General features: G+C 44.6%; 4 protein-coding genes, 1 long non-coding RNA gene and 1 pseudogene across 9 annotated transcripts in view; 3 read left to right on the top strand and 3 right to left on the bottom strand.

Moving 5' to 3' along the window:
- Positions 1–2,878, top strand: part of LOC121273885 (zinc finger protein 239-like) — a 3,981-nt gene extending 1,103 nt beyond the window's left edge. For both annotated transcript variants that reach the window (XM_041181033.1, XM_041181034.1), the window contains one exon: positions 1,429–2,878. In XM_041181033.1, coding sequence (XP_041036967.1) covers positions 1,546–2,469 — 924 coding nt within the window. In that variant the 5' untranslated portion in view covers positions 1,429–1,545 and the 3' untranslated portion in view covers positions 2,470–2,878. The remainder of the gene's footprint in view (positions 1–1,428) is intronic.
- Positions 2,879–23,271: 20,393 nt separating this feature from the next.
- Positions 23,272–25,935, bottom strand: LOC121273842. Its single transcript, XR_005942089.1, has 3 exons — positions 25,482–25,935; positions 24,514–24,620; positions 23,272–23,332 (listed from the first exon to the last, which is right to left on the bottom strand). It is a non-coding gene; the product is annotated as an uncharacterized LOC121273842 (long non-coding RNA).
- A 15,387-nt stretch (positions 25,936–41,322) lies between these two features.
- LOC121273841 (zinc finger and SCAN domain-containing protein 2-like) lies at positions 41,323–55,384 on the bottom strand. Of its 4 annotated transcripts, XR_005942087.1 has the most exons (4): positions 55,308–55,384; positions 54,815–54,903; positions 46,377–46,917; positions 41,323–41,688 (listed from the first exon to the last, which is right to left on the bottom strand). XR_005942087.1 is itself a non-coding variant. In XM_041180980.1 (3 exons), exon 3 carries the CDS (start codon positions 53,764–53,766, stop codon positions 52,561–52,563), a length of 1,206 nt encoding a protein of 401 aa, XP_041036914.1. In that variant the 5' UTR covers positions 53,767–53,875; positions 54,815–54,903; positions 55,308–55,384; the 3' UTR covers positions 52,496–52,560. The 4 variants fall into 4 exon arrangements, 1 of the variants encoding a protein (XP_041036914.1); XR_005942086.1 differs by lacking the exon at positions 41,323–41,688 and having other exon boundaries at positions 46,241–46,917; XM_041180980.1 differs by lacking the exons at positions 41,323–41,688; positions 46,377–46,917 and adding an exon at positions 52,496–53,875.
- A 9,078-nt stretch (positions 55,385–64,462) lies between these two features.
- LOC121273844 lies at positions 64,463–67,258 on the top strand (annotated as a pseudogene).
- Positions 67,259–67,308: 50 nt separating this feature from the next.
- LOC121273856 (gastrula zinc finger protein XlCGF57.1-like) lies at positions 67,309–138,721 on the top strand. Its single transcript, XM_041180993.1, has 3 exons — positions 67,309–67,384; positions 76,843–78,307; positions 138,002–138,721. Exons 2-3 carry the CDS (start codon positions 77,217–77,219, stop codon positions 138,504–138,506), a joined length of 1,596 nt encoding a protein of 531 aa, XP_041036927.1. The 5' UTR covers positions 67,309–67,384; positions 76,843–77,216; the 3' UTR covers positions 138,507–138,721.
- On the bottom strand, positions 110,687–114,660 carry LOC121273857 (zinc finger protein 239-like). The gene is made up of 2 exons (XM_041180995.1): positions 114,612–114,660; positions 110,687–111,896 (listed from the first exon to the last, which is right to left on the bottom strand). The coding sequence occupies exon 2, from the start codon at positions 111,783–111,785 to the stop codon at positions 110,832–110,834; it is 954 nt and encodes a 317-aa protein (XP_041036929.1). The 5' UTR covers positions 111,786–111,896; positions 114,612–114,660; the 3' UTR covers positions 110,687–110,831.
- Positions 138,722–144,179: the final 5,458 nt, after the last annotated feature.

The raw sequence follows: 144,179 nt of genomic DNA, 5'->3' as shown, positions 1-144,179 counted from the left end.
AAAGGGATGAAGAAAAGAAAGATTTACAGGGCAGGGGCCGCAGAGAAAAATTGTATTTTAAGTGGGTCCCCGAGTCCGGAATCAAAGTCCAGTGAGGTGTTATTTCATGGAGGTCAGCAGTTTGAAAACTGATGCTGTATAATTCACTTTTCCGATGGAGTTGGCTTCACGTGATGAGATAGCTACGCAGAGATGAATCAGTCTTGTAGGCGAAGGCACAGATGTTCCAGCAGAAACAGTGTAGATGTGGCCCGGTATTAAATCTGGGCAGAACACCTTTTCTGTTTGCTGCTTGTAGATGTTAAAATGGCACACTGAAGTTTATCAGTGCAGCAAGGCAATATTACTGGTTACACAAGCTGGAGGTCCATGTCCCATGACTCCCACCTTGTCTTTGACAAGGGATGTGTATCCCTTATCTGGGCCCCCGAGATGGTTAAATGTCTCAAACATTAAGAATTGAAAGTAAGGTGCCAGTTTCCTTTGTCGCAGCAGATAGTTGGACTCCTGTTGGCCAGCCTGGGTTATGAAATGCAGATGGCCTTTGTATAGCTCTCTTTGAAATTGGCCTGTGCAACACACAGTGGGTCATGAATGTCTCTTCAGAGATAGCAAGTTCCAAATTTCTCCAATAATGCCAGACAGAATCTTTTGTTCAGTGGTCACAGACAGTTTCAGCCATTTTAAAAGGTCTTTGTCCAATTTTAAAAATGTTAGAAATAGCCATGAGGATATCTATACCTATTTTCTAAAAAAAAAATACAGTGTGAGGTCTCAGTATCCTCACAGATGGAAACCCATTCTTGGAGACGACAAAGATATGTGGTTGGGAAGCTCATCTTGAGGTGAAATATTTCACCATGGTTGTGAACAGTCTGGTTCAGTCTCAGACAGTTGGCAGGCAGAGGGATGGAGTCGGTGTCTAGGGAGTGGAGTTTGTAGCGGGAACTGAAGACAATGGATTCAGTCTTCCCAATATTTAAATGCAGGAAATTTCTGTTCATCCAGTACTGGATGTCGGGCAAGTTAGGACGGTATGTGAGTTCGAGGGGAACATGGAGGTGATGGTGTTCACATACACCCACTACCCTGGTCCTTCTAGGTCGTGGAGGTTGAAGGTTTGGGAGACTCTTTCTAGTTATAGATGTATAAAATCCCTTTCCTTCATTCGTTCTGCTCCCATCTCTCTCCCCCTCCCTCCTCACATAGAACCCAGAGTCTAGTGTAGGCCCAGACTGGGTGGCAGGTTCCCTTCCCTGAAGGACATTGGTGAACCAGTTGGGTTTTTATGACAATCCAGCAGTTTTCATGGTCACTTTTTCCTCGTGCTGGCCCGACAAATTCCCAGATTCATTCAGCTCAATTTCACAACTTGCCTTTGTGTTTTTGTGGGTTCTCTCTCACTCCTTTTTTTCTGTATTGAATCAGTTTCACAGGGGATTAGAAGACGAGCATTTGCAGTTGAGAAACTCAAACCAGACATCAGCTCAGGACCTGACAGAGTCACCCAATTTATCGTAACCTGAATACCATTGGATTTTGAACATGGAAGGAAAAAACATTGTTCACAGTGGGGAGAAACCGTACACATGTTGTGTGTGTGGACAAAGCTTCAGCCAATCGTCTGGCCTGTCAGAACATAAGCGCAGTCACCACAGGGAGAAACCGTGGAAGTGTGCGGATTGTGGGAAGGGATTCTATTACCCATCAGAGCTGGAAACTCATCGACGCAGTCATACTGGGGAGAGGCCATTCACCTGCTCCCATTGTGGGAAGGGATTCACTCAGTTATCCAACCAGCTGATACACCAGCGAGTTCACACTGACAAGAAACCTTTTAAATGTCCACACTGCAGGAAGTGCTATAACAGCTCCAGTGAACTGATGTACCATCAACGTGTTCACACAGACCAGAGACGATTCAGGTGCTCTCAGTGTGGGAGTAGGTTCAGGTGGTCATCTGACCTCACTAAACACCAGCGAATTCACACTGGGGAGAGACCATTCATCTGCTCCGAGTGTGGGAAGGGATTCACTCAGTCATCCAGCCTGCTGACACACCAGCGAGTTCACACTGATGAGAGACCTTTTAAATGTCCAGACTGTGGGAAGGGCTATAAAAGTTCCGGGAACCTGATGTCCCATCAACGTGTTCACACTGACGAGAGACCTTTCAGGTGCTCTCACTGTGGGGCTGGTTTCAAGCATTCATCTGACCTGACTGTACACCAGCGCACTCACACTGGGGAGAGACCTTTTAAATGTTCAGACTGTGGGAAGGGCTATAAAAGTTCCTGGAACCTGATGTCCCATCAGCGTGTTCACACTGACGAGAGACCGTTCAGGTGCTCTCACTGCGGGACTGGATTCAAACATTCATCTGACCTCACTAAACACCAGCGCACTCACAGTGGAGAGAGACCTGCTCCAAGTGTGGAAAGGGATTCACTCAGTCATCCACCCTGTTGAAACACCAGCGAGTTCACAATGACCAGAGACATTTTAATTGCCCAGAGTGTGGTGAGTGCTTTAAGGGTTCCCAGGAACTGATGATCCAAAAACTTATTGACACCAACGAGACACCGTGCTCTCACTGCGGGACTGAGGTAATCATCTCAGCTCACTGTTCACCAGCGAATCCACACTGGGGAGAGACTATTCACCTCATCTAAGTGTGGTTCAGGATTCACTCAGTCATCCTACCTGCTGACACTGCAGTGAGCTCACAAGTAACCACACTGATTGTATTTTACTCACTCACAGGATTGAATGATTTTCATTGGGGTCTGTTTCTGCTGATGTTAATAAACTCCAGCCCAGTTAAAGGGTTTAATATTGTGGATTAAAGTGAAGTAAATTAGCTTTGTGTTAAACGCAAGTTGTGTCCAGCCTTTTTAATATCTTTCACACAATTTACACACAAATTAAATTCAGGAGTAGGCCACTCGGCCCCTCGAACCTTCTCCACCGTTCAATAAGATCATGTTGATATGATTGTAACCTCAGGTGCACATTCTCAGCCAGCTCAGAAAACCTTTCACCTCCTTGATTATCAAGAATCAATCTACCTCTGTCTTTAAAATATTCAGTGACTCTGCTTCCACTGCCTTTTGGGGAAGAATCCCAAAGATTCACAACCATTTGAGAGAAAAAATTCTCCTAATCTCTGCCTTAAATGGGCGGCCCTGTCTTTTTAAACCGTGACCCCTAGTTCTAGATTCTCCCACAAGAGGAAACATCCTCTCCACATCCACCCTGTCAAAACCCCTCAGGATCTTAGATGTTTCAATCAAGTCGCATCTTACTCTTCTAAACTCCAGCAGAATCAAGCCTGACCTTTCCAACATTTCCTCATAAAACAACCCAATCATTCCAGATATTAGCCTCGTGATCCTTCTCTGAACTGCTTCCAATGCATTTGCATCCTTCCTTAAACAAGGAGACCAATACTGTACACAATATTCCCGATGTGATCTCACCAATGACATGTATAACTTAAGTATAAGCTCCCAATTTATATTCAATTCCCTTTACAATAAACAATAACACTCTATTAGCTTTTCTAACCACTCGCTGCACCTGCACACTAACCTTTTGCAACTCCTGCACTAGGGCATCAGGATCATTTACATCTCAGAGCTCTGCAATCTCTCACCATTTAGATAAGAAGCTTTTTTATTCTTCCTGCCAAAATGGACAATTTCACATTTTCCCACATTCTCTGCCATTTGCCAGATATTTGCCCACTCACTTTACCTATCTGTATCCCTTTCTAACCTCTTTATAGCCTCTTCGCAACTTATTTTCCTACCTATCTTTGTGTCATCAGCAAATTTAGTAACCATACCTTGGTCCCTTCATACAAGTCATTTATATAAATTGTAAAAACTTGAGGCCCCAGCGCTGGTCCCTGTGGCACACCACTTGTCACATCATGCCAACCAGAAAATGACACATTTATGCCTATTCTGTTTCCTGTTAGCTAGCTGATCTTCTATCCACACCAATATGCTACCCACTACACCATGAGCTTTTACTTTCCTCAATAATCTTTGATGTGGCACCTTATCAAATGCCTCCTGGAAATCTAAGTACAGCACATCCACAAGTTCCCCATTATACACAGCACCTGATTTGCCTTTAACAAAACCATATTGACTCTGCCAGAATACCTTGAATATTTCTTAGTGTCTTGTTATAACATCATTAAGATTAGCATCTAACATTTTCCCCATGACAGATTTTAAGCTAACTGGCCTGTAGTTTTCTGATTTCTGTCCCCCACTTTTGGAATATAAGAATTACGCTTGTTATTTTCCAATCTCATGGAGCCTTCCCTGAATCTACAGAATTTTGGAAAATTAAGACCAACACATCAACTACCTCACTAACCAGGATGAAGTCCATCGGGCCTTGGGGTCAGGCTGCGGCTCCAACAATTTTCTCAGTACCATTTCCCTGGTTATTTTAGTTATCCTGAGTTCATCCCTCCCTTCCATTTACCGATTTACAGCTATTTCTGGGATGTTACTTGAATCCTCTCAACTGAAAGCTACCCAGCTAGGATGTTAAACGGTGACGTCATGCAGCAGCACTTTGGGTCTTTGTTTTGAAGAAATGGAATTCGGCTGTACTCATTAGGAATGCTGGAATCAGACTGATCAACAATGTCATCATCAAATGGTGCAGCACAGTAAGAGGACCTTCACCAGCAGTTTCATTGTCATAAGCTTTTTTACAAAGAGCTTTCTAATTCAACCTAGTTCCCCTCTTTCTCTCCAGGACCCTGATTTTCCCCGCCTCAAGCCAATGTGCAATTCCTTTTTTTGAAAACTTTGAGTTAAGAAAAAACAATATTGAAAGATAATCAAGAGCTTCTGCAGTATCCAGTCTGCTAAATTATGCATTTTTAGTAAAGTTTCCTTGACCCAATGACATGAGGAATTGGACTGAGGATTCTTATACTGTTTCTGAATCAAAACAATCCACTTAATCTGTTGATTTTTGAATTAAATTTTTTAAGTTTTTTCTGATCAAGCATCTTGTCATTTTTCTCAGTCGATACATAGATTCTAACTCCCCTTGCTGTACAACCTGTCACAGAGATTGTTATAGGAATGAGGGAAAGATTTGCGACAGCGAAACAAAGCCCTGGTTAAATCATACCTGGAGGACTGTGTATAGTTCTGGGAATGACACTTTATAAGGGATCAATATTTGCCTTGAAAGTTTCAGAGGAGACACATTGATGAGGTTGGTGGGTTTTGCAAATTGAAAGTTGTACATCCGCAGCTTGTGGCACTATTTCATCTCACTGTTCACTTCATGTTCATTTCTAACACACTCGATGCTGTTATTGGCTGAACTAGTCTTCTGTGTTTGAACCAAACATGCCCTTATTTGGCACTCCCGCTCCTGCCATCCGGGTTTGGCCCTCAGCAGGGAATGTTGTTTTCTTGTTGCTGTGTGAACTGTCACAATGAACTGATCATGGATTCTATTTCCCCTGGGATCTACAAAACCCATCACTTCTCTTTTTCCTTCATTCTCACTCTTCCATTCCCAGGCTGAGTCAGGTCTCCTTTCGGGCTCTTCAACAAATCCATTTGGGCAGACAAGTGGCAGCTGAAATTTAATGTAGGGAAGTGCGAAGTGATTGATTTTGGTCGGAAGGATGAGGAGATACAACATCAAGTAAAGTGCCAAAGCAAAATTCTGCAGGTGCTGGAAACCTGAAAAAAAACAGTAAATGCTGGAAAAACTCAGGAGGTCTGGCAGTATCTATGGAGGAAGAAAAAGTTAATGTTTCAAGTCCAATATGACTTCTTCAAAGAAGCATTTTCTCTCTTCCTTTCTCCACAGATGTGACCAGACCGGAAAAGATTTTCAAATGAAACGTACAATTCTAAAGGGGTTTCTCTGTTACACAGCGAGTGGCTAGGATCTGGAATGCACTATCTGAGAGTGTGGGGGAGGCAGATTCAATTGCGGATTTCAAAAGAGAATTGAACAGAAAATGCAGCTCCACAGGGAAAAGGCGGGGGAATGGTACTAGATGAGTTAGTTTCCAGAAGAGTAAGAGATCTCCCTTTTCAGACAGAGTTGAGGATTCTTTTCTCTCTCTCCGAGGACCGTTAGTCTATGGAATTATTTTCCCCAGAAGGCAGTGGAGGCTGGGTCACTGAATTTATTCAAGGCAGAATGAAGTTTTTGATAGAAAAGGGAGTTAGGGGTTATGGGGGCGGACAGGAAAGTGAGATCACAACCAGATCAGCTGAGATGTTATTGAATTGTGGAACAGGCTCGAAGGGCTGAATAACCTACTTCTGCTCATTAGTCCGATGTTGCTATGAAACGGGCCGAATAGCCTCTATCTGTGGTGTAACCTTGGCTCTGATTGTATAACACTATGAGGGGCCCGAGGGGAAAATGGTCTATTCCTGCTCCTATTGCAGTCCATCTGTCTCGAATTTCAGTAAATTAGCCACACCCACAGAACCACACACACACACACACGCGCTGACTTTACAATACCCCGCAATAGTATTGCGAAAAAATATAATGATTTCCTGATGGATGAAAGTGTTGACTGTCACTCCGCAGACATATCAGCATTTCTTCCAGTCAGCAATAGAAATGAATGGGTTTATTGAAGCAGATTAATGTATTTATTCACCATTTCACAGGGTAACTGAGAGTAATATGGTCACCTTAAAGCTGAGGGCACCAGCGTTAAAATATTGAATATTAAGTCCTGAAACAAGCACCGAAAATGAATTTCGATATTTGACTGAAACTGCCCTCCCCTTCAGCGTGGGAGACAAGTTGGTAGGTGCGGCCTAAGTTACAATGAATGATGACACTTTAAAAGTGTCAAGTTCCACTCAAGCCCCTGAACCAACAAAACTGCGCAGCCGCAATGGGACAGATTTTTCTCCCTGCTGTTCAAACTGGCACAAATATCCCTCCTGATCAATCATTTGGAACTGCTCCTTCACAGCAGCTAGCCGGGTCGAATGGCCTCCTCCTGTGCTGTAACTTTCTATAGTTTCATTTCTATCCCCACTGCTGCTGCCTTCACGGTCATTCTATCATCTTACAACCCATTCCAGCAAAATCCACCTTCTTCCCTTGTGTTCAGCTCCTCTGATGTCATGGGACTGAGTAAATTCAGTGAGAAGTTTTCATGTTATTTAACACGAGATTCGGAACCAGGTCTGGGGGATATTTGTGTCAGTGTCAACAGTAAAATCCATCCCGTTACCACCCATATTTTGCCTTGTACCAACCAACACGTCTATCATCAGCGCTTTTCAGCCTCTCACTGCCCTTCTCTTTCTGCCTCTGTGTTTGTTCTCAGACTGTTGTACACGCGTCACTTCCAGCTCTGATGCGAAACGAAAACTCTCACTCCTCGCAGCTTCTGGCAGAGCTGTTTTTCGATCAGGAAGTCATGGATGTTTGTTTTTACATGAGCAATAACTTCATTTCCTGAATTGGAACCTAATGCCGGTCGCGGTGTTGAGAGAACACAGTCCAACCATTGGACAACCAGGGAACTGCCTCTGAGCATTTTAACCATGATACCCTTGCCTTTTATTTTAATTTCAGGCCTTTATCACCAGAGGCAAGTTTCTCCTACAAAATGGTGGGTTTAGGTTGAACACAAGCATCTTTTTCAGCCAATGACAGCAACAGTTGCTGTGAGCTGGAACATAAAACCAGCGAAATAGCCCCACAAGCTGCTCATGTGTAACTTTCAACTCGGTTGGCATTCTGCTTTCAAACAGCAGTTGTGATTGATTGATCAGGAGTGATATCTGTGCTAGTGCCAACAGTGGGCAGTAAAATCTGTCCCATTAACTCCCATTCTTTGTCTTGCACCAATATATCTTCCGTCCGTACTGTACATCCTATCACAGCCCTTCTATTCTGCTTTCACACCCTCACTCTACCTCTGTGTTTGAGGTCGGCCTGTTCCACGTGTGACATTTCCAGCTCTGATGTGAAACTTCTCCTCTCACTCCACTGATTCTGGTAGAGCTGTTCTGTGTTTTCTGTTTTCAATCAATAATCAAATCATGTTCGTTTGAACAATTTCACAAAACCATCATTCTCTGATTGGAAATGAAAGTCGGCCACAGCAGTAAAACCACCGAATTCTTAACCACGAGACCATGAGTGAAACTGACAACAACCCTTCTGGCTACTTGGCCTATTTTTCCATTCCAGACCATTTTCACCAGAGACAAGTTTCTCTGACAGAGGGGCGTGTTTAGGTAAAACACAAACAGTTTCTTCAGCTAATGACAACAATGATGTCATTGTAAGTTGACTGGCCGGTAAGTGCTTTGTGTTCGGCACAGTGTGTTAATAAACAGCTTAGGGCACGGGAGTTAAGGTAGATCTATAAATAAATTAACTAAAACTTTAAAAAATAAAATAATTAAAATAAACACCTGAAACATATTGTTCTGTGGTTAATAAACGTACAAATATTTAGTAAGCACAGTAAATTGTACCATACCTAGGAATTATCAAAGTTAATAAATGAAGTAATTAAATTAGGTTAACTAAATAAAATAAATAATATTGGCAGCACAGGTGTAATTGCAGCGGTGGAATGTAAGCCTTTTGGACACCAAGGTGATCCAGGACAAACACGTCTGCAGAAAGTGTAAACAGCAAGAGGAATTTCGGATCAAGATTATTGATTTGGAAGCCAAACTGCAGGCACTGCGCAACATAAGGGACGGGGGAAAATAAATGGGCTCTTCATTCCAAATGTCAGTCATACCTTTAAAAATTGAGTCATCTATTGTGGTTAGTGGTGAGGGACAGGAGGATGTGACAGGGAGGGAGTGAGGCAGGTAAAGGGACTGAGCAGACAGTAGTGGAGGAGCCTCAGACGTTGCAACTGTCAAACAGGTTTGAGGTGCTCACAAACTGTGTGGGCGAAAAGGAAATATGCAAGATGGAGGAGCAAGCTGGCCATGGCAACATGGTACAGGAAGTTGTTCACTGTGGGGATCAAACAGGAATGTAGTGGCAGGAAGGGACAGTATGGTGAGGGGTATTGACACTCTTCTCTGCAATGAAGAGTGAGACTCCAGGTGGCTGTGTTGTGTGCCTGGTGCCAGGGTTTGGGACATTTGCTCAGGGATGGAGAGGAACTTGCATTGGGAGGGGTTGGATCCAGCTATGATGGTACATGTAGGTACTAATGACATAGACAGGACAAGGAAAGAAATTCTGCATAGTAAGTATGAAGAGTTAGGCACCAAATTAAGAAGCAGAGCCTCAAAGGTAATACTCTCAAGAAAGAGAGAAGGAAACCGAGATGAATCCACCAGCTATTTTTAAAAAATGCAGACATAGACAGGATGGGTGGAAGGTCCTCTTACTGCGCTATGCCAATTGATGATGACATTGTTGATCAGTCTGTCTCTAGCATTCCTACTGAGAACAGCCAAATTCCATTTCTTCAAAACAAAGACCCAAAGTGCTGCTGCATGACGTCACCATTTAACATTCCAGACAGCTCCATTGGGATCTTTACAGCCCAGGGTTTGTGCAGGGCAGTGGGGGTCACGGTCATTTCATACACGAATGGTTCTCTGTTTGAAACCAGGAAGTAGCATTACCAAAGTACAGAGTAGGAAAAAGTTGCATCATTGCTGTTTGTTGTGAAATAGTCAATGGCTGTATTATCTCACAGCCATGTGACATTTATATTTCCCAGGTTTTGAATGGTATTCTGAAAAATGCACTGTCCTTAAGGAACGGAGGATGGGGGCCGAATTGCACAAAGATTGTTCACACATGTGTGAGGTGTTGAATGAGCTGCTGATGTGCTATGTTATCTGATGATTCTAATGTTAGATCAATTTCTCTGCCACATGGCTAAGGTTTTCAGCTGAATTGTACTTCCACAAAGTAAGGTTCAGAAATGCAATAAGACTGCATGGTTTGATGTCCTCGGTCGTTTGCAAGGAGCTGCGCTTGTTTTTGATGTGTTGTGGTTATCACATTTGCTTTCGACACCGAAGATTCCCTGGTTCGAAATTCACTGCAGAACAGCAGAACTGGCAACATTTGTGGAAATTTTTCTTGCTGTCATTGACAACCTGGGTCTGTGTGACGATGAATGTAGATGAGATGGGGGGAGGGGGAAAACATTGAAAGCTTCATCTCTGAGTGCTTTTGAACCACCAATCTTTCAGTTAACAGCCGAATGCACTGACCAATGGTACTACACAGACTAATGCAGCTTCTGCATTCCTTGTACAAAAAGTCTCTTTGAACACCAGAACATAACTTTCTCAGCTTTTGAAAAATGCACTGCCTTGCTGGTTTTTTAAAAAAATATTTTTAAGATCAAGTGAGTAACTTCAGACTTCCTACATTTCCTGCCATCTTGCTAACCAATCACCTAACCCTTCTAACTTTGCAGCCTCTCATTGTCCAGCCATCGCCCATTTTTCCACGGAACTTGGTTTCAACAGCTAAACCTTGGTCACATGCTCCAGTGAGAGTGGAACTCACGACCCCTGGTTTACAAGGGCAGTGCTCTTACCACTGAGCTATGGGGCCAAATGCCAACTACAATGCACAGAAAGTTGACCATAATCAGTGGACAAGGACCAGGGTAAAGTTCCAAACAAATGATATTTGACCGGCCTGGAAATGTCTGAGAGGGAGAACAGGAAGTTAAAAGAGGCGACATGAAAGTGGCAGAATTTGATGTGTGTCAGTTACTTTCAGTGATGAAAACAAAAACAGAAACAGAAATACCTGGAAAAACTCAGCATGTCTGGCAGCATCGGCGGAGAAGAACAAAGTTGACGTTTGAGTCCTCATGACCCATTCATGACCCGCAGTGATGAATTTCTGCCGTGTGTCGCCTTGTCAGTTTCACAGGAGCCGCAAGGATGAGGTTGGTGGCATCTGGTTAAAATGAGGAATAACGGGAACTGTCATCAGCAGGATTCAAACCTACGGGGGGAAACCCCAATGGATTTCAAATCCATCACCTTAGACATTGAGTTATGAGCAACAGGTGCTCCAGAGCTCAAATGTTCTTATCAAATCAGAGATGGCAACAAAATAAGTTATTCGGCCCATCGTGTCTGTGCTGGCTCTTTGGAAGAGCAATTCAATCAATTCCACACACCTGCCTTTCCCCCACAACAATTTATATTGGGATCTTTACGGCGCAGGGTTTATAGAGGCGAGTGGGGTCATATTCGCTTCACATACGATGAAGCTGCGGTTTGAAACCTGGCAAGAACATTATCCAGGCTTGTTTATTTTAGTGTGACCGAAATTTCGATAATTTACATTTGTTGTAAATATGAACATGAGGGTTGGAATCCTGCTGACTAAAGTTTTCACCATTTGTGATTTTAACCAAATTAATTATCAGTTGATTAGAGGGAAACCCATCCAAATACATCCGTATTTTCTGATTTCCATTCATTTGTCAGCATTCAGGAAATTTGCTTTCGGAAATGGAACAAACACTGAGCCAAGTTGGTGACATCCTTGCTTTCTGGGTGTGTATGTCTCTCCTTAGGCCTCTGTCACTCTCGGTGTTTCTCTCTCTGTGTCTGTTCCTCTGTGATTGTCAATGTGGTTCAGTTCCCTGAGGGGGTGAAAACTTTTTTAACGTTGCAAACTTGATTCACATTAGTTCAAGTTAAACTGTCAATGGGAAAAGTATCAGTGTGAAAGATAAAACAGGAGATTGGCCCTTTCTATATTTATCCTACAACAACAACAACTTATATTTATAAAGCACCTTTAACCTAATGAAACATCACAAGGTGTTCCCCAGGATCATTATATAACAAAGTATGACACCGAGCCACATATTCGGTCCGATGACTAAAAGCTCAGTCAAAGGGAGAGGCTTGAAGAATTGTCTTAAAGGAGGAAAGTATCGATTTCATGTTCCAGCTAACAGCAATGGTTCTTCTCATTGGTGAAGAAGTCACTTGTGTTCAACCTAAACAGACCATGTGGTCGGATAAAGTTATCTCTGATGAAGGAGATCGGGAATGAAAAAAAAAGTCAAAAGTTGCTTCCATAATCCAAATGTCAAGCCTTATTGGTAGTTTCCCTGATGTCCAGTGACTCGGGATCGGCACTTCCGTTGGACCAACAGCCAATAGGGTGGAGGGTTTTGGAAATTGAAAGTTGCGCATATGCAGCTTGTGGGACTATTTCATCTCACTGTCAATTTCATGTTCCAGCTCACAGAAACTGTTGTTTTCATTGGCTGAAGAAGTCGTTTATCTTGAACCTAAACAAGCAGTTTTGTGCTGAAAAAGATCTGAACTGAAAAACAATAGGCAAAAGCAGCATAGATAAGCCAAATCGAAAAACAATGGTGCAACTTCCCAGGTGGTCTAGTGGTTAGGATTCGGCACTCTCACCACTGTGGTCTGGGTTTGATTTCCGGTCAGGGAATGTAAAGTTATTGAACTTGTTGAAATGAGTGTTGATCACTCATTGATTAGAAACGTTTAAAAACTCCACCAGAATCAGAGGAGTGAGAGTTTAAGTTTTGCCTCAGATCTGGAAAACATCACACTCGTGAGTGGCAGTGAAGGAAGAGGAGAGGAGAAGGGCTGTTTGCAAAGCACTGACTATAGAAATGTTGGTGTGAGGCAAAATATGGATGGGAGAAGTACGAATGTTGCTGCCTACTGTTTGCATTGGCACAAATATCACTCCTGATGGATCAACCAATCACTACTGCTCTTTGAAATCAGCATGCCCGGCCAAATGACCTTTCTGTGCTGTCACTTTCTATAATTTTATGTTTCCCAACAGCATGGGTCATTCTGCCATTTTGTAACCCACTCGAGCGAGATGCACTTTCTTACCTTGTTTGCGGCTCTTCTGAAACCAAAACACGGAGCAAATTCAGCGAGTTTTCTTGTCATTTCCAGCGATTTGTCACGAGACTAATTGAACGACACATTAATGGTGCCAATCTTTCCCTGAAGCTCACTGCGTCCAAAGAGCACTGTTACCATCAGCCTGTTATGCACCTTCTTGCAGTACATCTGCTGAACAATATCAGCTTATCACAGCTCTGCTTTCTTCACATTGAAACCCAGTGTGAAAATCAATTTCAAAGCTGAACAACTGGGAGGAGAGTGACTGTGGATAATCGGCACTGAGCACATTCCTGTAATCAGTATCTGGGAGAACTAGGAAGATGAGACCCAGGTGTCTCTTTACCCACGAGTTTTACCCATCTCCACCAACTGGCTGTGTCTGCATCAAGCAGCTAATTGACCTGGAGGCTGGACGGGCAGAGGGAGCTGGAGGCGAGACAGGGACAGAAGCAGGAAGAAATGCGACAATAAAGTGCTTTGAATTTGATGCGTTTCCATTGCTTTCAGTGATGAATGTCTGTCTTGTAAGTTTCACAGGAGCCGCAGTGATTAGTTGGTGTTTCTTTTTTAAGCAGCAAGATTTAAAAATAAAATTATAAAAGCAAATTACTGCGAATGATGGAAATCTGAAACAAACACAGAAAATGTTGGAAAAACTCAGCAGCTGGAGGGAGAACCAGAGTCAAAGCTTCCAGACCATTTGACTCTTAATCAGATTTTTAAAGTACTACAGCACCCGATGTGGGGCTCAACCCACGACCCTGAGATTAAGAGTCTCATGTTCTACAGACTGAGCTAGCCAGGAATGTGAAAGACTGCTTCGTATCCTAACATACATGGATAAACCTGTTGCTTTCCACCTGATACCTCAGCTTGGTCAGAATTTTAAAGTGTGGGATGTAATCGGCTTAGAAAAGCCCCAAGGTTGCAATGCATTCCCCCCAATCATCAATAACAACATTCACATCTTCCACTTCTTAGCTGAACCTCCTTCCAAATACTGGGATCCATTTTCCTCAGGATTTTCTCCTGCATTTAATATTTAGCTGCTTTGTGACCTCATTTTGAAATCATGTTTACTTCATTATCCAACACAAATTGAATTGCAAACCTGATGGACAAACAATGGAAAACAAGTCACTCGGTAACACAAATCCCATGATGCTCATTTTCAGATTCACAACAGTCAGCTTTTCAATAAAATGAAGGAATTTTACAGTGAAAAGAATTAGAAAGTCTGTGTGATTTTTATTTGTGCCTCACTCACTCGGGTATTCTATAAATGCTGCTCGGAGTTTTAGTGACCAGCATATAATCTATCTGTGTTTTCCTGAGCCTGTGCTCGGTGCATTGGGAGGTTTGGTGCGGGCTGGAGTATCTTGCGTCCCAGGGATGGGCAGTAACCCACCGATTGAAGCTGCAGTCGCCGCTTTCTTCTGGCAGCGGGTGATTGGAGAGCGCGGGGCTGGAATATTGCTGCTTTTCCCTGTCTCACTCACTGTGGAGCTGAGATAGAGAAAATAATTGATGGGTTCGTTTGATTCCAACAATTTCATGGATTTCTAATGGGTTAGATGAAGGTACATCGTGGGTCCAAATCTTTTCTCATTGTATTTGACAGAAAACGTAATTTTAAAAAGAAGCTGTTTTTGTGTGACCTCACTGGACAACAAAAGACCTGCCACCGTTTTGGGGATGATATCTTGCAGCCCAAGTACCCAATGACAATCCAGAAACGTGTGACAATGATTGGTGATGAGGGGGAAAAACAGTAAAAACCTTCACCCCTGCGTGGTTTTGAATCACCAACCTGTCAGTTAATAAGCAACACGCTGACCAATTGCGCCACAGACACTTACACAAACCTAACTGACAAGGTATCCCAACTAGGGTGTCAGTGAGTCTAATCTTCAGATTTCCACCACCCAGATGGTTATTGCACTCTATCAGTTTTACTCTTCCGAAATAAAGAGTGGGACATTCATTGTGGATACATGGAAACAGTCTGATCCCACCCACTGCAGAACATCCATGTCACCGGGAACCAGCTTTCCTACAACCAGATTTACTCATTTATCCCAACTGCTGAGACACCAGCGAATTCACAACTGACTACAATGACTGGATTTTGATGTTAATCACATCCTGGACTGAACCATGTTGATTGGAGTCTGTTTCTACTAATGTTAATAAACTCCAACCCAGTTCCAGCTGTTAATATTCTGAATAAAGTCAAATAAATCAGCTTTGTGTTAAACATACAAATTAGTTCCTTTTGCAGGGCAGTCCTTCTCCCCTGTCTCCTCCATCCTCCAACAACAAGTGTGAGGAGCTCATGGAGCTTCTTTGTCACTAAGATTGAGACAATCCGATCAGCTGCCTCTGCTGCTTCCCTCCCTTCCACTAACCCACCGGAATGAACAGTCTCTAAAGATCCCCCTTGTCTGAACCCTGAACCCACATCTTTCATTAGTTTCGCTCCCATTTCCCCTCGTGCCACCTTCATGCTCATCTTGTCCATGAGACCCACTTCCTGCTCCATTGACCCTATTCCCACTGAACTGCTGGTCACCCAACTTCCCCATGTTCGCTGAGATTGTCAATGGTTCTCTCTCTTCAGTTACTGTCCCTCTCTCATTCAAATCTGACATCATCAAGCCCTCGTCAATAAACAAACCTTGGCCTTGTCCTTGCAAACTGCTGTCCCATCTCCTACCTTCCTTTGCCCATCTTTCCCAGAACTCCCTGTCTGAATCCCTCCAATCAGGTTTCTGCCCCTGTCACAGTACTGAAACAGTTCTGATCAAAGCCACCAATGACATCCTATGTGACTGTGATGAAGGGAAACTATCCCTTCTCATCTTTCTCAATCTATCTGCAGCCTTTGACAAGGTTGACCACACCATTCTGCTCCAACACCTCTCCACTGTCATCCAGTTGGGTGGGGCTGCTCTCTCCTGGTTCCATTCTTCTCTATCTAATCATAACCAGAGAATCACTTGTAATGTCTTCCCTTCCCACTCCCAGTTACCTCTGGTGTCCCCAAAGGATCCAGCCTTGGCCTCCTCTTATTTCTCATCAACATGCTCCCCACAGTGACATCACCTGAAAACACAGTGTCAGTTATCACATGGACACTGATAGTGCCCAGCTCTACCTCACCACCACCTCTCTCCACTTCTCCACTTTTATTAAATTATCAGACTGTTTGTCTGATATCCAATGGTGGATGTGCAGAAATTTCCTCCAATTAAATATTGGGAAGACTGAAGCCGTTGTTTTCATTCGCTAGATACCAACTCGATTCCTCTCCCCGGCAACTGTCTGAGACTAAACCAGACTTTTTGCACAAGTGATGTCAGGTTTGACCCCGACATATGTTCTGACTCTGGTGTGTGTGTCCTGGTGAGTTTCCAGTCAAATTATGATGTGAATCTTCCCCACAGGCAGAACAGACAAACATTTCTCCTTCCATAATCAAAGGCTGGTCATTTATGAATTCAGTGATTCTATAAGATCTTGTCAAGATTTTTGGTTTGAGTTTCCCCATCTGAAAATCCTCTCCCTCAAATCCCCTGTAAACACAGTTTACAAAAGTCATCACTGTCAGTACAGGATAGAAATTCAGAACAGACAATTCTAGTTTCTATGGAATATTCTCTCCTTTCATTCCCCAAAATCTATAAATCCCTGTCCCACACACTCGTCCCCCTCTCTGCTCATTGTTCCAGGTTCAGTGTCCGGTCTCCTACTAATTCTTTTCTCCTCTCCAGATTCTCTCTCTTCCTGTCCTTAAAGTGGTGACTTAAGCTGTGGGTCAATCCTACTCCTTCACTCCAATCCAATGACAGTTTACATTACAGATTGAGGCCATTCACCTGTCCTGCCTGTGCTGGCTCTCTGTAAGCGCAAATGAACCAGTCCCACTCCCCTGCCCTTTCACGAAGAAGGCCAGCAAATATTGTCAATCCCCAGTTGCCTGTGGAGACAATGACGTTTGACCTTCATGAACCGTTGCAGTCCGTGTGGTGAAGTTATGTTTCACCCTGTGAAATGGTCACCTTGGAAACAATTTCACTTTTCAATGATGAAATCTCCTGCTAGGGACTGCAGCTGGAAAAATATCAGAAACACTGGAGTCAAAGGTTTCAAAAATCGCACCTTTGAGGAAAACGCCATTGAGCGGGGTGACGTCTCTGTGGAATTTCCAGTCAGCGATGGTGTCATCATCTCTTTGCTGATGATTAGTGGTGGTCACATTTCCCACAATTCTCCACATCCCAGAAACTGCTCTGTCCAACAGCGATTCCTGCTGTTCACCATTTGTTAATTGGAGGAATGTTGTCACAATTTACAGGGTAGAGTTAAAATTGTGGAGTCCTGAACCAAAATATAGTGAGGATAGGTTGAAAAATTGTCTCAGAAAACATATCTTACTCTGGGCTTTATAAATAGAGGCATGATATACAAAAGTAAGGAAATTATGTTAAACCCATTAAAAAATCAGTTTGGCCTCAGCTGGAGTATTGTGTCCAGTTCTGGACACCAGACTTTAGGAAGGATGTGACGCCAGATAAGATTCACAAGAGTAGTTCCAGGTTTGAGGAGCTGCACTTACGTGGATAGATTGGAGAAGTTGGGACTGTTGTCTCTGGAGAAGAGAAGGTTGAGGGGTCTGGACAGAGTCAATAGGAAGAAACTGTTCCCTTTTGTGGGAAGATCGAGAACAAGTGGGAACAGGTTCGACTTAATTGGAAAAAAAAGCAATGGTGACATGAGGAAATGTATTTTTACACGGTGAGTGGTTTGGATCTGGAATGCATTGTCTGAGGGTGTTACAGAGACTGACCTAATCGGGACTTTCAGATCAGAGGTGGATCATTATCTGAAGAGGGAAAGGTTTCAGGGTTACGGGGAAAAGGCACTGGGTAAATTATTCTTGCAGAGAACTGGCAAAGACACATGGGCTGAATGGCCTCCTGTGATGTCAGCATTCCATAATTCTAATGGGACAGGTAGATATCAGATGAAATTAAACAAAAACATGGGGTGATGAATTTCATAAGTTATAAAAGATAAAAAGTGGGAAAGATTTAGATGGCGCAGAGTAAGGGAACAGTAAAGAGATGGAAGATTTGACCAAACACCTTGCCTTATTCATTAGAAAGTTCGAGAGTCTGCTTTAAAACTTTATAAGAAATATAAACTGATCAGATTCCCTGTCCTCTATCGTATCTTATATTGATCCATCAATCAGAGTAAACATGCAAGTCCCTTATGTCCACAGTCAACTTAAATAAGGTCAACGTTCTGGTGATTCCAGTCCTGGCTGCCCCCTTACATCAGTATCCCCTCACTTTTATTCCCTGTAGTGATCCAGCTCTGGCCCTGACTCTTCTTTGTCTTCTCTGCTGGGTTTTGGCAGGAAGTGAGGAAAAGACAGCTGGAATTTCTCTAATCTGTGATTTACAAGGACACATTCCCTGGTTCCCAGCAGTTACTTTTCTTCAGGAACTTTCTCATTCTCCCTAAACTCCCCTGCCCACTGTTAATTCTGTTTTTTTGGATAGCTTCACAATTATAGGCATAAACATCGCACATTATAACCTGATTTATTCGATTCCTCACTCTGGTTTCAGTTTATAATGTGGTTAATAACAGACAAACTCTGTCCTTTTCCCTGATCTGTTTGAATTTCCAACGAGCCGACTCTGTGCAATGGAATGTCTTATCAGTGTTGCCCTGGTGACCTGTCTACAGTGAAGAGCCTGTTTGAGTTTGTAACTCAGGCTGAACTTCTCTATCGCATAATACTCATTATATCAGACATTTCACTTCAATGTATGCTTAGCCATCTTTTGTCAATATCTCAAACACTCAAAAGGTATTCAGAGACACAGATCTTTAATAACTCCCCCTCTCTCCCATTTTTAAGTGTTTAAGAAGCACATGGGATCCTAGGTTTTACACTTCAGGGTGTAGAGTACAAAGGACAAAGGTCATGTAAGCCTGTACAAATCATCGGTTCAGCTGCAGATAGAATATTAGGTCAAGTTATGGGGATTTTACACCAGGAAGGATGTCGAGGCCATGGAGAGAGTGCAGAGGAGAATCACTGAGATGAATCCAGGGAAGAGAGGCTTTAATTATCAGGAGAGATTCCAGAAACTGGGGAACCTTTCATGAGAACAAAGGGTCATTGGAGATCTGAGGGAGGGATTAAAAACCCCATCAGGTAAATGAGTAAAAACTATTTCCACTAGTTGGTGAGTCAGTAAAGTAACTGGAGGAGAACAAAGTGAAACCATTACTGAAAGGCTCAGGCCCAGGGGTGAAATATTGAGCAGACAGTACAACAATATTCAGGTCACTCACTATACCTTGGAGCTGTGGGCGGGGGATAAACTGCTGGCCTCTCTTATCTCTGGGTTAAATATTATTCTCCAAAAGGTGAAACAAGTCAGTGCTGGATAATGGGGCATCCTGAGTATCGAGCGTCTGCTTAAATCATTCTCCAGTCAAATCCTGCATGGTTTAGATACAGAGTAAAACTCCCTCTACAATCTACACTGTCCCCATCAAACACCCCCAGGGCAGCAACAATGTGGGGTTAGTAAAAAGAGTAAATCCCCCTCTGCACTGTCCCCATCAAACAGGTACAGGACTAGTACAGCACGGGGTTAGATACAGAGTAAAGCTCCCTCTACACTGTCCCCATCAAACACTCCCAGGACAGGTACAGCACGGGGTTAGATACTGAGTAAAGCTCTCTCTACACCATCCCTATAAAGCACTCCCTGGGCAGGTACAGCATGGAGTTAGATACAGAGTAAATCTCTCTCTATACTATCCAATGTTTGGCAGTCATAGATCATTCACAAAGGGAGGCTATGCTGTTGTCAATCTTAAGTAGATCATGAGGTAGAAAGTTAAAATATAATACATAAGCTCAACAGATAGAAAGAGCATACGACTCCTGGAAGGTAAGAGCAGTTTACTGTTCCCAGAGGATGAACAAATGGGTGACACAGGCAGAATGTTGGTATCTGTTGCCAATGGGTGGGGGAAGCAGCCCCTTCTGCTTCTTAACTGAAGTTTTAAGAAGCTTTTCTCCAGTCACCTTCTGTTTGATGGAGGCTGCCCAGCGTGGATCACTTCAAAAATCTCTTTTCTGTCCCAAGTGATTGCTTTCCTCTTGAGAGTCTGTTTTTAACCTGTTCTCAGATGGTTGGTTTACGTGTGGGTCATGAGATTCTCTCAGGAATGTCTGTGCTGGAGACATGTGCTTGGCCTGTCCTGTGTTTCTCAATCTGCAAACTGCTGTTGGAATTTTCTTCAAAAGGAATATATTGAATATTAACGAGATCTTAAGATTTTAGACATCATTATAGAGCAATTTGCTTACAGATCTCCCCAGCTTGAGTGAGGAAAAATCCTGACTGAGTTTTCACAACTGATTTCTGACTAATCTCACTATTTCTAAGCTACAAGCTTGTTTTCCTAATTTCTTGTTGATATATTGTAAGTAACACAATAAAGTTACCAGAATAATCTGATCGCCATCAACTTGAATTGGCATTCCTCACATGCAGACCACATCTTTCAATCATATTCCTTATTCTTTTGCAGCAGTGCTCCTGATTCTAAATTATTAAAGCAACAGATCATGCATGGACTTAAAAGATTCTCCAGTTTTCCCTTCACCTGCATCCACCTTGTGGATAATTCTTATGAAGTATTATTTCTCCTTGGCCGCCAACCAACCCCACCCAAATCCCCTTTACTTTAATGTTGCTCCTTCTGACAATTGCCAGTGTGTTTAGTTCTATCTTGATTGTTTTAAAGTCAATTTCTCCACAGTCTATGTGTCAATGCCTTAATGATTTAGAAATGTTGACTCACTCTGCTGCCCACAGTAATCACTTTACGTTAATATAAAAGCAAAAAACTGCGGATGCTGGAAATCCAAAACAAAAATAAAAATATCTGGAAAAACACAGCAGGTCTGATACCATCTGCGGAGAGGAAACAGTTAATGTTGCGAGTCCATATAACTCTTCAACAGAACTGTACGTTGTTCTATTGTCGAATAGCTGAGCATGTTTGAGACCCATTCTTTACTGCAGGTTCAACATGCATTTCCACATGTTAATTATTTCACACATGACAAATCTGCACACCCACACCATTTAGCCAACATCATGGCACACACTTTATCTGATAAAAGCTGTTCTTAATCTTTCAGGCAATCTTATCAGAAGGTCAAACTGGGTATTTGTCAAAATATCTTCACTTTACCCCCACTGCACTGGTCTGCAGTAGTGGCCAGACTATCAAATGCATCCACTAAAACAGTTCATAAACAACAATACAAATATCTCCAGGAGCTATCAAGTTAAGAGCCTCCACTACACTTTCCATTCATGAGAATGGACAGTGATACCAGCTTGATACATTCCATTGAACTACATCAAAGGTGAAGGAAAATAGGGAGTGTGGGGAATTGTGAAGAGGACTGTGAGTGATTCAGTGTGAACACACAGGTTAGTAAATGGGACAGGTAGATGTCAGATTGAATTCAACACAGCCGAATATGAACATTTTGTAAGTTACAGTAAAATAAAATATATACCATACAATGAGTACAGCAGCAGGACTGGGACATCCTGTCTCCAAACACACCCACCCTGTTCACACTGACAATCCCAGGGCGGAGAACTGGAACATCTTGTCTCTGACCACATCCCACCCTGTTCACATGGAGAATCCCAGGATGGAGAACTGGGACATTCTGTCTCCAAACACATCCCACCCTGTTCACACTGAGAATCCCAGGGTGGAGAACTGGGACATCCAGTCTCCAACCACATCCCACCCTGTTCACACTGAGAATCCCAGGGTGGAGAACTGGGACATCCTGTCTCCAAACACATCCCACCCTGTTCACACTGAGAATCCCAGGGTGGAGAACTGGGACATCCTGTCTCCAACCACATCCCACCCTGTTCACACTGAGAATCCCAGGGTGGAGAACTGGGACATCCTGTCTCCGAACACATCCCACCCTGTTCACACTGAGAGTCCCAGTATTTGAGAGGTGACAGCATGTTCAAACAGTGTGGAGAGGAGAGGGAGGTTGGAGGTGGGGCAGTAGTTTGCAAGGACCGTGGGGGTCAAAGGTTTGTTTTTTGAGGAGGGGGTGATGATTGCAGATTTGAAGGAGAGAGTGACAGTACCTGGGAGAAAGAACTGTTTAAAATCTCAGTGAACATGGGGTAGTTGCGTGATCAGCAGTTTAGTGGGAATAGAGTCGATGGAGCAGGAGGTGGGTCTCATAGACAAGGTGAGCGCTGAGAGGGCATGAGGGGAGATGGGAGAGAAACTGGAGAAAAATGTGCGTTCAGGGTTCAGACAAGGGGGAACTTTAGAGACAGTTTGTCCTGGTAGGTTAGTGGAAGGAAGGGAAGCAGCAGAGGCAGCTGATCGGATTGTCTCAATCTTAGTGACAAAGAAGCTGCATGATCTCCTCACAGTTGTTGTTGGAGGTGAAGATGGAGGAGACAGGGGAGAGGGAGAGCCCTTCAAAAGGAACTAATTTGTGTTAGAAATATTAGAAAGACTCAACAAAGTGTGCATTCAACACAAAGCTGATTGATTTGATTTTTAGCCAGATCATTAAGGCTTATAACCGAGTTGGGGTTTACTAACATCAGCAGAAACAGACCCCACTGAACACGGTTCAGTCCTGGATGTGATTAACAGCAAAATCCAATCACTGTGGTTACTCATGAAGTTGCTGGTGTGTCAGCAGGGTGGAGGAATCAATGAATCTCATCCCACATTGAGGGCAGATGAACAGCTTCTCCCCAGTGTGAGTGCGCTGGTGTGCAGTGAGTTGAGATGACCACCTGAACCCAGTTCCACACTGAGAGCAGCTGAATGGTCTCTCGTCAGTGTGAACACGCTGATGGGACATCAGATCCCAGGAGCTTTTATAGCACGTTCCACAGTCTGGGCACTTAAAAGGTCTCTCCCCAGTGTGAACTCGCTGGTGTTTCAGGAGTTTGGATGAATGAGTGAATCCCTTCCCACACTCGGAGCAGTTGAACGGTCTCTCCCCAGTGTGAGTGCGTTGATGAGTTTCCAGCTCAGATGGAGTTCTGAATCCCTTCCCACACTCCCCACATTTCCACGGACTCTCCCCAGTGTGACTGCGCTTGTGTCTCGACAGGCCAGATGATCGGCTGAAGCCTCGTCCACACACAGAACACGTGTACGGTTTCTCCCCACTGTGAACGGTGCTTTTTCCTTCCATGTTCACAATCCAATGATATTCAGGTTACAATAAATTGGGCGACTGTGTCAGATCCTGATGTGATGTTTGGTTTCAGTTTCCCGATTGCAAATCCTCCCCTTCTAACACCCTGTGAAATTGATTTAAAACAGAAAAAGGAATGAGAGAGAACCCACAAAAACACAAAGGCAGTTTGTGAAATTGAGCTGAATGAATCTGGGAATTTGTGGGGCCGGCACTAGGAAAAAGTGACCATGAAAAATCCTGGATTGTCATAAAAACCCAACTGGTTCACTAATGTCCTTCAGGGAAGGGAACCTGCCACCCAGTCTGGGCCTACACAAGGCTCTGGCCTCTCCAAGAACTGAAGAAATAGGAACAAGAGAAGTCCTGACACCCCATCGATCCTGCTCCACCATTCAATACGATCGTGGCTGATCTTGTGCTTCAACTCCACTTTCCCACCCACTCCCCATATCCCTCGACTCCCTGACAGACCAAAAATCTCTCCATCTCAGCCTGAAATATATTCAATGTTGGAGCATCCACAACTCGCTGGGCTGGAGAATTCTACGTGACAGAGAGAGAAAGAGAGAGAGAGAGGAGTGGGAGAGACAGAGGGAGGAGGTTAGTGAACAAAGCACAGGATGTCAGTAAACAGAATTCGAGCACATGAGATTGGGGTAATATACTGCTATGGATGAGAATTGGTGAACAGACAGGAAACAGAGAGTCGGAATAAACGGCTCATTCTCAGGATGACAGGCTGTTACTTGTGGGGTACGCCAAGGATCAGTGCTTGGCCCACAGCCGTTCACAAACTAGAGAAATGATTTGAAGGCACACATTTAAGAAGCACCTAAATTTTCATATTGTCATCCTTGTTTTCCTCCATGGTTGTGATCATTCCTACCTCTGTAACCTCCTCCAGCCTCACAACCCCCCCGAGATATCCACACTCCTCGAATTCCGAATTCCTGATTTTAATCACTCCATCCCTGATTGCCATTCTGTCAGTTTGCAAGGCCCAAGCTCTGGAATTCCCTCCCTGAACCTCTCCCCCTCTCTACTTCATTTTCATCCTCTAAGATGCTCCTTCAAATCGATCTCTTTGACCAAATTATTGGTCACCTGCCCGAACATCTCCTCATGTGGCTCAGGGTCAAACCTTGTTTTGCAACATTTCCATGAAATATCGCAGAAAACTGTATAACATTAAATGTGCGATATAAACACAAATTGTTGTTGTTGATTTGAACATATATCACTGATCCTTCATCACCACCGGGTGAATAACCTGTAACTCCTTACCTAACAGCATTGTGGGAGCACCTTCACCACATGGACTGCAGCGGTTCAAGAAGGTCAAACATCATCTTCTCCACAGGCAACTGGGGATTGGCAATAGTTGCTGGTATCTGTGGAAAATGAAACAGAGCTAATGTCTCAGGGTGTACAGAATGAATTACAGGGAATAAAATCATGCTGAATCTCATGGTCAATATAAGCTAAGAAGTGGAAGAGAAATGGACTATAACGCAGGAAAAACAATTCCTGACTTTGGAAGGTACTGTGGGAAGATAAAGCTGGTAAGACAGCAGCACATGGTCAGGGGATGGGCAGCAGAGGAAACCTCATTGAGACACAGTTAGTAGAAGTAGCAGTAAAATCCTAAACAGAGCTAAAATACAACCAGTATTAGGGACAGAGGAAGTTAGACAATGGCAGAGAGGTGATCAGGGAGGGCAGAGGTGAAACAGAGCAACAGATGGACATGGATTCAGATCCTCAGTAAAGGAGTCACACCACCCCCATGGAACCTCTCACAGATACAGAGCAGAGAACTAAAACCTAAACTAAAAGTTGTAGCTGATTGGTGAAAAATATTCACCTCTGAAACAATTTCAGTTCTCAATTTTAAACTCTCCTCCTGGAGCCTGCAGCTAGAAAGATATCAGAAGCACTGGAGTCAGAGAAAAATCTCCCAGTTGAGGAAATACCCGGGGAGCTGGGTGATGTCACAGTGTAATTGTCGATGTGTGATGATGTCACAGACACAGAACATCTGCATCTGTACAACCCCAGTGATCACCGCACATTATGAAGGACGTGACGGTCCTGAGGTTTATATGAGGCAGATAAAGAAAAACTATTTCTGTTAACTGATCGTAAATGGGTTATGAGAGGCAGTTTAAAGATTTTGTGAAGATCTACAAGGGGGATATGAGGGAAAAAAAGTTCACAGAGTGAGCAGTAATGACCTGGAAGTCAATGCTTACACTCAAAGAGACCGATAATATCCAGGTCCGGATGAATCGAGTGATTCTTGCAGACTCTGAAGTGATGATTGGTTTGAATTTCCCATCTGCAATCCAGACTTTTCCGGCCCGTTCTCTGCAAATACAAGACCGGTACCTTGTTATTTGGGGTCTGTGGCCTGCACTGTGTGTTTATAAAGCCTCCCTGCCCACTCCGCTGGCTCCATTCCTCCTCACACACCCACTCACTCTTCCTCCCGCAGCTCCGAGCAAACCCGGAAGCAGTGGCTTCTTATTGAGGGTTTGGGGCCGACACCGTGAGTTTATGAAGCTTCCAAACTCAACCGCCGGCCCGATATCTATTCACGGCTTTATTTTCGGCCCTGGATCCGCATTCGCTCTTTGTAAAACCCGCATTTTAAATCCGCTCGCTGGAGCTCTCTTCCCGTCCGTCTCCTCGGTCTGCGCATATTCCAACTCCAAATGATTGGCGGAAGCTCCAAACCAATAGGAAGAAGGGGCGGAGCTGGAGGACTGAGCAGCAGAGGCTGGTCCTCCAACCAATTGGAGTGAACGAAGGGCGAAGCTGACTGGGAATACAGCATGCGCAGTGCGGGTGCGGGATCAGGATGAAGGGGGTCAGGTTGAAAGTCCAGCGGGTGAGAAAGGGCCTAATGCAGGAGAGGAATGGAGCTGGAGGGTGGACTGGGAGGATTCACAAACACCCGGTGTAGGACCCAAACCCAGATTAAAAACTCCCGGAGCCCAGTTTACACCGAGTGTTTGGAAACTCCTTTTACAGAGGGTTAGAAGGGGAGGATTTACACACAGCAAACTCAAACCAAGAGAAATGTCTCTTTGGACTGACCTGCTGAAACAGTGAATTCACACTGGCGAGAGGCTGTTCAGTTGCTCACAGTGTGGTAAGAGGTTCAGTGCATCATCCCACCTGCTGGGACAATATTCACACTGGTGAGAGACCTTTTAAATGACCAGGGTGTGAGAAGTGCTTTAAAAGGTGTGGGGAACCTTGCAGGGAGGTTTGCTAGTGCTGTTGGTTGGGGTATAAACTAAGTTGGCACCGAGGTGGGATACTGTGTCAAAGTATAGTAGGGGGTGATGTACAGACAGGTATATAAGAAAAAACAAGGCAGTCTGGAAGGCAGAATGTACATCGTCAAGTTAAGGCACAAGGGAACATAGCAAGGCTGGATGGAATTTATTTTAATGCAAGAAGTGTTGCGAGTAAGGCAGATGAATTGAAGATGTTGATTAACACATGGGGATATCATATCATTGCTATCACGGATACATGGCTGAGGGAAGGGCAGGACTGGCAGCTCAATATTCCGAAGTATAGAATCTTCAGGCGAGAGAGGAGGGGATGCAGGTGGGGTGTTGTAAAAAAGGTGATGGTACGAAGAAAGACTAGACAGGCTGGGGTTGTTTTCCTTAGAGCAGAGAAGACAGAGGGGGGGACCTGAAAGAGGTGTACCAAATTATGAGGGGCATAGATAGGGTGAATAGGAAGAAAATTTTCCCCTTAGTGGAGAGGTAAATAACCATGGGGCATAGATTTAAGGTAAGGGGCAGGGCTTTTAGTGGGGATTTGAGGAAATTTTTTTTCACCGAGAGGGTGGAGCTCTGGAAATCTCTGCCTGAAAGAGAGGCAGGAACCCTCACAACATTTAAGAACTATTTAGATGAGCACTTGAAATGCTCCAGCTTACAGGGCTATGGGCCAAGTGCTGGAAAATGGGATGGGAGTAGATCGGGGCTTGATGACCAGAGTGGATACGATGGGCCAAAAGGCCTTTTTCTGTGCTGTAAAACTCTGATGTCCCATCAACGTGTTCACACTGACAAGAGACCATTCAGATGTTGTCACCGTGGGACTGGGTTCAGGCAATCAAGTGACCTTATTCAACACAAGTGCAGTCACGAGGTGACATCATCCAAAAAGCACAGTGTTAGTTTTCACATGTACACTGACAATGCCCAGCTCTCACTCAACACCATCCCTCTCCATTCCTCCACTGTTATTAAATTATCAAACTGTTTATCCCACATCCCGTACAGGATGAACAGAAATTTGCTCCTTTTAAGAACTGGGAAGATCAAAGCCATTGTCTTCGGTCACCACTACAAATTCTGTTCCCTAACTACCGAGTCCATCCCTATGAGGTAACATTGGGATATGTTGTCCTATGTTTGTCAAGCCAGGAATCTTTATTCCTAAGCGAGAGGGACAGAGCTATTCCTATATTATTCAATACATTTCTGCAGATTTTATAAGGTTATTAGACAGCAGTTTCTTACAGATTTCCCCACTTGAGAAGGGAAAATCCTTTTTGATTTCTCACAGCTGATTTCAGACTAACCTCACTATTTCTAAGCTATGAGCTTGTTTTCCTAATTTCTTGATGACAAACCATAGATAACATACTAAAGCTACTAAAATGATCAGAATCAGCAACATAAACACTTGAGCTGCCACCAAGAATAATTACAAAACATTTCCACTAAAATGTGATAACTATCAACTTCAATTCATCCTCCTCACCTGTCGATCATCTCACACAATTCTAAATTATTAGCATGTCGTAAATACATCTGGTTCAAACAAAAGTACATGCATGGACTTTAAAGATTCCCCAGCTCTCTGTTCACTTGCATCCACCTTGTGGATATTTTCTAAATCCAGATTCTATTTCCCTCTTCACTTTAACTTTAATCTCTCTGATAGATACAAGTGTGTTTAATTCAATGCTGATTGTTTTATAGTTAGTTTCACGATGGAGTATATGTTAATGTCCTGATGATTTAAAATGTCTCATTCAATTTTCCACAATAATCACTTCATGTTGTTCTGTTGTCAAGTAGCTGAGCTTGTCTGGGACCTGCTCTTCTGTTAATTACACCACATGTAACATATCACATCTGCACACTCACACCAGTTTCCCAATACCATGCTGCATGTGCCAGCCTATGCAAGTCACTCTTGGCCTTTCAGATGATCTTATCAAAATATCAATGGGGTGTCTGTCTGAAGATCTTTGCTGATCTAACCCTGCATGGTTATGATGCCTTGGATAGTGGCCAGACTATCAAATTCAGTTTCTTTTAAATACAGAGGCAAGGACACAAACATCACCAAGAGAAATCTCTGTTTACTGGTCTCAACTACACTTTCCTGACTTTCACTAGAATGTACAAGTATAACAGATTGAACTATTCTACTGAACTATACCCAGATGAATTATTCCATTTCCCAATCAGTGGTGTGATTTTCTCTATCTTTTATTCTAAATATGTCATTCCATGAATTACCATTCTATCTCATTCAGGAGCACTGGAGGAACTTTACTGTCCCATTTAATACTCACATAATATGGTATTTGTAGATCAGAGACAGAAGTACAGATATTTGCAATCAGATTGTAGATCACTCCCATTTCTCCCATTCCCAGGCACTTTGTCTTGAACAATAACAAATGGGATGAAGTCACATCTTTAAAAAGCAAAGCCTTTTGTTTGAATTGTCACCGTGCTGTCAGTGGAAAGGGTTAACTTCTCAGCTTGTTAGCAAAGGGGCTGAAGAAACATTCTCAAATGTGCACACTTGTGTCAACTTTATATAACTTCATTTTCAGATCAAGGCTGAACCAAACCCTATTTCAATCTTTGATTTTCCAATTGTCTTTGTATTTTTCTCAGCTTTTCACAAATGTTATTTTTTCTTCTTCCCCCAGGCACCTTTCCAAATGACAGTAATAAAACTGAAGAAAAATAAAACTGAAAAAGTTCACTTTCACAGGCAAAAGGAGCTTCAACCTTCTGAGACTGAAAAGCGTAAAAGAGGGTGGAGCTTCCCACAGCTTGTGAGCTCTGCAACAGAACCTCAAGGCTGAAGCTTATCTTTAGGGAATCCAACTTTTCGATGCCTTTTACAATTGTACAAGTTCATTGTGATTCATACTTAAAGGTTTACTTTCACTCAGTAATTATAACCTTTCACTTTTCTCAGCACAGAAGCTGGCAGCATTTTAGATTCAATCTCAATTGTAAACTTCTCTTGTAGCTGGTGTACAGAGAAGATCATGTCCACTGTAGATCTGCCAGCACAGAAACCGCACTGTGCTTCTGGATACACTCGGTCTGCAAGTAGATGGAGTCTTTTAAGCCTGACCCTAGTGAAGGACGTCTTTTTTTTTCTTTTTTTTTTATCTCAAGTGATGAGGGTTCCTCATCCAACCCAACCATGACAGGAAGCTGCAGGAGAGAGTCAAACGGAGACTGGGAGATGTCCTTCTCAGGGGAGTACAGCTCACAGCAGTTTCAACCCAGTGGGACATCTGTTTCCGTCTGTCAGTGAGAACTTCACCCTCCATTTGGTGATGGTCGGACCAAGCACCCTCCTGATCCCATCATACACAGCACGCAGATTTCCGTTGTGACAGGCAGTTTGGATTTCTTGATGTGGACTGTTCCAGTGTTTATTTACACAGTATCTCCCTGTCTTTTACACAACTGTCTCAGCTACTTTCAAGTTACACAGTGTTCTAGCTGTTGGGTTTATGTTGTAATCAGTAGGCTTTGCTTTTTGTTTCAATGACAGATTCATCTCTGCTGAGTAGGTCTCAAACCAGTCTTTGTTGTGGGTTCCACCTTTACCAAATGTTGCTGCTGCTGTGTCAGAAATGATTGAACTCAGTGCCTTCCAAGATTCAGCAATATCAACATTGACTGATGAGCCTGTAAAATATTTTACTGTTTTGTTATCTTCCTCGATAAATTAATTACATAACAGAAGTGTCTCTGTGAGTAATGTACAAGTCAGTTAGAATTGTCAGCAAGGATTAATCAACACTTTCTAATTGGAGATGTTAATCAGTGGAACCTCTCAGATACTGAATTGTTGACTTTGCTCCAAAAGTCAATTTAGGATTGAAGTGAAAATTCATAATTTTATCGGAATCTATTTCCTGTTGAGAGTTCTTGAATTAAGAGGAAAGATCCCAAATGGTGCTTTTAAAAAGGGACACTGCAGCTCAGATAATCAGTGACATATCCATAATATTAAACTCCATCCAGTTATAGATTTGTTAATATCAGCAGAATCAACGGTAATACTATTTGACTATCAGTCCTGGATGTGACTACCAACAGCAATAACAGCGAAATCCAATCCTTGCAGTCACTTGTGAATTCACTGGTGTGACAGCAGGTTGGCTGACTGAGTGAATCCCTTCCCACACACAGTGCAGGTGAATGGCCTCTCCCCAGTGTGAACTCACTTGTGTACTTTAAGATTAGATGGAGACCTGAACCTCTTTCCACAGGCAGTGCAGCTGAATGGCTTCTCCCCAGTGTGAATTCACTGGTGTGATTTATGGCTGGCTGACTGAGTGAATCCCTTTGCACACACACAGCAGGTGAATGGTTTCTCCCCAGTGTGAACCCGCTGGTGTGCAGTGAGGTCAGAGGAATGCCTGAACCTCTTTCCACAGGAATTGCAGCTGAATGGCCTCTCCTCAGTGTGAATTTGCTGGTGTTTTAGCAGGTTGGAGGACACAGCGAATCCCTTCCCAAACACGGAGCAGGCAAATGGCCTCTCCCCAGTGTGAAATCGCTGGTGTCCACTCGGGTGGTATGAAGACCTGAACCTCTTACCACAGTAAGTGCAGCTGAAGGGCCTCTCCCCAGTGTGACCACACTGATTTGTCAGCAGAATGGATGACTGAGTAAATCCCTTCCCACACACAGAGCAGGTGAATGGCTTCTCTCCAGTGTGAATACGTTGATGGCTTCTCAGCAGGGATGGATAATTGAATCCTTTCCCACAGTCCCCACATTTCCACGGTTTCACCATGGTACTGGCCCCAATGTGAGTGTGTCAATGAATTTCCAGCTAGGATGGATAACTGAATAGCTTCACACCGTTCTCACATTTTCTCATCCACACACAGAACACGTGTACAGTTTCTCCCCACTGTGAATGGTACAATGTTATTTCAGGCTGTGTAACTAGTTAAAGTTCTTTCCGCAGTGAGTTCACTGGAACACTCACTCGGGTGTGTGGGTCTCAGTGCTTTCCTAGTCACGCTTTGAAATCTTTTCCCACAGACAGAACAGTCAAACACTTCTCCTTCTACATTCAAAGGCCAATGATGTTCAGGTCCTGATGAATCGAGTGACAGTGTCAGACCTTGACGTGATGTTTGGTTTGAGTTTCCCATCTACAAATCTTAGTACTTCATGATGTTTGTATCTGAAAATCCTTCCCTTCCAATACCCTGTGAAAGAGGTGAACAAAAGTAATTGCTTTCAGTCCAGCATGGAAATTAATAATTGACAAATCCAGTTACTGTGGAATATTTCTTCCTTTCGTCTCCCCTCACCACCACCACCCCACCCCCCCGCCCCCCCGACCCCAAGCTGTAAATCACAGTGTCACAAACTCTCTCTCCTCCCTGTGATGAAATCCAAACCCATCATACAATCTCCACCAATTCTTTGTTCCTCTCCTAGTTTTCTATCTCCCTCTGCTCTGGCTGGGTTCCCAACACTCGGCCCCTAGCCTTGTTGCTGTGGCATCTCAAGTGCTCATCTAAACAATGCTTAAATGTTGTGAGGGTTCCTGCCTCTACTACGCCCTCAGGCAATGAGTTCCATATACCCCCCACTCTCTGGGTGAAAAGAAATTTCTTCAAATCCACTCTGAAACTCCTGCCCCATACTTTATGATTTTTTGTGTTGTGTAGTTGTTGCTCACGATGTGGTCTCCTCTACACAGGGGAAACTAAATCCCAGTTGGGTGACTGCATTGTGGATCATCGCCATTCGGGCTGCAATCATGATCCTGAGCTTCCAACCATTTACTAGTTTAATTTCCACCCACTCCCACACTGACCTCGGCCTCCTGCACTGTTCCAATGAAACTCAATGGAAGCTCGAGGAACAGCAGCCCATCTCTGATGAGACAATTTACAACTTTCCAGACTGAACACTCATTTCAACAATTCCAGATCATAACCACAGCTTCCATTTTTTCACACAGTAGGTCATAGAGCCAGAGAGGCTTAGACTCAGGGACAGTGAAGGAACGACAATATATTTCCAAGTCAGGATGGTGAGTGACTTGGAGGGGCACTTCCAGGTGGTGGTATTCCCATGTGTCTGCTGCCCTTGTCCTTCTAGATGGTAGTGGTCATGGGTTTTGAAGATGCTGTTGAAGGAGCCTTGGTGAATTCCTGCAGTGCATCTTGTAGATGGTACACACTGCTGCTGCTGTGCGTCGGTGAATGTTTGTGGATGTGGTGCCAATCAAGTGGGCTTCTTTGCTCCGAATGGTATCAAGCTTCTTGAGTGCTGTGGGAGCTGCACTCATCCAGGCAAGTGGGGAGTATTCCATCAGACTCCTGATTTGTGCCTTGTAGATGGTGGACAGTATTTGGGGAGTCAAGAGGTGAATTACCCACTGCAAGATTCCTAGTCTCTGACATGCTCTTGTAACCACAGTATTTATGTGGCTAGTCCAGTTCAGTTTCTTGTCAATGGTAACTCCCCGGATTTTGATAGTGGGGGATTCAGTGATGGTAATGCCATTGCGTATCAAGGGGCGATGGTTGGATTCTCTCTTGTTGGAGATGGTCATTGCCTGACACTTGCGTGGTGCAAATGTTACTTGCCACTTGTCAGCCCAAGCCTGGATATTGTCCAGGTCTTGCTGCATTTGGTTATGGACTGCTTCAGTATCTGAGGAGTCGCGAATGGTTCTGAACATTCTGCAATCATCTGCGAACATCCCCACTTCTGACCTTATGATGGAAGGAAGGGCATTGATAAAGCAGCTGAAGATGGTTGGGCTGAGGATACTCTCCTGAAGAACTCCTGCAGTGATGTCCTGGAGCTGAGATGACTGAACTCCTGTGGGCTAGGATGACTCCAACCTGCAGAGGGTTTCACTCTGATTCCCATTGACTCCAGTTATGCTGAGGCTCCTTGATGCCACACTTGGTCAAATGCGGCCTTAATGTCAAGAACACTCACTCTCATGTCATCTCGGGAGTTCAGCTATTTTATCCATGTTTGAACCAAGGCTGAAATGAGGTCAGGAGCTGAGTCGGCCTGGCGGAATCCAAACCGGGCGTAAGTGAGCAGGCTATTGGTAAGGAAGTGCTGCGTGATAGCCCTGTTGATGACCCCTTCCATCACTTTAGTGATGATGCAGAGTAGACTGATGGGGCGGTAATTGACCAGGTTGTATTTGTCCTTCTTTTTGTGCACAGGACATATCTGATCAATTTTCCACTTAGCCAGGTAGATGCCAGTGTTGTAGCTGTACTGGAACAGCTTGGCCAGATTAAACAATTCTTAACCAAGACTTGTATAAAACAAGATGTTTACAGGAAGGGGTAACAGCAAAAAGAAAAACAACTTCTTCGCACAGTGAATCGGGGGTGGGGTATCGGATAATGTATCTGGGCTGGTCAGTGAGGATCCCCAAGATCCATCAGCCGTCTGCATGCAGTGGGGCCCTGGGGGAGGGGAGAATGGAACCATTCAGGACACAGCACAGGGTGGGAGGTCACCCTCCCCCCACTTTCCTGGTTACACAGACAATTCACCTTGGGCTGTCCCAAACCTGGTCAGGGCGGGGTGAAGGTGCCAGCTGGTATGTTGAGCTGTGAACTGGGCGGGGTTGGGGGGTTTCAGTGACAGGTCTGGGGCTATATCAGAGCAGGCATAGTCACTGCCCCCCCCTTTCCCTGTGGATGTTTCACTTGAGTTGTGTTGGTGAGTGTTCCTAAACTCTGTCTCACTATCCCGGGAATGGAGGTGGTTTGGAGGTTGCTGTGAGCGTTAGATTATATTGTTTCTCTTCATTCTTCCTGATTCTTCCACTCCCAGTTCCAGGCTGCATGTTCCGGTGAATGTGGGTGTTGGATGGTTGTTAGTCTATTATTCAGTAATAATGGTGGGTAATGGACAGCTGCGGTTTAAGAAGGCAGCTCACCATCAACTTTTCAAAGGCATCTCGGGATGGGCAATAAATATTCTGCTTCCCAGCGAAGCCCACATCTCATCAATAGCGGAGGGGTCAATAACCAGGGGGCATAGATTTAAGGTAAGGGGCAGGAGGCTTAGAGGGGATTTCAGGATTTTTTTCCCCAGAGGATGGGGGGTATCTGGAATTCACTGCGTGAAAGGGTGGTTGAGGTGGGAGCTCTCACAACATTTAAGAAGTCAGATGAACACTTGAAATGCCATAACACACAAGGCTGCGGCCAAGTGCTGGAAAATGGGATTAGTGTACATATGGTCTTGATGACCAGCGTGGTCACAATGGCCCAATTGCATCTTCCTGCACTGTGAAACTCTATGCCTCTATGCAGTTGAGAACAGAGAATTTGATCAGCTTGTATTTCTTAAAAGGATATTTGAATTGCTGACACTGGAATGTCAAACCTACTGATTTACTGAGACAAATTGTTTGCTGAAATCACCCACCACTTTACTGCTCTGATCCACTACTCCTTTAAAACTGTTCCCAATGCGTACACATCAAGGAAAATTTTTGACTGATTATGGAGCGCCTGTAAATAAGAAAGAAATTGGAATTGGTCAGAGATCAACCTTCTCCTCCCTCCCAGAAACATGATAGGGTCCCCCTTGTCCTCACTTATCACTCCACCAGCCTCTGCATTCAAAGGATCATCCTCTGCCATTTCCGCCAACTCCAGCATGATGCCACCACCAAACACATCTTCCCTTCACCCCCCCGGCGGCATTCCGTAGGGATCGTTCCCTCCGTGACACCCTGGTCCACTCCTCCATCACCCCCTACTCCTCAACCCCCTCCATGGCACCTCCCCATGCAACCGCAGAAGGTGCAACATCTGCCCCTTCACTTCCCCTCTCCTCACCACCCAAGCGCCCAAACACTCATTTCAAGTGAAGCAGCATTTCTCTTGCACTTTCCTCAATTTAGTCTACAGCATTCGTTGCTCGCAATGTGGTTTCCTCTACATTGGAGAGACCAAACGCAGACTGGGTGACCGCTTTGCAGAACACCTTTGGTCTGTCTGCAAGCATTACCCAGACCTCCCTGTCGCTTGCCATTTTAACACTCCACCCTGCTCTCATGCCCACATGTCCGTCCTTGGCTTGCTGCATTGTTCCAGTGAAGCTTGGCGGAACAGCACCTCATCTTCTGACTAGGCACTTTACAGCCTTCCGGACTGAATAATGAGTTCAACAATTTTAGATCATGAACTCGCTCCTCCATCCCCACCCACTTTCCGTTTTTTCCCCCTCCTTTTTGTTTTTTCCAATAATTTACATAGATTTTTCTTTTCTCACCTATTTCCATTATTTTTAAATGTATTTCCATCCATTGTTTTTATCTCTACCTTTTAGCCTTTTTCAATTCCTTCACCCCATCCCACCCCCACTAGGGCTATCTGTACCTTGCTTGTCCTGCTTTCTACCCTTAATTAGCACATTCCTTTAGATAATATCACCACCTTCAACACCTCTTTGTCCTTTTGTCTGTGACATCTTTTGGTTATCTCCACCTATCACTGACCCTGTGCCTAGCTCTTCATGTCCCAACCACCTCCCCACCCCATCTTAAACCAGCTTATATTTCATTCCTTTTCTATTTTTACTTAGTTCTGTTGAAGGGTCATAAGGATCGAAAAGTCAACTGTGCTCTTCACCGATGCTGCCAGACCTGCCTAGTTTTTCCAGTTATTTTTGTTTCTGTTTTGAATACAAATGGCCAGTTGTGTGGACGTCCATGCTGATCCCACACTGAACTCTTCAGTCAGAAGAAGACCCACAGAAAATGATCATGTCATTTACAGTTTAGACACACTAGAACAATGAGGAGTCTGCCCCAACATTATCCCTGTTCTCCAGATCAGGGAACTATACCTGTCTGTATTATTGCGGTGCTGTTAATAAAGTCAGTGTGAGACAATCTGTTGTCATGAGCTTGATTATCTGGTGCCTGAATCCACAAGATTCAATGGAGTCAACAAGATGAACAAGGAAACATATCACAGCCCAAAGATCCAGCTCAACATTCACAGGAGAAAGTCTGTTATCCAACCTCGAATGGGCAGAACAGAGAAAGATCCCAGCTGTAATGAACACTCAAATCATTTGTAAATATCTTTCAAATGCTGACAGGTTCCAGCTGTCAGGTTCCATCACATTGAAGTTAATGGAAGGTGAGAGCACGGTTAATCTAGAGCTTTGAAAAACACTAGTTAGAGCACAGCTAGAACACTGAGTGCAGTTGTAGTCAGCACATTACAGGAAGGATGTGATCACACTGGAGAGGGCATAGAAGAGATTTAGCTGGATGTTGCCAGGACTGGAGAATTTTAACCTTGAGGAAAGATTGTTTTCTTTGGAATAGAGGATGCTGAGGGGAGATTTAATTGATGTGCATAAAACGATGAGCGTACCAGGTAGAGTGGATAGGAAGGACCTATTTCATTAACAGAGAGGTCAGTATCCAGCGGGCAGAGATTTAAAGTAATTGGTGGGAGGATTAGAGGGGAGTTAAGTAATGTTTTCACTTGGGAGGTGATGGGGAACTTGAACTCACTATCTGAAAGGGTGGTAGAGGCAAAAATACTCACATTTTAAAAGTACTGGGGTATGCACTGGATGTGCTGTAACCTACTGGGTACGAACCAAGAGCTGGAAAGTGGGATTAGACTGGATAGCTCTTTTTCAGCCAGTACAGACATGATGGGCTGAATGGCCTCCTCTGTGCTGTAAATTTCTATGATTCTGTGCTGACAAGTAGTCCTCGTGTTTTTACCCGAGAAAGACCTCAGCCCAGCCATTTCCTCCAAGTGTTGTTATGATGGTTCAAGCTATGAGGTGCCGGGTATCGGGTGCAGCAGGAGCAGTAAATAAAATCGAGGTGTCAGTAAATACTGATAGTGTTTACCTGTATCTAGTTCCATTTTTATAAGTTCTGCTGAATGTGGCCCTCGCCCAGTGTCAGGATATTGGATCAGAGCCACCATGGAAAATGAATTTGACACCGGTGAGATAGACAATGTCAACCAGATCCTCAGTATCTCTGTAACCTCCTCCAGCCCCACAACCCTCTGTGTAAATACAAGGTGTTGTTCTTGGATCACACCCTGAGATAGACAATGTCAACCTGATTCCCCTCATCCACCAGCACAGCAACCTCTTCACAAAACACAAACAGGTTTTCTAAGGTGTGACATTCTTTTCCGGAATCCATATTGAGGATCTCTAATGGATCCTTCTCTCCCCCAGTGATCAGAAACAGAATCCATTAGGATTCCTTCAAGCATCTTCCCTGTGATTGTGGCCACACTGATGGGCCTGTCATTCACTGGCTCTGATTTTTCCCGGATTTGGAAAGTGGGAACACCATGAGCTACTTTCCGATCTTAGGGAACAATCGCTGACTCTGTTGAGCTGCTGAAGATATGGACAAGAGGCTCACAGGACACCCGTCACATCTCTTTAAACCCCCTTGGGTGGATATCATCTAGACCTGGAGCACCATCTAGTTTGAGATTTCCTATTCTCTCCAGGGTGACAATCCCTTTCTATTTTAATATTGATGATGTTACTGTCGACAGCACATCCCACAGCTGGAATCTGAGCATCATCCACAGGAGTGCAGACTGATGTGATAGTCATAGCCTGGCAATCTGATTCAATCTGTCCTCAACTGTCTTCCTTGCTGTGCATGGTGGTGGTAGAATTGGTTGAAACAGGGCCACGACGTGAACGCTTCTACCTTGGCCCCAACTAGTGAATGTGGAACTGAGCCACAGACTATGCAACATCTCCTGCAATGTCTATCGCTGGAGGAACCCTGCACTGTTGCAGATCTTGCCGAATTCAACAACAAGGCGCAAAAAATGTGTCCAGTTCTGACTGGGCCATGGATAGACTTTCAGTGGCTCAGAACTCCTTTTAACCATCTTCCCACTCCTGATGGAGCTGGAAAATCTTTTTCTGTTATTCCCACAATTATTCACCATCTTCTTTCCCAAAGATCTCTTCTCTAACGGCTGCTTTTCTCTCCCTCAGTTGTGGGTGATACTTGTCCCAATTCTCCTGGAAAATGAACCAGCTTGTTCCAAACTGAGTTCAATGTCAGTCAGTTCAGGGAGTCGGGAATCATTCACCCCTAGACCTACACTGAGAGGTAAAACCCCAGACAGTTCCTCAGTAAGGATTCCTCTGGTTCTTCACCATATATTAGTCAGGATACTGAAACACAGCTTTCTCCCAATCCACTCCTGGAGGGCCCACTCCCCGAGCCTCCAACCTTCAGCAGGTTAGGTGCTGGAGTTCCACAGCGGGAGTGATCCCAAAGTAACTGTGAGAATCGCACCCATGTGGATGTTCCGGGTTGGATATTTTTAGTTATCCTGGTGTCTAACAAACACACACATCAATATAACAGAGAATTCCAGGAAATATGCTGGAGATCAAATGTCTGTTGTATAATTGTCCCATCTGTTAACAGGAATCTCTGTAATTGTCCATCTGCCATTTTAATACTGAGTTTAATCAAGGTAGTTAAAAACAAATTTATCTTAAATGAGTTAACACCCGTCTTTCAATGGTGGATACAGTATAATTACCACAATCATTTTCAGACTGGAAACTTAAACCTGCTTTTCCCTTTCAGTCTGTAACAGATCACAGTTTTACATCAATCTCTGATTTGACAGCACATTTCCAGCATTCACCGTTGTTCTTCCTAACTCTAAACACAGTTGGAAAGGAGCCTCCTGTTCCGTGTCTAGGAGCTCTGAACCATGGAAGAGAGCGGCTGGGACACATTTCTTACACACCTCAGGATTAAGCCACACGGGGACTTTGCTGTCATTGAAGAGAGATGAGAAAGACCAAAGTGCTGTTTGTCCCTCTCAGTGTGACCCTGAAGGACTGTGTCCAGGTTGAAGTTCTGTTCCTGCTGTATGATCCACGACCCAGATTGTCCTTCCTGAGCTCCAGCCAGGTGATGTTAAACACCCAGTTGGGAAAGACAGAAATTTACAACAATGTGTTCAAAACAAAGCTGATTTGTTTGAAAGTTATCCAGAATATTAAACTCCAGCCCAGTTACAAGCACTTTTAACATCAGCAGAAACAAACCACAATTGTCAGAATGAACATGACTCTTGTCCTGGATGTGATTAACAGCAGCAATAACAACAGAATCCAACTCATTCAGTCACTTATGAACTCACTGGTGTATCAGCACATGGAGCAGGTGAACAGCCTCTCCCCAGAGTGAATGTATTTGTGTTTCAGCAGATCCATTTTGTTTTCAAATCTCCGCTCACAGTCAGAACTTTGAATAGGTTCCTTATCCGTGTGAACAAGTTGATGTGTATTGAGGTGGGACGACTGAATGAATCGCTTCCCACACCTGGAACAGGTGAGCAGTCTCTTCCCAGTGTGATTGTGCTGGTGCACACTGAGTTCACATGATCACCTGAACCCAGTCCCACAGTGAGAGCACCAAAACTGTCTGTTGTCAATGTGAACAAGTTGATGGCACGTCAGCATCACAGAACTTTTATAACATTCCCACAATACAGACATTTAAAAAATCTTCCTTCAGTGTGAACTCTCTGCTGTGTCAACAGGTTGATTGAATCAGCGAATCCCTTCCCACACATAGAACATGTGAATGACCTCTCCCCACTGTGAACCATCAGTGAATGTGGGTTGTTAAAGCTCGTGTCACAATCTAAATATTTAAAACCCTTCTCCAATCTGAACTTGGCAATGCAGGCTCGACAGAGAAAGATGTGAGGTCAGAGCTCAGACAAGGGGGAACTTTTGAAACAGTTTGTCCCGGTGGGTTAGTGGAAGGGAGAAAAGCAGCAGAGGCAGCTGATCGAATTGTCTCAATCTTAGTGACAAAGAAGCTCCATGAGCTCCTCACACTTGTTGTTGGAGGTGAGGATGAAGGAGACAGGGGAGAGGGAGAGCCCTTCAAAAGGAACAATTTTGTGTTTGACATATTAAAAATATTCAGCACACCGTGTGTTTAAGAAAAAAAGCCAATTTATTTGACTTTTACCCAGAATATTAGCCCCTAGAATTGGGCTGGGGTATATTAACATCAGCAGAAACAGACCCTAATGAACATGGTTCAGTCCTGGATGTGATTAACAGCAAAATCCAATCACTGTAGTCATTTGTGAGCTTGCTGGTGTCTCAGCAGGTGGGATGACAGAAGGAATCCCTTCCCACAGTCAGAGCAGGTGAATGGTCTCTGCCCAGTGTGAACTCGCTGGTGTAAAATGAGGGCAGACGACCACCTGAACCCAGTCCCGCATTGAGAGCACCTGAATGGTGTCTCGTCACTGTGAACACGTTGATGGGACATCAGTTCACTCGAACTTTTAAAGCGCTTCCCACAATCTGGGCATTTAAAAGGTCTCTCCCCAGTGTGAACTCACTGGTATGTCAGCAGGGTGGACAACTGAGTGAATCCCTTCCCACACTGGGAGCAGGTGAAAGGTCTCTCCCCACTGTGAATTTGCTGGTGTTCAGTGAGTTGAGATGATCGCCTGAACCCTGTCCCACAGTGAGAGCATCTGAATGATCTCTCATCAGTGTGAGTTCGCTGGTGTTTAATGAGTACAGGCGATTTCTTAAACCCACTCCCACAGTGGGGGCACATCCATATGAACACGTTGATGGCACATCAGAACATGGGAACTTTTATAGCACTTCCCGCAGTCTGGACATTTATATTGTCTCTCATCAGTGTGAAGTCGCTGGTGTGTCAGCAAGTTGTATGAATGCATGAATCCCTTCCCACACTTGGAGCAGGTGTATGGTCTCTCCCCGGTGTAAATTCGCTCGTGTCTCAGCAGGGTGGATGAATCAGTGAATCCCTTCCCACAATCAAAACAGGTGAACAGCCTCTCCCCAGTGTGACTGCACTGATGAGTTTCCAAATTGGATGGGTAATTGAATCCCTTACCACAATCTTCACTTTTCCATGGATTCTCCCCATTGTGACTGTATTTATGTCTTAACAGGCCAGATGTGAACGGTGCTTTTTCCTTCCATGTTCAAAATCTGATGATATTCAGGTTACAATAAATTGGGTGACCCCGTCAGATCCTGATGTGATGTTTGGTTTCAGTTTCCCGGCTGCAAATCCTCTCCTTCTAGAACTCTGTAAAATTGATTTAAAACAGAAAAAATGGAGTGAGAGAGAACCCACAAAAACACAAAGGCAGGTTGTGAAATTGAGCTGAATGAATCTGGGAATTTGTGGGGCCAGCACAAGGAAAAAGTGACCATGAAAACTGATGGATTGTCATAAAAACCCAACAGGTTCACTAATGTCCTTCAGGGACTAGAATATGCCAACAAAAATAAAAAATACCCAGAAAAATTAAGCAGGTCTGACAGCATCTGTGGAGAGGGACACAGTCAACGTTTCGAGTCCGTATGACCCTTCATCAGAACTAAGACATATAGAAACGAGATGAAATATATACTGGTATAAGGGGGTGGGACAGTAGAGCTCAATAGGGGGCCAGTGATAGTTGGAGGCCAAGAAGAGACTGCTAAAGATGTCATAGACAAAAGGACAAAGGGGTGTTGATGGTGGTGATATTATCTAAAGGATGTGCTAATAGGCACATTAAGGGAAGCAAGCTAGTGGCAGATGGCCCTGGTGCGGGTGAGGTGGGAGGAAGGGATCGAAATGGGCTAAAAGGTAGAGATGAAACAATAGATCGAAATACATTTAAAAATAGGAGGGAAAAGAAAAAAAGAGAATATGCCACCTGGTCTGGGTCTACACAAGATTCTGGCCTCTGTGACAGGAGAGAGAGAGAGGGAGAGGTGGGAGAGATGGGGGTGAAAGATTTTATTTTTCTACAATGCAATGAAAGCTTTGACAGAATCTCCCAAACCCTCAGCTTCCATCCCTAGAAGGACCAGGGTAGCAGGTGTATGTGAACACCATCACCTCCATTTACCCTCCAAGTCACGATCTATCCTTACTTGTCTGACATCCAGTACTGAGAAAGAGAAATTTCCTCCCTTTAAATATTGGGAAGACTGAAGCCATTTTCTTCAGTCTCTGTTACAAATTCCACTCCCTAGCCAAATTCCTTCTCCCTGACAACTGTCTGACACTGAACCAGACTGTTCACAACCATGATGAAATATTTCACCCCAAAATGAGTTTCCAACCACATATCCACATCATCACCAAGACTGCCTATTTCCACCTCAGTAACATCGCCCGACTCCACCCAGTCTCGGCTCATCTGCTGCTTAAACTCTTTGTTACCTCTCGACTTAACCATCCTAATGCACTCCCGGCCAACCTCCCACATTCAACCTCCCTGTTATCTTTGGATCATCTAAAACTCTGCTGCCTGTGTGCTTACTCGCATGAAGTCATGTTCACCCTTCACCCCTGTGCTCACTGACCTATAAAGGTTTCCCTTTCATAACCACCATGTTAAAATTCTCATCCTTGTTTTTCTCCATGGTTGTGATCATCCCTGTCTCTGTTATCTCCTCCAGCCACATATCCCTCCAAGATCTCTACACTCATCTAATTCTGGCCTCTTGAACACTCCCAATTTTAATCACTCCACCATTCTGTCATTTGCCTAGGCCACAGGCTCTGAAATGTCCTCCTTAAACCTCTCCATCTCACTTTTCCCCTTTAAGATTCTCCCTAAAACCTACTTCTTTGACCAAGCTTTTGGTCAGTGGCCCCAATATCTCCTTATGTGGCTCAGTGTCAAATGTTACTTTGTGACATTTCTGTGAAACGTCCTGGAAAATTTCATTATATTAAAGGCACAAAATAAAAACGAATTATTGTCATTGACTTGGACATATATCGTTGCTCTGCTTCATCAATAAGACATTGTAACTCAAAGCGTGAAGCAGTTTGATGGACAAGTTGTTCGAATTCTGTCATTGAAAAGTTACCAAAAACATTGCCCCTATAAAGATGTTGGCCGCGCATGCGCCCCGCTGCACATTGCCCCCAATAAAGATGGCGGCCGTTAACTAGGATCAGCAACTGGGGGAAAGCTGCGGTCTCGCTCGGTACAAACGGGGGCGACGGTCCCAGAGGGACCGGGACGTTCGCTTTTGGGATTTGTGGTTTACGCAACTTGTATACGAAACACCTCTGCTCACCCACCGGATCCATCGCTCCCTCCGCCCCGCTGATAGGCCTCTCACCGATTGCTGATCCGAAAAAGAACCTCTCCAGCTCCATTACACACACTGCGCATGCTTCACTCCCAGCCCAGCCCGTTTCACTCCGATTGGTTGGAGTACCAGCCGGGCCTACAGTCCAACCCCCTCTTCCTATTGGTCCGGAACTGCCGTCAATCAGCCGAGGATTAGACGGTTTCAGATGGTGAGAGCAGCCACAGCCTCAGCCTGACTTGCTGATTCTTGGCACCATTTTCTGTTTGGGAATTAGAGCTGGAGATGGATGGTCAGTTCCCCTCTGACTAGCCGGGGGGGATTCACACTCATTTCCCTAGTGCACTGATTATCACGTTTACTTTACATGAGAAAGTCCCGGGTTTAATCAAGGCTGGAAGCTTTGTGCTAACAATTGTTTTTTTTTAATTCATTCCTGAGATGTCAGATTTCCAAGATTTTGACTCAGCGACAGTGAAGGAAGGGCGCTATATTTCCAAGTCAGGATGGTGAGTGACTTGGGGGGGAGCTTCCAGGTGCTGGTGTTTTCATCTGTCTGCTGTCCTTGTCCTTCTCGATGGGAATGCTCGTGGGTTTGGAAGGTGCTGTCAAAGAAGCCTTGGTGAATTCCTGCAGTGCATCTTGTAGATGGTACATGCTGCTGTTACGGTGCGTCGGTATTGAGGGAATGAATGTTTATGGAAGAGGTGCCAATTCACCAAGGCTCCTTCGACACCGTCTTACAAATGCACACTACTACCATCTAGGACAAGGGCAGCAGACACATGGGACCACCACCACCTGGACGTTCCTTTCCAAGCCACACACCATCCTGACTTGGAAATATGTCGCCCTTCCTTCACTGTCACTGCGTCAAAATCCTGGAACCCCCTTCCTAACAGGGCTGTGGGTGTACCTACACCACATGGACTGCAGTGCTTCAAGATGGCAGCTCACCACCACCTTTTCAAGGGCAACTTGGGATGAGCAGTAAATGCTCGCCCAGCCAGCGAAGGCCACATTCCATGAAAGAGTAATTTTAAAAAATTGAGCGGGTTGCTTTGTCCTGGATGGTGTCGTGGTCTTGGGCGCTATTGGAGCTGCACTCATTCAGGCAAGTGGAGAGTATTGCATCACGATCCTGACTTGGTGGACAGGCTTTGGGGAGTCAGGAGGTGAGTTACTCATCGCAGGATTCCTAGCCTCTGACATGCTCTTGTAGCCACAATATTTATGTGGGCGGTCCAGTTCAGTTTCAGGACATTGATGGTTGGAGATTCGGCGGCAGTAGTGCCATATCAATTCTGTGATTGACACACCAACTATCCTGCCATTTTTAATCTGTTTTAAATAATTACATTAATCATTTATTTATATTTTTTTTTAGACATTTTATTAACTTTACCTCCAATTTGAATACTATTTGAAAGCTTAAGAATACAATAGGCCTTAACCACTCACCAGATACTCACCAAGCAGCTAGCTCCTTTCCCTGTAGGAGACTAAGATCCAATTCCTAAAGTGTGAGAAAGATAGAGAAAGAACATCTCCTCCCTTCACTTCATCGAACTTTCCCGCTCACCAAACTCCAAGTATGCATTCATTTTCCTTTGCTGCACGATAGAGGCCTATAACTCTTTTGAGTACAAACACGTTTCCATCTGGTCCTATTCAGATGAAGTTACATTATTTCATAGTTTGCCATTGTGAGATTTGAACTCTTGATAATCTTTTAAATTAACTCTTGATAATCTTTTAAATGAAACACGTTTCTATCTGTCTTCAGATGAAGTTACATTGTTTCATAGTTTGCCATTGTGAGATTTGAACTCTTGATACTCTTTCGAGTACAAACCTGTTTCCATCTGTTTCAGATGAAGTTACATGTTTCACAGTTTGCCATTGTGAGATTTGAACGCTTGATCTTGGTGTTACAAGCCCAGTACCATAACCACTTGGCTATTTAGGCCAAGCTTAGAGATTATAACTCTTTCGAGAACAAACACGTTTCCATCTGTTCCTATTCAGATGAAGTTACATTGTTTCATAGTTTGCCATTGTGAGATTTGAACTCTTGATCTTAGGGTTACAAGCCCAGTACCATAGCCACTTGGCTAGTTAGGCCAAGCAAAGTTTATAGTTTTTGCCAGTGTGAGATTTGAACTCTTGATCTTGGGGTTACAAACCCAGTACCATAACCACTTGGCTATTTAGGCCAAGCTGATAGAGGCCTATATTTATAGCCAACTGAACTGGGGCTGGAGTAACCAGATTCACCCAGTTAGCTAATTAACTACTCAGCACTCGCAGCAGAGAGTGAGTCTAAGCTGCAAGAAAAAAAACTTAGCCTGCTTACACTGTACTTTCCAGTTACTGCTAATGGAGTAAAGATTAACAGCAGGAGGGGGGAATGTGGAGCTGAAGCCACAATCAGATCTGCCATGATCTTACTGAACGGCTGAGCAGGCTAAAGGGGTCGAATAGCCTCCTCCTGCCACCTAATTCATATGTTCAATACAGTGTGTTTAATACAAAACTGATTTATTTGACTTTATTCAGAATGATAACTGCAATAATTGGGCCGCAGTTTATTAACCCCAGCAGAAACAGACAACTATGAACATGGTTCAGTCCTGGATGCAATTAACAGCAAAATCCAATCACTGTAGTTACTTGTGAGCTCGCTGGTGTCTCAGCAGGTGGGATAACTGAGTGAATCCCTTCCCACACTTGGAGCATGTGAACGGTCTCTCCTCAGCGTGAATTCGCTGACATGTCAGCAGGGTAGATGACTGAGCGAATCCCTTCCCACAATCGGAGCAGGTGAATGGTCTCTCCCCAGTGTGAATTCGCTGATGTGTCAGCAGGTTGGATAACGGCGTGAATCCCTTCCCACACTTGGAGCAGCTGAACGGTCTTGCTCCAGTGTGAGTGCGCCAATGAGTTTTCAGCAGTGATGGGTAATTGAAACCCTTTCCACAGTCCCCACATTTCCATGGTTTCTCCCTGCATTTATGTTTTGACAGGTCGCATGATCAGCTGAAGCCTTGTCCACATACAAAACACGTGTACGGTTTCTCCCCATTGTGAACGGTCCTTTGTCCCTCCATGTTCAAAATCCAATGATATTCAGGATAAAATAGGCGACTCTTTCAGACACTGATATGATGTTTGCTTTCCGATCCCCGACTGTAAATCCTCTCCTTCTCATACCCTGTATAATTGAGTTAAATGAGAAAAAAAGGGAGTGAGAGAGAACCCACAAAAACACAAAGGCAGGTTGTGAAATTGAGCTGAATGAATCAGGGAATTTGTGGGGCCAGCACTAGGAAAAAGTGACCATGAAAACTGCTGGATTGTAATAAACATCCAACTGGTTCACTAATGTCCTTCAGGGAAGGGAACCTGGTACACGATCTGGGTATAAACAAAACCCTGGCTTCTATGGGAGAGACAGACATAGGTCAGAGAGGCATTGGGTAAAGCAGAGGGATTTCATACATCTATCACTCAACCAGAGCTTGACAGAATCTCCTGAACCACTAACCTCCACCACCTAGGAGGACCAGGGTAGCAGGTGTATGTGAACACCATCACCTCCAAGTCACACACCATCCTGGCTTGTCTGACATCCAGTACTGAATGAACAGAAATTTCCTCTATTTAAATATTGGGAAGACTGAAGTCATTGTCTTCAGTCCCCACTACAAACTCCACTCCTGAGAAAATGACTCCATTCCTCTCACTGACAACTGTCTTTGGCTGAACCAGACTACTCACAACCATGGTGAAATATTTTACCCCAAGAATGAGCTTCCAGCCACATATCCACATCATCACCAAGACCGTCTATTTCCACCTCAGTAACATCACCCGACTCCAGCCCAGTCTCAGCTCATCTGCTGCTGAAACTCTCATCCATTTCTTTATTCCCTCTAAACTTAACTATCCTAACGCACTCCCGGCCGGCCACCAACGTTCAACCTCTCTGTAATCTTGAGGTCATCCAAAGCTCTGCTTCCCGTGTGCTTACTTGCACCAAGTCTTGTTCACCCATCATCCCTGTACTCACTGACCCACAAAGGAGCAACAAAATGTTGAATTTTTGATCATTTCAAATTCCTCCATGGTCTCGTCCCTCCATGTCTCTGTAATTCCCTCCAGCCTCACAATCCTCCCATATACCTTCACCTCATTTCGCTCCGGACACCTGACAATTCCCAATTTTAATTGCTCCAGTTTTGGTCACAGCAGCTGCACATTGCCCCTATAAAGATGGTGGCCACACATGCGCACAGCTGCCCATTGCCCCTATAAAGATGGCGGATACACGTGCGCACTGCCGCCCATTGTCCCTGATAATTAAAAGATGGCGGCTGTTAAACGGGCTGAGATCGGGAGAAATGATGCAGCCACCAAATCTGTGCAGATGTTGGACTAGAAACTTCTTATTCGCGTCTTGAGGCCTCCAGCAAGTGTTTATGAAAACCCTCCACTCACTTGGCGGCTCCATTTTTCCCTCACCCACCCGCTGGCTCGATTCCTCCGCTCTCCTCACTGATCCGACACGGCCGCCTCTGTCCTTCCAGCACCGGACTGCGCATGCTCCTGTCAATGCCTGGCACTGCGCCTGCGCAAGGAGCCCCCAAGGTGAAGATCGAAAATAAAAGTAAAACCTTGCAGATGCTGGAAATCTGAAACAAAACCAGAAAACGCTGCAAAAGCTCAGCAGGTCTGACATCATCTGTGGAGAGAGAAACAAAGTTAACATTTCGAGTCTGAAGAACGGTTATATGGACTCGAAACGTTAACTTTTTTTCTCTCTCCACAGATGCTGTCGGACCTGCTGAGTTTTTCTGGTCTTTTCTGTTGAAGATAGAGCATTTTCATGGTCTCGGTGCATGCTGGGTAATGTTCCGCCATTGAGGGGAAACACAGTTGAATACAGAATCACATTTTGTGATCCGATTTGGATTGGAGGTATAGAGGTAAAATCATTAAGTCAATTTATACAGCAGCCAAGTGCACGGGAGGGGAACCTGTCCCCTGGTCTGTGTCCCGATATGATGAGAGAGAGGAATGGGCAGGGTGATGAAGAACGATTTTACACATCTGTTCCCTCTCTTCCCTTCATCCGATACACTGTGTGTCACTATGGGCATGGGCGATCTTCCTTAACACCGGGGTCTTTGCTACTGTGTGTTCATTGTCCATCCATGTCACTCCCCATTTTCCGACCCATTAAATTTATATCATTGTATGGAATAAAGAGGATCGACCAAAACCTGCTAGATGTGCCAATCGCACTGATATAAATAAACAATCTCCACTGGTGGGGGAATCAAGAAAAAGGGGCCATCAACCTAAATTTAGAACTTGGGCACTCACCAGTGCAATCAAACAGAAATCCTTCACACAAAGTGGAGTAGAAATGTGGAACTCTCTCCAAAAAAACGCGATGGATGGTGAGGGTCAATTGGAGTTTACAAGACTGAAATAGATTTTTGTTCACTAAGTGTTTCACAGGATATGGAATGAAGGTGGGTAAATGGAGTTCTGATACAAATCAGCCCACATCTATCTGAGTGGTGGAGCAGCTTTCAGGGGCGAATGCCCTCCTCCTGTTCTTGATAGTCCTGTGATTCACACAGAAATGTCCCAACAGAGTGAAATCCCACTAGATCCCAGCACATACTCAGCGGGAAACCCAGGTCAAGGACAAACTCAGTGTGTCCACTCTGAGCCTAATTTGCTGCTCCCTCTGTGACCAGCACTATCTGCAGCACCTGCACACGGAAGTGGGATTTCAAAGGAAGGAAGGAACCTGTCGGCATTCAAAACATATTGACAAAGAATCCAAGGGCATCACGAGAGTTGGGATCTTTCTTTATTCTCGGGGATTTGGACATCAGACTGTGTCCTATCGATATGGAGCTGCATGGTAGAGCTGGTATCATCTTTGAAAGAGCTGCCAATTAGTCCCACTCCCTGCCCTTTTCCTCAGAACCCTGCAAAGTTTACCTTTTCATTAGAGATCCAATTTAATTTAGAAAGTTACTGATGAATCTGCTTCCACATTTCAGGTAGTACATTCCAGATCATAACTCACTGAGTAAATTTTGTTTTCTCTTCTCCTCTCTGTATTTTTGCCAATTACTTGACATTATCTGTTTACTTTTCACCTTTTGTTAAACACATTTACTGAGTAGATTCAGATTTAAACTTGAACCAGTTTTATAGGCGTGCTGCCCTATTTACACATCGAAGGTGGGAGAGAAGCTGTGGGGAACACACAATGGACATTTTAAAGAAATCAAGGAAGCACCACACTGTGTGCTTGAAATGAAGCTGATTTATTTGACACATATCACAACGTGAAATTCCCACCATTATGTGGGCAGTTTTTGTTTCCTGTCACTCAGTCAACTTTTCAGGCTGGAGGAAGGTTTGTAGTGGAGTTCCCCAGGGGTCAGTGTTGGGTCCCATGCTTTTCCTGATGTATATTAATTACCTAGATCTTGGTGTAAAGAGAAAAAGTCTAAAGGTAGCAAAGGAATGGTTTAAGCAGCAGATGAACTGGGTTGGGTTGGAGACAGGTGACATAATGGAGATTGAAATATCTGGTATTAGTGATGGTGTGGATATGTGGTCAGAAACTCATATTGTTGCAGGCAGAGTGGTTCAGACTCAGACACTTCCCGGAGAGAAGGATGGACTCGGTAGTTAGGGAACTGAATTTGTAGTGATGACCAAAGACAATGGCTTTGGTCTTCCCAGTACTGGATGTGGGATAAGCAGTTTGATAATTTAGTAACAGTGGAGGAATGGAGAGGGATGGTGGTGAGGTTCCTTCACTGTCACTGGGTCAAACTCCTGGAACTCCCTCACTAACAGCATTGTGGGTGCACCTACACCACATGGACTGCAGTGGTTCAAGAAGGCAGCTCACCACCAGCTTCTCAAGGGCAATTAGGGATGGGCAATAAATGCTGGCCCAGCCAGAGAAGCCCACATCCCATGAATGAATAAAAAGCAAGGAAGAGCTGGACATTGTCATTGTACATGTGAAAACTAATGTGGAGCTTTAGGACAATGTTGCCTCGTGGCAACATGTAGATGAGAAATAGGAGGGGCCAAGGATAAAGCCTTGGGTTCACCAAGTTCAATGACTTTGGAGAGGAAAGGGAGGTTGGTGATGGGGCAATAGTTCTTTCTTCATCAATCATGAAATCCACTTTTAAACCTATGGCCCTGTGTCCTCAATTGGCAGTCTGTGGAAATTGTAACATTGAGGGTACATAATGTTCCCATGCTTGTTGTATAGGTTCCTGACTCGTAACAAGGGTGGGACCTTCTTGGATTGGCTGTGATAGGGTCACCAGGTCAGTTCAAACATCAGTGAACCACAGTTTGGAGGCAGCCAGTTTCAGGGAGTCAGCCAGCAGGTGTGACAGAGACAGGCCGAGGTCTCAGTTAAGTTAAAGAGATACCCACGTGCAGCAGATTTTAAAGCGGTCCAATGGAGTAAAGGTACCTCTTTGCAGCAGTGATGTTCTGCTTGGCCTGGCCAAAGACCTGAAAGTGTGCTTGGAAGGTGAAGCTTGAGGTTACTCGGAAATAAAGGGGAATCTCAGAAAGCAGGGTTGAAATCCGGCAAGGTGAGTCATTGTTGAAGCTGTCCGAGTAGGGAGTGACTTTTGGAAAGAATTGCAAGGAAAAATATTCAAAAGTGGAGATTTGAAACCCTCGTGACAAAGGCAAAGTTTCAGTGAGATTGGTTGGCTCACAATGTGGGCCATTGTGGGTTGTTGGGAAATCCATGGAATCTGTTTTGGTTGCATCTGTCATTTACTCTATAGCATTGTGAGTCCGACTACAGGTCATGTTAATTCACATGTACCTCACGCTTACCCTGGATGTTAGAGTATAAGGTAGTTTTTGTCAACTATTTTATGATTTTAGAAGTTGTAAAATTTGCTTTTTTCTATTTAAAAACCATTGTAATCTTGTAGCTTTATTCTAAAAGCAGGTGTCTTGAATGTCAAACTTATGACTAATACTTTAAGCAAAACGTTTTTGGTCCCTAAGTGGATCCTACCATCATCTTGAAGAGCAGTGGTGGGGGTGGGGGAGGGGGGTGCGGTGGGTGATGTGGAGGAGGTTCTGGCTAAGGAAGGTAAAGGCTTGTGAAAGTTAACATGGTGCTTTTGGATGATGCCACCGAGCGGCAGCATGTAGAGGAGAATGGGAGGGGCCAAGTCCTTGAGGGATTCCAAGTACAAGGGCTTTGGAGAGGAAACGGTGGTTGGAGATGGGGGAGTGAGTTTGCAAAGATGGTGGGGGTCAAGGATTGTCCATTTTTAGGATGGGTGCTCACAGTGGATTTCAAGGCAAGAGGGACAGTGCCAGAAGAGAGAGAGAACCATTAACAATATCAGCTAACAGGCAGAAGTTGGATGGTCAGCAGTTTAGTGAGAATCAGGTCAAGGGAGCAGAAGGTGGGTCTCATGGACAAGATGAGCACTGAGAGGGAGAGAAATTCAGGACTCAGACAAGGGGAAGTTTTAGAGACAGTTTGCCCCAGTGGGCGAGTGGAAGGGAGGGAAGCAGCAGAGGCAGCTGATTGGATTGTCTCAATCTTAGTGACAAAGAAGCTCCATGAACTCCTCACACTTGTTGGGGGTGAGAATGGAGGAAACAGAGGAGAAGGAGAGCCCTTCAAAAGGAATAAACTTGTGTTAGACATTAAAAGATTCAACACATTTTGTTAAAAAGACTTGACATTCTGTCTGTTTAATATGAAGATGATTTATTTGATTTTATCCAAATATTAACATCTGTAACTGGGCACCTGTAGTTACTTGTGAACCCGCTGGTGTTTCTGCAGAGTGGATAACTGAGTGCATCCCTTCCCACATACAGAGCAGGTGAATGGTCTCTCCCCTGTGTGAATGCGCTGGTGTACAGTGAGGTTAGATGATGTTTTGAACCCAGTCCCACAGTAAGAGCACCTGAACGGTTTCTCATCAGTGTGAACTCGCTGGTGTACAATGAGGTCAGCTGATCGCCTGAACCGGGTCCCGCAGTGAGAACACCTGAATGCTTTCTTGTCAGTGTGAACGTGTTGATGGTATTTCAGTTCCTGGGAACTTTTAAAACACTTCCCACAGTCGGGGCATTTAAAAAGTCTCTCATCAGTGTGAACCCGCTGGTGTGTCAGCAGGTGGGAAGACTGAGTGAATCTCTTCCCACACACAGAGCAGGTGAATGGTCTCTCCCCACTGTGTATTCGCTGATGTACAGAGAGTTGAGATGATTGCCTGAACCCAGTCCCACAGTCAGAGCACCTGAACGGTCTCTCATCAGTGTGAACACGTTGATGGAACATCAGTTTGCTGGAACTTTTATAGCACTTCCCACAGTCTGGGCATTTAAAAAGACTCTCGTCAGTGTGAACTAGCTGGTGTGTCAGCAGGTCAGTTGACTGAGAGAATCGCTTTCCACAGTCAGAACATGTGAATGATCTCACCCCAGTGTGAGTTTGCTGGTGTCTCATCAAAGTGGATGACTGAGTGAATCCCTTCCCACAGTCAGAACAGTTGAACGGTCTCTCTCCAGTGTGAACTCGCTGGTGTCTCAGCAGGTGGGGTGACTGAGTGAATCCTTTCCCACACTCAGGACAGGAGAATGGTCTCTCCCCAGTGTGAACTCGCTGGTGTTTTAGCAAGTTGGATGAATTAATGAACCCCTTCCCACACTCGAGGCAGGTGAATGGCCTCTCCCCGGTGTGAACTCGTTGGTGCGTGAGCAGGTCTGTTGAATTAATGAATCCCTTCCCACACTCAGAGCAGGTGAACGGCCTCTCCCCGGTGTGACTGCCCTGATGAGTTTCCAGCTGAATTGGATTATTGAATCCCTTCCCACAATCCCCACATTTCCATAGTTTCTCCCTGTTGTTCCTGCATTTATGTTTTGACAGGCCAGATGATCGGCTGAAGCCTCGTCCACACACTGAACACGTGTATGGTTTCTCCCCACAGTGAATGGTCCTTTTTCCTTCCATGTTCAAAATCCAATGATATTCAGGTTACGATAAATTGGGTGACTCCGTCAGATCCTGATATGATGTTTGGTTTGAGTTTCCTGACTGCAAATCCTCCCCTTCTAACACCCTGTGAAATTGATTTAAAACAGAAAAAAGGGAGTGAGAGAGAACCCTCAAAAACACAAAGGCAGGTTGTGAAATTGAGCTGAATGAATCTGGTAACTTGTGAGGCCGGCACTCGGAAAAAGTGACCATGAAAACTGCTGGATTGTCAAAAAAACCCAACTGGTTCACTAATGACCTTCAGGGAAGGGAACCGGGCACCCAGTCTGGGCCGACACAAGACTCTGGCCTGTATTGATGGAGAGATAGAGAGAGATAGGGGGAGAGATAGAGAGAGATAGGTGTAGCAGGTGGCAAAAGAGAGAGATTATATGTATGTATGTATATGCCATTCTGAAGGACCAGGGAAGCAGGTGTATATGAACATATACCATCCTGACATCCAATACTGGATGAACCAGAAATTTCCTCTATTTAAATATTGGGAAGACTGAAGCCATTGTCTTCAGTCCCCACTACAAACTCAATTCCCTAGCAACCGACTGCATCCCTCTTCCTGGCAAAAGTCTGAGATTGATTCAAGCTGTTCACAACCATGGGGAAATATTTCCCAAGATGAACTTCCAGCCACATATCCACATCATCACCAAAACCGCCTATTTGCACCTCAGTAACATTGCCTGACTGCAGCCCAGTCTCAGTTCGTGTTTCCAAAGCTCTAATGCATTCCTTTATTATGCCAAGAATTCTATCACACTTCTGGCCAGCCTCCCACATTCAACCTGTCAGGTAATTGAGGTTATCCAAAGCTCTGCTGCCTAATGCCCACTGCGCTAAGTCCCATTCACTCACCCATCACCCTGTCCTCACTGACCTACACAGGCTCCGGTTAAAATGCAAATCAATTGAATATTCTAATCCTTGTTTTCAAATCTTGCTTTGCCCTATTTCCCTTCACACAGATGTTTGAATGTTTAGGCACAGATAACACAGACAAACATACATTCAGGTTCTGATGAATCGAGCAGCTCTGCCAGGTTTTGATCTGATGTTTAGTTTGAGTTTCCAACCTTCTTCTGCTCTTCTAATACCCTGTAAAAAAAAAATCCATCACTGTCAGTCCAGCAGAGAAATTGAGAAGAGACAAACATTTCTCTTGGTTTGAGTTTGCTGTGTGTAAATCCTCCTCTTCTAACTCCCTGTAAAAGGAGTTTCCAAAATCCATCCGTCAGTCCGGGGTAGAAATGCACAACATTCTCTCCTCCTGCTACCAGGACCAGGGGATGACCGCGCATGCGCCATGCTGGACATTCGCTCCCTAAAGATGGCGGCAGCTAACCTGGGCCTCCAGGCGGGAGATGCGCGTACCGCAGTTTTGGTGAAAGTGCCGGAACGGTAGCTTCTTATTCCGCGTTGTCGTCATCCACTGGGTGTTTATGAAGCCTCCCCACCCACTCTGCCCACTCTATTACCCTTCTACAATCGGCCGTTTATACCTGTTTGCGGAGCCGCCATCACCACTTCCCTGTGGCTGCAGTGCACACTCTGGTTATGGTCCAGTTGGAAACCTCCATCGCGCATGCTCAGTTCACCACCGGCCAATGCGCCTGCGCAGGCTACGCCTACAGTGAGGATAGGGCACGTTCTGTCTCGCTGCGAATGCTGGATCAGAGCCCCGCCATTGAAACCTGATACTGTTGAATTTACAATTATATTTTGCGATCTAATTACGATTGGAAGCATAGTGCCAAGATATAAAATTATTAAAGTAACGAACATAACAACCATAGTGCAGAAACACCATAGAACAAGACCTGATAGTTAGATATGAACTCACTGGAATCTCAGCGGCTGTGATGAACAGGCGATTATTTTTTCCTCATACATGGAACTTTTAAACTGTGACCTTCCAGTAAGAAAGTGCCGATTGTGGATCAAATGCTTTCAACTTTTAAAGCTGCAGTGTTAACAAGTGGTGAAACTGAATAAACCCGATCGCACAAATGAAGTATCTGAATGGTCTCGCTCTGTTGTGACTGTGCTGCTGTGTCAATAAATAGTATGACTGCATGAATCCATTTCCACTTTCATCTGGTGAACTTCCTGTTCACGATGAGATTTTATCCATGGGTTTCCAACTTTGAAGCAGATCTCAAACACTTCTGGCAATGAGTTCCAGATCCACAACACCCTTTAGTTAAATATCTGCAAAATACTGCAGATTCTTGATATCTGAAATAAAAACAGAAAATGCTGGAATTCCCATCAGACCTGGTATGTCTGGAGAGAGAAAAACATAGTTTACATTTCAGGTCTTTGATCTCACATCAGACTGCAGTGTATCAGTGCACAGTCAAGGATATCATACACATGGGAACAGCACCACCTGGAAGTTCCCCTCTAAGCCACTCACAATCTGGACTTGGAAGTATATCATCAGTCCTTCACTGTTGCTGGTTCAAAATCCTGGAACTCCCTAACTGCACTGTGGGTGTACCTACATCACATGGACTGCAGCAGTTGAAGAAGGCAGCTCACAACCACCTTCTCAAAGGCAATTCGGGATGGGTAATCAATGCTGGCCTAGCCAACGATACCCACATCCCATCAATGAATAAAGAAAAAGGCTTGAAATATTATTTACATTTATCAATCTACAGATGCTGCCAGATATGCTGAGTACTTGATGCATTTTCAGTTATTATCTCTGGTTGCTCCTGACTTCACATTAGATTTATCAGTGACAGACATTTAATCCCGCCCATCCACACATGAAAACATCTCTATCTTGTCTACCCTGTTAAACCGTTTCATAGTCTTTAAGGCCTTGATCAAGTCATCCCTCACTCTATTTTTCAGAGAAACCATGTTCAGCCTTTCTTGATGGGAATTAACATTCCAGTTCTGGCGTAATTCCAGTCAACTTCTGTGCAAACACAACACTTGCAGCACCCGCCCTTTCACCTCCTCCCTTTCCAAGTTCCAGGTCTCACTTCCTGAATGACACAGGACATACTTATACTTCTTGAAATTTGTTATTGTGTACTAGTTGCTCCTGATGTGATCTCTACACCGAGAAAATCCAGATCGTTTGCCTGCTTTGTGGGAGGTGGTCCTATCACAAGACTATTTGTTCTTACCTCCTCTCCCCTTCTCCTTTCCCTGACTCTGTACTTGTTTGTAAATTATTAAATCTCTAAATTATTCCAGCTTGGATAAAAGATCACCGACTTGAAACATTCACTCAGTTCCCCTCCCAATTGGAGCTGTTTGACCTGCTGAGTGTTTCCAACATTTTCTGTTTTGAGTTTGGATTCCAGCAGAATCTTACAGTCAGAGATGTAACAGGTGGAAAACAAGTCCAGAGGCGGAGGAAGGGAGTAAAAGGACAAAATGGAAGGAATGATAAGTTACAAGGCATGAGAGAGAAACTGGCTAAATTGATGATGGTTCAAGGCAAAATGTGGGTGGGAATGGGACAAATTTTTCTTCCTACTGTTCAAACTGACACAAATATGATTCCTGATCAACCAATCGCAACTGTTCTTTCAAAGCAGCATGCCGTGCCGAATGGCCTCTTTCTGTGCTGTCGCTTTGTATCGTTTCATTTCCATCCCCACTGCTGCTATCATCACAATCATTCCATCATCTTACAACCCATCACCAGATACAAGTTTCTCCTACAAAAACTGCACGTTTAAATAGAACACAACCAACTTCTTCAGCCAATGAAAACAATGATTGCTGTGAGCTGGAACATGAAATTGACAGTGAGGTGAAATAGTCTCACAAGCTGCTCATGTGTAACTTTCAATTTGCAAAACCCGGCAACCCAATCAAACCCAGCAAAACGGTCACCCAGTCTGCATTTGGTCCCTCCAATGTAAAGGAAACCACATTGGGCGCAGCGAATGCAGTAGACTAAATTGAGGGAAGTGCAAGTGAAATGCTGCTTCACTTGAAAGGAATGTTCAGGCCCTTGGACGGTGAGCAGAGGAGAAGTAAAGGGGCAGGTGTTGCACCTTCTGCGGTTGCATGGGAAGGTGCTGTGGGAGGGGGTTGTGGTTTTGGGGGGTGACGGAAGAGTGGACCAGGGTGTCCCAGAGAGAACAATACTTGCGGAATGCCGCCGGTGTGGTGGTGGGGGGGGGGGGAGGTGCGGTGAAGGGAAGATGTGTTTGGTGGTGGCATCATGCTGGAGTTGGAGGAAATGGCGGAGGATGATCCTTTGAATGTGGAAGCTGGTGGGGTGATAAGTGAGGACAAGGGGTCCCTATCATGGTTCTGGGAGGGAGAGGAAGGTGTGAGGGTGGATGCACGGGAGATGGGCCGGACACAGTTGAGGGCCCTGTGAACGACCGTGGGTGCAAAAACCTTGGTTAAGGAAGAAGGAAGACATGTCAGAGGAACCTGTGTGCTGTTTTCATCTCCACATTCGTAAAATAATACACTTGCATTGGAAACAGTGCAGGGAATGTTCATTAAATTGGTCTCTGGGAGTTGGTTGTCCTATGCTGAGAGGCTGAATAAACTGCGCTTTTATTCTCTGGAGTTTAGAAGAATGAAAGAAAATCTAATTGAAACCTACAAAATCTCAGGGGGCTTGTTAGGGTGGACAAAGAGATTGTTTTCACTGGTCAAGGAGTCTAAAACACTGGGGCACAGTCTCAGGGTAAAGGGCTGATAATTTAGGGCTGAGATGAGGAGAAATTACTTCACCCAAAGGGTTGTGAATCTTTGAATTCTCTACCCAGAGGGTTGTGGATGCTCCATCATTGAATACATTTAAGGTCGGGATGGACAGATGTTTGGTCTCTTGGGGAACTAAGGGATATGGGGAATGGGTAAGATAATGGAGTTGAAGCCCAAGATCAGCCATGATTAAACTGAATGATGGACCAGGTTCGATGGGCCATGTGGTCTATTCCTGCTCCTAGTTCTTGTGTTCATGTGTATGATAAAGACAGTAATTCATGTTATAGCTAAAACGGAAACTGTTGTAAGTTCTCAGCAGGTCTGACAGCAAATGTGAAGGGAGAAACAGAGTGAAGGTTTCAGGTTTAATATGACTCATTTTCAAACCATGAGTTGAGTGTTAGTTACGAAGTCTTGCACAACATCGAGACAGGGAATGGAACCCAGGTGGTGAAAGCACAGAATCTGAACCATTAGGGTGTTTCTATAACATACTGTTTGAATGAAATTAGCTTCCAACTGAAGGACTAATGGTTTACGGCCGCCAAGGGTAAAATAGACTCCCTGTCTTCTTGCTTCTACTTATATTACCGACATCATTCTGCTTTGTGTGCTTTGGCTACCAAGGAATTCTTGTGCAAACTTTGCCAGTTCTGCTGTTATCCAGTAAGTTTCCACACAAGTAGATTTATGAATTTTCATTTCAAAAAAGCGAGAAAATTGCGGAAACGTGTGCATAACATCCAACCTATTAGAAAGATTGGGTTCAAAGCAATGAATAGAAATTGATTCTCTAATTGCATATAACGAACTGGAACACACCATCACACCGAGTGAATCCACTGTCTGTTTAAATGTTGCTCAGTGGTGGGATTGACATATGAGGGGAGATTGAGTCGGTTAGGATTATATTCGCTGGAGTTCAGAAGAATGAGGGGGGATCTCATAGAAACCTATAAAATTCTAACAGGACTAGACAGAGTCAATGCAGGAAGGATGATCCCAATGGTGGGGGAGTCCAGAACCAGGGGTCACAGTCTGAGGATACAGGGTAGACCATTTAGGACTGAGATGAGGAGAATTTTCTTTACCCAGAGATTGGTGAGCCTGTGGAATTCGCTACCACAGAAAGTAATTGAGGCAAAAACATTATATTCTTTCAAGAAGGAATTAGATATAGCTCTTGGGATCAAAGGATATGGGGAGAAAAAGTGGGAGCAGGCTATTGAGTTGGATGATTAGCCATGATCATAACGAATGGCTGAATGGCCTACTCCTCCTCCTATTTTCTATGTTTCTATGTAAACTTCAATCTTTCTCCACTGTGTAACATGTAGGAACTGAATCAATAAGCAGTCTCCAATTAAATAAACACAGAAAGGTTCAATCCCCTCTTGCAACTTATCAACCTGTTGTTATTCTCTGTACCATTTACCATGAAGATACATAATGAAAGTAAATAAAGTTTGCAATGGTGAAAATGTGCTCACCCCTCAGTGAACTGAACCACATTCACACACACAGATGAACACACACAGATGTATACACCGAGAGTGATAGCAGGCAAGTTTTTCTCTAAGGAGAGGCAAACTCTCAGAAAGCAAGGATGCTACTAATTGGCACAGCTTTGTTTGACTGCAAATTCTGTGATTGCTTATGGATGAACAGAAACGAAGGAACATAGAAGAGAAAGAGGAAAAACAGATAGGAGTGTCTGGAAGGTTTTGACTCCAATTAGCCAATAATTAATTCTGGAGGCACCAAAAGAAAGGAACACTGAGCAGCACAGTTGGCAGGATGCAAACCTACGTGGGCAGATCCCAGCGGAGTTAGAATTCATCGCCTTAATCAGTCAACCACGACTGGAGACCGTACACTGGTGTAAATGTTGTTCATGTAAAATCATGGAATCGTTACAGCAGAGAATGAAGGCATTCAGCCCCACCTATTCTTAGTCATCCTGCAATTCCTACAGCCTCCCTTGTTCTTATTACCAAGACAACCACGTCATATGTCAAATGCACCAAGCCTATCCTAAGGGATTTGATGAAACATCTGAAAGGACAAAGCAACTGAAATTTTGGCAGTATTGAGATTCAAATCCAAGACTTGATAGAAGCTGCAGTCTAAATCCAGCGCCTTCAAAGACTCAAACATGCTGCTGCTGGCAATATGATAGTAACCATTGCCTTGTGTAGATCAAAACAAATAGGAACAGGTATAGAAAATTTCGTTGCTCAATCCCCCTCACAGTACCATAAAATCAGAACCAAGGCAACACCACATATAGAGGTCATTCAGCCCGGGTCAGGGGAATATCGGCCATTCAGCTCCTTGTACCTGCTCTGCCATTCAGTAAGATCATGGCTGATCTGGTTGTGGTCTCAACTCCTCTTTCCTGTCCATCCGTTCCCATGTCCACAGCCCCCCACCCCCCACCCCCATGCTGCCCCCCATAACCCTTGACTCACTTGTCCATCAAAAATCTGTTTAATTCTGCCTTGAATAAATTCAATGACGCAGCCTCCACTGCTTTCCGAGGAACATTCCTCAGACTAACGACCCTCTCAGAAAAAAAAAATCTCTTCATCTCTGTCTGAAAAGGGAGGCCTATTACTCTTCTGGAAACTAACTCACCAGCCTTTTTCCTGGACTTGCTGCAGGTTTTGGTCCAATTCCCTTTTGAAAACCACGACTGAATCTGCCTCTGCCACACTCTATCTAACCCAGCCACTGGCTCCATCCCTCCCCACTCACCGGGTAGTTTCTCACCCAATAAACAGCCACTGCACCACTTGGTGCGACCCCGGGAGTTTCTTATTGAGATTTTGCGGACTCCACTGGGTATTTGTGAAGGCTCACCATCCATTCAGCCGCCGCCATTCTTCCCCACTTACTCTGCCCCTCCATTCCTCCCCTAGCACTTGACCCCTCCAGTTGTCCTCACTCACTCGGCCCCTTCAATCCTCCCCACCCACCAGCGTCATTCACTCTCCTCAAAAACCTGTTGCTCAGCTCAAGTTAGAGCCCACAATGCCTATGCTCCTGGCAGAGTCCGGTACTGCGCCTGTGTGGGGAAATCCTGCAGTGAAGATAGGGCACATGCTAATCCGCATTGAAGGCTGGGTAGGATCACCGCCATTGAAAGGCCAGGCGGTTGAATAGAAAATTACGTCTTGTGATCCGAACGCAATGAAGCCATTCGGCCAAGATACGCAATGATTTTTTTAAAGTCACTTGTTCATTCCAGCTGCTGAGACTCCAATGGGTTCACATCTAACTGTTGGGGTTTATTCTGCTGTTGATTACTCCCAGAACAGAAGTGGAGGTTTCATGCACTTTGATTGCTGGAACAAATTATTCAGTAATTCTACATATTATCTCCATGGCTCCAATTGTATTCGGAGTGGAAAACATAATTCTCTATTTAACACATTGCCCTTTTCATGGCTGGGGTCTTACCCAGCATTCGCGGCGGGATAGAATGTGCCCAATCTTCATCACAGGGGCTCCCTGCGCAAGCGCAGTGGGGGGGGAGGGTGTAAGGAATGGAGCATGCGCAGAAGGTCCAGCCTAGCGCACGCGCAGTCTGGATGCTGCAGTTGCAGGGAGGCCGTTATCGACATTCGGCAACTCGAGAGAAACGGCCGATTGTAGGAGGAATGGAGGTGGCCGACCGGGTGGGGAAGATTCACAAACACCCAGTGGAACCGCCAAACCCCAAAGGAAACTCCCGGTCCCAAGGTTAAACCGAGCGGGTCGGCGGTTGTTTATCGGATGAGAAGCTGCCGGGTGAGCGGGGAGGGATGGAGCCGGCGGCTGGGTTAGACAGGAGGGTTCACAAACACCCGGTGTAGACCCCAAACCCCCAGTAAGAAGATCCCGGGTCCGGGGGTCAACGGCCGCCATCTTTACAGGGATCAGTGTGCGGCGGAGCGCATGCGCGGCCACTGATGACTCAGCTCCGCCCCTCATTCACTCCGATTGGCCGGAGGACCAGCCGCTGCCGCTCGGTCATCCAGCCCCGCCCCTTCCTAAACAAAAATAAAAATACCTGGAAAAACTCTGCGGGTCTGGCAGCATCTGCGGAGAGGAAACAGTTAACGTTTCGAGTCCATCTGACTCTTCATCAGAACTAAGGAAAAATAGAAGAGGTGAAATATAAGCTGGTTTAAGGACCGGGGGGGTGGGGTGGGGTGGGGACATGTAGAGCTGGATAGAGAGCCAGTGATAGGTCATGGAGTCACAGAGAGAAACAGCGGAGAAACAAGCCCTTCGGCCCATCGTGTCCATCACTGCCAAAGCCCCGATCTATTCTAATCCCATTTTCCAGCACTTAGCCCCTAACCCTGTAAGCTGTGGTGTTTCAGGTGTTCATCTAAATCTTAAATGTTGTTGCCTCTTCCACCCCCTCAGGCAGTGAGTTCCAGACTCCAGACGCCAACCACCCTCTGGGTGAAGAAAACTTCCTCAAATCCCCTCTAAACCTCCTGCCCCTTACTTTAAATCAATGACCCCTGGTTATTGACACCCCTGCTAAGGGGAAATGCTACTTCACTCCCACCCTATCTATGCCCCTCATAATTTTGTATACCTCTATCAGGTCCCTCCTCAGCCTTCTCTTCTCTTAGTAAAACAACACCAACCTATCCAGTCTCTATTTACACAGTTGAAACTCTCCAGCCCAGGCTACATCCTGATGAATCTCCTGTGCACCTCTCCAGTGCAGTCGGAGAGGCCGGAGCTGGAGCCAGAGATGCCATCAATCACTCCCCAGTCATTTTGAGCTCGAGCAAGAGCAGTGCGGAAACTCTGGGAGGTGGATGGGGAGGATTCAGAAACATGTGCTGGAGGCAGGAAACTCCCGATAAGAACCTGCAGCTCTGGGGATTTTCACCATGAACAGGCCCAGGTTAACAGCTGCCGTCTTGATTCAGCAGCGAGCTTTGCGCATGCCCAGCTATCCTGGTGAAACAAGAGAGCAGGTGGTGCTTCAGGGTCCCCGTGACCAGGAGAGAAAATTATTGATTCATTGATTTTACTCTCACTCTGCACACAGGGGTTTGAGAACTGAACTGAACCAGTGCAGATGGAGGGAGAAAACTGGGAGTGGAGGAAATATATGGGGGAGAAGGTATGATGGGTTTGGAATTTAGCACAGGAAATGGTAGAGTGTTTGGGCCAAGGGTTTGCAGCTTTGGGAAACAAGAAAATAAAAACTAGAATTGACTGCTCTGAATTCCTATTCTGTACTTACAGTGATTACTTTTGTAAACTCTCTTTACAGGTCTTAGAAGGCAAGGATTTGGAGATGTGTACTGAAACTAAACATGTTGGTTGAGTCAATTGGTTATCCAGAACCTGAATACCATCGACCTTTGAAGGTGGAAGGGAAAACGTTCGTCTGTTTTTATCTCCAAGAAAATAATTGAAATATAAATGTGACTGGACAAGCATCAAGACAGATATACCTGAGTGAGTGTTTCAGCACACTGACTGTGGAAGGAGCTTTAACCAGTTACACAGCCTGGACAAACATCACACCATTCACAGCAGAGAGAAACTGTCACCTGTTCTGTGTGTGGACAAGGTTCCAATTGATTGGCTCCACTGTAGAAAAACAAAGACATTGGCATCATGGAAAAACCTTGGAAATGTGAGGACTGTGGTAAAGGATTCATTTATCCATCCCGGCTGGAATACCATCGACACAGTCACACTGGGGAGAGGCCGTTCACCTGCTCCAAGTATGGGAAGGGATTCACTCAGAAAACCTCCCTGATGTTACACCAGAGAATTCACACTGAGGAGAGGCCCTTCAGCTGCACTTACTGTGGGAAGAAGTTCAGGTATTCATCCATCCTCACTACACACCAGCGAGTTCACACTGGGGAGCGACTGTTCACCTGCCCCATGTGTGGGAAGGGATTCACTCAGTCAGCCAGCCTGCTGAATCACCAGCGAATTCACACTGGGGAAAAGCCGTTCACCTGCTCTGTGTGTGGGGAGGGGTTTCACTCGGTCATCCAGTCTTTGGTCACACCAGCAAATTCATACTGAGGAGAAGCCTTTAAGCTGCACCTCCTGTGGAAAGAGTTTCGGGCATTCATCCACACTCGCTGTACACCAACGTACTCACACTGGGGAAGGACTGTTCACAAGCTCTGTGTGTGGGAAGGGTTTCACTCAGTCATTTGACCTGGTTAGACACCAGCGGCTTCACACTGGGGAGAGACCATTCACTTGCTCCGTTTGTGGGAAGGGATTTGCTCGATTATTCAGCCTCCAGTTACACCAGCGAATTCATACTGAGGAGCACAGGTGCAGTACCTGTGGAAAGAGTTTCAGACAGTCATCTGTCCTCATTGAACACCAGCGAATTCACACTGAGGAGAAGCCATTCAGCTGCACTTCCTGTGGAAAGAGGTTCAGACATTCTTCTGCCCTCACTGTACACCAGCGCACTCACACTGGGGAGAGGCCATTCACCTGCTCCCTGTGTGGGAAAAAATTTGCTCAGTCACTTGATCTGGTGAGACACCAGTGAATTCACACTGGGGAGAGTCCATTCACCTGCTCCGCGTGTGGGAAGGGATTTGCTCAGTTATCTGGCCTTCAGTCACACCAGCAAACTCACACTGAGAAGACCCCATTCAGCTGAAATATCTGTGGAAAGAGTTTCAGACAGTCATCTAAGCTGACTGTACACCAGCGAGTTCACATTGAGGAGAGACCATTCACCTGCTCTGTGTGTGGAAAGGGATTCACAAGGTCCTCCAACCTGCAGACTCACCAGTGAATTCACAAATGACTGTGGAGTTGGATTCTGCGGTTATTGCTTCTGTTAATCACGTCCAGGATTGATAGTTGGACAATAATTAGGTCTGTTCCTGCTGATGTTAACAGCCGTATAACTGGCTGGAGTTTAATATCCTGGATCTGTCACTGATCTTCTGGACTGCAGTGTCCCTTTTTAAAAGCACCATCTGTGATCTTTCCCTTAATTCAAGTACCCATGACAGGAACGCATTTATAATAAAATTATTAACTTTTACTTTATCCTAAATTTATCTTTGGTACAAACTCTACAATTCAGTGTCTGAGAGGTTCCACTGATTAACATCTCCAATTAGAAAGTGCTGATTAATCCTTGCTGACAATTCTTACTGACTTGAACATTACTCACAGAGACACCTCCATTATGTAACTAAATTATCAAGGAATATAAACAAATTAGGGAAGTATTTTACAGGCAGATCAATGAAAGCTTCATCAGTCAATGTTGATATTGGTGAATCTTGAAAGTCACTGAGTTCAATCATTTCTGACACAGCAGCAGCAATTTTGGAAAGGTGGAACTCACAACAAAGACTGGTTTGAGACCTACTCAGCAGAGATGAATCTGTCTTTGAAACAAAAAGCAAAGCCTACCTGATTACAACATAAACCCAACAGCTAGAACACTGTGTAACTTGAATGAAGCTGAGACAGTTGTGTAAAAGACAGGGAGGTACTTTGCAAATAAACACTGGATCAGCCCATGTCAAGAAACCCAAACTGCCTGTGACAATGGAAATCTGCGTGCTGTGTATGGTGGGATCAGGAGGATGCTTGTTCCGACCATTACCAAAGTTACCCCTTGAAATCCGCAGATGGTGAAGTTCTCACCGACTGAAGTGAACAGATGTCCCCCTGGGTTGAACTTTACTGTGAGCTGTACTCCCCTGAGAAGGACATCCCCCTGTCTCCGTTGACTCTCTTCTGCAGCTTCCTGTCATGGTTGAATTGGATGAGGACTCTCATCATTTGAGTTCAAAAAGGCCATGAATTGCTGAGCAAGCAGAAAGACACCTGGCAAGGATGGAATTCCAGCTGAACTGCTCAAGCCCAGAAAGTCCCATCTACTGTCCCACCTTAATGAGCTCCTCCTTCTCTGTTGGGATGTAGGATCCTTTCCACACGACATGTGTGATTGAAGAATGATCACATTATACAAAATGAAAGGTGACAGAGGAGATTGCAACAACTACAGGGACATCTCACTCCTCAGCATCACAGGGACGACCTTCACTAGGGTCAGGCTTAAAAGACTCCATCTATTGCAGACCGAGTGTATCCAGAAGCACAGTGCGGTTTCTGTGCTGGCAGATCTACAGTGGACATGATCTTCTCCATACACCAGCTACGAGAGAAGTTTACAATTGGGATTGAATCTAAAATGCTGCCAGCTTCTGTGCTGAGAAAAATGAAAGGTTATAATTACTGATTAAAAGTAAACCTTTGAGTATGAATTACAATGAACTTGTACAATTGTAAAAGACATCGAAAAGTTGGATTCCCTAAAGATAAGCTTCAGCCTTGAGGTTCTGTTCTGGAGCTCACAAGCTGTGGGAAGCTCCACCCTCTTTAACTCTTTTCAGTCTCAGAAGGTTGAAGCTCCTTTTGCCTGTGAAAGGGAACTTTTTCAGTTTTATTTTTCTTCAGTTTTATTATCATCATTTGGAAAGGTGTCTGAAGAAAGAAGAAAATAATAACATTTTGAAAAAGCTGAGAAAAATATCAAGAGACTTGGAAAAACAAAGATTAAAATGAGGTTTGGTTCATCCTTGATCTGAAAATGAAGTTATATAAAGTTGACACAAGTGTGCACATTTGAGAATGTTTCTTCAGCCCCTTTGCTAACAAGCAGAGAAGTTAACCCTTTCCACTGACAGCATGGTGACAATTTAAACAAAAGGCTTTTCTTTATAAACATTTGGCTTCATCCTATTTGTTATTGTTCAGGACAAAGTGCCTGAGAATGGGAGATATGGGAGTGATCTGCAATCTGTTTGCAAGTATCTGTACTTCTGTCTGTGATCTACAAACACCTTGTTATGTAAGTATTAAATGGGACAATATAGTTCCTCCAGCGCTCCTGAATGAGATAGAATAGTAATTCATGGAATGATGCATTTAGAATAAAATATAGAGAAAATCACACCACCAGTCGGGAATTGGAATAATTCACCTGGGTATAGTTCAATGGAATAGTTCAATCTAATGTACATGTACATTCTAGTTAAAGCCAGGAAAGAGTAGATGAGAATAGTAAACAGAGATTTCTTTTGGTGATGTTTGTGTCCTTGCCTCTGTATTTAAAAGAGACAGAATTTCATAGTCTGGCCACTATCCGAGGCATCAAAACCATGCAAGGTTAGCTCAGCAAAGATCTTAAGACAGACACCCCATTGATATTTTGATAAGATCACCTGAAAGGCCAAGAGTAGGTTCGCACATGATATTGGGTTACAGCGTGAGTGTGCAGATGTGATATATTCCATGTGGTGTAATTAACATGTGGAAATGCATGGTGACCCTGCACTGAAGAGCAGGTCCCAGACATGCTCAGCTACTTCACAACAGAACAACATGAAGTGATTATTGTGGAAAATTGAATGAGACATTTAAATCATCAAGACATTAACTCACACTCCATAGTGAAACTAACTATAAAACAATCAGCATTGAATTAAACACACTGGTACCTATCAGAGGGAATTAAGTTAAATTGAAGCGGGAAATAGAGTTCGGATTTAGAAAATATCCACAAGGTGGATGCTGGTGAACAGAGCTGGAGAATCTTTAAAATCCGTGTGTGAACTTCTGTTTGAACCAGATATATTTACGACATGCCAATAATTTAGATTGTGAGAGATGATTGGCAGGTGGGGAGGATGAATCTAAGTCGATAGTTATCCCATTTTAGAGGAAAAGTTTTGACATTTACTCTTGGTGGCAGCTCTACGGTTTGTGTTGCTGATTCTGATCATTCTAGTAGCTCTAGTATGTTATCTATGGTTTGCCATCAAGAAATTAGGAAAACAAGCTCGTAGCTTAGAAATTGTGAGGTTAGTCAGAAATCAGTTGTGAGAAATCAATAAGGATTTTCCCTTCTCAAGCTGGAGAGATCTGTAAGAAATCAGTGTCCAATCACTTTATAAAACCTCCTGAAATGTACTGAATATTATAGGAATAGCTCTCTCCCTCTCGCTTAGGAATAAAGATTTCTGGCTTTGCAAATATAGGACAACATATCCCAATGTTACCTCATAGGGATGGACTCGGTAGTTAGGGAACGGAATTTGTAGTGGTGACTGAAGACAATGGCCTTGATCTTCCCAATTCTTAAAAGGAGCAAATTTCTGCTCATCCTGTACAGGATGTGGGATAAACAGTTTGATAATTTAGTAACAGTGGAGGAATGGTGGGGGATGGTGTTGAGGTAGAGCTGGGCTTTGTCAGTTTACATGTGAAAACTAACACGGTGTTTTTTGGATGATGTCACCTCGTGACTGCACTTGTGTCAAATAAGGTCCCTTGATGGCCTGAACCCAGTCCCACAGTGACAACATCTGAACGGTCTCTTGTCAGTGTGAACACGTTGATGGGACATCAGAGTTTTACAGCACGGAAAGAGGACCTTCGGCCCATCATATCCACTCTGGTCATCAAGCCCCTATCTATTCTAATCCCATTTTCCAGCACTCGGCCCTTAGCCCTGTAAGCTGGAGCATTTCAAGTGCTCATCTAAATACTTCTTAAATGTTGTGCGGGTTCCTGCCTCTCCCACCCTTTCAGGCAGTGAGTCCCAGAGTTCCACCCTCTCAGTGAAAACATTTTTCCTCAAATCTCCTCTAAATCTCCTGCCCCTTACCTTAAATCTATGGTCCCTGATTATTGACCCCTCCATTAAAGGGAAAAGTATTTTCCTATCCACCCTATCTATGCCCTTCATAATTTTGTACACTTCTATCAGGTCCCCTTCTCTGCCTTCTCTGCTCAAAGGAAAACAACTCCAGCCTATCTAGTCTCTCTTCACAACTGAAAAGCTCCAGCTCCTGGCAACATCCTGGTGAATCTCCTCTGCACCCTCTCCAGTGCAAACCAGAACTGCACACAGTATTCCAGATGTGGCCTAACTAATGTTTTATACAGCTCCATCATAACTTCCCTGCTATATATTCAATGACTTGGCTAATAAAGGCAAGTATCCCATATGCCTTCTTAACCACCTTATCTGCCTGTCCTGCCTTCAAGGATCAATGGACATCATCTCTGAACTTATTGATCATACCTCCTACATACATGTCTAGATCATTAATGTACACTACAAACAGCAAGGGACCCAGCACCAAACCATGCAGTACACCACTGGACACAGGCTTCCAGTCACAAAAGCAACCTTTGACCGTCACCACCTGCCTCCTGACACAGAGCCAATTTCCCAAATTGCCCTGGATTCCATGGGCTCCTAACTTCTTGACCAGTCTCCCATGCAAGACCTTGTCAAAAGCCTTACAGAAGTCCATGTAGACTACAGCAATTGAACTACCTTCATCTACACATCGAGTCGCCTCCTCGAAAAATTCAAATTTATTGGACATGATCTCTCCCTGACAAAACCATGCTGACTATCCTTGATTAATTCTTGCCTCAACAAGTGAGGATTATTTCTGTCCCTCAGAATGTGTTCCAAAAGTTTCCCTACCACTGATGTTAGACTCACTGGCCGATAGTTCCCTGGTTTATCCCTCCCACTCTTCTTTAATAATGGTACCACATTAGCTGTCCTCCAGTCCTCTGGCAGCCCTCCTGTGGCCAGAGAGGATTTGAAAATTAATGTCAGGGCCCCTGCAATCTCCTCTCTTGCCTCCCACAGCACCTGGGATACATCTCATCTGGGCCTGGGGATTAATCCACTTTTAAGGCCCAATAAATACCTCCTCCCTCTCAATGCTAAGTTATTCAAGTATATCACAGTCCCCCTCCCTGATTTCTATACCTACATCGTCCTTCTCTATAGTTAATACAGATGCAAAGTACTCATTTAAAACCTCACCTACATCTTCTGGCTCCTCACCCAGATTGCCACTTTGGTCCCTTATGGGCCCTATTCTTTCCCTGGTTATCCTCTTGTCCTGAATATACTTACAAAATGCCTTTGGATTTTAACTTATTTTACCCAGCAGTGTTTTTCATGTCCCCTCTTCACTCTCCTAATTCCTTTTTTAAGTAGCCCCCTGCACTTTCTATACTCAAGGGCTCCCGGTGTTTTGTGCCCTCGGTATCTACCATAAGCTTCCTTTTTCTTTCCTTATCCAATCCTGTAAATTCCTCAACATCCAGGTTTCTCTGGACTTGTTGGTACCACCCTTCACCTTTACAGAACCATGTTGGCCCTGCACTCTCTCTATTTCCTTTTTGAATGACTCCTACTGCTCTGATGTAGATTTTATGACAAGTAGCTGCTCCCAATCCACTTTGGCCAGATCCTGTCTTATCATTTTAAAATTGGCCTTCCCCCAATTCAGAACTTTTATTTCCGGTCCATCTTTGTCCTTTTCCATAACTATTTTAAATCTTACTGAGTTATGGTCACTATCACTGAAATGCTTCCCAACTGACACTTCTACCACTTGCCCAGCTTTGTTCCCGAAAAGCAGGTTCAGCACCTCTGTTGTAGGGCTTTCAATGTGCTGGCTTAAAACGCTCTCCTAGATTTTAAGAATTCAGCCCCCTCTAAACCTTTCACACTTTGTCTATCCCAGTTAATATTGGGAAAGTTGAAATCCCCTAGTATCACCCTATTATTTTTACACTTCTCTGAGCTTTGCCTACATATTTGGCCTTCTATCTCTCCCTGGCTGTTTGGGGGTCTATAGTACACTCCCAACAATGTGATTGCCCCCTTTTTATTTTTAAGTTCTACCCACATGGCCTCATTTGAGGAACCTTCTAAGATACCATCCCCCCTTACTGCAGTAATTGACTCCTTGATCAATATTGTGACACAACCACCTCTTTTACAACCCCCACGCCGCCCCCCCTCCTGTCTTGCCTGAAGATTCTATACCCTGGAATATTAAGCTACCAGCCCTGCCCCTCCCTCAACCATGTCTCCGTGATAGCAATGATATCATATCCCCATGTGCTAATCAACATCCTCAACTCATCTGCCTTACTCGCAACACTCCTTGCATTAAAATAAATGCCATCCAGCCTTGCTATTTTCCCTTGTACCTTAACTTGATTATGTACATTCTACCTTCCAGACTGACTTGTTTTTTCTTACATACCTGTCTGTATATCACCCCGACTATACCTCGGCTCAGTTTCCCACCCCGGTGCCAAATTAGTTTAAACTCCTGCCAACAGCACTTGCAAACCTCTCCACACCTTTTAAAGCACTTCTCACACCCTGGTCCTTCAAAAGGTCTCTCACCAGTGTGAATGTTGTCCCAGCAGGTGGGATGATGTCCTGAACCTTTTAACGCACTGTGAGCAACTGAATGGCCTCTCCCTAGTGCGAATTCACTGTGTTTCAGCAGGTCAGTCCAAAGAGACATACATTTCTCTTGAACAAAAACAAAAGTACCTGGAAAAACTCAGCAGGTCTGACAGCATCTGCGGTGAGGAACACAGTTAATGTTTCAAGTCCGAATGACTCTTCATCAGAACTAAGGAAAAACAGAAAAGAGGTGACATATAAGCCGGTTTAAGGTTGGGGGGGGGGGGGGGGGGGGGTGGGCGGGGGCGGCGCGGTGTGGTTGGTGGTGGTGTTGGCAGTGGCACAGGTAGAGCTGGATAGAGGGCCAGTGATATGTGGAGATTGCCAAAATTTCACCAAACTGGAGTCTGGATTTTACATCTTTTGGCAATCTTTGGCAATCTCCACCTATCACTGGCCCTCTATCCAGCTCTACCTGTCCCACCGCACCACCGGCCTCCCACCTTAAACCAGCATGTATTTCACCTCTTTTCTATTTTTCCTTAGTTCTGAAGAAGTCATTCAGACTTGAAACGTTAACTGTGTTCCTCTCCGCAGATGCTACTGAGTTTTTCCAGGTATTTTTGTTTCTGTTCTAGATTTCCAGCTTCTGCAGTATTTTGCTTTTAACATTTGGTTTGAGTTTGCTGTGCGTAAATCCTCCCCTTCCAAAGGAGTTTCCAAAGTTTCGGTGTAAACTGGGCCCCGGGAGTTTCTAACCTGGATAAAAGCAAAAAACTGTGAATGCTGGAAATCCAAAACATAAACAAAAATACCTGGAAAAACTCAGCAGGTCTGACAGCATCTGTGGAGAGGGGCACAGTTATCATTTCGAGTCCGTATGACTCTTCAACAGAACTAAGGAAAAATAGAAAAGAGGTGAAATATAAGCTGGTTTAAGGTGGGGTGTGGGGGGTGGGGGGGGTGGGGGACCAGGTAGAGCTGGATAGAGGGCCAGTGATAGATGGAGATAAAATTGTTGAACTCAGTATTCGGTCTGGAAGGCTGTAAAGTGCCTCGTCGGAAGATGAGGTGCTGTTCCTCCAGTTTGCGTTGAGCTTCACTGGAACATTGCATCAGGCCAAGGATGGACATGTGGGCATGAGAGCAGGGTGGAGTGTTGAAATGGCAAGCGACAGGGAGGTCTGGGTCATGAGACTGTGACTGGCTTCAATAAGATGATTACATATAATTTTTTTAAGTGGAAAGATTTGAAATGAAGCCGGGGCAGTGCCTCAGAACACATTGGACAGAGGAGCCCACTTCATCAATGCTACTAGCATAGGATCTGATCCCCATTTCCCCACCACTGCTCCATTCATGTCTGCAGGATATGTGGCCTATGAGAGTGACCAAGGACAGACTATGTGGAGTGGAGGGTTCAGCAGCAGAACTGAGGGAAATCTGAGCACAAAACAGTGCTCAGGGGGAAGAAGTTAAGGGATGTTTCTCAGACTGAAAGAAGTGAGAAGTGATGTCCTGCAGGGATCCATGCTGGGAGCAACTACTGTTCATCACTTGGAATTGGAAATATCTTTATGTAATTTACAGGTGATAACAGTTGGGTGATAGAGTTAATAATGGGGAGTCCTGCACAAAAATCCAGGAAGATGGAAACAGACTGGCAAACTTGACAGATCAGTCGGAAATAGAATTCAATCCGGTGAAATGTGAGGAGGTTCATTTTGGGAGGAGCAATAAAGAGGCAGTTTTTGGTTAGAATGTAAGAAATTAAATGGGGTAGATGATCAAAGAATTCTGGAAATAAAATACACCCACATAAATCACTAAAGGAACAACAGAAATTGCTAAGAGAACAAAGATAGAGCTGATGTTCATTTCGAGAGGAGTTTAGTCCAACAGCAGTGAGGGAATCTTAAATTTCCAGAGGATATTGGTGAACTTGAAGGACTGTGTGCAGTTCCAGGCTTCATATAGAAAGGATACTTAAGTACTGAAGAAAATGCTGAATAGATTTAAACATACTCTGTAGGATATGTATCAGTGTCTTGATAATTTAACATGTTGCCTCATTCTACTGTCCACATTAATCCTTCAATGTTGTTCTGTTGTTGAGTAGCTGAGCATGTCTGGGAAATGTTCTTCAAAGCAGACTCACCCCTGCCTTTCTGCACGTTTGTTAAGCCACACATAATAAATCACATCTGCACACTCACACTGGTATCCCAATATCATATTATACATGCCATTTGCTACAAGCAAAAAATGAAATGACCCCCAGAGAGGCTGTAACTACCAACAACTTATAAGCTATAGTGCACCTTTTATGTAATAAAATGACGAAAGGCGCTTCATACTCACATTAGAAAACAAAATATGACACGTAAAAAGATATTTAGTCAGGTGATCAAAAGTTTGGTCAAAGAGGCAGGTTTTAAGGAGCATCTTCCAGCAGGAAAGAGAGAGAGGTGGAGATAAAAGCAAAATACTGCGGATGCTGGAAATCTGAAGCAAAAACAAAAATACCTGGAAAGGTTCAGCAGGTCTGACAGCATCTGCGGAGAGGAAAATAGTTAACATTTCGACTCCATATGACTGTTCATTAGAACCCTGATGAAGAGTCAGATAGACTCGAAACGTTAACTGTGCTCCTCTCCACAGATGCTGTCAGACCTGCTGAGTTTTTCCAGGTATTTTTGCTTCCAATCCGGGTTTGGAGACCTACACCGGATGTATGTGAACCTTTCTAGTCCACCCTCCAACTCCAACCCTCCTTCACTCGGCCCTTTCTCACCCACTGGACTTTCAGTCCGGCCGCATTCATTCCAGTCCCACCTCGGCACTGCGCATGCTCCACTCCCAGCCGGCTCCGCCCCTTAATCACTCCGATTGGTTGGAGGAGCAAATGCACCCGTTCGGTCCTCCTGTCCCGCCCCCTTTTCCTATTGGTCCGGAGCTTCCGTCAATCATTTGAGTTGGAATATGCGCAGCCCATGAAGACAGACAGGAAGAGAGCTCGAGCGAATGGATTTAAAATTCGGGTTTAAAAAGAGCGAGTGCGGATCCAGAGTTGAAAACAAAGCTGTGAATAGACATAGGGCCGGCGGGTGAGTTTGGAAGTTTCATAAGATCACGGCATCGGCCCCAAACCCTCAATAAGAAGCCAGCGGTTCCGGGGTGGTTCGGCACTGCGGGAGGAAGGCCCAAGTTAACGGTCGCCATCTTTATAGGGGCAATGAACTGATGGGCGCATGCGCGGCCACTTTTTAAATGGGGCAATGTAGGGACATGCGCATGCGCAATCCCAGCTCTTTTGGCTCATGCGCCCCCATTCCAGGAAAGGGGTAAATGTGCTACGGGCGCATGCGCATTCTTCACCCTTCGGCGCAATGAACAACAGGGTTTCCACCATGGCCCGAGGGAGACATTCCCAAATGTGCGGTCTACGGGACTTTTAGATCAGCAACAAAAGAATTGTAAACACACAGTCACTCATTCGTACAGAATCTAAGTATTGCTGAAAAGAGACATACTGTTGAAGGTTTTCATGTTGCACTCATCTGGACAGATGCAAGAAAACCAAATTTCTGAGCAAACAACAATTTATGCTGCACGAGGAAAGGGTGTTGACTGGTTGGCCAGTCAGCTCTGATTGGTCAAGGCATTGCCATGGACAATGCACCAAAGAGCTATCATCCTCCATGCTTTTGTTAAATTCAACAAAAGGCCCCATGCCTGGACAAGCACCTTCTGCCTGCAGTGGACAGTTCCCTGTGTATGAATATATGTCACTTCTAGCAAGCATAAGTGAGCCACATTATGAGCCCTACTGATAATCTTTGAAAATCCCTGTCCTTGCGTCTGTCCTGATGAGTACAAAATGAAAGGTTTTGACAGAATGTCATTTTATTAGCAGTGCTCAAGTGTCTTGAAGGGAGAAAGTGTGGTAGACAGAGGGAGAAGTGTAGGGAGAGAATTTTGCAGCTTGGGGATGAGGGAACTGAAGGCAGGTCACCAACGGTGGAGCCATTAAAATAGAGAATGCACAAAAATCCAGAATTAGAACAGTGCAGATATCTCAGAGCATTGCGGGGCTGCAGGAGATTACAGAGATAGGGAGGGGCAAGGCCAGGGAATGCTTTGAAAGCAAGGATGAGAATTTTAAATGAAGTTGTTGCTTGACCGGCAGTCAAGACAGGTCAGGAAGCAGAGGGGTGTTAGGGGAATGGGACTCGGTGTGAGTGAAGACACAGACAACAGAGCTTTGGAAAGCTTAAACTTTACGGAGGGTAGAATGTGGAAGACCAGCCAGGAGTGTGTTGGCATAGTCAAGTCTGGAGGTAAAATGGTATGAATGAGGGTTTCAGCAGCAGATGCACTGAGACAGAGTGAAGTTGGGTGATATTACGGAGGTGGAAACAGGCGATCTTATTGAAGGCAGGGATATGAGGTCAGAAGCTCATCTCGAGATCAAGTGTAACAAGGTTGTGAACAGACTGGTTTAATCTCAGGCTGTTCCCAGGGAGAGGGATGGAGTTGGTATCTGGGAAATGGAGATTGGAGCAGGGACTGAAAACAATGTCTTCAGTCTTCTCAGTGTTTAATTGGAGTTAATTAATCATCAGGAAGAGAAGCAGGAACCAGAATGGGCCAGGAAACTGATCCCAGAGAGAAGGAAGGAAGGAAACCCTGGGAGGTTTGGAGAAACCACCTTCATGATCACTCATTAAATCTCCACCCAGTAAGTTTTGGACACAAGGTTAACATCTGCTATTCTGTATGGTCGGTCAGGGGGTTTCAGATTAATGTTTTGTCACGAGTAATGATGGAAGTGAATGATTAAACATATTGTGATCTCAAGCTGTATAAATTTGTTAAAAATATACGGAAAGAATTCTCCAAAACTCTGTTTGGATTTCAGCACAGGGAGGAGGGAGAATGTGTGGGATAGGGATTTGCAGCTTTGGGGAAACAAGAGGAAAAAATGTTCGATGGAAACTAGGATTGTTTGTTCTGAATTTCTATCCTGTACTGACAGGGATGACTTTTGTACACTCCTTTCACAGGGTATTGGAAGGGGAGGACTTGCAGACAGGGAACTCAAACCAAACATCACATCAAGATCCGACAGAGTCACTCGATTCATCAGGACCTGAATATCATCGGCCTTTGAATGTGGAAGGAGAAATGTTTGTCTATTCTGTCTGTGGGAAAAGATTTCAAACATCAGTGTGACTGGAAGAGCACCGAGACACACACACACACACACACCCGAGTGAGAGTGTTTTAGTGAACTGACTGTGGGAAGAGCTTTAACCAGTTACACAGCCTGAAATAACATCTCACCATTTACAGTGGGGAGAAACAGTACACGTGTTTTCTGTGTGGACGAGGCTTCAACTGATCATCCAATCTGGAGAGACACAGGGATACCCACACCATGGAGAAACCGTGGAAATGTAAGGAATGTGGGAATGGATTCAAATACCCATCTCAACTGCAAAAGCATCGACGCAGTCACACTGGGGAGAAGCCATTCACCTGCTCTGAGTGTGGGAAGGGATTCACTCAGTCAGCCAACCTGCGAGCACACCAGCATATTCACACTGGAGAGACACCATTCACCTGCTCTGAGTGTGGGAAGGGATTCACTAAGTCATTTGACTTGCTGAGACACCGGCGGGTTCACACCGGAGAGAGGCCATTCACCTGCTCTGAGTGTGGGAAAGGTTTCACTCAGTCATCTGACCTGCTGAGACACCAGCGAGTGCACAGTGGGGAGAGGCCATTCACCTGCTCCGAGTGTGGGAAGGGATTCACTCAGTCATCCAACCTGCTTATACACCAGCGGTTTCACACTGGAGAGAGGCCTTTCACATGCTCCGAGTGTGGGAAGGGATTCAGTCAGTCATCCCACCTGCTGGTGCACCAGCTTTGTCACACTGGAGAGAGGCCGTTCACCTGCTCTGAGTGTGGGAAGAGATTCATTCGGTCATCCCACCTGCAAACGCACCAGCGAATACACACTGGAAAGAGGCCGTTCACCTGCTCCGAGTGTGGGAAGGGATTCACTCAGTCATCCCATCTGCGAACACACCAGCAAATTCACACTGGGGAGAGGCTGTTCTCCTGCTGTGAGTGTGGGAAGGGATTCACTCAGTCATCCGACCTGCAGAGACACCAACGAGTTCACACTGGGGAGAGGCCGTTCACTTGCTCTGAATGTGGGAAGGGATTCACTCAGTCATCTGACCTGCTGATACACCAGCGGATTCACACTGGGGAGAGACCGTTTACCTGCCCTGTCTGTGGGAAAGGATTCACTGCTTCCTCTGACCTGCTGAAACACCAGCAAATTCACACTAAGGAGAGGCCATTCAGCTGTACTTCCTGTGAAAAGAGATTCAGGTCTTCAGCCCAGCTCAAAGCACACCAGCAAGTTCACACTGGGGAGAAACCATTCACCTGCTCTGACTGTGGGAAGAAATTCACTCACTCATCCCAACTGCAGAGACACAAGCGAGTTCATCGGTGACTGTAGGGGTTGGACTCTCCTGTTATTGCTGCTGTTAATCACATCCAGGACTGAACCATGTTCGTTCTGACGGTTGAGGTTTGTTTCTGCTGATGATAATTATCCCTGTAACTGGGCTGAGTTCAGTATTCTGGATCTAAAGCTGATTGTGTTCTCAGAGCTGCAGTGGACCAGGAGGCTGCACAAATATCCCCATGCTCAATGATGTGCTCCATGCCGTGCTCCTATCCAAGCTGCTCCAGCACAGCTACAACTACCCATCAATGTGGAAAATTGCCCAGGAATGTCCTGCACACAAAAGCAGGATAAGTCCAACCCAGCCAATCACCATCCCATCAGTCTACTCTCGATCATCAATAAAGTGATGGAAGGGGTCATCAGCAGTGCTATCAAGTGACACTTGCTTAGCAATAACCTGCACATTGATGTCCAATTGGGATCCACTAGGGCCACTCAGCTCCTGACATCATTAACGGCTTGATTCAAACATGGACAAAAGAGCTGAATTCCTGAGGTGAGGTGAGAACGACTGCCCTTAACATCAATGCAGCATTTGATTGAGTGTGGCATCAAGGAGCCCTAGCAAAACTGGAGTCAATGGGAATCGGGGGGGAAACTCTCCGCTGGTTGGAGTCATACAGAACACAAAGGAAGATGATTGTGGTTGTTGGAGGTCAATCATCTCAGTTCCATGACATCACTGCAGGAGTTCCTCAGGGTAGTGTCCTAGGCCCAACCATCTTCAGCTGCTTCATCGTAAGGTCAGAAGTGGGGATGTTCGCTGATGATTGCACAATGTTCAGCACCATTCGCAACTCCCCAGATACTGAAGCAGTCCATGTCCAAATGCAACAAGACATGCATGATATCCAGTCTTGGGTTAACAAGTGGCAAATAATATTTGTGCCAGACAATGACAAATTCCAACAGGAGAGAATCTAACCATCGTCCCTTGACATTCAATGCCATCGCTAAATCCTGCACTATCAACATTCTTGGGATTACCATTGACCGGAAACTTAATGGGACTAGCCATATAAATACTGAGGCTACAAGAGCTGGTCAGAGACTAGCAATCCTGCAATGAGTACTCACCTCCTGACACCGCAAAGTCTGTCCACCATCTACAAACTGAAAATCAGGAGTGTGATGGAATACTCTCCAATTAGTTGGATGAGTGCAGCTCCAACAACACTCAAGAAACTTGACACCATCCAGGACAAAGCAGCCAACTTGATTGGCACCTCTTTCACATTCACTCCCCCTACCACCAACGAGCAGTGGCATCAGTATGTACCACCTACAAGATGCACTGAAGAAACTCAGCAAGGCTCCTTAGCAGCGCCTTCCAAACCCATGACAACTTACATCTAGATAGACAAGGGCAGCAGATACATGGGAACACCACCACCTGGAAGTTCCCATCCAAGCCATTCACCATCTTGACTTGGAAATATATCGTTGTTCCTTCACTGTCACTGGATCAAAATCCTGGAGCCCCCCCAACCCCAACAGACTGTGGGTATACATACACTACAGGAACTGAAGCGGTTCATGAAGGCAGCTCACCACCACCTTCTCAAGGGCAATTAGGGATGGGCAATAAATGCCAGCCTAGGCAGCGACGCCCACATCCTGTGAATAAATTGATATATACATATATACTATATACACAAACAAAGTGACAGAGGCCTAAGGAGAGACAAATACCAGAATGAAATAATATCACTAACTTGGCTCAGTTTTTGTTCCATTTCTGACTGGAAATTTGCAGAGGGCTGGCAAATGAACGGAAATAAGAGAACACGGATGTGTTTGGATGGCTTTCCCTCTATTTAAACGATAATTAGTTCCATCAGTACTCGGTTAAAATTAGAAACAACGAGAAACTTAGCCAGATTCAAACCAACTTGGGGAGAACCCAATAGGTTTCTAATCCATAGCCTTAACCACACGGCCACGACTACAGACCTTGCGAGTATATTAATGTTATTTGCATGAAATTATAGAATGGTTACAGCAGAGAAAGAGGGTTGTCTGCCTGTCCTGTCCCTGACATTATCCAATCTTTTCCCAGGACACTGCAATTTGTACTGTCTCTCCTCGTTCTTCCAAACTGGGAATGAAAGAGTGAGAATGAAAGAGGAAGAGAAGCAACAATTTTGTAGATCCCAGGGGAAAGAGACTCCAGGATCAGTTCATTGTGACAGTTCACACAGCAACAAGAAAACAACATTCCCTGATGAGGGCCAAACCCGGGCGGCAGGAGTGGGAGCGCCGAATAATAGCATGTTTAGTTCAAACACAGAAGACTTGTTCAGCCAATAACAGCATCGAGTGTGTTAGACATGAACAGGAAGTGAACAGTGAAGTGAAATAGTGCCACAAGCTGCAGATGTACAACTTTCAATTTCCAAAACCCATCAACCTCATCAATGCGTCTCCTCTGAAACTTTCAAGGTAAATATTGATCCTTTATAAGGGGCCGTTCCCAGAACTATACACAGTCCTCCAGGTGTGATCTAACCAGGGCCTTGTATAGCTGTAGCAAACCTTTCCCAGTTTTCTATGACAGCCTCTGTAACAAGTTGTACAACAAGGGGAATTAGATTGTATATATTGACTGAGAAAAATGAGGAGGTGCTTGATTAGAATAAACTTCATTTAAATTGAAATCAACAGCTTAAGTACTTTTTTGGGTTCAAAAATGGTATAATAATCCCCAGTGCAACTCTTCGTGTCATTGGGTCAAGGAAACTTTGTTAACACTGCAGAATTTAGCAGACTGGGCACAGCAGAAATTCCTGCTTATCTTTCGATATTACTTTTCTTCACTCAAGAGTTTTCAAAAAGGAATTGGACAGTGACTTGAGAGGGAGAAAATCAGGGTTATGGAGAGAGAGAGATGGAAACCAGGACCAATTAGAAAACTGTTTGCAAAATGCTTAGACATAGAAACAATGGGTGGGAGGTCCTCTTACTGTGCTGTGCCATTTGATGATGACATCGTTGATCAGTCCGTCTCCAGCATTCCTAATGAGAACAGCCGAATTCCATTTCTTCAAAACAAAGACCCAAAGTGCTGCTGCATGACGTCACCGTTTAATATTCCAGCCAGGTGCCTGCGCAGTTCAGAGGAGACAAGTAACATTCCAAATTTAGCTGTAAATCAGGAAATTGAAGGGAGGGAGAAACTCAAGAAAATTACAATCCCGAGGGAAATGGTACTGAGTAAATTGTTGGAGCTGCGGCTGACAAGTTCCCAGGTCCTGATGACATCGTTAGGTCTTAAAAGAAGTGTTGAGTGAGATATTTGATGCATTGGTTTTAATTTTCCAAATTCTCTACATTTGGGCAAGATTCCAAGAGATTGGAAAATAGTCAATGTAACTCTTTTGCTTGAAAAGGGAGGGAGGGAGGCAGAAAGCAGGAAACTACAGGCCAATTAGCCTAACATCTGTCATAGGGAAAATGTTCGATATTATTCTTAATGACGTTATAGCAGGACACTTAGAAAACTTCACGGTAATCAGACCGAGTCAACATGGTTCTGTTAAAAGCAAATCATGGTTAACCAGTTTGTTAGAGTTCTTTGAAGTTACATGTGCTGTAGATAATGGGGAACTGGTGGACGTACTGTACTTAGATTTCCAGAAGGCATTTGATAAAGTGCCATATCAAATGTTATTGCGGAAAGTAAAAGTTCATGGTGGAGGGGGTAACAGATTGGCATGGATAAAAGATTGGCTAGCTAACAGGAAGCAGGGACTAGGCAAAAATAGCTCATTTTCAGGTTGGCAGGATGAGTGGTATGTCACAGGGATCAGTGCAGGGGCCCCAACTTGTAACAATGTGTATAAATGACTTGGATGAAGGGACCAATTTATAGTTGCTAAATATGGTGATGACACAAAGATAGGAGGAAAGTAATGTGTGAGGGAGTCTACAAAGAGATAGAGATCAGTTAAGTGAGTGGGCAAAGACCTGGTAAATGGAGTATAATGTGGGCAAATGTGAAATTGTCTATTTTGGCAGGAAGTATAAAAAAGTATATTATGTAAACAGTGAGACATTGCAGGGCTCTGAGATCTAGAGGAACTGGGTGACTGAGAGCATGAATTGCAAAATGTTAGTGTGCAGGTACAGCAAATAAATAGAAAAAAAACCAATAGAATGATGTTTATTATAAGGGGAATTAAATACAAAAGTAGGGAGGTTATTGTTCGGTTATACATGGCATTGGTGAGACAACATCAAGAGTACTATGTTCAGTATTGGTCTCCATATTTGAGGAAGGATGCAAATGCATTGGGAGTACTCTAGAGAAAATTAACTAGATGGATACCTGAAATGGGAATGTTGTCTTATGAGGAAATGTTGGACAGGCCAGGCTTGTATCCACTGGAGTTTAGAAGAGTAAGAGGCGACTTGACTGAAACATCCAAGATCATGAGGAGTCTTGTGAGGGTGGATGTGGAGAGGATGTTTTCTCTTGTGGGAGAAACTAGAACTTGGGGTCACAGTTTAAAAAAAAGGTCACCCATTTAGGACAGAGATGAGGAGGCATTTTTCTCTTTGGGTAGTAAGTCTTTGGAAGCCTTCCAGAAAAGGAAGTGGAAGCAGAGTCTTTGAATATTTTTAATGCAGAGGTAGATAGATTCTTGATGAGCAAGGGGGTGAAATATTATCGGGTTAGGCGGGAATATGGAGTTGAGGTTATAATCAAATCAGCCACAATCTTATTGAGTGGTGGAGCAGGCTTGAAGGGACAAGTGACCTCCTCTTGCTCCTAGTTCATTTGTAACTTGTGATAGAGATATTAAAAAAAAAATTGACACACAATATGTTTAACACAAAGCTAATTTATTTCACTTTAATCCAGAATATTAGCCCCTATAACTGGACTAGAGTTTATTAATATCAGCAAAAAATAACATGGTTCATTCCTGGACGTGATTAACAGCAAAATCCAATCATTGTAGTTACTTGTAAACTCGTTATTGTGTCAGCAGATGGGACGAATGAGTGAATCCCTTCCTACACTGGGAGCAGGTGAACAGTCTGTCTCCAGTGTGAATTCGCTGGTGTCCAGTGAGTTGAGATGATTGCCTGAACTCAGCCCCACAGTGAGAGCAGCTGCACAATTTCTCATCAGTGTGAACACGCTGATGGCACAGCAGTCCCTTGGAACTCTTAAAGCACTTCCCGCATTCGGGGCATTTAAAAGGTCTCTCCCCAGTGTGAACTCGCTGACGTGTCAGCAGGTGGGATGACTGAGTGAATCCCTTCCCACACTTGGAGCAGGTGAACAGCCTCTCCCCAGTGTGAGTGCGCTAGTGTTTAGTGAGGGTAGATGATCACTTGAAGCCAATCTCACAGTTCGAGCACCTGAATGGTCTCTCGTCAATGTGAACTCGTTCATGGGACATCAGTTCCCAGGAACTTTTATAGCACTTCCTGCAGTCTGGACATTTGAATGGTCTGTCTTCAGTGTGAACACATTGATGGCGCATCAGGTCCCCAGAATGTTTATAGCATTTACCACATTCTGGGCATTTAAAAGGTGTCTCATCAGTGTGAACTCGCTGATGTGTCATCAGGTTGGATGAAGTAATGAATCCCTTTCCACACGTGGAGCAGGTGAACAGCCTCTCCCCACTGTGAGTCCGTCGATGAGCTTCCAGTTGAAATGGGTAATTGAATCCCTTCCCACAATCCCCACATTTCCATTGTTTGTCTTCAGTGTGACTGCATTTATGTTTTGACAAGCCAGATGATCGGCTGAAGCCTCGTCCACACACAGAACACGTGTACGGTCTCTTCCCACTGTGAACGGTTCTTTTTCCTTCCATATTCAAAATTCCATCATATTCAGATTGCGATAAATTAGGCGACTCCATCAGATCCTGTTGTGATGTTTAGTTTCAGTTTCCCAACTGCAAATCCTCCCCTTCTAGTACCCTGTGAAATTGATTTAAAACAGAAAAAAGGGAGTGAGAGAGAGCCCACAAAAACACGAAGGCAGGTTGTGAAATTGAGCTGAATGAATCTGGTAATTTGTGGAGCCGGCACTAGGAAAAAGTGACCATGGAAACTGGATTGTCATAAAAACCCAACAGGTTCACTAATGTCCTTCAGGGGAAGGGAACCTGCCACCCAGTCTGGGCCTACACAAGACTCTGGCCTCTATGGGCGAAGAGAACGGGAGAGAGAGAGAGAGAGATGAGAGACGGGCTGAATGAGACAAATTTCGTATCTCTACAACTCGACCAGAACCTCCCAAACCCTCAATCTCCACCACTTAGAAGGACCAGAGTGAACACCATCACCTCGAATTTCCCCTCCAAGTCACACTATCCTGACTTGTCTGGCATCCAGTACTGGATGAACAGAAATTTTCTCCATTTAAATATTGGGCAAACTGAAGTAATTGTCTTCAGCCCCCGTTACAAACTGCACTCCCTGTCCACCAGCTCCATCCCTCTCCCTCTCAACCAGAGTGCTCACAACATGTTGAAATATTTCACCCCAAGGTGAGCTTCCAACCATATATCCACATCATCACCAAGACCACCTATTTCCACCTCAGTAATATCACCCGACTCCACCACAGTCTCAGTATGTCTGCTGCTGAAATTCTCAAACATTCCTTTTTTACTCTAGGCTTAACTATCCTAACACACTCCTGGCTGGCCTCCCATTCAATATTCTGCTGCCCATGTGTTTACTCGCACAAAGTCTTGTTCGCCCATCACCCCTGTGCTTACTGACCTACAAAGGTTCCTCATTAAGAAGCACCTAAATTTTCAAATTCTCATCCTTGTTTTCCTCCCTATCTCTGTAATCTCCTCCAGCCACACAACCCTCCAAGATCTCCACACCAATCTAATTCTGGTCTCGAGCATTCCTGATTTTAATCGCTCCACCATTGGTGACCGTTCTTTCAATTGTCTCAGCCACAAGCTCTGGAATTTTCTCCTTAAACCTCTCCCCCTCACTTTCTTCTTTTAAGCTTTGGTCACCTGCCCCAATATCTCTTTATGCGGCTCAGCGTCAAATGTCACTTTATGACATTTCTGTGAAATACCTTGGCAAGTTTTAATATGTTAAAGACCCAATATAAATATAAGTTATTGTCACTAACCTGGACATATATCGTTGCTCTGCCTCATCAATAAGACATTGTAACTCAAAGCGTGAAGCAGTTTGATGGACAAGTTGTTCGAATTCCGTCATTGAAAAGATTCCAAAAACATTGCCCCCTACAGAGATGGCGGCGGCGCAAGCGCACCGCTGCACATTGTCCCCAATAAAGATGGCGACCGTTAACCCGTGAACTGTAACTGGGACAAAGCTGCGGCCTCGCTCGATGCAAACGGGTCAGGACCGGGAAGTTCTATTAAGGGGTTTGCGGCTTATGCAACATGTTTACGACACCTGTCCGCCCACTCGCCAGATCCATCGCTCCCTCCGCCCCGCCGTGCACCCACTCACTGATTGCGGATCCGAGAAAGGCATCTCTCAGTCGCCAATTGAACACTGCGCATGTTCGATCCGTGCCAGACCGCGCCCCTCATTCACTCCGATTGGTTGGAGGACCAGCAGCACACGCTCTGTCCTCTAGCCACGCCCCTGCTTGCTATTGGTCCAGAGCTGCCGTCAATCAGCCGGGCATTGTAATTTCAAATGGTGAGAGCGGCCACACTCAACCTGACTTGCTGATTCTTGGCAGCATTTTCTGTTTGGGAATCAGAGCTAGAGATGGATGGTCAGTTCCCCTCTGTCCGGGGGGGGATTCACACTCATTTCCCTAGTGCACTGATTATCACAGAGATAAAAACAAAAAACTGCGGATGCTGGAAATCCAAAACAAAAACAGAATTACCTGGAAAACTCAGCAGGTCTGGCAGCATCGGCGGAGAAGAAAAGAGTTGACGTTTCGAGTCCTCATGACCCTTCAACAGAACTAGGTGAATCCAAGGAGAGGGGTGAAATAGAAGCTGGTTTAAGGTGTGGGGGGTGGGGGGGGTTGGGTGGGGGGAGAGAAGCGGAGTGGGGGGTTGTGGTTGTAGGGACAAGCAAGCAGTGATAGGAGCAGATAATCAAAAGATGTCACAGACAGAACACAGAGGTGTTGAAGTTGGTGATATTATCTAAACGAATGTGCTAATTAAGAACGGATGGTAGGGCACTCAAGGTATAGCTCTAATAGGGGTGGGGGGGGCAGAAAAGATTTTAAAATAATGTAAATAGGTGGGAAAAGAAAAATCTATATAAATTATTGGAAAAAACAAAAGGAAGGGGGAAGAAACAGAAAGGGGGTGGGGATGGAGGAGGGAGCTCAAGATCTAAAGTTGTTGAATTCAATATTCAGTCCGGAAGGCTGTAAAGTGCCTAGTCGGAAGATGAGGTGCTATTCCTCCAGTTTGCGTTGGGCTTCACTGGAACAATGCAGCGGCCCAACGCAAACTGGAGGAACAGCACCTCATCTTCCGACTAGGCACTTTACAGCCTTCCGGACTGAATATTGAATTCAACAACTTTAGGTCTTGAGCTCCCTACTCCATCCCCACCCCCTTTCTGTTTCTTCCCCCTTCCTTTTGTTTTTTCCAATAATTTATATAGATTTTTCTTTTCCCACCTATTTCCATTGTTTTTAAATCTTTTATGCTCCCCCCAACCCCACTAGAGCTGTACCTTAAGTGCCCTACCATCCATTCTTAATTAGCACATTCGTTTAGATAATATCACCAACTTCAACACCTCTGTGTTCTTTTGTCTGTGACATCTTTTGATGATCTGCTCCTATCACTGCTTGCTTGTCCCTACAACCACACCACCCCCCTCCACTTCTCTCCCCCCACCCAACACCCCCCCCCACCAACATTAAAACCAGTTTATATTTCACCCCTCTCGTTGGATTCACTCAGTTCTGTTGAAGGGTCATGAGGACTTGAAACGTCAACTCTTTTCTTCTCTGCCGATGCTGCCAGACCTGCTGAGTTTTTCCGGGTAATTCTGTTTTTGCACTGATTATCATGTTTACTTTACATGAGAACGTCCCCGGTTCAATCCCGGCTGGAAACTTTGTTTTTACAATTGTTTTCCTTTTGATTCATTTATGAGATGTTCGGGGGAAGTTCCAAGATTTTGACCCAGTGACAATGAAGGAAGGGTGATATATTTCCAAGTCAGAATGGTGAGTGGCTTGGAGGGGAACTTCCAGTGGTGGTGTTCCCATTTAGCTGCTGCCCTTGTCATTTTTCGATTGTAGTTGTGGGTTCGAAAGGTGCTGCCTAAAGCGTCTTGGTGAATTCCTGCAGTGCGTCTTGTGGATGGAACACACTGCCGCTACTGTGCATTGTTAGTGGAGGGAGTGAATGTCCGTGGATGTGCTGCCAATAAAACAGGCTGCTTTGTCCTGGATGATGTCGTGATCTTGAGTGTTGTTCGAGCTGCATTCATCCAGGCAAGTGGAGGGTATTCCATCACAATCCTGACTTGTGCCTTGTAGATTGTGGATAGTCTTTGCGGAGTGAGGAGATGAGTTACTTGCTGCAGGATTCCTAACATCTGACTGGCTGTTGCAGCCACAGTATTGATATGGCCAGTCCAATTCAGTCAATGGTAAGCCTCAGGATATTGATAGTGGGAGATTCAGCAGTAGTAATGCCGTAAAAATTCTGTGATTGACACATCATCTGTCCTGCCATCCTTAACATGTTTTAAATAATTACTTAATTATATTCATCATTTACTTATTATATAGATTTTATTATCCTCACCTCCAATTTTGATACTATTTGAAACCTTAAGAATACAATAGACCTTAACCAATCACTAGATACTCACCAAGCAGCTAGCTCCTTTCCCTGTAGTAGAGCAAGAACCAATACTTACAGTGTGCAAAAGATAGAAAAAGGAAATGAATTCCTCATCCCTTAAATTCACCGAACTCGTCCTCTAACCAAACTGTACGCACTCCATTTCCTTAGCTGCACTATAGAGGTCTGTTTTTATAGCCAACTGAACTGGGTCTAGAGTAACCAGGTTCAACAACTTAGCTAATTAACTACTCAGCTCTCACAGCAGAGAGTGAGTCTAAGCTGCAAGAAAAAACTTTGTCTGCTTACATAGTACTTTCCAGTTACTGCTAAAGGAGTAAAGGTTATCGGGGGGAGGAGGGACTGTGAAATTGAGGCCACAATCAGATCGGCCATGATCTTACTGACTGGTTGAGCAGGCTCAAGGGGTCGAATGGCCTACTCCTCTTATTTCGAATGTTCAATACAGCGTGTTTAATATAAAAGCTGATTTATTCATACTAATAACCACAATAGTTGGGCTGCAGTATATTAACATCAGCAGAAATAAACAACAATGAATATGGTTCAGTTCTGGACGTGATTAACAGTAAAATCCAATCACCAGTTACTTGTGAACTCGCTGGTGTGTCAGTAGATGGGATAACTGAGTGAATCCCTCCACACACTCAGAGCAGGTGAATGGTCTCTCCTCAGTGTGAACTCGCTGATGTGTCGGCAAGGTAGACGACTGTGTGAATCCCTTCCCACACTTGGAGCAGGTGAATGGTCTCTCCCCAGTGTGAACTCGCTGATGTTTCAGCAGGGTGGTTGAGTGAGTGAATCCCTTCCCACACTCGGAGCAGGTGAACGGCCTCTCTCTGGTGTGAACTTGCTGCTGTCTCAGTAGGCTGGATGACTGAGTGAAACCCTTCCCACACTTGAAGCAGGTGAATGGCCTCTCTCCAGTATGAACTCGCTGGTGTTCAATGAGGTTAGAGGATCGCCTGAAACCAGTCCCACAGTGAGAGCACCTGAACGGTCTCTCATCAGTGTAAACACGTTCATGGGAAATCAGTTCCTGGGATCTCTTAAAGCACTTCCCACAGTTTGGGCATTTAAAAGGTCGCTTGTCTGTGTGAACATGTTGATGGGACATAAGTTCCCCCGAACTTTGAAAGCACTTCCCGTAGCCTGGGCATTTAAAAGTTCTCTCCCCCATGTGAACTCGTTGATGAGACATCAGGTCTCTGGAACTTTTATAGCACTTCCCACAGTTTAGACATTTAAAAGGTCTCTCCCCACAGTGAACTCGCTGATGTCTCAGCAAGTGAGATGAGGTAATGAATCCCTTCCCACATTGGGAGCAGATGAATGGTCTCTCCCCAGTGTGACTGCGCCGATGTGTTTCCAACATAGATGGGTAAGTGAATCCCTTACCACAGTCCTCCCATTTCCATGGTTTCCACCGGTTGTCCCTGCATTTATGTTTTGAAAGGTCAGACGATCAGCTGAAGCCTCGTCCACACGCAGATCACGTGTACGGTTTCTCCCCACTGTGAACGGTACTTTTTCCTTCCATGTACAAGATTCGATAATGTTCAGGTTATGATAAATTAGGCAACTCCGTCAGACACTGATGTGATGTTTGCTTTCAGATTCCTGACTGCAAATCCTCTCTTTCTCGTAAACTGTGCAATTGATTTAAAACAGAAAAAAATGGAGTGAGAGAACACAGAAAAACACAAAGGCAGGTTGTGAAATTGAGCTGAATGGATCTGGTAATTTGTGGGACCGGCACTAGGAGAAAGTGACCATGAAAACTGCTGGATTGTCATAAAAACCCAACTGGTTCATGAACGTCCTTCAGGGAAGGGAACCTGGCACACGGTCTGGGTATAAATATAACCCTGGCTTCTATGGGAAGAGGGAGAGAGAGAGAGACAGAGGTGGGAGAGGCACTGGGTATAACAGAGGGACTTTATATATCTATAACTCAACCAGAACTTTGACAGAATCTCCTGAATCACTAGTCTCTGCCACCTAGAAGGACCAGGGTAGCCGGTGTCTGTGAACATCATCAGCTCCAAGTTCCCCTCCAACTCCCACACCATCCTGACTTGTCTGACATCCAGTACTGGATGAATAGAAATTTCCTCTATTTAAATATTGGGAAGATTGAAGCCATTGAGTTCAGTCTCCTCTATAAACTCCACTCCCTATCCACCAACTCCATCCGCCTGAGACTGAACCAGATTCTTCACAACCGGCCACAAATCCACATCATCACCAAGACTGCCTATTTCCACATCAGTAACATTGCCCGACTCCAGCCCAGTCTCAGCTCATCTGCTGCTGAAATTCTCATCCATTCCTTTGTTACCACTAGACTTACCTATCCTAATGCACTTCTGGCTAACCTCCCACATTCAGCCTCCTTGTAATCTTGAGGTCATCTAAAACTCTGCTGCCCGTGTGTTTACTCGCACCAAGTCTTGTTCACCCATCACCCCTGTGCTCACTGACCTACAAAGGCTCTGAGCTAAGAAGCATTAAAATTTTAAATTCCTGATCCTTTCAAATCGCTTCAAGGTCTCGCCCCTCCCTATCCCTGTCATCTTCTCCAGCCTCATAATTCTCCGAGATATCTTCACTTCCGCTAATTCCAGATTTCTGGCTCGAAATCTTCTTTCCTCCAACAAACATGCGCACTGCCCCGATTGCCCCGCATAAAGGTGGCGGACACATATGCGCATTGCCCCTGATAAAGATGGCGGACACACTGCTGCACATCCTTAAAAGGAAGACGCCTGTTAATCTGGGCCTGAGATCGGGAGAAACGTTGCAACTTCCAAACCTGTAAAAATGTTGGACTGGAAACTTCTTGCCTCCAGCAACTGTTTATGAAAACTCCCCACTCACTTGGCGGCTCCATTTTCCCTCACCCACCTGCTGGCTCGATTCCTCTGCTCTCCTCGCTGATCTCACACAGCCGCCTCTGTCTTTCCAGCTTCGGACTGCGCATGATCCCGTCAGAGCGCCGGCTGCGCATGCTCTAGTTACTACCTGGCACTGCGCCTGTGCAAGGGCTTACCAGGGTGAAGATAGAGCATAACAAAAACAGAATTACCTGGAAAAACTCAGCAGGTCTGGCAGCATCAGCGGAGAAGAAAAGAGTTGACGTTTCGAGTCCTCATGACCCTTCAACAGAACTAGGTGAATCCAAGGAGAGTGGTGAAATAAAAGCTGGTTTAAGGTGTGGGGGGTGGGGGAGAGAAGTGGAGGGGGTTGGTGTGGTTGTAGGGACAAACAAGCAGTGATAGGAGCAGATCATCAAAAGATGTCACAGATAAAAGAACAAAAGAACACAGAGGTGTTAGTTGGTGATATTTAAACGAATGTGCTAATTAAGAATGGATGGTAGGGCACTCAATGTATTGCTCTAGTGGGGGTGGGGGGCATAAAATATTTTAAAATAATGGAAATAGGTGGGAAAAGAAAAATCTATATAAATTATTGGAAAAAACAGAAGGAAGGGGGAAGAAACAGAAAGGGGGTGGGGATGGAGTAGGGAGCTCAAGACCTAAAGTTGTTGAATTCAGTATTCAGTCTGGAAGGCTGTAAAGTGCCTAGTTGGAAGATGAGATGCTGTTCCTCCAGTTTGCGTTGGGCTTCACTGGAACGATGCAGCAAGCCAAGGACAGACATGTGGGCAAGAGAGCAGGGTGGAGTGTTAAAATGGCAAGCGCCAGGGAGGTTTGGGTCATTCTTGCGGACAGACCACAGGTGTTCTGCAAAGCGGTCGTCCAGATTATGTTTGGTCTCTCCAATGTAGAGGAGACCGCATTGGGAGCAACGAATGCAGTAGACTAAATTGGGGGAAGATAGAGCATATTCTGGATCTCGGTGAATGCTGGGTAATGTTACCGCCATTGAAGATCTTCATGGTTGTATGCAGAATCATATTTTATGATCCGATTTTTAAGTTAATTTATATAGCAACCAGAAGGGAATCTGTCCAGAGATAAAAGAAGAAAACTGTGGATGCTGGAAATCCAAAACAAAAACAGAAATACCTGGAAAAACTTAGTAGGTCAGTTCTGTTGAGTGGTCATGAGGACTCGAAACATCAACTGTACTCTTCTCCGCCGATGCTGCCAGACCTGCAGAGTTTTTCCAGGTATTTCTGTTTCTGTTTTTGTTGTGAAGGGAATCTGTCCTCTAGTCTGTGTCCCTAAGTGCTGAGAGAGGGAAATGTGCAGGGTGATTAAGAAGGATTTTATGCATCTTACTCCTCTCTTCCCTCCATCCGTTACACTGGGTGTCACTACCAAGTGATCGATCGCAGTGTTTTCCCAATCTACCTTACCACCGTGGTCTTGGTTACTGGGTGCTCATTGTCCATCCAGGTCACTCGCTATCATCCAACTCATGAAATATATTCTGGTGTTTGGATTAAAGAGGATCGACCAAAATTTGCTGGACATGCATTCGGGGAAATATAGAGAACAAGGGGACATCATGAAGGCACTTCAGCACCACCTTCTCAAAGGCAGCTAGGGATGGGCAATAAATGCTGGCCCAGCCAGTGAAGCCCTCATCCCGTGAATGAATTTATAAAAAAGTTAGAGCTTGGTCATTCAGCAGTGCAATCAAGCAGAGATTCTTCGCACAAAGTGGAGTAGAAATGTGGAACTCTCTCCGACAAAACACAGCGGATACTCAGGGTCAGCCGGAGGTTTCAAGATTGAGATAAGGTTCCACATCAAAGGTTCTTGCAGAAAGTTACATTCATGGTGTGGGGGTAACTTTTTGGCAGGTATATTAGATTGGCTAGCGAACAGGAATCAGGGAGTTGTCATAAATATGCCATTTTCTGGCTGGCAGCGTGTGACAAGTGATGTGCCACAGGGATCAGTGCTGGGGCCTCACGTTTTTACAATTTATATAAATGACTTGTATGAAGCGACCAAGGTATGGTTGCTAAATTTGCTGATGACACAAAGATAGGTAGGAAAGTAAGTTGTGAAGAGGACACAAGGAGGCTAAAAAGGGATACAGATGGGTTAAGTGAGTGGGAAAATATCTAGCACATGGCAGAGAATGCAGGAAAATGTGAAATGGTCCATTTTTGTGGGGAGAATAAGAAAGCTTCTTATCGAATTGATGAGAGATTGCCGAGCTCTGAGATGTAGAGGATCTGGGTGTCCTAGTGTATGAGTTGCAAAAGGTTAGTGTGCAGGTACAGCAAGTGGTTAGAAAAGCTAATAGAGTGTTAATGTTTATTGTAATGGGAGTTGAATAAGTAGGGAGGTTATACTTAAGTTATACATGGCATTGGTGAGAGCACATCAGGAGGACTGTGTACAGTATTGGTCTCCTTATTTAAGGAAGGATGTAAATGCATTGGAAGCAGTTCAGAGAAGGTTTACTAGACTAATATCTGGAATTGTTGGGTTGTCTTATGTCTTGTGGTGGAGCTCATTAGGGAACAGGCAATTCTAGATTTAGTGATGTGTAATGAGGCAGGTTTGATAAGGAAGCTCTAAGGTGAAGAAACCCTTAGGAGGAAGTGACCATAATATGATAGAATTTACCCTGCAATTTGAGAGGAAAAAGCAGGAATCAAACGTAACGGTATTATAGTTGAATAAAGGCAACTACAGAGGCATGAGGGAGGAGCTGGCCAGAATTGACTGGGAGATGAACCTAGCAGTGGAACAGCAATGGAAGGAGTTTCTGGGAGTAATTTGGGAGACACAGCAAAAATTCATCCCCAGGAAGAAGAAGCATACTAAAGGGAGGATGAGGCAACCATGGCTGACAAGGGAAGTCAGGGACAGCATAAAAGCTAAAGAGAAAGCATACAATGCAGCAAAGAGCAGTGGGAAACCAGGGGATTGGGAAGCCTACAAAGACCAACAGAGGACAACTAAAAAAGAAATAAGGAGGGAGAAGATTAAATATGAGGGTAAACTAGCCAGTAATATAAAAGAAGATTGCAAGAATTTTTTTAGACATATAAAGGGTAAGAGAGAGGCAAAAGTGGACATTGGGCCGCTAGAAAATGACGCTGGAGAAGTATTAGTGAGGAACAAAGAAATGGCGGAGGAACTGAATAGATACTTTGCATCAGTCTTCACAGTGGAAGACACGAGTGACATCCCCAAAGTTCAAGAGAGTCAAGGGGCAGAGGTGAATATGGTGGCCATTACCAAGGAGAAGGTGCTAGGAAAACTAAAAGATCTGAAGGTGGATAAATCACCTGAACCAGATGGATTACACCCCAGAGTTCTTAAGGAGATAGCTGAAGAGATAATGGAGGCGTTAGTGGTGATCTTTCAGGAATTACTGGAGTCAGGGAGGGTCCCAGAGGAATGGAAAATCGCTAAAGTACGCTCCTGTTTAAGAAGGGAGTGAGGCAAAAGACAGGAAATTACAGGCCAATTAGCCTGACCTCGTCATTGGTAAGATTTTAGAGTCCATTATTAAGGATGAGATTTCAGAATACTTGGAAGTGCATGGTAAAATCGGGCAAAGTCAGCAGCGTTTCATCAAGAGGAGGTCATGTCTGACAAATCTGTTAGAATTCTTTGAGGAGGTAATGAGTAGGTTAGACAAAGGAGAGCCAACGGATGTTATCTACTTGGACTTCCAGAAGGCCTTTGACAAGGTGCCGCACAGGAGGCTGCTCAGTAAGATAAGAGCCCATGGTGTTGGAGGCAAGGTACTAGCATGGATAGAAGATTGGCTGTCTGGCAGGAGGCAGAGAGTGGGGATAAGGGGGTCCTTCTCAGGATGGTGGCCAGTGATTAGTGGAGTTCCGCAGGAGTCAGTGCTGGGACCACAACTTTTCACTTTATACATTAATGATCTAAATGAAGGAACTGAGGGCATCCTGGCTAAGTTTGCAGATGATACAAAGATAGGTGGAGGGACAGGGAGTATTGAGGAGGCGGGGAGGCTGCAGAAGGATTGGACAGGTTAGGAGAATGGGCAAAGAAGTGGCAGATGGAATACAATGTGGGGAAGTGTGAGTTCATGCACTTTGGTAGGAAGAATAGAGGCATAAACTATTTTCTAAATGGGGAGAGAATTCAGAAATCTGGAGTGCAAAGGGACTTGGGAGTCCTAGTCCAGGATTCTCTTAAGGTTAACTTGCAGGTTGAGTCGGTGGTTAGGAAGGCAAATGCAATGTTGGCATTTATTTCGAGAGGACTGGAATATAAAAGCAGGGATGTGCTGCTGAGGCTTTATAAGGCTCTGGTCAGATCACACTTAGAATATTGTGAGCAATTTTGGGCCCCAGGAAGGATGTGCTGTCCCTGGAGAGGGTCCAGAGGAGGTTCACGAGAATGATCCCAGGAATGAAAGGCTTAACATATGAGGAATATTTGAGGACTCTGGGTCTATACTCGATGGAGTTTAGAAGGATGAGGGGAGATCTGATTGAAACTTACAGAATACTGAAAGGCCTGGATAAGGTGGATGTGGGGAAGGTGTTTCCATTAGTAGGAGAGACTAGGACCCGGGGGCACAGCCTCAGAGTAAAGGGAAGACCTTTTAGAACAGAGATGAGGAGAAACTTCTTTAGCCAGAGTGGTGAATCTATGGAATTCATTGCTACAGAAGGCTGTGGAGGCCAGGTCATTGAGTGTATTTAAGACCGAGATAGATAGGTTCTTGATTGGTAAGGGGATCATAGGTTACGGGGAGAAGGTGTGAGAATGGGGTTGAGAAACTTATCAGCCATGATTGAATGGTAGAGCAGACTCGATGGGCTGAATGGCCTAATTTCTGCTCCTATGTCTTATGGTCTTATGAAATGTTGGAATGGTCAGGATTGTATCTGCTGGAGTTTAGAAGAGTAAGAGGTGACTTGATTGAAACATAAGATCCTGAGGGGATCTTGTGAGGGTGGATGTGGAGAGGATGTTTCATGAATCTTTGGAAATCTCTTCCCCAAAATGCAGTGAAAGCAGAGTTTTTGAATATTTTAAATGCAGAATTAGATAGATTCTTGATAAGCAAGGGGGTGAAAGGTTAACTGGGTTAGGGGAGAAATGTGGAGCTGAGGTTACAATCAGATCAGTCATGATCTTATTGAATGGCGGAGCAGGCTTGAGGGGCTGAGTGGCCTACTCCTGATCCTAATTTGTACGTAATTTGTGTGAGATATTAAAAATGTGTTTAACAGAAAGCAAATTTATTTCACTTTAATCCACAACATTAGCCCCTATAACTGGGCTGGAGTTTATTAACATCAGCAGAAACAGACCCCAATAAATATGGTTCAATCCTGGATGTGATTAACAGCAAAATCCAATCAGTGTGGTTACTTGTGAGCTCAAGCTTGGCCTAAATAGCCAAGTGGTTATGGTACTGGGCTTGTAACCCCAAGATCAAGAGTTCAAATCTCACAATGGCAAACTATGAAACAATGTAACTTCATCTGAATAGGAACAGATGGAAACGTGTTTGTACTCGAAAGAGTTACTTGTGAGCTCACTGCTGTGTCAGCACGTGGGAATTCTGAGTGAATCCCTTCCTATATTTAGGTCAGATGAATAGTCTCTCCCCAATCTGAATTTGCTGGTGTACAGTGAGTTGAGATGATCGCCTGAAAGCCAGTTTCACACTGAGAACACCTAAATGGTCTCTTGTCAGTGTGAACACGGTAATTGCACGTCAGTTCCAGGGAACCCTTAAAGAACTTCCTGCAATCTGGGCATTTAAAATGTCTCTCATCATTGTGAACTCGCTGGTGTTTCAGCAGGTCAGATGACTGAGTGAATCTCTTTCCACACTTGGAGTTGGTCTTTCCCCACTGTGAGTGCGCTGATGTTTGGTGAGGTCAGATGGATGTTTGAAACCAGCCTCACAGTGAGAGCACCTGAGTGGTCTCTCGTCAGTGTGAACATGTTGATGGGACATCAGGTTCCCAAAACTTTTACAGCACTTCCCACAGTCTGGACATTTAAAAGGTCTTTCATCACTGTGAACTTGCTGGTGTCTCAGCAGGCTAGATGACTGAGTGAATCTCTTCCCACACTTGGAGCAGGTAAACGGTCTCTCCCCAGTGTGAGTGCGCTGGTGTTTAGTGAGGGCAGGTGAATGCTTGAACCCAGTCCCGCAATGTGAGCACCTGAATGGTCTCTAGTCAGTGTGAACACATTGATGGTACATGAGTTCACTGGAATTTTTATAGCGCTTCTCACAGTCTGGGCATCAAAAAGGTTTCTCATCAGTGTGACCCCTCTGGTGTTTCAGCTGGTTGGATAACTGAGTGAATCCCTTCCCACACTGGGAGCAGGTGAATGGCCTCTCCCCAGTGTGACTGCGTAGATGAATTTCCAGATAAGATGGGTAATGGAATCCCTTCCCACAATCCCCACACTTCCACGGTTTCTCCCCGCTGTGACTGTGCTTGTGTCTGAACAGGTCAAATGATCGGCTGAAGCCCCGTCCACACACTGAACACGTGTACGGTTTCTCCCCACTGTGAATGGTGCTTTTTCCTTCCATGTTCAAAGTCCAATGATATTCAGGTTACGATAAGTTGGGCGACACCATCAGTTCCTGATGTGATGTTTGGTTTGAGTTTCCTGACTGCAAATCCTCCCCCTCGAATACCCTGCAAAATGTATTAAAGACGTGAAAAAGTGAATGAGAGAGAACCCACAAAAACACAAAGGCAGGTTGTGAAATTGAGCTGAATGAATCTGGGAATTTGTGGGGCCGGCCATTGGAAAAAGTGACCATGAAAACTGCTGGATTGTCATAAAAACCCAACTGGTTCACTAATGTCCTTCAGGGAAGGGAACCTGCCACCCAGTCTGGGCCTACACAAGACTCTGGACTTTATGTGAGCAGGGGCGGTGGGTGGAGAGAAGGGGGGTTGGTTGAGAGAGATTGGAGCAGAATGGGTGGAGGAGAGGGATTATATATAGCAACAGTGAGAAAGGGTCTCCCAAACCCACAACCTCCACCACCTAGAAGAACCAGGGTAGCAGGTGTATGTGAACACCATCACCTCCAAGTTCCCCTCCAACTCACACACCGTCCTGACTTGATGGACATCCCGTACTGGATGAATAGAAATTTCCTCTCTTTAAGTAATGGGAAGATTGAAGCCATTGTCTTCAGTCCCCACTACAAACTCCACTTCCTGTCCACCGGCTCAATCCCTCTCTCTATGGCAACTGTCTGAGGCTGAATCCGGCTGTTCACAACCATGATGAAATATTTCATTCCACAATGAGCTTCCAACCACAGATCTTTGTCAAGTCCAAGAGTGGGTTTCCCTCTGTGAGGAGACTGGGACCTCACAATGTATATTTTTTAGAAATAGATAGTGATATCCCCATGGCTGCTTCTCACCTTTTAAAAACCAGACAAAGACCTTTTAAAAGGCTGAATCTGCCTGTGACTTCTGAACAAAAGGCGCTTTCTGGCAATATCGGAGAATTTTGGAACTGATTATCTCTGAAGAGACACTGGCTGTACTGATAAACCTCAGTCTCCCATTTTAACATCTACAAGCAGCAAACAGAAAAGTTATTCTGGCCACATCTACACTTTCTCCTGGAACTTATATGCAGTCGCCTACCAGACTGATTTATCTCTGCATAGCTATCATCGCGTGAAGTCAATTCCACCGGAAAAGTGGTTTTACAGCGTAAGTTTTCAGTCTGCCGACCTTCGTGAAGGAATACCTCCATGGACTTTAATTCTGGACTCCAGAATCCACATGAAACACAATTTTTCTCTGCAGTCCCTGCCATGTAAATCTTTCTTTTCTCCACCCCTCTTTTACTGGATGAATGCAAGGAGAGCTACATTGCGAGCCCCACCCACCACCTGAGTTTTGAGTATGTGTAAATCAACTAACCCTTAGAGTTCGTCATATCCCGTGTTTGCTGTGGGGTTATTAATGGAAAATGGATCACTTTGAAATGGAGGGGTTGGGAAATAGGCCACCGCTTATAAAGGGGGAAGTAAATCAGGAACACCTTCCTGTTAGTGGACTGGAGATGAGAGAAATCAGTGTGGTTTAAATTAATCCCTCTCCTGTACTTAATACATTGTAGTAACGTCACTCAACTTGGCCCAGTTTCTCAATTCTTATCCAGTCCTCAAGACTTGATTGGTTGGCCTCCCACATTCAACCTGTTATAAACTTGAGTTTATCCAAACCTCCGCTGTCTTTGTCCTCTACACTGAGTCCCATTCGCTCACCCATCATCCTGTCCTCACTGACCACCACAGGCTCTCGGTTAAGCAGCAACTCAATTCAAAATTCTCACCCTTATTTTCAAATCCCTCCATGGCTTTGCTCTCCCCTATTTCAAGTCACACAGATGTTTGAATATTATTCCACAGACAGACATACTTTCAGGCTCTGATGAATCGAGTGACTCTGTTGGGTTTTGATCTGATGTTTGGCTTGGGTTTCCCGCCTTCAAGTGCTGTTCTTCTAGTATCTTGTTAAAAAAAAATCCCTGTCAGTCCAAGAAGAAAACTGAGAAGAGACAAACATTTCTCTTGGTTTGAGTTTGCTGTGTGTAAATCCTCCCCTTCTAATCCCCTGTCAAAGGAGTTTCCAAAATCCATCCCTGTCATTCCAGGATAGAAATTCACAACATTCTCTCCTCCTTAGATAAAAACAAAAAAACTGCGGATGCTGGAAATCCAAAACAAAAACAGAATTACCTGGAAAAACTCAGCAGGTCTGGCAGCATCGGCGGAGAAGAAAAGAGTTGACGTTTCGAGTCCTCATGACCCTTCGACAGATGGTCATGAGGACTCGAAACGTCAACTCTTTTCTTCTCCGCCGATGCTGCCAGACCTGCTGAGTTTTTCCAGGTAATTCTGTTTTTGTTTTGGATTTCCAGCATCCGCAGTTTTTTTGTTTTTATCTCTGTGTTTAATTGACTGCCACTGCTCTTCAAGAAATGCCTACCTCCTTGAAGAAGTTCTGTTCCTCTCTGCGACAAGATTTCCGGATTTCTCTGTTGCCTTGTTCACCTTCATTGCTTTCCAATTCTCTCCTCCTGCTACTTGGACCAGGATGGCCGCGCATGCGCCCTGCTGCACATTGCCCCCGATAAAGAAGGCGACCGTTGAAGGTTCATGAGGACTCGAAACGTCAACTCTTTTCTTCTCCGCCGATGCTGCCAGATCGGCTGAGTTTTTCCAGGTAATCCTGTTTTTGTTTTGGATTTCCAGCATCCGCAGTTTTTTGTTTTTATTTATGGCAGTTACCCCGGGCCTGGCGAAGGGAGAAATCCTGAAACCAGACTGCGCATTCGCCTTCCGAATGCGTACTGCGCATGCTCCATTCCACAACCGTTACCGCGCCTGCGCAATCGCTCATTGAGTCAGAATAGGGCACATTCTGTCTCCCGCGAATGCTGGGTAAGAGCACCGCCATTGAAATTAAATATTGTTCAACCGAAAAATACGTTATATGATCCGATTATGATTGGAGGCATAGAGCCAACGTATAAAATTATTAAATAAATTGATACAGCAACCTAAGTGCATGAACCCTCCAGTAGCTCTTTACTGGGTGTAATTAACAGCAGAACAAACCCTTAACGTTAGATGTAAATTCACTGGAATCTCAGCAATGATGTGAACAAGTGATTCTCCACCCCACCCCCCCCTTCCCCATATATGAAATATCTCATCCGTGTCTTGCCAGAATGCACCAAATGTGGGTCAAATCCTTTGAATTTTTAAAGCTGGAGCGTCAACTGAGAAACTGAGTAAATCCCTCCTCACACGTGAAACATCTGAAACTCTCCATTGTGACTGTGCTGCAGTCTCACTAAATGGGACACCGAATGACCGCCTTCCCATTTTCAGCTGGTGAGCTGCCTCTTCGCAGTGGGATTTTACCCATGGTTTCCAGCTCACACATGGATCTCAAACCATTATGGTTACGAGTTCCAGATTCTCAACTCTCAACATTGAAAGAAAAGCAAAATGCTGCAGATGCTGTAAATTTGAAATTAAAACAGATAATTCTGAAATTCTTATCACATTTGGTAATATATGTGGAGACAGAACCATAATTTATATTTCATGTCTGTAAACTTTCATCAGAACAGGATTAAAGTTCAATGATCTGTAACATTCACTCTGTTTTCACTTCCAGAGATACTGCTGAATGTTTCCAATATTTTCTGTTCTAAGTTTGGATTCCCAGCAGCTGCAATATTTTGGGTCACTTACACTTTCACTTACACTCATTTTCTCACACTTAAAGTTACCTGGTTAAATAGGTAAAAGATCGAGGTTTTAAATAATGAGACAGCAATTCTGTCACCCTGTTCGACATGAAATTAAACAAAATGCCAATCGCTCATTTAAAAAAAATATTCTTTCATGGGTGTTGGTGTCGATGTTGTTGCCCATCCTTAATTACTCTTGAATGGAGTGACTTGCTAGGACATTTCAGAGGGCAGTTAAGAGTCAACTACGTTGCTGTGGGTCTGGAGTTACATGTAGGTCAGATTGGGTAAGGACGGCACATTTCCTTCCCTAGAGGATATTAGTGAACCAGATGGGTTTTGATGACAGTTGAAGAAAGCTTCAATTCCCCATGACTGAGACTAGCTTTCAATTTCAAATTTACCAATTCAATTACCAACTTACCAACGATCATTCAACAGCACCTCCCAAACCTGCAACTTCTACCACCTCAAAGGACAAGGGAAGAGGATGCATGGGAACACACCACCTGCAAATTCCCCTCCAAGCCAAACACCATACTGACTTGGAACTATATCGCCGTTCCGTCACTTCACTGGGTCATAATCCTGGAACTATCTCCCTAACAGCACTGTGGGTGTATCTATACCATATGGACTTCAGTGATTCAAGAAGATGACTCGTCACCGCCTTCTCAAGGTAAAATTAAGGTTGGGCAAGATATATATTGGCCAAGCCAGCTACATTCACATCCCATTAAATAATAAAAACTAAATCTCAAGCTGTGCTGGAATCTGAAGCCTTATGCCTGAGCCTTTGGATTAATTCTCACTGATTTTATCACTGTACCACCTCCATCCCGAAGCAATTGAAGGGCAAATCTTCCACCTGAGGTCAAACCGGGAAATTTCACATTTAAAGCAAACATCAGGATCACTGCACTCCGGAAATCAGTGTCACGCATCCCGGACAGAGGAGAAATGACCATACATTGATCGCTCTCATTTACAACCAGAAAATGCTGGAAATACTCAGCAGGTCAGGCCAAGACTGTGGAGAGAGTTAACGGTCAGGTCACTAAGCTTTCATCAGAACTGGAAAGAAGTATCAATGTGCTTCAGTTCCCCACTGTTATCATCCAAACATTATTCACATGAGTCTGTGTAGCCTCATATTAAACTCGTAAGAAGGAAAAAAAGCAGCTTTATAACATGCAAGAAGAGATTTATTTATTTATTTATTGATTCATTTTAGTGGAGATTGTCCAGCAACTAAATGCCTGCAAGTTACAAAGCGGAGGATGATTGAAATTTTCACAGAATCACAGAATTGTTATGGCACAGAATGAGGCCATTCAGCCCATCATGTCTGTAAAAAAAAGATAGAAAATTAGATAAAAATGGGGAAAGTACCTCAGAAAAATGAATAAAAAGAATAAAACATGCGGATAAAAAATAAAAAATGAATGTAGGAGAAAGGGGATTTAAAAAAAGGGGGTGGGGACGGAGGAGAGAGTTCATGGTCTGAAGTCGTTGAGCCCACTGTTAAGTCCAGAAGGCTGTAAAGTGCTTAATTGGAAGATGAGGCGCTGTTCCTCCAGTTTGTGTTGGGCTTCACTGGAACATTGCAGCAGGCCAAGGACAGACATGTGGGCATGAGAGCAGGGTGCAGTGTTGAAATGGCAAGCAACAGGAAGGTCTGGATCATGCTTGCGGACAGACTAGAAGTGTTCTGCAAAGCGGTCACCCAGTCTCTGTTTGGTCTCCCCGATGTAGAGGAGACCATACTGGGAGCAGCAGATGCAGTAGACTAAATTGAAAGAGGTACAAGTGAAGTGCTGCTTAGCCTAAAGGAATTATTAGGCCTTTGGACGGTGAGGAGGGTGGAGGTAAAGGAGCAGGTGTTGCACCTTCTGTGATTCCATGGGAAGATGCCGTGGGAAGGGGATTTGGTGTTGGGAGTGATGGAGGATTTGACCAGGGTGTCCCTCTGGAATGCTGACGGAGGGGAGAGGGTGAGGGGAAAGTGTCTTTGGTGGTGGCATCATGCTGGAGTTAGCAGAAATGGCGGAGGATGATCCTTTAAATGCGGAGGCTGGTGGGATGCAAAGTGAGGACAAGGGACACCCTATCATTGTCCAGGGAGGGAAGGAAAGGTGTGAGGGCACAGGCCCGGGAGATGGGCCAGGCATGGCCAAGGGCCCTGTCAGCCGCAGTTGGGGGGTGTGGGGTGAAACCTGGGTTAAGGAAGAAGGAAGACATGTCAGAAATGCCGTTTTGGAAAGTGGTATCATTGGAACAGATGCGACGGAGGCGAAGGAACTGAGAGAATGGGATGGAGTCCTTACAGGAAGCGGGGTGTGAGGAGCTGTTGTCGAAGTAGCTGTGGGAGTCCGTAGGCTTGTAATGAATATTGGTGGACAATCTATCACCAAAATTGGAGACAGAGAGGTCAAGGAAGGGGAGGGAAGTGGTGGAAATGGACCATGTGAAGGTGACAGAGGGGTAGAAATTGGAAGCAAAATCTATAAATTTTTCCAGGTCCAGTCGAGAACATAAAGCGGCACCGAAGCAGTCATCGATGCACCGGAGAAAGAGTTGTGGGAGCCGGCCTGAATAGGACTGGAACAAGGAATGTTCCACATACCCCATAAAGAGACAGGCATAACTGGGGCCCACCTTTTATTTGGAGGAACTGCAACAAGCTTAGGGAGAAATTGTTCAGTGTGAGAACAAGTTCAGCTAGATGGAGGAGAGTAGTGGTGGATGGGGATTGTTTGGGCCTCTGTTCGAGGAAGAAGCAGAGAGCCCTCAGACCATCCTGGTCGGGGATAGAGGTGTAGAGGGATTGGACGTCCATGGTGAAGAGGAGGCGTTTAGGGCCAGGGAACTGGAATTTTTGATATGACATAGGGCATCAGTGGAATCGCGGATATAGGTGGGAAGAGACTGGACAAGGGGATAGAGAACGGAGTCAAGACAGAAAGAAATGGGTTCCTTGGGGCAGGAAGAGGCTGACACGATTGGTCTACAGGGACAGTCCTGTTTGTGGGTTTTGGGTAGGAGGTAGAAGCGGGCCGTCTGAGGATGGGAGGCTATGAGGTTGGAAGCTGTGGAGGGAAGATCTCCAGAGGAGATGAGGTCAGTGACAATCCTGGAAACAATGGCTTGATGTTCAGTGGTAGGGTCATGGTCCAGGGGGAGGTAGGAGGAAGTGTCTGAGAGTTGGCCTTCAGCTTCTGCGAGGTAGAGGTCAGTACACCAGACAACAACACTACCCTTGTCAGCAGGTTTAATAACAAAGTCAGGGTTGGACCTGAGAGAACGGAGTGCGGCAAGTTCAGATGGAGACAGGTTAGAGTGGGTGAGAGGAGCAGAGAAATTGACCTTGGGCCATGACACCACCACCAAACACCAAGCCATTGTTTCTCTCTCCCCTTATCCAGTCTCTTGCCACCTACATCCATGATTCCTCTGATGCCCTACATCATATCAAAAATTTATAGTTTCCTGGCCCTAACCACCTCCTCTTCACCATGGACGTCCAATCCCTCTACACCACCATCCCCCACCAGGATGGTCTGAGGACTTTCTGCTTCTTCCTTGAACAGAGGCCCGAACAATCCCCATCCACCACTACTCTCCTCCGTCTGGCTGAACTTGTTCTCTCACTGAACAATTTCTCCTTAAACTCCTCTCACTTCCTCCAGTTAAAAGGTGTGGCTATGGGTACCCACATGGGCCCCAGCTAGGTATGCCTGTCTCTTTATGGGGTACATGGAACATTCTTTGTTTCAGTGCTAGACCACATTCCACAACTCTTTTTTCAATACATTGATGATTGTTTCGGTGCCTCTTCATGCTCTCAGCTGGACCTGGAAAATATTATCAATTTTGAGTCCAATTTTTACCCCTCCATCACCTTCACATAGTACATCTCTGACACTTCCTTTCCCTTCCTTGATCTCTCTGTCTTGATTTCTGGTGATGGACTATCCCCCACTGTTCTTTACAAGCCCACTCACTCCCACAGCTACCTCAACTACAACTCCACACACCCTGCTTCCCGTAAGGACTCCATCCCATTTTCCCAGTTCCTTCGCCTCCGTCACATCTGTTCCATTGATGCCACTTTCCAGAACGGCGCTTCTGACGTGTCTTCCTTAACCGAGGTTTCTCACCCACTGTAGTTGGCAGGGCCCTCAACCGTGTCCAACCCATCTCCCGCATCTCTGCCCTCACGCTTTCCTCTCTCTCCCAAAAACATGATAGGGTCCCCTTTGCCCTCATTTTTCACCCCACCAGCCTCCGCATTCAAAGGATCATCCTCCGCCATTTCCGCCAACTCCAGCATGATACCACCACCAAACACATCTTCCCTTCACCCCTCCTATCAGGATTCCGTAGGGACTGCTCCCTCCCAGATGCCCTGGTCCACTCCTCCATTACCCCCTACTCCTCATCCCCCTCCCATGGCACCTTCCCATGCAATCGCAGAAGATGCAACACCTGCGCTTTTACCTTTTCCCTCCTCACTATCCAAAGGCCCAAACACTCCTTTCAGGTGAAGCAGCGCTTCACTTGCACCTCCTTCAATTAGTCTACTGCACTCGCTGCTCACAATCCGGCCTCCTCTACATTGGAGAGACCAAACGCAGACTTTTGGTATGTCCGAAAAGACGACCCAGACCTTCTTGTCACTTGCCTTTTGAACACTCCACCCTGCTCTCTTGCCCACATGTCCGTCCTTGGCCTGCTGTGATGTTCCAATGAAGCCCAGCACAAACTGGAGGAACAGCACCTCATCTTCTGATTAGGCACCTTACGTCCTTCTGGTCGTAACATTGAGTTCAACAACTTCAGACCATGAACTCTCTCCTCCATCCTCACCCCTTTTTTTAATCCCCTTTTTCAACATTCATTTTTATTTTTAAATTTTTATTTTTTATCCACTGATTTTTATTTTTATTTATTTTCTTTTTTATTCATTGTTTTATCCCCACCTTTTATCCTATTTTCAGGCTTTTTTCCCCACTAGCGTCTCCTCCCCCCACCCACCCCACAAGGCTATCTGTCACTAATTCATGTTGTTCTTACCAGAGTGCTTACCTTTGTCCTGCTATTACCACATTCTGCTTTCTATCCTTCATGCCATCATCAGCATCTCCTTTAGCTAGTACCACTACCATTAACACTCCTTTGTCCTTTTGTTCATGCATCTTTGTCAATCTCTCCTTTGCCGCCACCTATTGCTGGCCTTCTATCCAACTTCACCTGCTTCATTCCTCTTAACCAGTACAAATTTCATCACATTTTTACTTCACTTTAGCTCTGAAGAAGAGTCATACGGACTCGAAACGTTAACTCTGTCTTTCTCACCACAGATGCTGTCAGACCTGCTGAGTTTTTCCAGCATTTTTTCTTTTTCTTTCAAATTTCCAGCATCCACAGTATTTTGCCTTTGCCTCCCCATCATCATCTCACCCTGCGCATGCTCAGAGCGCCGGGTGGAACTGCGCATACGTGAAGGTCCCTTGTTGTGAGGATAGGGGACATTCACCACCGGGGGGATTGCTGGGTAAAATCCCCACCATTGGGAGTCCCAATTGATTATAATTATTTATTCCATGTTTCTCAGACTGCGCTGCGCATGCTCCAGGTAGGGAGGCAGGTACTAAGGGGCGGAGCCTTACCGCCCATATACTTTGGTGCCCTTCTGGAGATAGGCCGTAATCACCCGCGCTGAGCTTTCCAGGTAGTAGGGATCGCCATTTGTCTAATCAAGAGATGGAAAGATCACGTATCATAATCATTAAAATATAAAATGATACAAAGCAGTGAATATTAGTTACTCCCACTCGTTATCTATCATGTGCAAAATGAACATATTAATAGTTAATAATTATTTTTATTTTTTAATTTTAAAAAAATAACCATGTTTATCTAAGTTTAATTCCCAACTCAGATTCATGCCCTCATTTTTTTTCCCCTCCCAGCCCCTGAACTCCATCTGACAGTGTAATGTTGGCGAGTGATGATTGATTGCTGTGGAAACCAACAGAAAGGGAACTCAGAGGCTGAAGGATCAAGGGAACAGCGAGTTCCGTAACAAGTCGTGGGGCTGGATGGTTGGAACCTGAACTGAATCATTGTGAAAACCTAGTTATCAATTAATCTATTCAATTTAAACCTGCTGTTTCACTTTCAGTCAGAAACAGATCAGTGTTATACCAATTTCTGATTTGACAGAACATTTCCAGCATTCACCGTTGTTCTTCCTGACTCTAAACACAATTATAGAGGAGCCTTCTGTTGTGTCCAGGATCTCTGAACCATGGAAGAGAGCAGCTGGTACACATTTCTTACAAACCCCAGGATTAAACTACATGGGGACTTCACTGTCAGTGAAGAGAGATGAGAAAGACCAAAGTATCATTTTTCCCTCTCAATGTGACCCTGAAGGACTGTGTCCGGGGTGAAGTTCTGTTCCTGCTGTATGATCCTCGACCCAGTTTGTCCTTTCCGAGCTCCAGCCAGATGATGTTAAAGGCCCAGGTGGGAAAGACAGAAATCTGCAACAATGTGTTAAATCGAAGCTGATTTATTTGACATTTTTCCAGAAAATTAAACTCCAGCCCAGTCAGGGAATTACTAACAACAAAAACAGAAAATCCTGGAAAAACTCAGCAGGTCTAAAAACATCTGCAGAGCTCTGAATAAGAGTCATATGGACTTGAAACGTTAATTCTGCTTTTTTTCTCCACAGATGCTGTTAGGCCTACTGAGTTTTTCCAACATTTTCCGTTTTTGTTTCAGATTTCCAGCATCTGTAGTATTTTGATTTTATCACAGGGATTGTTAACATCAGCAGAAACAAACCCCCACCTGTCTGAATGAACATGTTGCAGTCGTGGATGTGCTTAACAGCAGCAATGACAGCAGAATCCAACCACAGGAGTCACTTGTGAGTGCAGTGGTGTGTCAGTAGCTGAGATGACCAAATGGATCTCCTTTCACACATGAAGCAAGTGAAAAGTCTCTCCCCAGTGTGAATGTGTTTGTGTGTCAGCAGATCCATTATGCTTTGAAATTTCTGCTCACGGTCAGAAGTTTGAAAAGACTCCTTGTCAGTGTGAACAATTTATGTATATTGAGCTGGGATAACTCTTCCCACACGCAGAACAGATGATAAGTCTCTCCCCAGTGTGAGTGCACGGGTGGACACTGAGTTCACAGATCACCTGAACCCAGTCCCACAATGAGAGCACCTAAATGGGCTCTTGTCACTGTTGATGGCACATCAGCTCCACGGGACTTTTATAACACTTCCTGCAATCGAGACATTTAAAAGGTCTTCCATCAGTTTAAACTCGCTGCTGTGTCAACAGGTTGGATGAATTACTGAATCCCTTCCCATACATGGAGAAGGTGAATGGCCTCTCCCTGGTGTGAACTCACTGGTGTTGCAGCAGGGTGGATAATCACCTGAACCTCTTCCCGCAGTGAGAGCAGATGAATGGAGTGGAACTGGAGTGAATGCACTAGTGAATGTGGATTTCTAAAGCCCTTGTCACAGTCTAAGCATTTAAACCCTCCCTCTCCAGTCTGAGCTCACTGGTCTCCTGGAAAGTTGAACACTGAGAGGGCAGGAGGGGAAATGGGAGAAACTAAAGGAAGATGTGGGTTCAGGGCTCAGATAAGGGGGATATTTACAGAGAGCTTGTCCCGGTGGGAGGGAAGCAGCAGAGGCAGCTGATCGGATTGTCTCAATCTTAGTGACAAAGAAGCTCCATGAGCTCCTCACACTTGTTGTTGGAGGTGAGGATGGAGGAGACAGGGGAGAGGGAGAGCCCTTCAAAAGGAACTAGCTTGTGTTAGAGCTTTAAAAAACACACAATACAGCGATTGTCCAACACAAAGCTGGTTTATTTCAGTGTTATCCAGAATATTAGTCCCTATAACTGGCCTGGAGTTTATTACCATCAGCAGAAACAGACCCCAATGAACATGGTTCAGTCCTGGATGTGATTTCACAGCAAAATCTGATCACTGTCGCCAGTTGTGAACTCGCTGGTGTCTCAGCAGGTTGGATGAGGCAGCGAATCCCTTCCCACACTCAGAGCAGATGAACAGCCTCTCCCCAGTGTAAACTTGCTGGTGTACAGTGAAGTGAGAAGATCGCCTGAACCCAGTCCCACAGTGAGAGCACCTAAACGGTCTCTTGTAAGTGTGAACACATTGATGGGGCATCAGGTTCCCGGAACTTTTCAGCACTTTGCACGGTCTGGGCATTTAAATGGCCTTTCCCCAGGGTAAACTCGCTGCTATGTTCGCAATGCAGATGACCGAGTGAATCCTTTCCCACACGGAGATCACGCAGACGATCTCTACCCAGTGTGAATTCGCTGGTGATTATTGAGTTCAGATGATTGCTTCAACTGAGTCCCACAGTGAAAGCACCTGAACAGTCTCTCATCAGTGTGAACTCGCTGATGGTATCTCAGTTCCTGGGAACTTATATAGCCTTTCCCACACTCTTGACATTCAAAAGGTTTCTCATCAGTGTGAACGCGTTAATGTTGTGTCAGCGATTGGGATGACTGAATGAATCCTTTCCCACACTTGGAGCAGGTGAATGGCCTATCCCCAGTGTGACTGTGTTGATGGGTTTTGAGTTCAGATGGGGATCTGAATCCCTTCCCACAGTCCCCAAATTTCCACGGTTTCTCCCCATTGTGAATTTCACTTTTTCAAAACTAGGGTGGAGAACTGGGACAACCTGTCTCCAAACACATCCCACCCTGTTCACACTGAGAATCCCAGTATTTTGGGTGTGATGGCATATTCAGTGTGGAGAGGAGCAATGGGGCAGTATGTTTGCAAGAACGATGGGGTCAAGGTTTGTTTTTTGAGGAGGGGGTGATGATGGCAGATTTGAAGAAGACAGGGACAGTATTGGAGATAGAGAACTGTTAACAACCTCAGTGAACATGGGGAAGTTGGGTGATCAGCAGTTTGGTGGGAATAGAGTCAATGGAGCAGGAGGTGGGTCTCATGGACAAGATGAGCATTGAAAGAGCATCAGGGGAGATGCGGGAGAAACTGGAGAAAGATGTAGGTTCAGGGCTGGGACAAGAAGGAATTTTAGAGACAGTTTGCCCCGGTGGGCTAGTGGAAGGGAGGGAAGCAGCAGAGGCAGCTGATTGGATTGTCTCAATCTTAGAGACAAAGAAGCTCCATGAGCTCCTCACACTTTTTGTTGGAGGTGAGGATGGAGGAGACAAGGGAGAGGGAGAGTCCTTCAAAAGGAACTCACTTATGTTAGAGACATTAAAAAGACTCGACACACTGTGTGTTGAACAGAAGGCTGGTTTATTTGACTTTATCCAGAATATTTACCCCTATAACTGGGCTGGAGTGTATTAACTTCAGCAGAAACAGAGCCCAATGAACATGGTTAAGTCCTGGATGTGATTAACAGCAAAATCCAATCACTGTAGTTACTTGTGAATTCGCTGGTGTCTCAGCAACACAGATGACTGACTGAATCCCTTCCCACACTTGGAGCATGTGAAGGGTCTCTCCCCAGTGTGAACTCGCTGGTGTCTCAGCAGATTAGATAACTGAGTGAACCCCTTCCCACACTCAGAGCAAGTGAATGGCCTCTCTCCAGTGTGAACCCGCTGGTGTGTCACCAGGGTCGATGACTGACTGAATCCCTGTCCACACTCGGAGCAGGTAAATGGCCTCTCCCTAGTGTGAACCCGCTGGTGTACAGTGAGTTCAGATGATGTCTTGAACCCAGTCCCACAGTGAGAGCACCTGAATGGTCTCTCGTCTGTGTGAACACGTTGATGACGCATCAGGTTCCCAGAACTTTTAAAGCCCTTCCCACAGTCAGGGCATTTATAAGGTCTCTTGTCAGTGTGAACTCGTTGGTGTGTCAACAGGTGTGATGACTGAGTGAATCCCTTCCCACACTCTGTACAGGTGAATGGTCTCTCTCCACTGTGACTGCGCTGGTGCTCAGTGAGATGAGATGACCACCTGAACCCAGTTCCACAGTGAGAGCACCTGAATGGTCTCTCGTCAGTGTGAACACGTTGATGGGACATCAGGTTCCCGGAACTTTTATAGCACTTCCCACAGTCTGGGCATTTGAAAGGTCGCTCCTCAGTGTGAACTCGCTGGTGTGTCTGCAGGTGGGTTGAGTCAGTGAATCCCTTCCCACACGCAGAGCAGGTGAACGGCCTCTCCCCAGTGTGACTGTGCTGATGAGCTTCCCACTCACACGGGTAACGGAATCCCTTCCCACAGTCTCCACATTTCCATGGTTTCTCCCCGGTGTGACTGTGCTTGTGCTTTGACAGGTCAGAAGATCGGCTGAAGCTTCGTCCACACACAGAACACATGTACGGTTTCTCCCCACTGTGAATGGTGCTTTTTCCTTCCATGTTCAAAATCCGATGACATTCGGGCTCCGATATACATTGTGCGACTCTGTCAGCTCCTGGTGTGATGTTTGGTTTCAGTTTCCCAACTGCCAATCCTCCCCTTCTAATACCCTGTGAATTTGAAAAAGTGACCATGAAAGCTGCTGGACTGATGTAAAAACCCAACTGGTTCACGAATGCCCACCAGGGAGAGATGTGAGGGAATAATGGTCAAATAACATGGGATTAATACAGGAACATTTGATTAAAAGCTACTCTGGATAAATTCACAGTAAAACATATTTTAATAGAAGTCAAAACTAGCTCGCAAAAGCAGCGAGGTTAACTCCCCTCACAACAAAGGTGAGTTTACTGATAAGAAATTCACACGCTTAAAAAAAAAATGGGATTCCATGGTTCTTGCTATGACACTAACAGACAAGTTACAATACTGGCTCTGATAATTAAAACCAAAAAACAGAGCAATGAAATACTCAGCCCCAAGTTTTATTATCTCACTGGACACAAAATCTTGACTCAGCAACATTGACCAACAAGACTATTACAGGAAGTTCAGTTCTCAGGAATAAATTCAAGATAACATTTCAGAGAAATTGAATGAGCACCCTCATGATAATAGGTGGTCCTTTCACCAAATATAGGATACTAATTAGGGATGGTCTGTTAGTGATCAAATGGACATTTTCCATGCTACCATTAACTATCCAACCCCAAGATTCATTATAAATATCTCAACTCAAACTTGAATCTTCAGATTTGTTAGGGGGATTCATCAGATTCTCCGAGATTGACTTCAGAATTGTTCTGAATGTAGCGGATCTCACATACTGGGGATGAAGGAAATATTACTTTCATATTTGATGGATATCCTTACTTACTCGCAGAATTCTTATTTCTGTAACAAATAAAGATTACATTTCGGACTCTCATATAGAGATCAGAACAAGTTATCTTTTCTCTTTGGGGTTTACTTAGCTTTGCCAATTATACTCTTTGCATAATCACCAGATCACATGCTTTCTTATCGTGACAGATGCTTAAAAAATATTCTTAAAACTTAACCTGCCTCACTGAGTCTTCTGCACCACCTGACTGCTATTCTCTTGAAGGTCGGGAATATTTACTCAGGAGTTGAACCCTTATAACATTCAGGAAGATTAAAATCGAGCTCATATATTATTGAAAGTTAAACTATCAGGAGGATTATCTTGACTGGTTTTCTTCCTTTGGCTGACGGCAAGGTGGATTCATTGGACCCAATGATGTGTTCTTGAGTAAAGCCCCCTCTTGGCAAAGTTGAAGAAAATTTATTGAGAGATGTGTCCGATTCTCTAATCCCCAAGAACAGGGAGCTAGGATTGTAAAACATCACAAGGGACCCTGCCACTTGGTCTGTGCCTTCACAAGACTCCTGGTTCCAAGGCAGGAGAGTGACAGCAAGAGAGAGAATGAGAAAGAGGGAGAGAGAGTGGGGTGAAGGAGAAAGATTTCATACGATGACAATGCAACCAGAGCGTTGACAGAATCTCCAAAGCCCCCAAATCCACCACCCAGAAGGACCACAGTAGCAGGTGTATGTGGTGTTCTCCTCCAAGTCAGACACCGTCCTGACTTGTCTGACATCCAATACTGGGTGAACAGGAATTTCCTCCATTTTATATTGGGAAGATTGAAGCCGTTGTCTTCAGTTCCCACTACAAACTCCACTCCCTAGTCACTGACTCCATCCCTCTCCCTGTCAACTGTCTGAGACTGAACCAGACTTCTCACAACCATCGTGAAATATTTCCCCCCCAAGATGAGCTTCCAACCACAAATCCACATCATCACCAAGACCGCCTATTTCCACCTGAGTAATATTGCCCGACTCCATCCCAGTTTCAGCCCATCTGCTGCTGAAACTCTCAACCATTCCTTTGTTACCGCTGGACTTATGTATCCTAACATACTCCCAGCCAACCTCCCACATTTAACGACCCTGTAATCTTGAGGTCTCTGCTGCCTGTGTGTTTACTCACACCAAGTCTTGTTCATCCATTACCCCTGTGCTCACTGACCTACAAAGGCTGCAAGTTAAAAAGTATCAGCATTTTGAAATTCCCATCCTTGTTTTTCTCCATGTTTGCAGTCATCCCTATCTCTGTAATCTCCTCCAACCACATACCCCTTCAAGATCTCTATACTCATTTAATTCCAGCCTCTTCAGCATTCCTGATTTTAATCTCTCTACCATTGGTAAACATTCTTTCATTTGCCTAGGCCACAAGCTCTGGAATTTCCTCCACCTCACTTTCCTTCTTCAACATACTCCTTAAAAGCTACCTCTTTGGCCAAGCTTTTGGTCACCTGCCCTAATATCTCTTTATGTGGCTGTGTCAAATGTTACTTTGTAACATTTCTGTGAAATACCTTGACAAGTTTTAATATGTTAAAGGCACAAAATAGATACAAATTATTGTCACTGACATGGACATATATCGTTGTTCTGCTACATCAATAAGACATTGTAACTCAAAGCGTGAAGCAGTTTGATGGACAAGTTGTTCCCATTGTCATTGAAAAGATTCCGAAAACATTGCCCCTACAAAGATGGCGGCCGCGCATGCGTCCAGCTGCACATCGCCCCTAATAATGATGGCGGCCGTTAACCCGGGTCTGTAACGAGGAGAAAGCTACTGCCTCGCTCAGTGTAAACAGGGGAACGCTCCCTCCGGGTACAGGGGAAGTTCTTTCTCGGGCTTCGCGGTTTACACAACATGTTTACGAAGCCTCCACGCCCAACCGCCAGATCCTTCGCTCCCTCCGCCCCACCATTCACACACTCACCGATTGCGGATCCGATAATGAAGCGTCTCTCCATCGCCATTACTCACACTGCGCATGCTTCACTCCCAGCCCGGCCCCGCCCCTTATTCACTCCGATTGGTTGGAGGACCAGCCGCCCCGCTTGGTCCTCCAGTCCCTCCCCCACTTCCTATTGGCCCGGATCTGCCGTTAATCACCCGGGCATTGTGACGGTTTCAAATTGTGAGAGCGGCCACAGACTCAGCCTCAAACAGAAACAAAAATATCTGCAAAAGCTCAACAGGTCTGACAGCAGCTGTGAAGAGGAAGGCAGAGTTAAAGTTTCGAGTTCGTATGACTCTTCATCAGAACTAAAGAGAAATAGAAATGAGGTGAAATATAAGCTGTTTAAGGGGAGTGGGACAGGTGAAGCTGGATAGAGGGCCAGTGATAGGTGGAGGCAAAGGAGAGATCGCCAAAGATGTCATAGACAAAAGGACAAAGGGGTGTTGACGGTGCTGATATCAGCTAAAGGATGTGCTAATGGTGACATTGAGGGAAGAAAGCAGGATGAGCAAGTGACAGATGGCCCTAATGGGGGTGGGGTTATCAAAATAGGTTAAAAGGTGGGGATAAAACAATGGATGGAAATAAATTTAACAATAATAGAAATAGGTGGGAAAAGAAAATTATATAATTATTTAAAAAAAGGGGATCGAAAAGTGGGTGAGGATGGAGGGGAAAGTTCATGATCTGAAGTTGTTGAACTCAACGTTAAGTCCGGAAGGCTGTAAAGTGCCGAATCGGAACATGAAGTGCTTTTTCTCCAGTTTGCATTGAACTTCACTGGAACATTGCAACAGGCCAAAGACGGACATGTGGGCATGAGAGCAGGGCGGTATGTTCAAATGGCAAGCAACAGGGAGTTAGATATAGCTCTTTGGGTGAAAGGGATCAAAGGATATGGGGAGAAGCGGGCGCAGGCTATTGAGTTAGATGATCATCCATGATCATAATGAATGGCGGAGTAGGCTTGAAGGGCTGAATGGCCTACTCCTGCTTCTTTGTTTATATGAGAAAGTCCCCGGTTCAATCCCATAAGCTTTGTGTTTACAATTGTTACTGAGGAGGAATTACCAGTGCGTTTAATTTCATGTTGGATGGGGCAGTGTGTTGGGAGCTAGGAGATGTATACTGTACACGTTGCTCATCTTCATAATTCACAACACTATTCCTGATATTCATGAGCTGCCTCACTTTCTTTCCCATTAATTCCATTTGCTGATCCATCAGTAATGGACTTCCTGCCATCTCGAACAAAACTGTTTTCACCACTAAGGCTCCGCTGGTATTTAATTGACTCCATGACATCATCGCATTGGGACTGGATGACATCATCGCATTGGGACTGGATGACATCATCGCACTGGGACTGGATGACATCATAAGAGTCCATTGTTTCTTAATGATCCACATCAATAACAAGAGGAAATATTAATAAACCTGAGCACATTATCTAGGCTGACACTCCAGGGTGACATTGAGGGACTGCTGCACTGTCAGAGACAGCATCCTTCACATGGAACTTGTGGAGGCTCTGGTCACAATCTTCCAATCCTCCTTATATAGTAGTGGTGTCAAAGGACTGACAGATTGTAAATGTTACACCCCTGTTCAAAAACACAGCAATGCCAGAACAATCAGTTTCACATCAGTGCCCGTGGGGAAAGGTTGGAGACAATGATCCAGGACAAAATCAGTTGACATTTGGAAACGTATGGATTATTTCCATCATTTTCTGTTTTTAATACTGATACTTCCCTGGATTCCAAGGTGAAAAGAGGCTCTCTGGGAGGTGTGGGGAGCTGGGACTTGTCCATGAGAGTAACCAGAGGAATGCGAACTGAAATAATCTAGAGTTAGAAAGGAGAAAAGATCCAAAAATGGAGCAGTCAGGAACAGGACATCAATTAGTCTCCTCTTATCCTGGAGAAATCAAGGACTCAACATACTGTGAGTTTGAAACAAAGCTGATTTATTTAACAAATATCAAGATATTAAACTCCAGCCCAGTTACAGAGATTATTAACATCAGTAGAAATAAACCCCAACTGTCAGAATGAACATGGTTCAGTTCTGGATGTGATTAACAGTGACAGTAAAAGCAGAATCGAGAATACTAAGGGGAACAGAGGGTAAATAGAAATTACTTCTGCTGGTTAGGCAGTCTAGGAATAGGTGGTATAGCCTAAAGGTTAGGACCAGATCGTTCAGGAGTGTAATTACATAGAATACATGACACAGAAAGAGGCCATTCAGCCCAGCCAGTGCATGCTGATGTTTAAGCTCCACCAGTGCCTCCTCCCATCATTCCTCATCTAAATCTATCATCGTAACCATCTATTCCCTTCTCCTCTTGTACTTGTTTAGATTCCCCTTAAATAATATTAGATGTCATTCCATGATTAGACAACAATTACTGAACAATCCTTACTGTGCTAAGAATCACACAAACAACCAACTTAAAATTATCAGTCAGTCTCACAGAGTGGCTCACTTACACGTGCTAGAAGCTACATATATTCACATACAGGGCCCTGTCCTTTGCACATATAAATGAACACATCCACGTTTTGCACCCTTTTCAACTAAATAAAAGCCAAACGATTCACCTTAATCACTCCCAGTGGTAGCAACTTCCACTTTCTCACCCCTCTTTGGGTGAAGAAGTTTCTTCTGAATTCCCGATTGGATTTTTTGGTGACTATCCGATATTTATGGTCTCTCATTATGCTCTTCTTCACAAAAGGAAACATTCTCTCTCTCTATCCGCTCGATTAAAACCTCTCAGATACTGAATTGTAGGGTTTGTACCAAAGATCAATTTGGGATTGAATTAAAAGTTCAGAATCTTGTTGGAAACTAATTTCGGATGAGAGTTCCTGGATTATGGGGAAAGTTCAGAGACAGCGGTTCTTAAAGGGACACTGCAGCCCCAAGAACACAATCAGCAATAGATCCAGAATATTAAATTCCAGCCCAGTTACAGGGATTGTGAACATCAGCAGAAACAAACCACAACTGTCAGAATGAATATGGTTCAGTCCTGGATGTTATTAACAGCAGCAATTACTGCAGAATCCTACAGTCACTTGTGAATTCGCTGGTGTCTGAGCAGGTGGGATGCCCAAGTGAATCCTTTCCCACGTTCAAAGCAAGTAAAAGGCCTCTCCCCAGTGTAAACTCTCTGGTGTTCACTGAGGTGGATTGAAGACCTGAATCTCTTTTCACAGGAAGTACAGTGGAACGGCCTCTCCTCAGTGTGAATTCGCTGGTGTGTCAGCAGGTTGGATGATTGAGTGAATTTCTTCCCACACTCGGAACATGTGAATGGCCTCTCTCCAGTATGAAGTCACTGGTGGTTCAGTAGATTGGATGACTTATTGAATCCCTTCCCACAATTGGAGCAGGTGAAGGGCCTCTCCCCAGTGTGAACTTGCTGGTGTACTTTGAAGTTGAATGAAGACCTGAATCTCTTTCTACAGCTGAACGGCCTCTCTTCAGTGTGAACTCGCTAGTGCTTCAGCAGGTCAGCGGACCCAGTGAATCCTTTCCCACATTCAGGGCAGGTGAATGGTCTCTCTCCAGTGTGAATTCGCTGGTGTGTCAGCAAGTTTGATGACTGAGTGAATCCCTTCCCACACTTGGAGCAGGTGATTGGTCTCTCTCCTGTGTGAACTCACTGGTATATCAGCAGGTGGGATAACCGATTAAATCCCTTCCCACGCTCAGAGCAGGTGAATGGTCTCTCTTCAGTGTGTACCTGTTGGTGTGTCTGCAGGTTGGATAACTGAGTGAATCCCTTCCAACACTCAGAGCAAGTGAACAGCCTTTCCCCAGTGTGACTGCATTGATGGTTTTCCAGTCAGGATGGACAACTGAATCCTTTCCCACAGTCCCCACATTTCCACGGTTTCTCCATGGTGCTTGTGTCCCTGTGTCTCTCCAGATTTGATGATCAGTTGGAGCCTTGTCCGCACACAGAACACATGTACAGTTTCTCTCCGCTGTAAATGGTGTGATTTTTTTGAGGCTGCGTAACTGGTTAAAGCTCTTTTCACAGTCAGTGCACTGGAACACTCTCACTCATGTGTGTGTGTGTGTCCTAGTGCTTTTCCAGTCACACTGATGTTTGAAATCTTTTCCCACAGACAGACAGACAAACATTTCTTCTTCCACAGTCAAAGATCAATGATATTCAGATCCTGATGAATCGAGTGACTCTATCAGATCTTGATGTGATGTTTGGTTTGAGTTTCCCATCTGTAAATGATCTCCCCTGTAAAAGGAGTTCACAAAAACCATCACTGTAAGTACAAGATAGAAATTCAAAACAAACAATTCAAGTTTCCTTGGGACATTCTTTCCCCAAACATGTGGTCCAATCAAACTGAAAGAAGCCCAAATCAGCAAATAATTCCCAACAAAAGCAAAGGGAGCCTTCCTAATTAAACCAGAATGTTGTTTCCAGTGTCTATGAGACACTCTGTAACCTGAGGTGCTCACCGGCTGTGGGAAGTATCAAGCGTACCGGTGGACACTGCATGTTCCCTCTCCAGGGACACCCGGGCACGGTCGAAGAGAGATCGGCAGCCAGTGTGACCACCCCCATGTGCGTTATGCATCCTGGATCAACAAATTCCTGTTTTAAACAGGCCCATGAACAGTTACAAGAGAAGACCCTCTGACTTCCCCACTTCACCTCTATGCTGGATAGCCAAAGATGAGGGGCGTGGAGCTGAAGTGCCACCTAAAATTGAGGAAGAGCCCCTTCAGGGGCTGAAACCTCTCATCCTGAATATATACAAGGCCCATGAACTCCACTCGGCTGCAGCCTGGGAGTGAGTGAATCTGCTTCAAAAACTGTTGCTCAGCAGCATTTAGACCCGGTCACTGGGACCCGGGACCCTGTAACCCCATCCACTCCATGTGACAGCGCCAACGTGGCCGCGCATGCGCTCTACTTCCCGCCGAAACAAGATGGCAGCCGGTTACCTAGTTCTGAGTCAACCACGTTGCTGTGGACTGGAGAAATAGGCCCGGAGATGTAAACCCGGGACCTGTAGGTTTTTTTTTGGGGTTTTAATCCTTCACCAGGTGTTTAGAAACCCTCCCCGTCCATCTCCCGGCTACATCGCTCCTCACCGGCTGCAGATGTGACCGAGGAGCTTCTCTTCCCCTCATCGCCATCACTGACACTGCGCCTGAGCACTGCTCTCCTGTGGTGATAGGGGAAGTTCACCACCGCGGGGAATGCTGGGTAAAGGCACCGCCATTGAATATCCAATCCGAAATGGTCATTTTATTGCTATGATACAGAGATTGGGGCAGCGGGTCACTCAATAAAATTAGCAATGAAATTGTACAGAAACTTGAATGTATAGAGCATCCATTATCCACCCAAAAGAGGGGGAGTGGGAATTGTCTGCCTGAGTGTCATCAATAGATGCTTAATGAAGGGGACAGCATTCTCTGTGTCTTTATGGAACATCGATATGCAAAGGGGGAAATTAACGACCTTTAAACACCTCGTCCACTTGGCACAGAACTGTCTAAAACTTATAATAGAAAACACATGAAACAAAATTTTGACAAATATTAAACCACTTACAAAATAATATTTAGAAATATGTTGGGGAAGGCAATGATATCGTGAAAATGTCACTAAACTAGTAATCCACAAGACCAGCCTGCAGACTTTGTTTCAAATCCCAATGTGGCAGCTAGTGCAATTTAGATTCAATTAATAAATTTGAAATTGAAAGCTAGCCTCAGTTCACAAAAATCCTTTAGGAAAGGAAATCTGCCATCCTTACCTGGCGTGGCCTACATGGGACTCCAGATTGACTGAAATGTGGTTGACCTTGAATGGCCCTCTGAAATGGTGTGGTAAGCCACTTGCATCAGGGACAGTTGGAGATGAGCAACAAATGCTGGCCTTGCGCATGTTCCATTAAAGAAAGTTTTTAACACCCTCTGCCACTGAATGGCTGCAATTTCAGAAGGAATTGAAGTCAGAGGGTCCAGAAAAGATGCAAGAGAACGGTTCCCCTTCCAATGAAAACAAACCCAACTTCACTTAACCTAACTGAAGTTCCTCATCTCTCGTGAATTTTTTCTGCACACTCTCTAATGCCTCAAGTTTATTCAAGTTTATCTTAACTTGGTTATTTTTGTACTTTATTCCCCTATTCATAAAGCCCAGGATTCCACTTGCTTTATTCACTGCTTTCTCAGCCTGCCCCGCTATCTTCAATGATTTGTGCACATATAACCCCAGGTTCCACTGCTCCTGCACCCTATTACAATTATACCCTTTATTTTATTTTGTCTCTCCTCGTTCTCCCTACCAAAATTAATTTCTTCACACCTCTCTGAATTCAATTTTATCTGCCACATGTCTGCCCATTCCTTCATCTTCTCTATGTCCTCCTGAGGTTTATCACTATCCTCTTCACTGTAAACGCAACTTGAAAATTTGGCTTCGTTTACAAATTTTGAAACTTTACCCTGAACATACAAGTCCAGGTCATGAATATATATCAAGAAAACAGTGGTCTTAATACTGACTCCTTGTGATCCCTCTGTGTACTTTCCTCAGTCTGAAAAAACAACCGTTCACCATGCATGTTGCTTCCTGTCACACAGCCAATGCTGCCTCTGCCCCATGGACTTCAACTGTGCTGATAAGCCTGTTACTTGGCACTGTATCAAATGCCATTTAGTAGTTCATGTTCACAACAACCGTATTATCCTCATCAACATTCTCTGTTGCTTTAACAAAGAACTCAAGCAATTTAGTTCAACACAATTTGACCTGAACAGGTTTTAATTAACCCACAATTGTACAAATGATTTTATTTTGACCTGGATTCCAACTTCTAAATGTTTTCCCACACAGAGGGTAAACTGACTGATCTGTCGATGCTGAGTTGATCCTTCCATTTAAGATTTGTAAGGATTTAAAATGAGTGCCAAGAACTGTGAGGAAAACGAGAGAAGTGATGAAATTGTAACTACATTTAAAGACACTGATAACTGATAAATAGCTCAATAATTAATCAGATTTCATGACATAAAGAAAGAAACAGAATTAACGTTTCAGGTCTGTGAATCAGTGAAAGGGGGGAGGTGGAAGAGGAACAGAAGGAAAGGTCTGTGAAAGGCTGCAGGGCGGGAGAGATTAACTGACAAAAGGTTTCATGAAGCAAGAACAAAGGGAGAGATAATGGGACTATTAAAAACACAAAAGCTGTTCTTAGATTAGGTGTGAATGACACGATAACAACAGTCTGAATGCAATGTAAAGAAAATGAGAGAAATAAGAAAGGAAAACTAGGACTCAAAGAAATAAGGAACAAATGAGGGCAGAGATTATGATAGAAAATTGTTGAACTCAAATTTTGATTCCCGAAGTCTGTAAAGCGTTTCCTTTTGATCTGGTAATGAACTGTTACATTTCTATATATTCTCAGTTCAGATGAAAGGTCACAGAGCTGTCACGTTAACTGTTTCTCTCTGCACAGATTAAGACCTGACCTGCTGAGGAATTCCAGCATTTTCAGTTTCATGTCGGGATTGTAGACTGTGAGAGCTTGTAAAGATAGAGATTGTCCCAAATTTATTTGCCACATCGACAACAAAAGTCTCGGCATCATGACCCTCCAGTTTCAATGTTTTATATCCTGGTCTGGGAATAATGTTCATTGTTTTATATTAGGGTCTGGGGCGATAATGTTCACTGTTTTATATTCGGGTCTGGGCGATAATGTTTACTGTTTTATGTTCGGGTCTGGGGGATAATGTTCACTGTTTTATATCCAGGTCTGGGAATAATGTTTACTGTTTTATATTAGGGTCTGGGGGATAATGTTCACTGTTTTATATTCGGGTCTGGGGGGATAATGTTCACTGTTTTATATTTGGGTTTGGGGGATAATGATCACTGTTTTATATTCGGGACTGGGGGATAATGTTCACTGTTTTATATTCAGTTCTGGGGGATAATGTTCACTGTTTTACGTTCAGGTCTGGGGGATAGTGTTCACTGTTTTATATTCGGGTCTGGGGGATAATGTTCACTGTTTTATATTCGAGTCTGGGGGATAATGTTCGCTGTTTTATATTCGGGTCTAGTGTGGATTAAAATGAAGAGCCTCTTCAATTGATAACAGTAACTGCGTTTTTAGTATGACTTTAAACAAAATGAACTATTCTGGTGTGAGGGGCAAAAATTAGTTAGTCAGTTAAAGCGAGCTTGAATCTAAATCCTTCAATTCTGTAAATTTAAACTAAAACCAGACAAACAGGAAGCTGCTGATGATTAAAGGGGCTGGTGTGGTGGTGGGGGAAGTGTCCGGAGGAAGTCTGACATACAATGCACAGGGGAATGAGGAGGGATTCCTTTGTTAAACAGGGAGCCAGGGACAATGAAGGAAGGCGGGAATCACTGGGAATGGAGCAGCGGGATAAAGACACCTCAGGGAATTGTAGATAGAAGCAAAAAACTGCAGATGCTGGAAATCCTAAATAAAAACAAAAATAAAAATACCTGGAAAAATTCAGCAGGTCTGACAGCATCTGCGGAGAGGAACACAGTTAACGTTTCGAGTCCTCTATTCCAAAGAAAACAACACCCGCCTCTCCAATCCCTCCTCAGGGTTAAAATTCACCAGTCCTGGCATCATCCAGATAAATCTTTTCTGCACCCTCTCCAATGTGGTCACATCCTTCCTGTAAAGTGCTGACTAGAACTGGTCTGTGCACCTAGTGTTTGTTATATTTCTAAAATAACCACGCTCTCACCTTCCATTAACTTCAATGTGATGGAAACTCACAGCTGGAACCTATCAGCATTTGAAAGATATTTACAAATTTTCGAGGGTTCCTTACAGTTGTGATCTTCCTCTGTTCTGTCCACTCGAGGTGTTAGATAACAGACTTTCTCCTGTGAATATCAAGCTGGAGTTTTGGGCCATGAGGTGTTTCCTTGTTCATCTTGTTGACTCTAAATATTGAATTGTGTGGTAGGGGGATAGACTCGGTAGTTAGGGAACGGAATTTGTAGTGGTGACCGAAGCCAATGGCTTTGGTCGTCCCAATTATTAATTGAGGAAATTTCTGCTCATCCAGTACTGGATGTGAGATAAGCAGTTTGATAATTTAGTAACAGTTGGATGATGTCACCTAGTGGCAGCAAGTAGATGCGAAATAGGAGTGGCCAAGGATTGATCCTTGGAGGACACTAAGTACAAGGAGTTTGGAGAGGAAAGGGAGGTTGGAGATGGGGTGGTAGTTTACAATTGTGGAAAAAGTTTTTTTTCAGGATGGGTGATGACGGTGGATTTAAAGGTGAAGGGAGCAGTACCAGGAGAGAGACAGAACCATTAGCTGATATTGTTGAGATGGAGAAGTTGAATGGTCAACAGTTTAATATGAATGGGATTATGGGAACAGAGGTGGGTCTCATTGACAAGATGAGCACTGAGAGAGCAAGAAGGGAGATGAGAGAGAAACTGCAGAAAGATGCAAGTTCAGGACTCAGACAAGGGGGAACTTTAGGAACAGTTTGTCCCGGTGGGCTAGTGGAAGGGAGGGAAGCAGCAGAGGCAGCTGATCAGATTGTCTCAGTTTTAGTGACAAAGAAGCTCCATGAGCTCCTCACACTTGTTGTTGGAGATGAGGATGGAGGAGACAGAGGAGAGGGTGAGGCCCTCAAAAGGAACTAATTTGTGTTTGAGATATCAAGATTCACCAGACAGTGTGTTTTACACAAAGCTGATTTATTTGACTTTTATCCAGAATATTAACACCTATAACTGGGCTGGGATTTATTAGCATTAGCAGAAATGCTCCCCAATGAAAATCGTTCAGTCCCGTGTGGTGTTAACAGGAAAATCCCATCATTGTATTTACTTGTGATCTTAAAAAGACTCAATATTGTGTGAGTAATACAAAGCTGATTTATTTGACTTTTGTCCAGAACATTTATGCCTAGAACTTAACATCAGAGAAACAGACCCTAATGAACAAATATACACTCCTGTAACAGTAAAATCCAATCACTGTCTTTATGTTTGAACCCGCTGGTGTATCAGCAGGTTAGTTGACTGAGTGAATCCCTTCCCACACTCAGAGCAGGTGAACGGTCTCTCCCCAGTGTGAGTGCACTGGTGTGCAGTGAGTTGAGATGCTCGCCTGAATCCAGTCCCACAGTGAGAGCACCTGAACAGTCTTTCATCAGTGTGAACACGTTGATGACACATCAGTTCCCTGGAACTTTTGTAACACTTCCTGCAGTCTGGGCATTTAAACAGTCTCTCGTCAGTGTGAACTCGCTGGTGTTTCAGCAGGTTAGATGAATGAGTGAATCCCTTCCCATGCTGGGAGCAGGTGAATGGTCTCTCCCCAGTGTGAACTCACTTGTGTGTTAACAGGTGCGATAACTGAGTGAATCCCTTCCCACACTGGGAGCAGGTGAACAGCCTCTCTCCAGTGTGAACTTGCTGGTGTCCAGTGAGTTTCGATGATTGCCTGAACCCAGTTCCATAGTGAGAGCACCTGAACGGTCTCTCGTCAGTGTGAACACATTAATGGGAAATCAGTTCCCCAGAACTTTTAAAGTACATCCCGCAGTCTGAGCATTTAAAAGGTCTCTCATCAGTGTGACCTCGCTGGTGTTTCAGCAGATTGGATGACTGAGTGAATCCCTTTCCACACTCAGAGCAGATGAACGGCCTCTCCCCCTTGTGAACTCGCTGGTGTTGTTGCAGCCCTGTTGATCGAGTAATCCCTTCCCACACTCGGGACATGTGAACGGCCTCTTCCCAGTATGAACACGCTGGTGTTGCAGCAGGTTGGATGACTGAGTGAATCCCTTTCCACACTCAGAGCAGATGAACTGTCTATCCCCAGTGTGAACCCGCTGGTGTTTCAGCAGGTCAGATGACTGAGTGAAACCCTTCCCACACTCGGAGCAGGTAAACAGTCTCTCCGTCGTGTGAACTCGTTGGTGTTGCAACAGGTCGGACGAGTGAATGAGTCCCTTCCCACATTCGGAGCAGGTGAATGGTCTCTCCCCAGTGTGAATTCGCTGGTGTCTCAGCAGGTTGGACAATCGAGTGAATCCCTTCCCACACTCAGAGCAGGTGAATGGTCTCTCCCCAGTGTGAGTGCACCAATGAGTTTGCAGCTCAGATGGGCATCTGAATCCCTTTTCACAGCCTCCACATTTCCATGGTTTCTCCCCACTTTGATCAGTGCTTTTTCCCTTCATGTTCCAAATCAGTTTACGATAAATTGGGCGACTCCTTCAGATCCAGATGTGATGTTTGGTTTCAGTTTCCCGACTGCAAATCCTCCCCTTCTAATACCCTGTGAAATTGATTTAAAACAGAAAAAAAGGGAGTGAGGGAGAACCCACAAAAACACAAAGGCAGGTTGTGAAATTGAGCTGAATGAATCTGGTAATTTGTGGGGCTGGCACAAGGAAAGAGTGACCATGAAAACTGCTGGATTGTCATAAAAACCCAACTGGTTCACTAATGTCCTTCAGGGAAGGCAGCTTGCCAGCCAGTGTGGGCCTACACAAAACTTTGGCCTCTATGGGAGGAGATAGAGAGAGAGAGAGAGCGAGTGAGAGCAAGGCACGGGAAGCAGGCAAAGAACGAGTGGCTTTAGAAACAGAATTAACATTTCAGGGAGTGTAGAACGAATTACAGGGAATAAAAATGGTGCAGAATTTGACTATCAATATAAGATCAGAAATGGAAGCAATCCATTGTGCAGGAAAAGCAATTCCTAACACAAATTCCATGACATGACAATAGATAGGAAAGTAAATTGTGAAGAGAACGTAAGGAGGCTACAAAGTGACATAGATAAGTTGTGAGTGGGGAAAAATCTGGCAAATGTGAAATCATTATTTTGGCAGGAAGAATAAAAAAGAAGCTTATTATCCAATTGGTGAGAGATTGCAGAGCTCTGAGATTCAGAGGGACCTGGGTGTCCTAATGCATGTATCACAAAAGGTTAGTATGCAGGTACAGTAACTAATTAGGAAAGCTAATCAAATGTTATCATTTATTGCAAGGGGAATTGATTACAAAAGCAGGGCGGTTATGCTTCAGTTGTACAGGGCATTGGTGAGACCACATCTGGAGTTCTGTGTACAGTACTGGTCTTATTCATAGAAGTATGTAAATACATTGGAATAGTTCAGAGGAGGTTTACTAGACTAATACCAGGAATGAGAGGGTTGTCTTATGAGGAAAGGCTGGACAGGTTAGGCTTGTATCCACTGGAATTTAGCGAGTAAGAAGTGACTTAATTGAAACCTTTAAGGTCCTGAGGGGTCTTGACAGAGTGGATGTGGAGAGAATGTTTCCTCTTGTGGGAGAATGTGGAACTAGGAGTCACTGTTTAAAAATAAGAGGTTGCTCATTTAAGACAGGGATGAGGAGAATTTTTTTTCTCACAGAGGGTAGTGAGTCTTTGGAACTCTTCTCACAAGGCAGTGGAAGCAGAGTCTTTGAATGTTTTTAAGGCAGAGCAAGAGAGATTCTTGATTAACAAGGGGGTGATAAGTTAACTGGGGTGGGCAGGAATATGGGGTTGAGGTTACAATCAAATCAGCCTTGATCTTATTGAATGGCGGGCAGGCTCGAGGAACCAAGTCGTCTGCTTCTGCTCCTAGTTTGTATAACTATGAAAGATACTGTGGCAAGATAAAGCTGGTAAGCTAGCAGGACATGATCAGGAGATGGATGGCGGTTGAAACCCCATTTAGAATAAGTTGGCAGAAGTAAAAGTAAAGTACTAAATATAGTTAAAATATACCCAGGATTAGAGACAGAGGAGCTTAGACAATGGCAGAGAGGTGATCAGGGAGGGCAATGGAGAAACAGAGCAATGGATAGACATGGATTCAGATCCACAGTAAAGAAGCAACACCAGCAGCAGAGCCATATGACCTCACACAGATAACAGAGCATTGTCAACGGTCAAAAATACTCATCTCTGAAAGAATTTCACTCTTTTCCAAGTTAAAATCTCCTGCAGGAGCCTGCAGCTGGAAAGATATCAGAAGCACTGGAGTTAGAGAAAAATCTCCCAGTTGAGGAAATAGCCGAGGAGCAGGGTGATGTCACTGTGTAATTGTCGATGTGTGATGATGTCACACACATGGACACAGAACATCTGGGTCTGTGCAAACCAGTGATCACCACATGTTATGAAGGATGTGAGGGTCATTGAGAGGCTGCAGAGGAGATTTACCAGAATGGTTGGAGGGATGAGGGAATTTATTTGTAAAGTTAGGTTGGAGAAACTGGTATTGTTCTCCTTGGAGTGAAGGAGATTGAGGGCAAATTTGATTGAGGTGTACAGGTTTATGATTGGTTTTGATCAGGTAGATAAAGAAAATGTTTCCATTTGCTGATTATAAAAGAAGTACAGGGCATGGATTTAAGATTTTGGGCATGAGATACAGGGGGGTTGTGAGGAAGAACGCTTTTACACACAGTAGTAATGATCTGGAGCTCAATGCTTACCTCAGAGGTTGATAATATCTTGGTCCGGAATTTCTATCCTGGGCTGGCAGTGACAGGTTTGGGAATGGATTGTACACAACATTAGAATAGGGGGACCAGGTCCTGATGAATTGAGTGAGTCTGTCAGATCTTAATGTGATGTTTGACCTAACTTTCCCGCCTGTGAATCCTCCCCTTCTAACCGCCTGGAAAAGGAGTTTCCAAAATCCATCCCTATCAGTCTAGGATAGATTCACAACATTCTCTCCTCCTGCTACTTGGACCAGGATGATCGCGCATGCGCCCTGCTGCACTTGGAGAGATGCAGTTTAATCAGGGATAGTCCGCATGGATTTGTTTGTGGAAGGCCCATGTTTGTCAAATGTGATCGATTTTTTTGAGGAGGTAACCAGGAGTGTTGATGAGGGGTAATGCATTTGATGTGGTCTACATGGACTTTAGCAAGAATTTTGATAAGGTCCCTCACTGGAGATTGGTCAAGAAAGTAGAAGCCCCTGAGATTCAAGGCAAAGTGGCACGTTGCATCCAAAATTGGCTGAGAGCCAAGAAGCACGGGGTGATGGTAGAGGGATATTTCTGTGATTGGAAGTCTGTTTCCAGTGGGGTTCCACAGGGCTCGGTGCTGGTGCCCTTGCTGTTTCTGGTGTATTTAAATGATTTGGACTTAAATGTTAGGGGTATAATCAAGAAGTTCGCGCATGACACGAAAATTGGTAGGGTGGTGAATAGTGAGATTAGCTGTAAACTGCAGGAAGATATCAATGAACTGGTCAGGTGAGCAGAGCAGTGGCAATTGGAATTCAACCCAGAAAAGTGAGGTAACACACTTGGGGAGGGCTAACAAGGAAAGGCATTGCACTGTGAATGGTAGGGTGGAAAGTACTGAAGATCAGAGGGACCTTGGTGTGCATATCCACAGATCTCCCTGAAGGTGGCAGAGCAGGTAGATAGGTGGTTAAGAAGGCAAATGGGATACTTGCCTTTATTAGCCGAGGCATGGAATACAAGAGCAGGGAGGTTATGCTGGAACTGTATAAAACACTGGTTAGGACACTACTTGAGTCCTGCATGCAGTCACCATATTATGGGAAGGATGTGATTGTGCTAGAGAAGGTGCGGAGGAGGTTTACCAGGATGTTGCCCGTGCTGGAGGACCTGAGCTTTGCAGAAAGATTGGACAGGCTGTGGATGTTTTCCTTGGAGCAGTGAAGGTTGAGAGAGGGCCTGATAGATGTGTATAAGATTATGAGGGGCATAGATAGGGTGGATAGAAAGGCACTTTTTCCATCAGTAGAAGGCTCAGTAACCAGGGGGCACAAATTTAAGGTAAGAGGTAGAAGGCTAAGAGGGGAGTTGAGAAAGTTTTTCACCCAGAGTGGGGTGGGAGTTTGGAACTCACTGCCTGAAAGGGTGGTTGAGTCAGAAACTCTCAATAACATTTAAGAAATATTTAGATATTCACTTGTGTTACCCTAGTCTCCAGGGAAATGGGCCAAGTGCTGGAAAATGGGATTGGTATCATCACATCTTTGTTGACCAGTGCAGACACGATGGGCTGAATAGCTTCCTTCTGTGCTATAAATGTTTGAGAGTCTATTAGTCAGAACAACTCCTTACAGTTAGATGTGAGCTCACTGCAGCCTCAGTAGGTGATGTGAACAAGTGATTTTTTTCTTTCCATACACAGCACATTTAAACTCTGTTGTCAGTAAGAATGTAAGAATTCAGCTGGTGGACAATTATTTCACAGTGTGATTTTACCCATAAGTTTCCAGCTCACACTGGGATCTCAAATCCTTCTGATACCGAGTTCTAAATCCTCAACCATCTACAGTTATTGAAAATTGGGTCCTGTAAATCTGAAATTAAAGAGGAAAAAGTTGGAATTTTCAGCAGATCTGGTGGAGTATGTGGAGGGACAAACATAGCTAATCATAATTTAAACTACAGGGCTATGACTTTCCATCAGATCTGCATTGCATCAGTGCACAGACCTGAAACTTAACTCTGTTTCCCAATCTACAGATGCTCCTAGATGTGCTGAGTATTAGATTTATTCGTGACGAACTTATATTTTATTTCCATCCATTCACAAGTGGAAACATCTTCAGGTTTTGCCTGGAAAAGAGAGTGAGGGATCACCTAATCAAAGCCTTTAAGATAATGAAAGTGTCTGACGGGTAGACAAGTGGAAGATGTTTCCACTTGTCTACCCGTCAGACACTTTCATTATCTTAAAGGCTTTGATCAGGTCATCCCTCACTCTCTTTTCCAGGCAAAACCTTTTCAAACTGTTCAATCTTTGTTGATTGATATAACTTTCCAATTCTGTCATCATTCTAGCAAATCTTTTTTGCACCTTCCCCAGTGCTTCTCAGTCCATCTTATAATATGGATACAAAGCTAATCTGAGCATCAATGTCACTATTGCCCCAAGTTCCTGTATTGTTAGGGGAAAATTAAAAATGCTGAAAGAGAACACTGCAAGAATTTACTGAAAAACCCGAAAATCTCCAGGCAGACATGGCTGCTAAGCATATTAGGAGTTGAAGATTACCAGATGAACATTGCACAGCCTTGAGAGTCAGACTGGAAGACACAAGGAAGGACATAAATTAGATTAGGTGTACTCCCCTGTCACATAGGGAAGGGGCAGATGGTTTTAGCTTAGATATGGGAAGATGAACAATGGACAAAGGGGGGAGCTTTGATGAAACACAAACAGCCTTGAGTTGTGAGAACCAAAGTCTTTGTGTGCATGTTTTAATTTTGATTGGATATATATAATTATGTATACATCCTTTAGAATTACTGGTTAGCAAATCACATGTTTATGTACTCAATGCATTAGAGTGGTGTGTCGTTTACCGATTGGATGTATTCAAATGTACTCAAATGTATTATGATAAGAAAAAGTACAAAAGTAATGAAATGTAATCAATCTGGGAGTTAGGCCTTCATTCTTAGGAATGATTGCGGCTTCCTTGCACATGCTTGAATAAAACCGGTAAAAGAAGCCTGAGTCTCTGTGGTTGCTGTGTGATCGGGGATTGTAATTTCTCCTCTTCAACTGGCCTAGGTGGTAGTTGTTAGATTGAAGGGAATACCATCTTCAATAATGCTGGAAAGATCAGAATTGCAGTGGGAGAGTGGTCTGTGGTTTCGATCTGTTATTCACCATCCTCTACTTCAGCCATTCTCCCATTAGCTGAAAATATGATGAGATTAAATGAACAGATCCAATGAACTGATCTGTAACATTACGAAATATCTACAAAGTTGGCTCTCACCTTTACAGTGCAATGGAGGGTGGTTTACATCCTAAATCTGTAACTTATACCATTAAAAATAGCTGCCAGGGAATCGCTCAATTTCAGGACAGGGCCAGTGTAAAGTTCAGTTAATGTGATTTCCAAACAATGAGGAGGTGAATTTGCAATCCCTGTGCAACTTGTTTGTACATTTTCCAGATTAAAACTTGAATTTAATCCATTGTTCTCCATCTTGAGTATATTCAAGATGGAAAGCCATCAACATTTGGATACTCAGGGACACTCAGTGGATATTGGGATAGGGCGAGAAAATAAGAGTGGAGGTGGAACATCATTTAATGGTGGAGCAGGCTGAAGGGGCCATATGGTCTACCCCTGCTCCTATTTCTTGTGTTCTTAAAAAATCACTGGTGCCAACCCTTCACTGCAGCTCATTGTGTTTTTGAGTAGAGATGATTTCTGTTTGTTACAAAGTGCAGGATGATCTGATTAACTTCCGGAGCTGGCTGTAGGTTGCTAATGGCCTATTCTTACTCTTTTGTTTCTGTTCTATTTCAGTGCCAGAAGAAGTGAAGGAAATCATGGAAGGGACTTGTCAGTATGTTAGCGTGCCCGAGCGGTCTAAGGTGTTGGATTCTGCCTCCAGGCTGTGTGGATTTGTCATTTTAAATCGCAACATACCAAAGCTTCAAGTGGTGTGCATTTTGGGCCCTTCCTCAGTCAGCAGAAGATCAACTAGTGTTAGCTGAAATCGAGTCATAGTCATAGATTTATGCAGCATAAATACAGGCCCACTGTTTCCTTGCTGGCCATCAAGCCCCTATCTATTCTAATCCCATTTTCCAGTACTTGCCCAGTAACTCTGCATTCTATTGCATTTCTAGTGATCATCCAATGTTGTGAGGGTTCCTGTCTCTGTCACCCCCTCAGGCAGTGAGTTCCAGACTCCAACCATCCTCTGGGTGAAAAAAAAAAATCCTCTAATCCCCTCTAAACTTCCTGCCCCTTACCTAAAATCGATGCCCCCTGGTTATTGACACCTCTGCTAAGGGGAAAAGTTTCTTCCTATGTACCCTGTCTGTGTCCCTCATAATTTTCTGTACCTCTATCAGGTCCCCCCTCAGCCTTCTCTGCTCTAAGGAAAGGAACTCTAGCCTATCTAGTCTGTCTTCACAGCTGAAATGCTCCTGGTGAATCTCCTCTGTACCCTTCCCAGTTCAGTCACATCCTTCCTTCAGTGTGGCGACCAGAACTTACACAGTACTCCAGCTGTGGCCTAACTAGCATTTTATACAGCTCCAACATAGCCTCCCTGCTCTTATATTCTGTGCCTCGGCTCATAAAGGCAAGTATCCCATATGCCTTCTTAACCACCTTATCTACCTGCGCTTCAGTGAAGTATGAACATGTATAATAAGGTCCCTCTGATCCTTTGTACTTCCAAGGATCTTCCATTCATCGTGTATTCCTTTGCCGTGTTTGTCCTCCTAAAATGCATCACTTCACACTTCTCAGGATTAAATTCCATTTGCCACTGCTCTGCCCATCTTACCAGCTCATCTATATCATCCTGTGTTCTAAGGCTTTCCTCCTCATTATTTACTGCACCACCAATTCTCATGTCATATGCAAACTTACTGATCTTACCTCTTATATTCCCATCTAAATCATTAACGTACACTGCAAACAGCAAGGGTCCCAGTACCGATCCCTGTGGTACTCCACTCATCACAGGCTTCCAATCACAAAAACAAACTTCGACCATCACCCTCTGCCTCCTGCCACTAAGCCAATTTTGGATCCTATTAGCCAAATTGCCCTGGATCCCATGTGCACTTATCTTCTTGACCATTCTCCCTTGCGGGACCTTGTCAAAAGCCTTAACTGAAGTCCATGTGGACTACATCAACTGCACTACATCAACTGCACTACCTTCATCGACATGAGTCACCTCCTCAAAAAATTCAATCAAATTTGTTAGACATGATCTTTCCCTGACAAAGCCATGTTCACTATCCCTGATTAATCCCTGCCTCTCCAAGTGGAGATTAATCCTGTCCCTCAGAATTTTTTCCAATAGTTTCCCAACCACTGATGTTAGACTCATTGGCCTGTAATTACCTGGTTTATCCTTACAACCCTTCTTGAATAATGGTGCCACATATGCTGTCTGCAGTCCTCTGGAACCTCTCCTGCAGCTGGAGAGGATTTGAAAATAGTGTCAGAGCCCCTGCAATCTCCTCCCTTGCCTCACATAGCAGCCTGAGATCCATCTCATCTGGGCCTGAGTTATCCACTTTTAAGCCCACTAAAACAACCAATACCTCCTCCCTTTCAATGCTAATGTGTTCAAGTATATCACAGTCCCCTTCCTGATTTCTACACCAACATCTCCCTTCTCCATTGTGAACATAGGTGAAAAGTAATCATTCAAAATCTCACCTCTGTCCTCCAGCTCGATGCACAGATTGCCACTTTGGCCTCTAATGGGCCCTACTCTTTCCCTGGTTATCCTCTTGCCCGTAATATATTTATTAAATGCCTTGGGATTTTCCTTTATCTTTCCTGCCAGTGTTTTTGTTCATGCTCCTCTTCGCTCTCCGAATTACTCTTTAAAGTTCCCCCTATCACTTTCCATAACATCTCCCAGGCTCCCATTGTTTTCGGTCCTCTGTATCTGCCACAAGCCACCTTTTTTCCCCCTTATCTAACCCTCTATATCCCTTGACATCCAGGGTTCCCTGGGCTTGTTGGTCCTACCCTTCACCTTTATGGGAACATGTTAGCCCTGAACTCTTACTATTTCCTTTTTGAATGACTTCTACTGGTCTGACGTAGACTTTACTACAAGTAACTGCCCCGGCCCACTGGTCGATCCTGACTTATCATATTGAAATCGGTCTTCCCCCAATTCAGGACCTTTATTTCTGGTCCATCTTTGTCCTTTTCCATAACTAGAATTATGGTCACTATCCCCAAAATGCTCCCCCACTGACACTTCTACCACGTGACCATCCAAGGTCAACTACCATCCTTATTTACTGCAGTAATTGACCCTTGATCAGTGGTGCAATGCCAACTCATCTTTTACACCACCCCCTCCCCCCGGTTCATGTCTGAAGATTCTATACCCTCGAATATAGAGCTGCCAGTCCTGCCCTTCCCTCAGCCATGTCTCTGTGAGAGCAACAATATCATTTTTTTTACCTTATTCGTTCATGGGATGTGGGATGTGAGCGTTTTTCTTTTGCTGTGGGTCTGAAGTCACATGTAGGCCAGGCCAGCAGATTTCCTTCCCTGAAGGGCATTAGTGAACCAGGTGGGGTTTTATGACATTCGGCAATTGTTTTGTGGCCCTCATTAGATTTTTAATTTCAGATTTTTTTGATTGAATTCAGGATTGGCAGGTCCCCGGTTCATTACTAGTCCAGCGACAATGCCAATACGCCACTGCCTTCCATGTGATATTCCCATGTGTTAGCCAACACCCATCATCAGCCATACTTGTAAGACTCCTTGTATTAAAATAGATGCAAAGCCAGCCTTGTATTATTCCCTTTTGCCTTAACAGGTCTCTATTTTTCTGCCTTCCAGACTGACTTAGTTTTTCTTCTATATTTGGCTGTGCATCACCCCCTACTGTATCTTCACTCTGTATCCCACCCCCCACTCCCAGTCAAATTAGTTTAAACACCCTCCAATTGCACTAGTGAACCTCGTGCAACTCGTCCAATTTGTGCAGGCCCACATTGGCCAGAAACAGACCCAATGATCCAGGAATCTAAAGACCTCCCACCTGCACCATCTCTTCAGCCACGCATTCATCCTCTCTATTTCTCCTATTCCTGTGTCAAACCACCTCCTTCTGTGAGGGGCGAGAGTGGGGAGATAGGACTGACTGTACTGTCAGTGTAGACAAGTGGGTCAAATCGCCTCCTTCTGTGAAGGGATAGAGTGGGGAGATAGGACTGATTGTACCGCCAGTGCAGACATAGTGAGTCAAACCGTCTCCTTCTGTGCTGTAGTTTCCTGTGACTTCACGATTTGACTCACTTCTGAAAAATGGATAAGGAAATTTCAGGAACTTAGAGCCAATTCACCATTCGGCGCTCAGCAGCAATTTCAATCTCACTTTCATCTTTCATTCACTTTCAGCTGCCAAGGCTCCAAGATATGGAATTCCCTCCCTCAAACTTTCCGCCTCTGTCACTCTCTCCCCTCCTTTAAGACGCTCCTTAAAACTCATCCCTTTTACCAAGTTCCAGGCCACCCATCCTAATATCTCCTTCTGGGCGCGTCACTATCAAACTTTGGGAATGCTTCCTGTGAAATGCTTTGCGGTGTTTCATTGGATTTACACACAGCAAACTCAAACCAAGAGGAACTTTTGTCTCTCGCAATTTCTATCCTGCACTGACAGTGATGGATTTTTTTATAATCTCCTTTTTACAGGATGTAAAATGGGAAGGATTTGCAGACGGGAAACTCAAACCAAACATCACATCAAGATCTGACAGAGTCACTGGATTCATCAGGACCTGAATATTATCGGCCTCTGAGCGTAAGCATTGAGTTCCAGATCACTCAATCACTCACTGTGTAAAATTTTTTCCTCACATCCCCCCTGGTGATCTTGCCTCAAATCTAAAATCTGTGTCTGTAATCCTTTTATGATCAACTAATGTGAACACCTTTATCTGTTTTATCTAAACCTATCTTATACATCTCCATCAATTCTCCCCTCAATCCACTTTGCTCCAAGGAGAACAACCCCCAGTTTCTCCAAATTAACCTTACAACTAAAATCCCTCATCCTTTACTCACTCTGGTAGATTTCCTGTGCACTTTCTGAAGGACTCTCTTTCATAAGATGTGGTGATCACTGGTTTGCACAGACCCAGATGCTCTTTGTTTGTGTCTGTGACATCATCACACATCGTCAATTACACGGTGACATCATCCCGCTCCCCGGGTATATCCTCAACTGGAAGATTTTTCTCTAACTCCAGTGCTTCTGATATCTTTCCAGTTGCAGGCTGCAGGAGAGTTTACATTTAAAAACTGAAATTGTTTCAGAATTGAGTATTCTTGACTATTCGTCGATAGTTTAGAGCTTTTAGTGCTGTGCTCTGTTATCTATGAGATGTTACATGGCTCTGGGGCTGGTGTGAATCCTTTACTGAGGATCTGAATCCATGTCCATCTATTGCTCTGTTTCACCTCTGCCCTCCCTGGTCACCTCTCTGCCATTGTCCAACTTTCTCTATCTCTAATGATGGGTGTATTTTAACTATGTTTAGGATTCTAATGTTCCTTCTGCCAACTGTGTCTAAATGAGGTTTCCACTGCTGCCCATCCCCTGACCATGTGCTGCTGTCTCACCAGCTTTATCTTCCCACAGTATCTTTCAGGAATTGTTTTTCCTGAGCTATAGTCCATTTCTCTTCCACTTTAGCGCCTATGTTGACCATCAAATTCTGCCCAACCTAAAATGGTAATTAATTAATTCTGTTGTGTGACAGAATGCTCCAAGGTGTTTCACAGTTGTGTTAGAAAGCAACATTTGACACTGAGCCACGTGAAGAGATATCAGGGCAGATGGACAAAAGTTTACTAAATGAGGTAGGTTTTATGGATTATCTTAAAGGAGGAAAGTGAGGTGGAGAGGTTTAGCGGGGGAATTCCAGAGCTTCTGGCCTTGGCAGCTGCTGGGGGAGACACCAAAGGTGGAGCAGTTAAAATTAGGAATGCTGAGCAGGTCAGAATTAGAGGAGTGCAGATATCTCGGAGGGTTGTGAGGCTGGAGGAGATTACAGAGATAGGGAGGGAGAGAACATGGAGGGATTTGAAAACGAGGATGAGAAATTTAAAATTGAGGTTCTCCTTAACCCAGAGGCTTTGTAAGTCGGTGAGTACTGGGGTGATGGGTGAACAAGACTTGGTATGAGTAAGCAGAGTTTTGGATTACATGGAGGCTGAATGTGGGAGGCCGGCCGGGAGTGTGTTCGGAGAATGAAGTCTAGACGGAACAAAGGAATGGATGACAGGTTGAGCAGTTACATAAAGGGATATGTGGATAGTGTGGGAAAAGACTTTGAATGGATTGAATGGTGGAGCAGAATGAGCTGAATGGCCTACTTCTGCTCCTATGTTCCTATGCACCCTCCCACCTCCGTCTCCCTCTCCTCCCTTGTAGGCCAGAGTCTTGTGTAGGCCCAGACTGGGTGGCAGGTTCCCTTCCCTGAAGGACATTAGTGAACCAGTTGGGATTTTATGACAATCCAGCAGTTTTCATGGTCACTTTTTCCTCGTGCCGGCCCCACAAATTCCCAGATTCATTCAGCTCAATTTCACAACCTGTCTTTGTGTTTTTGTGGGTTCTCTCTCACTCCCTTTTTTCTGTTTTAAATCAATTTCACATGGTGTTAGAAGGGGAGGATTTGCAGTCGGGAAACTGAAATTAAACATCACATCAGAATCTGACAGAGTTGGTGTAACCTAAATATCATCAGATTTTGAACATGGAAGGAAAAGGCAGTGTTCACAATAGGGAGAAACTGTGGAAATGTGGGGATTGTGGGAAGGGATTCAGATCCCTGTCTGAGCTGGAAACTCATTGCCGCACTCACACTGGGGAGAGGCCATTCATCTGCTCTGAGTGTGGGAAAGGATTCAGTCAGTCATCCAGCCTGAGGACACACCAGCGAGTTCACACTGATAAGAGACCTTTTAAATGCCCAGACTGTGGGAAATGCTATAAAAGTTCCGGGGAACTGAGGCGTCATCAACGTGTTCACAGTGACAAGAGACGGTTCAGGTGCTCTCACTGTGGGACTGGGTTCAGGCGATCATCTCAACTCACTCTACACCAGCGAATTCACACTGGGGAGAGGCCATTCACCTGCCTCGAGTGTGGGAAGGGATTCACTCAGTCATCCTACCTGCTGACACACCAGCGAGTTCACACTGCGGAGAGGCCATTCACCTGTTCAGGGTGTGGGAAGGGATTCACTCGCTTATACCATTTAAAGAGACACCAGCAAGTTCACAAGTAACTACAGTGATTGGATATTGTTGTGAAATCACATCCAGGACTGAACCATGTTCATTGGGGTCTCTTTCTGCTGATGTTAATAAACTCCAGGTCAGTTATAGGGAGTAATATCCTGGATAAAAGTCAGATAAATCAGCTTTGTGTTAAACTCACCGTGTGTCAAGTGTTTTTAATCTCTCAGACACAAGTTAGTTCCTTTTGAAGGGCCCTTCCTCACCCCCGTCTCCTCCATCCTCACCTCCAACAACAAGTGTGAGGAGCTCATGGGGCAGAAAATTACGCTCGGTGGGCGAGCGTCCCGACTTCATCGCTCAGTCCCACAATATTTCACCAACAATTAAGGAGCCTGTAAGGCCACTAAGAAGTTAATTAAATTCAAATTTACGCTGCCCATTGAACCTAATGGTTGGCGGGCAGGCGAAAAGGCCAAGCGGCCTTTACCTTTTTCAGGAAACCTCATCCACGGGCGAGACGAGGTCACCTGAAGCAAATCAAATTTTACACTTGAATTAAAATCTTGAAACAAAAACAGAAAATGCTGGAAAAACTTAGCAGGTCTGACAGCATCTCTGGAGAGACAAACAAGAGTTTTGCTTCTTTGCAAAATTATTTTGCAGTATTTTGCTTTTTATCTTATTTAATTCACTGCCACTTCTCTTCCAGGAATGCCTATCTTGAAGAAGTAGCTGCTCTGCAGTATTTTGCTTTTATTAATTAAAAACATGTCACTCTGTCACATGAGCAGGGATATGAGGGGACATGTTTCATAACATGTATAAAATCTTTATGTATATATTTTTTCAAATCATTCCATCTCCCTGAGACAGATCTCTGCCTCAGGGAGATTATGTAGCTCGCTCTCGCATGCATGCACAAAAAAGTCACACTCGCCAGCTCGCACTCCTCCCCCCGGCCGCACAGGCAGCGCTGAGCACTGCTGCTCTTGTTTCAGGCAGCGCAGGCCTTAATTGGCCCCCAGCGTGAAATTGCCTTCCAGGCCTGATTGCAGGCAGTGGTCAGCTTCCCAACTGCCCCACTCACCCCCGCCAAGCCCGCACCCCAAGGGCGAAATTCTGCCCACGGAGCTTCTTTGTCACTAAGATTGGGACAATCTGATCAGCTGCCTCTGCTGCTTCCCTCCCTTCCATTAACCCACCAAGACAAAATGTCTCTAAAGATCCCCCTTGTCTGAGCCCTGAACCCACATCTTTCTCCATTTTCTCTCCCATCTCCCCTCTTGCCGTCTTAGTGCTCATCTTGTCCATGAGACCCATTTTCTGCTGTACTGATCTCACTCTCACTGATCTACTGATCATCCAACTTGTCCATGTTAGCTGATATTATTCACAGTTTTGTCGCTCTCTCCCCTGGTACTGTCCCTCTGACCTTTAAATCCACCATCCTGACCCATCCTAAAAAAAGGATCTCTCTTTGGCCCCTCCTATTTCTCATCTACATGCTGCCACTAGGTGACATCATCCAAAAGCACCATGTTAGTTTTCACACGTACACTGACAACACCCAGCTCTACCTCACCACCATCCCTCTCCATTCCTCCACTGTTACTAAGTTATCAAATTGCTTATCCCACATCCAGTACTGGATGAGCAGGAATTTCCTCAAATTGAAAATTGAAGACAAAAGCCATTGTCTTCAATCACTACTACAAATTCCATCCTGTAACTACTGAGACCATCCCTATGACTTATCATAGGGATACATTGTCCTATGCTTATCAAGTCAGGAGTCTTTCTTCCAAAACAAGGGAGAGAGAGAGCTATTCTTGTAATGTTCAATACATTTCTGAAGATTTTATAAGGTTACTTTGATGGTTATTTCTCACAGATCTCCCCACCTTGAGAAGGGAATATCCTTTCTGACCTCTCACAACTGATTTCTGACTAACCTCACTATTTCTAAGCTCCGAGCTTGTTTTCCTAATTTCTTGGTGACAAACCATAGATAACATGCTAAAGCTACTAGAATGATCAGAATCAGCAAAACAAACCTTTGAGCTACCACCAAGAATAAATGTCAAAACCTTTCCACTAAAATGTGATAACTATTGACTTATACTCATGCTCCCCATCTGCTGATCATCTCACACAATTCTAAATTATAGACATGTTGTAATTACATCTGGTTCAAACAGAAGTTCATGCACGGACTTTAAAGATTCTCCAGCTCTGTTCACCTGCATCCACTTTGTGGATATTTTCTAAATCCAGATTCTATTTCCCTCTTCAAATTAATTTGACTCGCTTTGATATGTTCAATGTGTTTGATTCTTTCCTGAATGTTTGAGAGAGAATTTTTCTCTGGAATATGTGTTAATGTCTTGATAATTTAAAACATTGTTTCATGCTACTGGCCACAATAATCACACATGTTTTTTTTTTTAATTCATTCATGGGATGTGGGCTTCGCTGGCTGGGCCAGCATTTGTTGCCCATCCCTAGTTGCGCTTGAGAAGGTGGTGGTGAGCTGCCTTCTTGAACTGCTTTAGACCATGTGGTGTAGGTACACCCACAGTGCTGTTAGGAAGGGTCTTCCAGGATTTTGACCCAACAACAGTGAAGGAATGGCAAAATATTTCCATATCAGGATGGTGAGTGACTTGGAGGGGAACTTCCAAGTGGTGGTGTTCCCATCTATCTGTTGCTCTTTTCCTTTTAGATGGTAGTGATCATGGGTTTGGATGGTGCTGTCGAAGGAGCCTTGGTGAATTCCTGTGGAGCTCGTCATCTCCTCTCATCCATTTTCCAGCACTTGGCTCGTAGCCCTGTATGTTGTGTTGTTTCAAGTGTTCATCTAAATACTTCTTAAATGTTGTGAGGGTTCCTGCCTCTACCACACCCTCAGACACTGAGTTCCACATTTCATCTGGATCTGGGGATTTATCCACTTTTAAGGCCGCCAATAGAGACTGAGTCTCAGTTAATCATTGTCCAAATCTGGGGAAGGGAGGGGGAGATTCTGTTAGCAAATGGATTGAAAAATAAGAAAGACCAAGTTCCAGCTCGTACCATTCACACCTTATGATAACATAGTTATGGGATAATCTTGAGGATGGACAGAGTTGTATTAGAGGCATTTCAGGGAAGGTTCACTCGGTTGATTCCTGGGATTAAAGTGTTGTCTTTTTTAAAAATTCATTCACGGGATGTAGGCTTTGCTGGCAGGTTCCAGATAGCCCCCACCGTCTGGGTGAAAAGAAAATCCTCAAATCCCCTCTAGACCTTCTGCCCCTTACCTTAAATCTATGTCCTCTGAGTATTGAGCCCTCCACTAAAGAGAAAAATGTCTTCCTATCCACCCTATCTATGCCCCTCATTATTTCGTACACCTCTATCAGGTCCCCCCTCAGCCTTCTCTGCTCTGAGGAAAACAACCCCAGCCGATCTAGTCTCTTCATAGCTGAAACGCTCCAGCCCGGGCAACATCCTGAGTGAATCTCCTCTGCACCCTCTCCAGTGCAATCACACCCTTCCTATAGTGTGGCAAACAGTACTGCACAGAGTACTCCAAATATGGCCTAACTAATGCTTTATACTGCTCCATCATAACGACCCTGCTCTTGCATTCAATGCCTCGACTAATATGTCGACAACGTCTGACACAAAGCTGATTTATTTATCCTTTATCCAGAATACTAGACTCCAGCCCAGTTACAGAGATTATTAACATCAGCAGAAACAAACCCCAACTATTGGAAAGAGCATCATTCAGTCCTGGATGTGATTAATAGCAGCAATAACAAAAGAATCCAACCCCAGGAGTCACTTGTGAATACACCGGTGTGTCTGCAGGATGGATAAATGACTGAATCCCTTCCCACACACAGAGCAGGTGAACAGTCTCTCTCCAGTGTGAACTCACTGGTGTTTCAGCCGGAGGGATGGGTGAATGAATCCCTTCCCACACACGGAGCAGGTCAATGGCCTTTCTCCAGTGTGAACTGGCTAGTATGTCAGCAGATCCATTTTGCTTTTATAGCTTTTCACACAGTTGGCACATTTAAAAGGTCTCTTTTCAGAGTGAACACGTTGATGTGAAGTGAGCTGGGTTAGCTGAATGAATCCCTTCCCACACTTGGAGCAGTTGAATGGTTTCTGCCCAGTGTGAACTTGCTGGTGTGTCAGCAGAATCTTTCTGCTTTTAAAGCACTTTTCACAGTCAGAACGTTTAAAAGGTCTCTTGTCAGAGTGAACAAGTTGATGTGAAGTGAGGCTACTTATCTGAGTGAATCCCTTCCCACAGTCAATGCAAGTGAATGGCCTCTCTCCGGTGTGAACTCGTTTGTGTATCAGCAGGTTGGATAACTGAGTGAATCTCTTCCCACAGTCAGAGCAGGTTAATGGCCACTCCCCAGTGTGAAATCGCTGGTGTATCAGCAGGTTCCTTTTGATTTTAAAGCTCTTCTCATAGTCGCAACACTTAAAAGGTCTCATGTCTGAGTGAACAAGTTGAGGTGAAGTGAGGTGGGTTAGGAGAGTGAATCCCTTCCCTCAATCGGAGCAGATGAAAGGCCTCTCCCCAGTGTGAGTGCGCTGATGAGTTTCCAGCTCAGTTGGGGAACTGTATCCCTCCCCACAGTCCCCACATTTCCACGGTCTCTCCTTGGTGTCGGTGTCCCCATGTCTCTCCATGTCGGACGATCAGTTGAATCCACACACACAAGACTTGCACAGTTTCTCCCCGTTGTGCATGGTGAGCTGTTTTTTCAGATGGTGTAACAGGTTAAAGCTCTTTCCACTGGAGCACTCTCACTTGGGTGTGTCTGTGTCTCGGTGCTTTTCCAGTCACACTGATGTTTGAAATCTTTTCCCACAGACAGAACAGACAAATATTTCTCTTTCCACAGTCAAATATCAATGATATCCAGGTCCCACATCAGGAATTATAGACCAGTCAGCCTGACGTCGGTAGTGGGTAAAATTCTAGAGACCATTATAAAAGATTTAATAGCTGAGCACTTGGTAAACAGTGGCAATATGGGACAGAGTCAGCATGGATTTACGAAAGGGAAATCATGCTTGACAAATCTACTAGAATTTTTGAGTATGTAACTAGTAGAGTTGATGAGGGGGAGCCAGTGGATGTGGTTTATTTGGACTTTCAGAAGGCCTTTGACAGTGTTCCACATAAGAGATTAGCATGTAAAATTAAAGCGCTTGGGATTGGGGGTTGTGTATTTATATGGATAGAAAACTGATAGGCAGGCAGCAAACAAAGAGTAGGAATAAACAAGTCTTTTTCCAAATGGCAGGCAGTGACTAGTGGGGTACCGCAGGGATCGGTGCTGGGACCACAGCAATTCATAATATATGTCAATGATTTAGATGAAGGAACTGAATGTAATATCTCCAAATTTGCAGATGACATAAAGCTGGGTGGGAGGGTGAGCCGTGAGGAGGATGCAGAGATGCTGCAGTGTGATTTGGACACGCTGAGTGAGTGGGCAAATGCATGGCAGGTGCAGTATAATGTGGATAAATGTGAGGTTATCCAATTTGGTAGCAAAGACAGGAAGGCAGATTATTACCTGAATGGCTGTAAATTAAGAGAGGGGAATGTGCAACGAGACCTGGGTGTCTTCGTACATCAATCACGGAAGGTAAGCAGGCAGTAAAGAAGGCCAATGGCCTTCAGAGCGAGAGGATTCAAGTAAGGG

Source organism: Carcharodon carcharias, assembly GCF_017639515.1.
Source record: "Carcharodon carcharias isolate sCarCar2 chromosome 27 unlocalized genomic scaffold, sCarCar2.pri SUPER_27_unloc_2, whole genome shotgun sequence".
NCBI lineage: Eukaryota > Metazoa > Chordata > Chondrichthyes > Lamniformes > Lamnidae > Carcharodon > Carcharodon carcharias.
Note: the sequence above shows the minus strand (reverse complement) of the source record. Positions and strands in the feature narration are given on the sequence as shown.

Coding starts and splice junctions, on each gene's coding strand:
- LOC121273841 (XM_041180980.1), bottom strand. CDS start 53,766: ATGGAAGGAAAAAGGACCATTCACTGTGGGGAGAAACCATACACGTGT.
- LOC121273856 (XM_041180993.1), top strand. CDS start 77,217: ATGGAGAAACCGTGGAAATGTAAGGAATGTGGGAATGGATTCAAATAC. Junction 78,308..138,001: donor AGACACAAGCGAGTTCATCG/GTGACTGTAGGG, acceptor TGTTCACAATAG/GGAGAAACTGTGGAAATGTG.
- LOC121273857 (XM_041180995.1), bottom strand. CDS start 111,785: ATGGAAGGAAAAAGCACCATTCACAGTGGGGAGAAACCGTACATGTGT.